The sequence below is a fragment of the Vombatus ursinus genome, unplaced genomic scaffold (genome assembly GCF_900497805.2).
Source record: "Vombatus ursinus unplaced genomic scaffold, bare-nosed wombat genome assembly UNPS02014813.1, whole genome shotgun sequence".
Classification (NCBI taxonomy): Eukaryota; Metazoa; Chordata; class Mammalia; order Diprotodontia; family Vombatidae; genus Vombatus; species Vombatus ursinus.
Genome location: NW_020954591.1, coordinates 5,489,120 through 5,633,298, shown reverse-complemented (window position 1 = coordinate 5,633,298; position 144,179 = coordinate 5,489,120).

Below are 144,179 nucleotides of genomic sequence, written 5' to 3'. Positions count from 1 at the left end.
ATACAAAGATACGCTTCAAGTGACTCCATCTAGACTTAGGTAAGGATGTACAGGACAAAAAAAAACAAATAAGCAAATAAACAAACAAAAATAATAGTCATAGAAATGATAGAGTTAAGGAAGTATTTTGTCTGTTATTTTATATGCATTTTTCACTATTTTCCCACAAGAATTATTCTTTGCTAAGAAACACGGAGCTGAACCAAAGGCAACTCTTGCCATCATAACTGAAGTCTTGGAACTTATGTCACAAGTTCCAAAGTGTTGATCAGCATGTGATCAACAAACATACAGTCATCACCTGAGAATATGTTTTTACCAAGACAACATTAAAAGATCAGAAAAATAAGAAAGTTCCCTTCTAGAACTATCTGACCGATTTTTTCAATCATACTTCCTGAATACCCAGCAAAGCCACATGTAAAAGAAATAATAATTCTTCTGGGTTCTACATTGTTAAAATGAAGTCATTTGGTATTTCTATACATACTAGTTTAACATAAACAGCCTCATAATCCTTTTGTCCTTTTCATTTACAAGATGCTAGCTAAGGGGGAAGAGTTATATACATACGCACATACATATATAACTTCTATGTATCTATTTATACATGCATATGTATATATAAGCATATATATGACACTGAGATCTAGTGTTGGTTTTGTAATCCTTTTGGATTCCCACAGTTTATATGTTATAGCACTTTTTGAGGGAAGTAAGCCTACCATAATTTTTACAGCAATAATGAACTATCACATTATCCCATGACTGCTTTTTTTCTGAAGAAACACACACACGCACGCACACACACACACACACACACACACACACACACACACAGCCATGGTGAATAAACTGATAAACCAAAGGTATCTGAGATATCCAGTTATTCCAGGCCCTGTGCTCTATCCATTGCAGATGAGGAAACTGAGGCCAACAGGGTTTAAGTGACTTGTCCAAGGTCACACAGCTAGTAAGTGTCTAAGGCCAGATTGGAATTCAGGAGGATGATTCTTCCTGTCTTTAGGTGGGGCCACCTCGCTGCCCCAGAAGCAAAACTAGACCTGCTTATTGATGACGCTGTAAGGAACTTTGAAAATCCTAGGGAATCAACAAAGAAATAAATTGAGACAAAAGTTTCAGCGAAGTTGCATCTTTCAAAATAAAACTGTGAAGTCAATAACATCTATATATATAACACAATAACTCAATTAAGGAAAAAAATACATATAAAAGTCCCATTCACAATAAATACAAAATACATTAAATATTGGAGATGCAATTTTATCAAATCATACTCACTACCTGAATGGAAGCAATTTCAAATAACTCCTTAAAAATAAAGAACCACTTAAATGGAGGAGAAATAGTCAGTGCTCATGGATAGGTCATTCCAATATAATAAAAATAATAATAACACTGTAGTTAATTTATAGAATTAGTACTATATCAGTCAAAGTATAAAGAGATACTTACAAAGTATTTACACAATAATAACAAAATTCATTTAGAAGAAGAAAAGATCTTGGTTATCAAAGGAAATAGTGAAAAAAATAGGAATGTGGGGGCAATAGCCTCAAGCTAAATTATAAAGCAGCAAACATTAAAACTATTTGGTAGTGGTTTAAAAATAGAAAATAGATTAATGTCAAACTAAGCAAGAGAAAATCAGAAATAATGAAATTCAACAACATAGCACTTTATAAACCCTAAAATGTAAATTACACAGGAAAGAACTCTATTTCAGAACTGCTGCAAAAACTGGAAAATAGTCTGGAAGAAATTAGACTTAGACTAATGGTTATATTCCAGGAAAAACAACAAGAACAAAAACTTTAAAATGGATATGTGACCTAAGTATTAAAGATCATGCCATAAAAAACCAGAAGAGAATCAGTTCATATACTTTGTATAGCAATGGGTAGGATATGGATTCTTAACCAAACAAAGAACAGATAATTACAAAAGCATAAATAGATAATGTTGATCATGTGAAATTAAAAAGCTTCTTCATAAACAAAATTAATACATTTTTGATAAGGCAAGTGGTCAACTGGGTATATCAAGTATCTCTGATAAGGGTTTTTTGGTCATATATTTCAAAAACTATATACTCACATTTATATCTATATGTACATACACATATGTATGTATATATGTGTGAAAATGCAAATCAAAACAATCTCAATATTTCATCTCATCCCCAGAAAATTTACAAAAAATAACTGAAGATGGGAATAGCCAATGATGATGATGATGATAGTTAGCATTTAAATAGAGACATTTAAATAGTGCCGAAAGGTTGTAGAAAGATAAACTCAAAAATACATTACCAGTGGAAGTGTGAATTACTAGCCTTTTTGGAAAGTGATTTGGAATATGAGGGAAGTCTAGGTGGTGTAAAGACAAAATATATCAATAAAATCTGTTTTTAAAAAGGATGGTTGGATCACCATCACCTGTCCCTCCCCACTTGGGCTCCATCTTTCTTAGTATGAGCCCCTTGCTTTCACTCTTGTAGCATTCACAAACATGGTATGAAGCCTGAATTTGGTTTGTTCAGATCAGGGCCATGTAGTGCTGCCTTGTATCCTATACAGTTTGTCCTAGGCTAGACTGGCCATGGTATCCCTTCTTTGCAGTGAATAAATGAATGAATGAGTAAGCATTTATTAAGTACTTTCATTTTAACAGATTTTTAATCATGTGGATCCTTCTTAAAACTGTAACCCACCAGAGAACATTGCAAAGCTTAAATTCCATGTTTTAGTTGAAAAATATTTCAATGTCATGTAGTAATAATGACCATAATTCACATTTATATAGCATTTTAAGGTTGACAAAGCATGTAAATTATATTATGTAAGCTATGAGAATTATTTGAGAGCACATACAATTTTCACATAAATCCATCTTACAAATGAGTTTCTGAGTAGTCCTAACGGGCAAAGGTTTCATTCTTCAGTGACAACTTACCTTTCATTTGGACCACTGAAGATAGTCTTTTAAACAACATACTGCCTTCAATTTCCTCTCTTTAATCAACCCATCCTACACACTGCTGCTACATCCATATATTACCATTTTATAACTTTTATCAAATTAAACTTTCAGCACTTCAACCTTTTTACTGAATAAAGGCCAAATGACTAATCTGGTCCTACAAGTCCTCCAAATCTGATCAGACCTTACCCTTCAAACTCTATTTGTCATATTAACCAGCTAAAATGAACTATTCATTGTTTACCATGTATGTTTGGCATTTTCCTCTTTCCATGTTCATGGCATTCATTTTATGTGGAAGCCCTTCTCCCTCCACCCCATTATTCCCTGCTGAAATTATACCCATACTGTGAGGTGTTTTTAGAACCTCTGAGTTGGAGAGACCTCAGAGATCATCAAGAGGAATCTCTTCTACTATATCCCTGATAAATGGTCATTTGACCTCCTTGAAAAGACCATTGATGATAGCAAAACCACTACCTCCTAAGAGACAGTCCAGAACAGTTGTCATTGTTAGCAATATTTGTGATTGTTTTTTTTTATTCATCAAGTGTAAGTCACTTTTGATCAGACTTCCAGTCGTAGAACCAAGATGGCAGAGTAGAGAAAACACTCAACTGAGCTCTCCCAACATTCCCTTTCAGACAAATAAAATAATGTTTCAAATTGAATTTTGGAGTAGCAGAGTCAATAAAAAGTCATACTGAGACATTCTTTTATCCCAAGACAACATAGAGGTTTGAAAGAGAGATCTGTGACATGAAAGAAGAGGCTGGCCTGGAGCCCATGTGGATGAAACTCCAGTAGTAGAACTAGGTGGTAGAGATAAAAGCAGCAGTAGTCTTGGGAGCTTTTAAGTCAGAGATGATAAGGAGACCTAGCAACTGGTCAGAAAGAGATTACAGGATACCTCTGTGCTAGCACAGGAACAGATGCTGTTTGGCAGCTCCATTTCCTATACCCATTTCTGAGTTATAGTTCAAAGGTCAGAGAAGAGCACTTTCAAGAGGGAGTAGGAGCTTTAAGGGACAACTGTTTGGCAACACCATTGCCTGTGCCAACTTCTGGGTCATAGTTCAAGGGCACAGAAGAGCACTTTTGGTCAAGAGGGAGTGGAGGTCCTTAGGGGCAGTATCATTTCCAAGACAGTAGCAATTCCAGAAAGGAATCAGGGACTCCAAGAAACAGTATCATTCTGATCCCTAAGGAGGAGGGACTCTGAGTAGCAGTATTGATTGTAATCCAAAGGGATCAGGGGCTCTTCCTGGGTACTGACCAGAAGAGCAGTGACCATACCTCTCCCCAAATCACACCAACTTAAAAAATCAATAAAAACTTCCAAACCCCCAGAACTAGCTCGGAAAACAGCAGTGAGGAAAAAACCTTAAGTTTGAGACAATTTCCCTCTTCCCCTTTGGGGGCAACAGAGCTCAGAATTAATATAAAGTTCCAAATCAAGAAATAAAAGTCATAAAAGGAGCAAACAACAACAAAAAACCTGATTATTAAAAGCTACTATGGTGTAAGGGAAGATCAAGTCACAAGCTCAGAAGAAGAAAATGAAGTTAAAATAGTTATAAGCAGATCCTCAAAAGAAAAAAAAATGTGAATTGGCCACAAGCCCAACAAGTATTCCCAGAAGAGCTAAAAAATGATTTTAAAAATCAAGTAAGAGTGGTAGAGGAAAAAAATAGGTAAGGAAATGAAAGCAGAAGAAGAAAATTATGAAAAGACAACTAATAGCTTGGTAAAAGAGGTACAAAAACTACTAAAGAAAATAACACTTTAAAAAACAGAATTGGCCAAATGAAACAAAAAAGAGGAACAAAAACCCACTGAAGAAAGTGATTCCCTAAATATTATAATTGGGCAAGTGAAAACTAATGTCTCCATGAGATGTCAAGAAATAATAAAACAAATACAAAAGAGGGGAAAAAAATAGAAGAAAATGTGAAACATCACACTGCATAAACAACTATCCTGGAAAATAGATTGAGGAGACATAATTTAAGAATTATTGGCTTACCTGAAAGCCATGATCAAAGAAAGAACCAAGACATCATATTTCAAGTAATTATCAAGAAAAACTGCCCTAATATCTCAGAACTAGAGGGTAAAATAGAAATGTAAAGGATTCACTGCTCACTGTCTGAAAGAGATCCAAAAATGAAAATTCTCATGAATATTATAGCCGTTAGGACTCTCAGGTTAAAGAGAAAATACTTGCAAGCATCAAGAAATAGATTATTCAAAAATACTTTGGAGCCAGTCAGGATCATACAAGATTTAGCAGCTACCACATTAAAGCAATGGTAGGCTTGGAATATGATATTCCAGAAGGCAAAAGAACTAAGGCTATTACCAAGAATAAATTAGTGAGCAAAACTGAGTATAATTCTTCAAGGGAAAATTCATATTTAATGAAACAGAGGACTTTCAAACATTTCTGATGAAAAGACCAGAGCTCAATAGAAATTTTGACTCTGAAATACAAGACTCAAGAGAAGCATAAAAAAGGTAAACATGAAAGAAATTGCATGAAGCTCAGTAAGATTAAATTGTTTACCTTTCTATATGGGAATATGATGCATGTAGAGGATATTCTAAGAAGTTTATCATTATTAGAGCAGTTAGAAGGATTCTACATAAAAAAGGGTAGAGTGGTGAGTCTATTATGTTAAAAATGGATAGGTGAGAAAGATGCCCTAAGATAAGGGGGAAGAGAGAAAAACAGGGAAAATATCACATGAAAGAGGCATGCAAGGAAGAGCTTTTACAATGGAAAGAAAAATGGTGGTGGTGGAGGGGAAGAAGACAACGCTTGAACTCCACTCACATCTGAATTGGTTCAAAGAGGGAAAATATATACCTACATACTCAATTGTTAATAGAAATCTATCTTGCCAAACAGGGAAGTAGGAGGAGAAGGGGGTTAAAAAAAAAGGGTGGTGATATAAGGGAGGGCACATAAGAGAAGGCAGTGGTCAGAAGCAAAGCAGACTTTAGAGGAGGGAAAGGATAAAAAGAGAGAGAGGACAAACAGAAGAAAACAGGAGGTAGGGAAATGCACAGTTAGTAATCATGACATTGAATGTGAATGGGATGAAATCACCAATAAAACAGAAGTGGATAGAAGAATGGATTAGAAAACACAATGCAACAATATGTTGTTTACAAGGAACATACTTGAAACAGAGAGACCCACACAGAGTTAAAATAAGGGTCTGAAGCAGAATCTATAATGTTTCAGTTGAAGTAATAAAAAGCAATCAATTTTGATCTCAGACAAAATAGAAGCAAAACTAGATCTAATTAAAAGGGATGAGCAGGAAAACTACATCTTGCTAAAAGGAACCATAGACAATAAAGTAATATCAATACTAAACATATATGTGCCAAATGGTATAATCTTTAAAAAAAACAGTTAAATGAATTACAGGAGATAATAGTAAAACTATATTATTAGGAGATCTCAACTCTCACCTTTCAGAGCTAGATAAATCTAACCATAAGATAAATAAGAAGTCAAAAAAATGAATAGAACTTTAGAAAGGTTAGATATGATAGACCTCTGAAGAAAAGTGAATCAGAATAGAAAGGAGTATTTTTTTAACAGCTGCACATGGTACCTTTATAAAAATTGACCACATATTAGGGCATAAAAACTTCACAACCAAATACAGAAAAATTAAATGCAGGCTTTCTAGACCACAATGCAATAAAATTATATTTAATAAAGGGCCATAGATGCATAGATTGAAAGTATATTGTAAACTAAATAATCCTAAGTGGGTCAAAGAACAAATCATAGGAACAATCAATAATTTCATTAAAGAGGAAACAATGAGACAACATTACAAAATTTGTGGGATGCAATCAAGCATCTCACTTAGAGGACGTATTACTTAGGGGAAAATTTACATCTCTAAATGCATGCATCAATAAAAGAGAGGAAAAGCAGATCAATGAATTGGGCATACAACTAAAAAACTAGGAAAAGAACAAATTTTAAATCCCCAATTAAACATCAAAATATTAATTCTGAAAATGGAAGGAGAGATTAATAAAATTGAAAATTAAATAAAGAACCAATAAACAAAACTAGGAGCTGGTTTTAAGAAAAAATAATAAAATAGATATCATTTGTTAATTTGTTTGAAAAAAAGAAAACCAAATAAATACAAAAATGAAAATGGTGAATGCATTACACATGAAGATGAAATTAAAGCAATTATTAGAAGTTATTTTCCCCAATTATATGCCAGTAAAACTGACAATCTAAGTGAAAAGGATAAATATTTACAAAAATATAACATTCCCAGATTAACAGAAGAGAAAATAGAACACTTAAATAACTCTATCTTAGAAAAATAATTTGAACAAGCCATCAATGAGCTCCCTAAGGAAAAATCCCCAAGACTAGATGGATTAACAATACTATTTAACTATTTGAAAAAAATAGGTAAAGAAAGCATCCTACAAAATGTCTTTTATGATGCAAATATGGTTTTGATACCTAAATCACAGAAAGAAAACTGTAGACCAATTTCCTTAATGGATATTGATGCAAAAATTTTAAATAAAATACTAGCAGGGAGATTGTAGCAACAAATCATAAGGATCATACACTATGACCAGGTGGGATTTGTACCAGGAATGCAGGGCTGGTTTAATATTAGGAAAACTATCAGCATCATTGACCATATCAGTAACTATAAAAACAAAAATCATACAATTATGTCAATAGATGCAGAAAAAGCCTTTAACAAAATACAATACTTATTCCTATTAAAATACAAGAAAGGATAGGAATCAATGGAACATTTATTAAAATGGTAAGTAGTATCTATGTAAAACCAAGAGCAGACATTATTCATAATGGGGAGAAACTTGAAGCCTTCCCAATGAGATCAGGAATGAAGCAAAGATGTTCGTTATCATCATTATTATTCAATATCGTACTAGAAATGCTAGCCATAGTCCTAAGACCAGAAAAAAAAATTGAAAGAATAAAAATAGGCAATGAGGAAAGAATGCTATCTCTCTTTGCAGTGATATGATGGTATACTTAGAGAATCCTAAAGAATCAACTAAAAAACTAGTTGAAAAATTAACAACTTCAGCATTGTTGCAGGAAATAAAATAAACCCACAAAAAATCAGTATTTCTATATCCTACCAACAAAACCTAACAGCAAAAGATAGATAAATTCCACTTAAAATAATTACACACAGTATAAAATACTTGGGAGTCTACCTGTCAAGGTAGACTCCCAGGGTATAATCCAGAGATTATATGAATACCTTTACAAAACACTTTTTACACAAATGAAGAGAGAACCATTATTCATTATATGAATACTTTTATAAAACACTTCTTACACAAATGAAGAGAAAGCCAAAGAATTAGAGAAATATTAATTGCTCATAGACTGAGCCAATATAATAAAAATGACTATTCTACCTAAGCTAATCTATTTATTCAGTACCATACCAAGCAAACTACCAAGGAATTATTTTATAGAGTCAGGGAAAATAATAATAAAATTCATCTAGAAGAAGAAAAAGTCAAGAATATCAAAGGGATCAATGGGGAAAAAAGTTAATGCAGTTTAGCATTTCCAGATTTCAAACTACATTACAAAATGGTAATCATTAAAACAATTTGATATCAACTAAGAAATAGAATGGTGGGCCAATGGAATAAATTAGGTACACCATACACATTAATAAATGACCATATTAATCTAGTGTATGATAAACCCAAAGAACCAAGCTTTGGGGGTAAGAACTCAATATTTGATAAAAAAAAATGCTACAGAAACTGGAAAGCAGTTTGTCAGAATCCAGCTATAGACCAACATCTCACACTGTATGCCAGGATAAGGTTAAAATAGATAAATGATTTAGACATAAAGGGTAATATCATAAGTAAATTAGGCGAGCATGGAAAAATATGCCCATCAGAGGTATGGATAACAGAAGGGTTTATCACCAAACAAGGAACAGAGGGGATTATGGTAAGTAAAATAGGTAATTTTGATTACATGACATTAAAAAGCTTTTGCATAAACAAAACCAATACAGCCAAAATTAAAAAGGAAAACAGAGCATTTGGAAAAAAATTTTGCAGCAAGTTTCTCTGATAAAGGCCTTATTTCTCTAATATTTAGGGAACTGAGTCAAATTTATAAAAATAAAAGCCATTCCCCAGTTGATAAAAATGACAAAGGATATGAACAGACCCTTTTCAGAAAAAAGAAATCAAAGCTATCAATAGTCACATGAAGAAATTCTTTAAATCACTGCTGATTAGAAAAATGCAAATTAAAACATCTGTGAGATACCACTTCATGCCCATCAGATTGGTTAAAATAACAGGATAGAAAATAACAGATGTCAGAGGGGATGTGGAAAAATAGGAACACTGATGCACTATAGGTGGAGTTGTGAACTCTTCCAGTCATTCTGGAGAAGATTTTGAAGTATGCCCGATAGGCTATAAACTGTGCTTATGCTTTGACCCAGCAATACCACACTAATAGGTCTGTTTCCCAAAGAGATCAAAGAAAAGAGAAAGAATCTATTTGTACAAAAATACATATAGCAGATCTTTTTGTGATTTCAAAGAATTAGAAATTGAGGAAATGCCAATCAATTGGACAATGACTGAACAAGTTGTGATATATGATTGTGATAGAATATTACTGGGCTGTGATATATAATGAGTAGGATGGTTTCAGAAAGACCTGAGAAGACTTATATGAACTCATGCAAAGTGAAGTGAGCAGAATCAGGTGAATATTATACACAATAACAGCAATATTGTAAGGATGATCAACTGTGACAGATGTAGCTATTCTGATCAAGGCAATGATCCAAGACAATTCCAAAGGACACATGATGAAAAATTTTATCCATCTCCAGAGAGAAAACTGATGAAATCTGAATGCAGATTGAAATATACTTTTTAAAACTTTCTTTATTTTTATTGTTTTATTTTTAGTTTCATTTTGCAACAATCTTAACATGGAAATATGTATATAATCAAAATCAAATGGCTTTCCTTCTCAAGGAGGGCAGAGAATTTGTAACTCAAAATTTTTTAAAAAATTATTTGTTAAAATTTTTTACATGTACTTGGGGACTATCTAGTGAATAATAATAATGATAATAATGATAATAATAATAATAATAAAAGAAAACAAATTTGAAATCACTTTCTTTGTTTTTTCCAATGTTTGCTCTCAGTTCGATTCCCAGGGAACAATAAAATCAAATCTAGTCCCTCTTCTATGTAATAGTCCTTCAAATACTAAGCAAACAAATAAAGAACACCAGTAACAATTAACACAGCTGACAATTTCCTCCAGGTTTAGTATCTACATTTCCATTAACTGGTCCTCTAATGGTACAGTTAAAATTACCATCCCAATTCCCTTCCTCTTGATGCTCTCCAGTTGTCAATTTCTTTCCAAAATGTGGCTCCTGGAAGTGAACACAATCCTGTAAATGAGGTATTACTAAAGCAGAACACCACAGGATTATCAGCTTTCTTGTTCCAGATGCAGATGTTTGTCCCAATGCTGTCTAAATTACAGTAGCTTTTATGGCAGCCACGGCACACTATTGATTTATATTATGCTTACAATCCACTAAAATTACCCATATGTTTTCGTTTAAGTTGTTGTCTACCCTCCCCTTTTGTCCCTAGGATAAAACATAAAATCCTTAACCTGGAATTTAAAGACCTCTGCTATCAGACTGTCATGTGTAAAATGATGCAATTGGACTAGATGAACTTTATGGTTCCTTTCAACTCCAAACCTATGAAGGTATCATACCTTTCCAATCATATTTCCCTTCACATATTCTATTGCAGTCATACTAACCTGATAGTGTTTTTAATACATAGTATTTTATCTCTGATATCCATATTTCTTCATAGGTGACTCTTTCTACTTGGAAATACATTTGCTCCGCATCTTTTTTTCTTATAATTTTATCTTAGTTTAGGTGCTACCTCCTACACAAGGCCTCCGACTTCTCTGCCAATAGTTAACATTCTTTCTCTCCTAAAATCACTTTATGTTTACATTGCATTTACTCTGTACTCCATTATCTGTGTACAGGTTATACCTGCCTCGTACACTGTAAGCTCCTTGAAAGCAGAGGCTGTATTACTTTTATTGCTACATCACAAATACTTAGTGCATTGTTTAGCATCTATTAAGTGCTTAAAAATATTTGTTGAATCGAAATTAAATGAAATCAGTGGCTCCATTCAAGTCATTAGGGAAAAATGGGCCCTTCTTTTAAGTAGAAAAAATTTTAAGAGTGGGTTCCCTAAGGGATCAGTCCTAGAACAGGTATTGTTTATCATTATTATAAAGGATATGAAAAAGGATCTAATTCTAAAATTTCCATATTTATAGACTGTATAAAGCATTTCCATGTAGTGAAGAATTAACTTATGTACAGAGGCTGAAAAGTTAGAAATGTTCCATTTCAGAAGTAGCTAGGACTGGTGTTCAGTTAGAACTCAAGACTTTTTTAGACATGGATTATAGATAGATTTAGATATAGAGTCCAAGACAATATTGAAGAAGTGATGGGATGTGAAGGTACTTGGGGTGGATGGTAAAATATTAGATGACAGTAGATAGAGCTATGCAATGCTTTAGTTTCTGATGTTTTCTTCCAAATTGCTACTAAAGCATAACTTCAATGCATCATGGCTGCCTAGAGTTAACCTTGGGTTCTAGAAAGACATATTAGTGGAATACATTTTTTTGGAGTAGACTAGACTTCGGTGGTATAGAGGATTAGTAGTGAGGAAGCCCTCTATGAATGAAAGTCAACACCTGCTTTGCAAATTACAGTTTTTGAAGACTGCCTGGGCCCAAAGAGGTTAGTTAAGTGCTTTGCCAGAGTCACACAGTCAATAGGTGTAGCAGGCGAGACTTGAACCCAGGTCTTCCTGCCTTCAAAGTCTATTTCACATTGCAGTTCATGCTATGTAGCGTAATATTGGCTCTGACAATTACTGATAAAATGGAAAAATTTAGAGAGTAGACCTTGTGATGAATAGTATACTGAATCTGTTTCCTGAACAGCAGCCTTGTTAATTTTTTAAAAGATCATTACCAAGTTGGCTGCAAAGCTAATTCATTTTCTGGCCACAGTAACTCTCTAAGACCATTTGTGAAGTTGTTGAGGAGTTCACATGTATATTAGTACAGGGGGCACCCACAACAAAATCACCCATCCTAGAAATGCTGATAGAACTTCCTCAACCAAAGAGAATGATCTTGGGGCTAAGAAGGATAGAAGAAAAATGGTTAACATGGAATTGATCCTGAAGATTAGTGAGAAGATCATGAATGTGTACCTAGTCTTTGAAGAGAATGAGTTAAATCATTATACCTAGATATAGTTGCTGAACTATGATTGTTGATCTTTGGAAAACTGTACGTAGTTGTTCATGGTGGTTCACTTCTCTGTTCCCCTTTATTGGGGAAGCTGAGACTGGTGGGTTGCTTGAGCTTGGGAGTTTTGAGCTACAGTAAAGCTAAAGTCAGTCTGGTGTCCATTCTAAATTCAGCACCAATATGGTGAACTCCCAGGAGTGATGGGTCACCAGGCTGTCTAAAGAGAGATGAAACAGCCCAGATTGGAAACAGAATAGGTCAAAGCTCCAGTGTAGATCAGCAAGGGGAAAAAGCCCATGAGTGGCACTTGCATTTCTAATCTAATAAAAGAGGAGACAGCATATTTTTTAAAAGTACAGAATAGAAGTGACATTGCTGCAAAGACAGATAAATGTCTCAATTGTCCAATAAGGGGAAAAAAAAGTTGGATTCTTCAAAATATAGGCTGGTGAGTTTGACTCTGGTTCCTGGAAATTTCTAGAATATGTTATTAAAGTGATAGTTCATGAACATTTACAAGCCATTATCTTGATTGGTGAGTGACTGAATATAAACTTATCTATCACAGCATGCCAAGCCAATCTACCCCAGACCACCTTCACATTTAGTTATCCATCTTCTTGCCATCTGTGCTGCTGACATGTGGTTTCTCTCTGTTCCTCTTCACACTTCTTCTTTGTTGTTGTTTGGTTGTTTCATTTATGTCTGATTCTTTGTGATCCCATTTGGTATTAAAGATACTGGAGTGGTTTACTATTTCCTTCTCTAGCTCATTTTACAGATGAGGAAACTGAGGCAAATAGTGCTAAGTGACTTGCCCAGGGTCACACAGTAAGTGTCTGAGGTAGATTGAACTTCCTGACTCTAGGCTCAGCACTCTATCCACTGTGCCACTTAGCTGGTCCCTGTGCTTCTTTACCTGGACTCAATAATCAAATCAATAATATCATTTTTCCTGGAAAGGTTCTTGTCAGTTGAGTACTTTATGGATATCATTCTCATGTATTATTTCTCTCTATTTGGATCTAAAGACCTTGAGGGCTGGGATTATCCCCACTTTATATTTGTATTTCTAGCACTTAGCACAGTGTGTGGCACATAGTAAACACTTAATAAATGCTTTTTCATTCATTTATGAGGGAACCAGGTTCTGAAAAGCTCTTGCCATGCTAGAACCATAGGCTGAATATTACAAAATGAAATTTATGGAAATAATTTATATATGCATTGAGGTCATCCTTGATGAAAATATAAGAAAAGTACAGATAGATTTTTATGAGTTATATTCAGTAACAGGTCATATCTTTATAGTCACAATGGAATAAAGGGGATAGGGAGCACAAGAGTTCACTGTGTTTATTTTTTATTATTAGATAGCATTTGATTTCTTAGAGCAAAATGCCACCTTAAAGTCTTTCCTTCAACTAGGTATCTCCTATGCATCTGTCAAAATCACATGAGGTTCCTTGAAATATTTAACAATGGAGATAACTTTGTTCAAGGATTCTATAATTATTAATACCAAGCAGGGCATAGCAGGAAAGCATATGTTCAGCAAAGGTGTTGCCTGCCACTGTTTTGGAAAATATTCAAAACTTAATAGGAATTCTTGATAACTTGTGAGGTCTCACAGATATTTCTGTTGGCAGATGACATTGGACCAATTGTATCAGTCCCTGAAACACTGCAGAGCCTCATAAATAAAATCTATGATCACTCAAAAGAATTTGGCCTAATTATTCACATAGCAAAGTTTAGTTGGATGGACAACTAATAAATCTGGTCCTTTAGCATATGTCTCAGATAAACACTGCATATGGATAATGCTGGGTTTAGGGTTAATTAGGAGAAGAAGAATGGGAAGTCAGATTTGGAAATTTGCATAATTAACAAAATAATTGCAAGCTTCTGCCTGAAACAAAGGATTATGATTTTTTTAAATAATATTCTTCTAGTGTTGTTCTATGGTAGTGAAGCATGAAACATTATTTGATCAAGAATTAAAATTATGAGTCATCTCAAAGGCAATGGAATATTCATGGTGGGCATGAGGAGGTAATAATATATTACCAATGAAGATATTCACAAAGAAGTGATGTAAAGGTTATCATAAAAGAAATAGATGGCCAGAAAGGGACATGGGCTGCTCATACAGTGAGAACATTTTTCACACAATTTCAAAGGATCTTGAGGAAGGCCCCCATCAGGTTTGGTGGTCTTTCTATGGAGGACTTCCTAATGTAGGATGAGAAGGCATGTATGGGTTTTGATTTATATCATTTAAAGGAATACACATCTGTGAACTATAAGCTCATAGAATTGATTAAGTATAAGGTGACATATTTTGCTTGAACATGACTGCTCATATGAAGGAACATAAAAACAAAACTATAGGCAAAATTGATACTTCATACTTTTGTATGATCTTGGGAAAATCACTTAACTTGTCAGATCAGTAAGATGATGGAGTTGCAAAAATTGGCCTCTGAGATCTCTTCCAGCTCCAGATACGTGATTCTATTATTTTAAAACTCTTGGATTAAGAAGGATCCTCTTTCATTTGGACATCCTATATGACAGGGGTGAACATTGCCCTGTTTCATAGCTAACTTAGTATTAACAATCAGAGGGTCATCAAATAACCCATATCAGAAATGTAAATCCTATGTATACTAAAAACTCATTTTCGTGAGTTCAAATACAGCCTCAGACACTTACTTGGCCATGTGAACCTTGTCAAGTCACTTAATCCTGTTTGCATCAGTTCCTCATCTGTAAAAATGAGCTAGAAAAGGAAATGGCAAACGACACTAGTATCTTTGCCAAGAAAACCCCAAAATGGGGTTATAGAGAGTCAGACAAAACAGAAACAACCAAACCGATCTCTCAGGACTGCTAGGTGGTATAGTAGATAGAGCATCAGCCCTGAAGTCAAGAGGACCTGATTTCAAATCTACCACTAGCTTTGTAATCCTGGGCAAGTCACTTAATTCTGTTTGCCTCAGTTCTTTATCTGTAAAATGAGCTGGAGAAGAAAATGGCAAACCACTCCAATATCTTTGCTAAGAAAACCCAATATAGGGTCATGGAGTATCAGACATGACTGAAAAATGACTCACCAACAACAAAAATGTACACTATACCTGAGATTTGAAATTAAAGACTTCTAGTGATAGGGAACACAGTGTCTGCCAAAGTCACCTTATTTGCTTTTTTTGGTCTGAGTAACGGTGAGGTCATGCAAATATATAATCCATGAATAGATTCATCTTCATACCATGTTGATTGTGTAAAGTTTATTTCTGAAATCTACAAAGAGGGAGATAAAAGCTCATAGAATAAAATGGGGAGGAATTTAATTGTAAAGAAAAGGTAAATTTCAGAGGCAGTATGAAAAACATGTTGGATTTGAAGCCAGAGGACCTAGATTCTGTTGCTACTTATTGCCTATGTGATCTTTGTTAAATAATTTCTATCTGTGCCTCAGTTTCCTCAGTTGCAGAGTTATGGCATTGAATGAGATGATTTCTAAGAGTACTTCTGGCTCCCAGTCCACAGGTTAGGAATTTACTAGATATTTGTGTTAGGAAGAGCTGATCATTTGTTTCTTTGCCATGCCAGCTTGTCAAATTGTAGTGTTCATTATTTAGGGCTGTCCTTGGAGACTGACTCTTTGGGGCTTGGCAGGTGGTGTTAGAAATGTGAAGTATGCTTAATCTCAAGACTTGTCTGTCTTCTGAATGCATTCTGAGGACAAATCCAGATGGTTTGCTTATAGGTACTGTGTTTACTTGTCGCTTCAAACACTAAAATCCCTAATGTTACTTATGATATTCATAGCCAAATTTTTATAGCTACTCACTGATGGTAAATATAAAGCATTAATTGTTTCATAATATAAGGGTATCATTTGCTTTTACAATTCATAGATATTCCTTATTATGGGTAAACACAAGAGATGCAATTTTGAGCTTATAGAACCCATTATATTGTGGAAGTTATTTATTTTGCATTACCTGAAGTTTCAAAACTGAGAAGTATTTCAGTCTGTTAATACATCATATATTAGAAGGCAGTCCATAGTGATGAAAAGTGATACCCTGCACAGTCAAGCTCAAGTAAGCATTCCAAATATCCAAATCAGAAGACTCAGATAAAATTCTAAGAATTATAAATGTGGATTAGTGCCATGGGAAGAATGATGAACTTGGAGTTGGAAGACCTGTGTTTGAATCCCAGTTCTGTTACTAACTCCCCTTAAAATGTTGGGTAAGTTACTTAATCTCTTTGGGCCTTAAAGTGAGGAGATTGGACTAAAATATATTGAAAGGAATCTGTGGTTGTATTATTTTATGATCCTGGAGATTCTTAGGCATCAGAAAACTTGCAAAGGCCCAGTTGTGAGAGGAGGGAACAAGCATTTTATTAAGTACCTACTATGTGCTAAGTACCATGCTAAGATGAACCACCTTGGGTTTGGGTCAACAGGGAAAATGCAAAAATGGTTGGTGAAGCAGGAGAAATTGCAGCTTTGAAAAAATGCCTTAATGGAAGAGTACCAGTAGAAGGGAGAATAATTATTTATTTAATGTATTTGTGTACTACAATGCTTAGCATGTTATTATTTTGATAACTTTCTATATCCCTTCCCCAATAAACATATTATGTTCAGGTTTTGGAGGTTTATTTTCTCTCCCCCATCACCCATAATAGTAAGCTCTATTTTTAAAATTGTGATTAACATGAAAATAGGACTTACTTTATATTTACAACCCTACTAGCTAGACTATATGTACTTCTGAAAGCAAAGAAGTAAGGAAATAAGCCTGTATTAAGCACCTATTATGTGCTAGGCACTATATTAAGTACTTCATAAATTTTATCTGATTTGATTTGCATAACAACTCTGGAAGTTGGATGCTATTGTTGCCGCTATTTCACAGCTGAGGAAACTGAGGCAAACAACAGTTAAAATGACTTTCCCAGGATCATACCACTAGTAAGTATCTGAGCTCAGATTTGAACTCAGATCTTCCTGACTACAGGCCCAGTGTTCTATCCAATGTGCCACCTAGCTGCAGGGGTGAGCAGTGCTGTTTAATACAGTGGCACATCATTACCACTTATTATTTTCCTATTTTCTATTTGTGCTCATTTTTAATAGCCCTAGAATCATTTGTCAGCTGTTTGTTTTGCCTCTCTCAGTTTGGGAGGAGTTACTCTCTGAGGCCACTAGATGGCACATGTGGTTTTTTTTTTAGTCAAAAAGGTTGACCCTGGCAGAATGCCCAGTATTTCTTAACTGTGTAATCTTTGTGTCCTTTACAAAAACAAATATTTATAGAAGAATTCAAAATGCAATCTCTTCACCAAATTCAAATTCACTATTCTTAATAGAAAACTTTGAACTACTTTTTTTTTAAGAAGAAGCATTAGTGAAATAGTCGTTCAGAGCAGTATGTTCAAAGGCAATCAAATCTACACTTAATTGCACCCTTATCTATAGACTTCATTTACACACTATGCAGGCAGTCTGCAATATCTGAACTGGCTGCTTTCCAAAAGTTCATTTAGAAGTCAGTTATTTGGAGCTCAGAACACGTTTCACCATAGAAACCAAGTTCTAAATGGTGATTAGTTTCCCAGACCAGCCCACAACAGTCTATTTAGCCTCAAATATAGTGGAAGCAGAGTAGTCAATTTAGTTAGTATTAAAACAAGAATCTAGCCACCACATGTAACAATATTTCTATGGGAAAATGCATCCAGAAATGCAATCTGGGATTCTAATAGCATGTTCCCCCCTTGTACGTCTGGCACAGCTCTTTGTCTCCTACCTCTCCACCTCCTAGGCAAAGGGAGCAGGGATATCCTCAGTTTTAAATCACTGGTGGTGCTTCTTATGGCTGAGCCAGGAAATCCAAAAGAATAAAAGCTAGGAGGGGTGTGAAGAGTGGAGATAGTGGTTTCAGAGAATCAGAGGTTCAACCTGGTATGAAGATGGCAGATTGTTACTTTTCAAGGTTGTTAAAGATAACCACCATCCACCACACCAATAGCTTTTCTATACCACTTTGAAGTTTGCAAAGTTCTTTATGTATATAATCCCATTTGACCCTCACACTAACCGGTGAAGCAAGTACTATTGTTATCCCTTTTGACAGAGGAGGAAACTGAGCCTGAGGGTGTTGGTAACTTACTTAGAGTCATGCAGCCATGGAAATACCTGAGGTAGAATTAGAACTTGGGCCTTCCTGACCTCAAGTCCAACACTATCCATTTCACCACTTGGCTGCCCAAAGAAATGGACTTTGTAAAATCTAAAATACTCTACAATATTAGTTACTATTGCAGAGGCAATAATGCCTTAATGTGATACAGGAGACCAGATGTCTAGTGTGTTCATCTTGTTGTGTAACCTTGAGGAAATCATTTAACTTCTCTCACCATCAATTTCTTCTGTGAAATAGAAGAGGTCACCTTAGATGATCTCTATGGTACTGGTCAGCTCTAATAATCAATCAATCACCATACACTTCTTAAACATTAGGTACCAGGCACTATGCTAAGCACTGAGGGCACACACACACACATATGCACAAATCCCAGTCCCTGTCCTACACCTGACATTGTAATGGAGGAGACATATGTACATAAATTATATGCAAAATGCATACAAAGTCTATGAGATCCTAAAGAGTGTGAAAGAAAGATGAACGCTAGAAGGAATTGAGGGTAGGAAAATAAGAAGCAGGAATGGAGACTAGGAGCTCTTGAGCCAGTAAAGAGGAGAGAGAGATAAAGGACAACACTACCAGGTCACTAATTCCCCTTCTTCTTCCTCTCATGAATTAGTTCAAATCCTTGAAAACCTACTTATACATGCAAGGTGCTGTTCCAGCTGCTGAAATGGACTGAGCAATGAATTAAACATCTGCTTATCATTTTCCTTCAACCTTTATATTACCTTCAATGCCCCATCATTTTCTTTATATTTCCCCTCCCTCCAATTATAGCTGTTGAAATATTTGCTTTCCTTCAAGGTCCTGGTCAGGTAACTTGTCCTCTGGGCTTCTGACCTATATGTAAATGCTCTTTCCCTTCTCAAATCTCCCAAATTACTAGGTACCCCTCCTATTCTCTTGTTGTTTGATCTGAAACTATGATGGTATTGATGTGGAAAATTCTGACCTAGAATCAAATTGAATAATAGCTGTTTATACATTTGCTTTACTCCCCACCCTCAAACCATAAGCTCTTTAAGGGCAAAAAATGTGTTTTGTTTCACCTTTTATGCCTAGTACAGAGAAAATGTCTAATGAATATTTGATGAATTAAATTTAATTTCTCCATCCTCCTTCTACTTTTCCTTTATCATTGAAAACAACCAATGCTGGAGCTCAGGGAAATAAGCTTGCCCTTCTGCTTTTCTTCTTTCTTCATTTTCCATCCTTTCCCTATCAGGCTAGCTATCTTGTATCCCTATCCTATCTACCTATGGTCAGCAGGCATGAGAATGAGCTGAGAAGTGAGGAACTAGAATTAAGGTTAAGCAAGGTGAGGTGAGGACTTTGTGGCAGTTGGGTCCCATCTCCAATGGCCCAAGAATTAGGAAAGGCAAAAAAAAATCAGTCCTTGAATGTTACCATTTGGGAGCTGAGTAAAGGGAAATTCATTCATGAATAAGTTCGCTCATTCAAAGGCAACTTGAAAGCATGGGTCTGAGGCAGTCTAAAAATGGAACTTCCTAAAATATTGCAACTAGGGATGGCAATCCTGCATAAGGAAGGAACACATTGCATAAGGTTAGTACATATAAGTTGAGATTGCCTAAGTGCTGTTCTTAAGGAAACTGTATATTCCTTGTCATATAATACAGCAACTTACAAAACTGGATCCTGCCTATAAAGTAAACAAAACTAACCCATTTTATGGAGAAAAATTCTCCAGAAATTCTACCACTCACTGATCACTAGCTGTTTGGTATCTGTTTCACTCATTAGGAAGGTGGAAAACAAGCGATTTTTCATAGTCCTCTCATGCCTCGTGGTTTAACTAAAGTACCTCAAACAGATACTAAACACATGGCTAATCTATTACTGTTTCCTATTGTCCACCTGACTTTCTAATCCAATCAGGAAAAGTATTAAGCAGGTCCTCCATTTCCTGTTCAAAAGTGTGAATGTCTGTATAGATGTGTGTTGGGGGTGGGTAATGACCACTCATCACTAGAGGGGGGCTCTGGGCATCCACCATCCCATTTATTCCTATGTGCCAGGAGTCTCAGGACAGCTGGTTGTCAATCACTCAATAGATCTCTGCCCTGCATGGGTTGTTGCGTTTGGTCTGATGTCATATTAGGGGGATGTAAGTGTCTACCAATCAAATCACTCTCTTTGGGCCCCCTTCTACTTAGGGATTTCTCTTTCTTTATGTCCCTTACATGTGTTTTGTTGACTCACCCTTACCAAGTTCATCCCTTTAGAAATTATTAAATCAAAGTGGTAAAAGAAAGTATAAGTTTAATGTCAAAATACCTGTTGAACACATCCAGACCCTCATTCAATCCTCTTTTGGAAACTCTAAGGAGCAGGAAGGAGAAAAAAAAAAAAACAGTTCAGTAATTTTTTTTGTAACCACCTGGGAGCTGAGTAAAGGGGAATTCACTTATGAACAAGTCTGGTCTCTCAGACATTGATGATAAATGCAGGAAATTCAGGGTGTCCCAGCAGCTGTTATCAGTCTCATTTTCCCCTGGCTCTGCATCAATTGTTTCCTGTACTTGGGATCTTACCTCTGCCCCTTTAGTACTGGAACAAAGTCTGTTAGACTTCTACAGGATTCGGGAGATAGCATTGATTGCTATCAAAATTCTATGAATGCAAATGGTGAGAGAGAAAAAACAGGCTGGTTCTTGGACTTGACTGTTGTTTCTGTTCCTCATGCTTTCAGCATTCTCTTTTTCAAATTGTCTCCTTGTCATCACCTATGTGACTCCCTACTTAAGCATCTTGCCACAGAGCTATGCTGTAAATGCCCAGTACTTATTTCATGTATCAAATATATCTATAATATGCAATAGCCTCACAAAAAGCAAAAAAAAGAGGATATATGTACGTGCATATGTATGCATGTATGTGTACACACATAAATTTGGACTGATTTAAAATGCCCTGGATGAGCTTTCTGTTGTTCTTTTTCTGTAATTCACTTTTCTCTGACACATCATTATTACATTTAGGGTTAGAGTAAGACTGGGACTCCAGGATAGAACAAAGAATTCCTGGTTTCCAAGTAATACTGGTGACCTTGGAAGCCTCACATTCAATGGGCCCCCAACAAGGGAGGCTCTGTCTTCAAGTGACCTTCCTCCAATGTATATCACCTATCTATAACTTAATAACTAGATTCTAAGGAATTGCCTAAAGTGTGTAGACACAAAATGACTTGTACAATGTCATAGTTTCAAGGGGGAAGACCTGAGTCTTCCTGATTTTTCCAGTCTGTCTCACATTAACACATAATTATACCAGACTGTCTCTTACATTACCCAGTACCTTGATTAGTAGCCCTCTTTCATGAAGTTGGCAGGCAAATAGATGAACTGGAAGTGATGACTTCATATAGTTAAGGGAATATGGTGAACAGAAGCCCTGGACTTGGTATCAGTAACATCTGGGTTCACATCCTGCCTCAAACACTTTTGAGTGATCCTAAGCAAGGCTTATCTATCAGCATCGGTTTCCATTTGCCATACAGGATTTCTCTGAGGATCGGACAAGATAATGTATGTAAAGTACTTTATAAACCTTAACACTACAAATTGTCAGTCAAATAGTTATTATACACAACACAAGTATATACATAACTGTGACACATTTTGAATAGCATTAATATAGGATTCCCCTTAGCATCTTCAAGACTTTCTGTTCATTTTCACTCATTTAACCAACCAACATCTGTTGATCACAAAGATAGCACTAGATGTGGAGAGATATAAAGAAGTATGAATCAGGTAAAGTCTTTGGCTTTCAGAACCTTCTACTATAGTTAGGGAGACAGGGCATTTACAAAAGAAACAGTGAATCAGAATGCAATGCGGTACATGATCACACTACAAATCACAGGCTCATGGTAAATCAGTAAGTCAACAACAAAATAACTTCAGGTAGTAAGCTGTACCAGGCATTGTCATAAGTAGTGGGGATACAAAGAAAGGCATAAACATAACCCTTGCCTTCAAGAAACTCAGATTCTAATGCTATGTACAAGCCAATAGGTCAGAGAAAAGAAATATTATTGTGGGCTGAAATGGTTCACAGAATAAGTAGTATTTGAGTTGAGACCTAAAGAGGGATGAGATTTGCATGGGTTTGAAAGGACTAATTTAACTTCTTCAAATGCCTTATTTGCAACCAGAGAGCACCTTATGTATTGGGTAATGACTCATTCCCATGAACCATTTAGGATAGAATTATTGATAATTTTAATGAACCATCTTTAAAGTTTGTATTCTTCTGTTAGCTGCTTCTGTTGAATTTGAATTGTCCCATTTCATCCCAAATTTGAATCCCAAAGAGATTTGATTTTTTTTTACTGCCCATTTTGTTACCAGTATAATTTCTGATGAGTAGCAGTAATTAAAATGTGACTCAGACTACAGTATTACAATAGAAACTAAATGGAATACCAAATCAGAATCTGAAGACAGGGTACAACTTGGTGTGAAGTCCCAAGATAGAATCACTTGAAGACAGAGCCTCACTTGTTGGGGGCCCATTGAATGTGAGGCTTCCAAGGTCACCAGTATTACTTGGAAACTTGGAATATGTCATGAAATTCATTATATTAGCCAATCAACCATTTAGTTAGAGAAACTAAAGACGTGTGTGTGTGTGTGTGTGTGTGTGTGTGAGAGAGAGAGAGAGAGAAGAACATGCAGAGACAGACACAGAGACAGACACAAATAGAAAACAGAGACAATGTATGTATTTTTGTGAACTTTCTGGCTCTAAACAGAACCAACATTGCATCATATTAGAATCCTAGAATGATGGAATTAGAAGGGACCTTGAAGATCATCTGGCTCCTACCCCAATACTAAAAGGCTTGCCATAATATATATGAAATTATGCTATATGAACCATACAGAAATGTAGTTTTCTCTTCTGTAAAGTGTGTGTGTGTGTGTGGGTTATAATAACAATGCAGGGCTGTTGTAAGGTCCACAAAAGGTAATACATGTAAAGAACTTTACAGACCTTAAAGTGTTAGTGACTATTACTATTAATTGAGGAAGTGAGATATAGTGGATAAAGGGCTGGCCTTGAGGTCTGGAAAACTGGGGTTTACTTTCTACTTCTGATACTTACCAGATGGATGAGCATGGGAGAGTTAACCCCTTGGTGCCCCAGGCGGTTCTAAAGAAGACTATGGGTTAGTTATAGGTGAATTGTAGTTTTGCATACATAGAAAGAAGTTTCCATGTAGGGAGATCCCTGCATCAATAAAATTACAGATCCAGACTAAAAAAGAAGGAAAGAAATATTAACAGAATGTAGATTATTATAAACATATGTATAAAAATGAATTAATAATGTGCTCTTGGATCCCAGAAAAAGAAAAAGAATCAGTTTAAACAATAATTTTTCAGTAATAGATAAACTGATATTTGGGCAAAATATTTGGATAAGTTTTATAACTCAAATAACTGAAAACCTAAGGAATAACTCTGGGTGTAACTTTCTTTTGCCTTTGTTTATATCCCCTATACTTAGCATAGGGTTTGGCACCCAATGGTGCTTTAAAAATATCAGATGACTGACTGACATTTTACACAATTAAAAAAAACCCACTTTGCTTCACATTAAAAAATTTATGCCACACTAAATATATATGTATATATATATTTTTACTGAAATTAAAGTTACACTTGTTTCCTCTAAAGATGAGAATCCCTTTTACTTTCTTCCCACCCACATAACACCCCTTTTCTTTGTTCCTTCCATTCCTATGTTCCCTTTGGTTTGACTGGCTTTTAGCTTCCTGTGGAGTTTATAGCTAGGAGACAGCTCTTAATTCCTGCTGCAGTATGAAACCCTGCCCAGCTCTAGCTGCTAAGTTGCTAGAAGGGGGGAAACTTGGTTGCTTTAAAGTACACTTTTTGGAAGGAAGCAGAAACACCCAAGTCCTTTCTCCTATGTTTCTACAATGAGTTAAACAGGAAGGACTACTTCTCAGGAGCATTAGCCTAATAGCATGTTGAGCTGAAGCAGTTTAGCCTGCTATTTTCCATGTATTTTCCTTTGATCGAGAGAGTTTAAATTATATAGGCAGTTTGTTTTCTGTTTGGTGTTGTTGTTTTTCCAGAAAGAGAATACCGGTGGACTTAAGAAAATCCTCCTTTGTGAGATCTGACAGAAAACATATGTGCCATTGTCCTGTTGCCCAGGAAGGGGGTAGCCAGCAGGCACCCGTGGTTTAGAAATAGCTTTTGAGTATCCCTTTCTAAGTCAAAAAGCCGAGATAAGAAAACAATTACATCCTCCTGAGTCTCCAGGGGCAATGTTTGCTTACTTTCCTTCAGAAACTTTCTCAGGAAAGCTTCAGGGACTGGGTCCACAAGGCAATGGTTATCTCACCCAGACACATCTGAAAGCCCTCTGGTAGCTGAAAATCTGAAGAACAGGAAGGGGCAGTGGAAGGCAGAAGCAGATAATCAGATCGTAGTCCAAAAGGCAGAGGTAGTAACTATGATCGGAGCCAAGGCAACAGCAAAAATTGACTTGATTAAAAGGGATAAATGAGGAAACTACATTATGCTGAAAGGTACCATAGACAATGAATCAATATCAATGCTTAACATGTATACACCAAATGGCCTGGTATCTAAATACTTAGAGGATAAAAGAGCAAGTGAAACTATTCATTCTGAATGAGTATTTGGAGGGAGTCCCTTGTGGCCTTCCTCTTGCTTACCTGAAATTCAAGAGTACTCTTCCCTGACCTTGTTTGGATGCTAAAATACAGAGATCAGTAAAGCAGAAGTCACTTATGTGTCTTTCCAATGCTTCCACAATGCAGGAAAGGACAAACAGGGAAATTCATGAAAATGAGGTGGGGAAGGAAACACCAATACATCTAAAAGATGGCACCCAAGTGAATTTCAAGAGGCAGAAGGAAGGCTTAGGTAAAGTCTGACTCTAGAGGAAGCCTTGGTTACAGCCTGAGCTGCAGTAAAATATTTTAATACAATCAGGCTCCTGGTTTAATGCTCAGAGACAATAAACAAAACAAAACAGAGATGACAAGCAGCTGGATAGTACCATCTAGTGGCAAGAGAAGAAAAAAATTTGCCTTTTTCAGGTGGAAAGAAGGCTTGAAGATTTAACCTTCATATCTTTTCTGACTGTGCTCAAAGCACTGTCAGCAGGCTTGCCCCCAACATCCTTCTGGGCTGGCATGGGGCAGGGGGCAGTTTCACTATTAGGCAGTTTCTTCACAGACTAGAACTAAAAGAGGTAGAAATATTTTGAAAGAAACTCATTTCAGTGCTCTGATACCCTGATGATCACATACATATTGCAAATACTGCAGGAGGTTTGGTTTCTCTTGAAGGGGGTCCTTCTCATGAAGCGTATGGATGATATTGAGAAGACTGGGAGATGACTCTCCATCCTCCTTAGGCTGAGAGTAAGGCTAAGAGCGGTCTGTGGATGCTACTCTCAGGCCCTGATTAGAGGTTATGGCTCCTATCTCTGTCTCATGGGTGAGACTTTCATCATCTACCTTCTCTACCATTCCTTCACCACAAAGTGCTATTTCAGGGCTTCAAGGGATTTTTTCTTCTTTGTGTTCCTAGAAGATTTTATTTTATTCCTTGCAATAATTTTTACCTAACCCCTGCTATGTACTCAGCACATGCTATTCATTGCGAAAGGTATAAATGTATAAAATAGGCTTCTCATTCTGCAGGAACCTATTTTTTTAATTGAAATTTTATTATTTCTTCAAGTAACAAGCATTTATTTTCTTTCCTTCTCCTTACTCCCTTCAAATGAACAAAAAGAAAAGAAAAAGAAAATTCTCTTAACAAATATGTATGACAAAACAAATCAAATTTCTTCATTAGCCATGTCTGAAATGCATGTTTCATTCTTCATTTTTGAGTCCATCATCTCAGAAGGTGAGTACTATGCTTCATCTTCCATCCTCTGGAATCTGGTTTGTCATCATGTTGATTTATTGAACAAAGTTCTGAAGTCTTTCAAAATTGTTTTTTCTTTGTGATGTTGTTGTTATATAAATTGTTCTCCTGGTTATGCTCACTTCATTCTGTTTAAGTTCATATAGACCTTCCCACTTTTCTTGGAATCTATTTAGTTTATAATTTCTTAAGGTACAATAATATTGCATTATATTCATATGACATAATTCATATAGCCATTTCTGAATAGGTAGGTACCTCTATAGTTTACAGGGCTTTTTTAGAGGGTTATAAATGTTTTTGCACTTTTTTTCTTTATATTTTGTGTGTGTGTGTGGTAGTGATGTAGGTCCAGGGCTCTTGGAATCTCTAGCTTTTTTTTTTCTTTTGAGAGACAATGCTCACACATTAGGGGGTTAAGTAAACCAAATGTATTTGAGTTGGTGGGAATCCCAGTAAAACATCTAACAAATAGCTGGAAGTACATGACTAGAGTTCAAAGGAGAAATCACAAGAGGTACAGACTTGAATGGCATTGTCGTGATACACTTTTCTGAGGCACCAGAAGGATTTAAAAGTATCTCATGGAAATATCTCTTTAAGGAATATTAGCTAGCATTATAAGATAAATATCACTCCCAAAATGCCAATAATGAATGAAGATTCTTTGTGTATTTTATTTGATTTTCAACTCCATGCCCAAAGGCCTGTGGGGATGTGTTTATAGTGCCTGTTGTAGTTATAAAGAGCCAAACTCTCTTGGATGCATGAGTCATTTCCTTAGAGTTAGGTTTTGTTGAATACAGGCAAAAACTGCAAACTCATAGCAGTCAATTTACTTTTTGCATTCTCAGCAGATGATTTATATTATTTCAGTATGTGAATTAGATGTAAATTAATAATTAGTTCAGGCCAAAAAAACCCAAACCTACCATCTCTCCACCGCTTTATTTAGCCTGTGGAGATGTAGCCTAATTTGAACACTTTGTAGCTAAAGTGGATACTTTCTTATTCCTAAGATTTTGCAAAGTAAATTATTAAATGACCACGCTAAGTAGTGTGCTAATAGACTCAGAGAGTAAATTATATTCAAAGGGACCTGGATTTTGCCTAGAATATTTGACTCAACAGATATAATGAAGATAAGGAAACATATACAAAATATATATCTGCCATGTTCCTGCTCTGCCCTGGTCAGTCTTCTCTTTCCTCTCCCGTGTTTTTGGCTAATCCATTCCATTAATCAATGATGTCATGTACCTTGGTAACTTGGTGCAGAAGACAGCAGACACCTAGTAAACCTGGCTCTCTCTAAAAGTACTCCCTAAGTCTAGATCACCCCTAGCCCCAGCTTTTACAAAGTTCTCAGGCTGTTTTAAAGTTGCCTTAAAGATCCAAGTTTGCTCAGCAATAGGCCTAGGATAGACCTAAAGGTCCATTCTGGGCCCAGATTAGGAACTAAAATTGGAAGGAGAAGCCCCAACCTAATTTATTCTCCTTTTGATCCAATGTCAGACCACCTATTATATTCCTAATTCATACAGATCTAAGCCATTAGGTTTGCCCATTTCACACTAGGATTTTCCCTTCTAGGCCTGAGTCTATCATAGAATTCTAGAAGCAGGAAGGACCTTTGTGGTCACTTTGTTCAGTTGTCATCCAATACATAAATCTGTCCTGAAATATTTCTAATAAGTGGCAATTATTCTTCACTCTGATATCTTCTACCTTCTGGAACCTGAAGTAATAGGTACTCTTGGAAGATCACACATAAAAATACATTAAGTATTGAAGGGTATGTAGAGATCATATAGTCTTGTTTTACAGATGAGGGAACTGAGGCCAAGAGAAGTTAAGTGACTTGCCTAAGGTCACATAAAAATATAACAGAATTATTACTATCTTTCTTGTGAGTACTATACTATTAGGGTAGTCTATCAGCATATTAGATGTTTTGGGCAGCCACTATATTCTTGACTTAAATGGAGTTGACAATCAAGAAAAAAAATCCTAAGACCTCTTCACTGAAGCTGATAATGAGTCACATCCTGATCATATAATACTGTCATCCTAATTAAAAAGTTGGCTTTTTAGTATTATCTGAGTTCAGGGTTTTTACATTTGTCCCCATTAAAATTTATTTTGCTATACTTATAACACATTTTATCCTGTTGTGATCTTTTAGCATCTCAATTCTCTCATCTAACATTTATTTAATATGTAACTTTGAATTTTCATTTAATTCATTATAAAATTATTAAAGAGAACAAAACCCAGGACAGGATCCTGGAGAATTCCACTAGAGACCTTGAGGGGGTGGACATCAATCCATTAGTCACACAATTTGGACCCAGTCAGTGACCCAATTCTGAATGTATCAAACTACTCTGTTATCTATCCAGTTCACATTTTTCAATCTCATATTATGACTTAGTCAAATGTTTTATTGCAATCTATATATACTGTGTTCATTGATTCACATAATCTACCAGTTTACTAATCTCATTAAAAAAGAAAATGAAATTATTGTAGCATGACATTCCTTGTTTTATTTATTTATTTTTTAAAAATTATAAACTTAATAACCATCAACAAAAAATAAATGCAGAATTGGGCAAAATAGTACTTACTCAATCTCTAGCCTTTGACTGTCTAGAACCAAAAGAATTTCACAAACAACTCACAAGCAAATAAGATGCTTATGTTTTGTGCCTCATTCCTGGTCAGTCTGAAATTCTGCCATTTTTAACCTGGATTTCCTTCCTCCTCCTTTTTTTTTTTCAATATATATATATATATATACTCAGTATTTATATGATTTCAGGTCTGCTGATTTTCATTCAGCATCACCTCATATAGATTTTTTTTCTAATTTTTATGTGCCTCATATTTATCATTTTTACACACCACAATATTCCATTGTATTAATATGCCATAATTTATTTAACCACTCTATAGTTGTTGGTCAGTTAGTTTGCTTCCAGGATTTTGCTATTGCAGATAGAATAAAACAGCTATGAATATTTTTGTACAGATAGGTATTTTTTCATTGTAATGCTGTTGAAGTAGGTTCCCAGCAATGGAATCACTGTGTTGAATGATAGGATCAGTTTTGCAAGTCTTATTGCATATTGCCATGTTGTTCTCTAAAATATTTGCTCTGATCTGCAGTCTTACAATATAACTAGCTCTTAGTGAAACCATGCTAGTGATTTCCTCTCCTTTGTGTTCACAATCTACCTCTTTAATTTTTAGAATTTAACTTTTGAAATTTGTTACCAGTGTTGACATCAGGCTTATGGTACATATGGTACATGCTTATGGTTCTTTATTTTGAAAAGTAGGACTACATTTGATCATCTCCAAGCCAACAGTTATACCTATCCCATTCAACCTGATTCTTCAAAGATGACTGGAAGTCATGCATAAATGACATTTCCAAGTTCTTTCACTACCCTGGGATGTAATTCTTCTGTGCCAGGTGACTTAAACTTATCAATGGCAGCTAACTATTATCTCACCATCTTTATTAGCTTTGCTTTCATTTCTCCATTATCTATTATTTGCTATTTTTATCCTATCCTCCATAGTCTGAAAAATCATTCTTTTTGGTAAATGCCAACATGTTCAGGTAACATGGGAGACAACAACAATAATAATTGCAACAAAACCTAAAGGAATTCTTCACAAAGTTAATAAAAGCATAGTGTTCAGAATGAGGCAGGACCTATAAGTACTTTGCCCACATCACACCACATCTGGCATACTATTTTTGGTTCTTGGTATTGCATTTTAGACAGGATATTGACAAACTGGAGAGGACCCAGTTACCAGAACGCTGAGAGGGACTGTAAAACATACAATATAAAGCTCATCAAAATGAGTAAGTGTTATTAATTCTGGGGGAAAGAAGACTTAGAAAAGACATGACAGCTATTTTCAAATTTTTGAAGGGCTATTATATGGAAAATGGATTAACCTTTTTCCCCCTGCTCTACCTAAGGTAGCATATCAAGGATTTAAAGTTGCAGATAAACAAATTGTAGTTTTGTGTATTAATGAATGAGTGAAAATTCTTTACTATATGCTTGTTTTGTGCCAAACACTGTGGTGATACAAATACAAAAATGATATAGTCCTCATGAGAATGTACTCTTAGATTCCTTCTTTTTTTTTTTTGGCAAGGCAATTGGGGTTAAGTGACTTGCCCAGGGTCACACAGCTAGTAAGTGTCTATGTCAAGTGCCTGGTCTGAGACCAAATTTGAACTCAGGTCCTCCTGACTCTAGGGCCGGTGAGCTATCCATTGTGCCACCTAGCTGTCCCTCTTAGATTCCTTCTTGTTCCAAATATGTGATCCTATAACTTTAGTGATAGGACTCTTTAGCTTTCCAGACTCTTCTTCTTAGATGACTTTGCTACTCTTTGGTCTTCATCTACAGTAATCTATCATTGCTTCCATTTCTAGTACATGTCCTTTTAGACTGAGTTGTAATATCCCTCTTTAACCATATTAAACTCAATTATGGCCATGCCATAATTATATTCTTGAATGCTTTCCATCCTTTTCGAGCCAATTTGTTTTAGAATCACAGGTCACACAATTCTATGTATCATTTTGGAACTCCTGGATATCGGTTCTTCCCAAGCCTAGTATATGTCAGACAATACACAGAGCTATCCTCACATATTGCAAAATCTAAAAAGCTATGGTCACTAATGCCTTAGATTCCCACAATTTCTACTTCAACAACTTGTTCTTCCTTCATTATTGAGATCTCATTGAGAATAAAATCATCCATTGTTGTTTCTTCCATATTCTCAAAGATGAAATTATCAGCAAGGCAAGTCAAACATTTATTATCTGCTCTGCTTTTGGTAGAAAAACTTCTCTGAGATAGCTATATAGAATAAGTTCAGGAAAGGCAGAGTGATAAGGTGGGAATTTGGGCACTAGCTTTAAAAGCTGAGGACCTGGGTTTGATACTAGCTCTTCGTTGTTCTTCCTCTGTCACCTGTGTAAGTCACATATCTTTTCCGGGCTTCATCTGTAGAATGAGAACGTTGAACTAGATTACTTCTAAGGTCTTTCCCAGCTCTAAGTGTATGATACTAAGACATCTCCCATCACAATTATGTTTTGTACCCACGATAACTTTATTATGGACAATAGGAACTTGTTATTTGGGATAATGTCTAATAGTATACTCCCATTACTATATCATCCTTTTTACTTTTCCACTTTGATCTTTGGCCAAATGGTCTCCATCTCACCTCACCCTTCAAGTTGAAAGATTTCAACCCACATGAATGTGTTCTTGGTTTTTATTACTACTCTGCCTTTCCTTCTACCTAATCACATCTTGAAGGTATTTCCTTCCTTTTCTGTTTTCTTGTCATGAATTTCGTCCCACTAAGGTTCTGTGTTTCCAATGGGATGACATTTGCTACCCTACGTTAAAATATAAGTTTAGATTGCTTTGTTTATCACTTTTACCCAGTGGATTGACATTTAGATATTTGAGTCCCCAAGTATCAGTTCTTCCTATCTTCCCTGCCATTATTACATGTGAATTACTAACCACCTCTACTGATGTTCTTATTCCTAAGTCATACCTAGTGCTCTCTAAAGTTATTTGGTTTTCCATACATATATAGAATATATACACATATATATTCTATGTGTATACACACACACACACACACATATATATATATATATATAGAAAGAGAGAGAGTCACTTTCTTCTATCACATTTTAGTTTAAATTCTTCTTGATCAGATCAACCAATCTTCAGGCAATTACATTCTTCCTGGACTTTTTTAGGTACACTCTCTTGGAAGCTAAAAACCTTTCATTTCTGTACCTTTCACCATGGTCAGAAATCTATATCCCATTCTTTAATACCATATTCATAGGCAGCTGTTCAACCTTCCTTCTCCCCTTATGTAGTCTGCTCTCTCTTTTAAGGGCCTACCACATAATTGAAAGCAGTGAAAATAATATCATCTATTTCCTTTAGGTCTCCACCCAAATCACTCAATCCACAGACATTTATTAAACACTTATTATGTTTCTGGCATCATGCTAGGTGCTACAGATGCAAATGTAAAAGATAGTCTCTGTCTTCCAAGAACTTAAATTTTATTAGGGAGATACATCATTTTCATGAATAAGTAAATATTATATTCACAGTAATTTGGGAAGAGGCACTAAAAATAAAGAGGAAGGATAAGAAGGAGATGAAACTGAGCCTCTCAACGTTGAAGGGAGCTAATGGTTTCTAGGGGAAAAGGTAAGGAAGGAAAACATGGGAGACAGCCTATATAAAGGTATAGAAGTGGGATGTTATGTACAGAGAACCGTGAAAAAGTTTAGTTTGGCTTGAATATAGAGTGCTTGAGGTGGAGTTAAGAGGAATTGGAAATGAAAATTATACTGGAAACAGATTATGAAGGGCTTTAAATTCCAAATAAAGGAGTTTCCATTTTATCCTATAGGTAATGGGGAGCTACTGAAGGGTCTTAAGCAGAGAAGTGATTTATTCCAACCTATGTTTAGGATTATCAATTTGGCAGCCATGCAAAATATGGATTATAGATGAGCAAGACTGTATATAAGGAAATGATAATCCTTCAAGATTGTTTTTACATTTCTGCCTATTCTCAGAGCCATTTTTATCATGGCCTGATTGCATATCCCAGGAAGATACCTCCCAATTGTACCTGCCAGATCAACATGTGGTTGCTTCTATTTCTCCCAACAATGAGTTGTCTACTAGAAGGGCCACTAACAGCACCCTTCACTCTTAGCAGCAAGTGTAAATCCATTGTACGATTCTGTGGAGCCCAAGATATTGTTTTAACCATGGGAAATTGAGGCCCACCTATAGCAAACACTTTGGGGTTCTTCTCCTCCTCCACTGCATCCTCTTCTACCTTCTAACCTATTGACCTTCATGCTTCTTGAAGTTTCTTGAAGCATTGACCATCTGCTTCCTTGGATCTTCTTTTTCTTCTTTGTTTTTCTCAAGGGTCTTTTCTTCCATAATTCTAGAGAATATTTTAGTAGGGTAGTGAGTGGAGCCTGTGTATTTTATCCTCTAGCAGGCAGACATATTTGTACTTAGTCCATACATACTTGTTGGCCACTTGCGACATACTGGCGAAATCACATCAGTAAAGTCTCTGGAGGTCAATAAAATATTTTACTCACCAACCTACTGGCTGAAATTGATATTTACTATTTCTGATTCTCCCCACTACTGCTAGCAACTACTGCTAACTGCTGAGGCAAACTGCTTATTATAGGTAGTATTTGACAGACTTGCTCATTCTCATCATTTCTTCTTTCATGTTATAGAATCATAGTTTTAGAACCAGAAGAGAACATAGAGGTCATCTGGCCCTGGACAGTGACAGCCTTTCCTTTTTCTTTGTATTCCCAGTGATTAGCACTGTGTGGGGAATGTGGTAAACTCTTAATAAATGCTTTTTGATTTATTGATTGATGATAAATAACTTTTTGCATTAGAAGTAAGTCATCCATCAGCTTCTACCTCTGATCAAATAGTTCCTTCAAGAACTTCCATTTTAAAGGAGACACCCAGGCTAGCCATGTCTTCACTCTTATCCAGGCTACACTCCTGACTCTCTGGCTTTTCTCTATCATGTTCTAACTTCAGTTGCCCTTGATTCCCATGATCCTGCCCTCTTTTAACTTCCTTTTATGTGTTGTCCTCTCCTATTAGAACACTTTTCTTTCTGCTTGTATCTGTATACCCAATGCTTATCATAGTTTCTGGCACATGCTAAGTGCTTAATAAATACTTACTGAATTGACTAGATGAAAAAAATTAAGGCCCAGAGAATTAGATGACTTGCCTTAAGCTACATAGAGAATAAATTGAAAAGTCAGGATTCAAATCTAGATCCTCTGGTTCTAAATCTAGTGCTCTTTCAATTATAATACAAGCTCTGGGAAACATCCTGATTCCCTGATACCCATTTTTTGGCTTATATATGACTATTTCCATAACCTATAGCATTGAATTAGCAAATATCCTCATAAAATGTTTATATGTGTTTGCAGAGGCATGTGGAATTTTTGATTAGGAAATTCCTATCAATGCATATTGATACTTGTTCTGTAATATATAGATTTAGAGACTTCTTGGGTCAGTGAGAGGTTAAGTGACTTGCCTGGTGGCACACAGTATGTATCAGGGATGGCACTTAAATCCAGACCTTCCTCACTCTGAGGCAGGTTCTGTATTTAACTATGACACATTATCACTCATTAATAATAACAATAAATATAATAATAAATAAGCAGATCTTAAAATAAGACAAGCTATTCAAGAATAGTCTCATCTGCCCGTTCTTCAAGTTATTTGCCTTAGTTTAATATAGCTAGAAAACAATTCATTTAAAAAAATCTGGGGATTTAGCAGACTACAATCTCAAGAAGAGGAGATAGGTTTATATGGCATAGCCTCCATGAAAAAGGAGGTAATAGTGCTGTTTAGACTACTTCTGGAATATTATGTCCAATTTTGGCAGGACAGTTAAGAAAGGACATTGGTAAGATGGAAATCTTCCATAAGTGGGTAACTGGGAAGGTGAAGGATTTTGAGTCTATGCTATATAAGTATCAATCAAAGGAACTGGAGATTTTTTGCAGGAGAAGAATAAATTAGGTATGTGTAAGGGGAAGTAATGATAGATGTCTGTAGGTTTAGACGCAGGAGCCATTGGTAGAAGTTACAAAGAAACAAATTTAGGATTGATATCAAGGGAAAAATCCTAACAATTAAGGCTGTCCATAAGTAAAATGGGCTGCCCAGGAGCTTTTGAAATAGACACTAGATGACTATTTTCTATCATAGTGAAGGTTCTTTTTATAGTGTAAGGTGGTTCAGATGGCCCTTACGGTCCATTCCAATTCTAGAATTCTGTGATTCTCCTGGGGTCCTTATCAGGGAAGTAATAGAAGATAAGCCTATAAATGTAGGTTGGAGCCATTTATGGAAAATAGTGAATGTCAAGCAAAAGATTTTGTAATTTACCCTGTAGGGCAATGGGAAGTCACTAAAAGCTTTGGGGAAGAATTTCTGAGCCCATTCTTACAATGTCTCACACACATATAGTATAAATATAATAAATAATAAAATATTATTTATATGTGTGTATTCCCTCCTTAGCAACTTTCATTTATACTGTTCTCCCAACCAAGAATGTCATTTCTTCTCTTTTCTACCTATCTAAATCCTATCCCATCTTCAGACTTCAGTTCAAGTATTATATTATTCAGTAATTTGTCTTCTGACCTCCACTCTCATATCTCCAACTGCCTGTTGGACATTTTGAACTGGATGTTCATTGTGGTTGTAGTTCAGTCATTTTTAATTATGTCCAACTCTTTGTGACCTCATTAGGGGTTTTATTGGTAAAGATACTTAAATGGTTTGCCATTTCCTTCTCCAGGGCCCCCATTTACATTTGAGGAGACTGAGGCAAACAAAAGTTAAGTGACATGCCCAGGGTCACATAGCTGGTAAGTGTCTGAGACTGGGTTTGAACTCAGGTCCTCCTGACTTCAGGCCCAGCATTCTATCCACTGTGCCACCTAGCTTGTCCTCTTTCTATGTTCATAAACATCTCAAACTCAATAGGCCCCAAACTGAGTTATTATCATTCCCACTAAGACTATCTTTTTTTCCTCACTCACCTAATAGTATCAAGGGAACCACCATCCTTCTGGCACTCAGGCTCACAATGTAGGCTCCATCCTTGACTACTCACTCTATCCCATGTCCCACATTCAATCTGTTACTAAATTTTGTTGATTCTATCTTCCTATAATCTCTTGTATATGCCCTCTTTTCTCTTTTTATATTGCCACCAATCCTTATCACCTTACGCTCAGAATATTGCAATACCCTGCTAGCTGGTCTCCCTTTATCAAATCTCTCCAAATTTCAGTCCACTTTACACTCAGCTGACAAATTGATCTTCCTAAATCATGAGTTTGACTATGTCATAAGCACTGCCCCCCACCACATTGAATAAACTCCAATTGTTCCCTATTACTTCCAGTATCAAATAAAAAATCCTGTTTGGCTATTGAAGTTTTTCATAACCTGGCCTATTTCTACCTTTTCAGTATTCTTATACCTTTTCCCCTTCCACATATTCTGCAATCCAATGAAAGTGGTATCATTGCTGATTCTCAAATAACATGCTCCATCTCTCAATTCTGTGCATTTTCACAAGCCTGGAATGTTCTCCATTCTCATCTCCATCTCTTGTGTTCCCTGACTTCCTTCAAATCCCACCTGAAATTCTACCTTCTTCAAGTAGTCGTTTCCAATATCCCTTAAGGTGTTAACCCCTTACCTCTATAGATTATCTCCAATTTATCATGCATACATTTTGTTTGTACCTAGTTGTATATGTTGTATCCTCTATTAGATTGTAAGGTCCTTGACAACTAGCACTTTTTGGACATTCTTTATGTCTCTAGTACTTACTCCAGTGTCTGACAGATAGTAGGTACCTAATAAATACTTGTCCTAACTTTATGGAGCCTTCCCAATTGCTCTTTCATCAGTCTCTCCTTTTCCTCATTTCCTTCTCATTTTTTTCATCTATGTTACATCATTTCCATTTGATCACATGTTGTTATTTCAATATTTAGGATTTTTAATTTCATCAGCATGGGTTATCCTTCCTATGCAGATTGTAACCCTTCTTTATCTTAGTATACTGTCTTTGAGAGTTGCTATTGTTATAATATTGAGCATTCTGTGGCTATCCTGGTGGTGAACCTCCAAATATTTAGCTGAAATATTTGGCCTTGAAAATGGGTATATTATCCATTAATGGACTCACATTCAAAGTTTTTCCAGTTTGATAGAACCTACCAGAGTATGTGTCCTAATATAGATGTCTATGGCCTGTAGATGAAATCTAGATTGCTGCCTGTTTTTATATGACCCATGAACTAAGAATGATTTTCACATTTTTAACTACAATTTTATTGTATGAAACTTGAAAATAAAATTTTTGCGAGCTTCCAAAGTTCACTTGATACTTCACAGAACATATAGAGAGGCAATGGAATAACATGGAATAGAATGTTGTTTGTTGTTACTCATCCTTTGCTTTTGAAGAGGACCAATGACATGATGGGGTGATGACTTGTTTGTGAATTCAATTTAAGTGAGGCAGAGTTGCACAAAGTTGTCAGCCTCAAACCCTCTTCCAGAGTCATCAAAGTCCAGTGACATGACAAAAGTCAAGATGACTGGTGATGGTTTGGGATGCAATGGATGACCTTGGCATCTTTGATGTCTGACCAAGCTCCAAGCAATCCACAACATCTGCTTTAGCCGCCTTCATGGCCATTGGGACAAGTTGTTCTCATCTTCCTGTTCTGCTGGAGGAAGTCTTCCAATGCTTGGAGTATACACCCCCCTAACTCACTGATGGATTTGAGGTCTGTCAGTTACCCTTACCCTGGTTTAGCCTGTCTGCTGAGAGAATTTTATGGGGTGTGGCTGCTGTGCATGTTACAACTCCTTGGAACCACAAAAAAAAACCCAACAAAAACAAACCCTAAAACAAACAAAAAAAAACATAGATAGATAGATAGACAGATAGATTGATTGATAGATAGATAGAAAGAATAGAATGCCAATAGGATGAATTAATCAGCCAATCAGTATTGGCATATTGATTATCTACTCCAGGCACAAGTATAAGAAAAGAAAAACTAATACATACAAAATAATGAATGTTAAACAGTATCCTCTTCCACCAAAATCTTATTCTAATACTGTATTATGGCATGGAGGTTAACTTTTTTTTCTTGTAGGCCCTATATTCTGAGTACACAGGATAGATAATCCATAAATCTTTATTGATTGGTTGATTGATTGATTCTCTTGGTACATCTTATTTCACATTATTCCATTGCTTATCTCTACATTTTGTAAAATAGAAAACCTTTGAAATTGCAGTACATAGCACCATGACATATATTTTTCCTTCTATCTTGGATTAGTTTCTTCTAAAAGATTGGGCCATCTGATGTTTTGCTCTGCTAAGACTCATCTTGCCTTATGCCCTCCTATTTAGAATGTTGTAATGCTTCTAATACTTGACATATGCTTAAAGGAACCTCTCATCTCTCATCCATCAAATTGATTAGCTTTGTTCCAAAATTTCTCCAAGTTACAATTCCCTGAGGAATCTCACTCCTCACCCCATTTGGCATCAATGTCTTCATTGCCAAAAGGAAGCTAGATCCCAAGCCAGATCATCATCATCATCATCATCATCATCATCACTATAGTAATATTCATAATGGGCACTTCCTTAATGATGTTAGTACAAAAACGATCTAAACATACTCCACACCAAAGTCAAACAATTACCCCTTCTCTGAAGTGTTCAAATTAGTCACTTCAGTAATCCAAATTTCCTCAATACCAATACTCCCAACATTGATACAGATTACCACTCATCCCCAACATTTCACAAACTGCTGTAACACAAAAATTCATAAGGTAGTAGCCAGACCTCTGGTGATGAGCCCTGCCTCAATTAGCTATGCTGGTCCATGGGCAATCAACCTATAGTACTGCCACAAGGCCTCTACTTACGCCTTTTCAGCAATTTCTGCAGGGTTGTACTTAGCATAATCAGAAGGCACCCTTGGTGTAAAATAAAAATCATCATAAAATGCATTTTTGAAACCATACAAATTATGGCATATTTGGATAATCTGCTAAGAGAGTAACAATGGTTTGGCTGCAGTGTTAAGAATAGACAGGGCAGCCTTGTTCTCAGAAATAGAGAATCAACAATATTTAGGGCTGGGAGGAACTATAGGGATCATCTGGTCCATACTTTCCCTTTACAGAAGAGGAAATTGAGATCATGGAGGTTAACAGACTTACCCAAAATTACCTAGTCGATGAGGGAAGCAGGACTAAAACTCAGTTCATTTGATATTGAGGCCAGAATTATTTCCCATGCACCATACTACTTCTTGAGTAGGGGTTACAATATAAGGAACTGTATTGTTTAATATTAATGATATAATTAAGTGAATGTGAGAAGCTATGCTGGGTTTTCTGAATGTAGATTTCCCTCTTGGTTCTTTGATTTACAAAACCCCAAGTGGCCTCAGTGAAGATTTTCAGATTGAGGCAAATAAATAAAAGGTAACAGGCATAGCTTAATGACTTTCAAAGCCATTTTTGTTGTGGTTTCACTCTTTTAGAGAGAAGGGAGCACAAAATCTAATTTACAATTTTATAAATCTTTTCCGAAGACAAGGAGATTACAGTGAAGTCAATCCTCTATTGATCGGCCTATTTCTTTCTTTGGATGTATCTATCTATACCTGGGCTTTTCCTTTTCTCCTAGTTTTTGTATGTATGTTGTTCTCCCTTGGTATTATTATTTTTTTTATTATTCTTACAACTTATTTGTATTAAATCTATTGCTTAGTGACACTGGGAATTGATTCAGAATGTGAGAAAACAGGCAAGTCTGGAACCAGCAACCACAAACAATTCAAACTGATCACAAAACGAAATGGGATTATAGACCTCAGAACTATAAAAAATCCAGGAGAAACAGTGAAAATGTAATTTTGGAATTTTTTTAAAAACTTCAGAAAACAGTGAATGGGGAGAATACTAAAATCTGGAATTTGGGGATGGAGGCTATGGAAAGAAATGAGTGAATGCAGCAAAAATAATATCAGTGACACAACTCCTTGCAGACAAATCAGAGCAAAGAACCAAGGTAAAGCAATTTAATTCAACAAACATTTATTAAATACCTACTATGTTCAAGGCATGATGCTTGGTGCTGGGGTACAAAGACAAAAAAAACCAAGAGTTCCCTTCCCACAGATTTCAAGTTTGTAATAGATCTAGGCAGTCGTCATTAATGGCATTTTGAAATATGGAATCCCAACTTTTTCTTTGGCCATAGTTTTCAAATAATCTGATAACTCTTAGATTCTCTCTCCTTAGATTCTCTCTCTCTCTCTCTCTCTCTCTCTCTCTCTCTCTCTCTCTCTCTTTCTCTCTCCTGGAAAAGACTACTTTTCCAGGTCTCTTGTTTTTGATAGGAAGTGCCTTATATTTTCTTCCTTTCTTTCCATCGTTTGATTTTATTCTAATACATCTCATTTTATGGAGTCAATGATTTGTTTGGTCTGTTCTAATTTTGAGGATGCCCTTTTCCTCTGTAAAGTTTCTCAATTTCTATTCTAAGTTATTAATTTGTCTTGCAAGTCAGTCTTCCATAGCTTTCATTTCATTTATAATCTACCTCTTGCTTCATTTCTTCCATGTACTGCTTTCATAAGAAGATGATCCCCTCCCCAATAGAGATGGGGCTCTGTTAATGTAATGGGGAAATATGGTGGTGAAAGTAGGAATGGAGGAAGACTACAAGGAAACATGGTCCTTGCTTTGGAAGGTGCTGGGGTCTTCTGCTTTAGAATTATAAAATTTAGATCTTGAAGTAATCTTACAAACCATCAATTTACCAATGAAGAAACTAAAGACAAAAGAAGTTAAATTACTTGTCCAAGGTCACATTTATAGTAAGTGATGTTTAGGCTTCAAACCCAAGTCTTCTCACTCAGTCCACAAATTTAAGCCATAGAGAGTAATCAATAATGCTATTAGATCCTTTAACCTTGAGGATATCTCCATAATTATGCTACTGTAGTAGGATGGGGCAACTATTGCAAGAGACACAAGGGTCTGAGGATGTCTCAAATTGTCATGGTGCTAGGGCTGTCATAGTCTGAAAACTCATTGGATATTTTTTTCTTTCATGCATGACTATCCTTGCTAGGAACCCTCTTTTCTGGGGAGGTCTCCTGGAGGATGTATTGCATATTCCTCCTGGTTAGTTCTTGTGTGTCTGCCTTTAGCCAGTCATATAACTCATGGCTTCTGACATAGAGAACACCCCAAAGGGAAATGGCTATGATGAATCTAGGTCAAAGGTCAGTGAAAGCTATGTCTTTAGCATTTTCTGAACCTTCCTGTCTGCTTCAGTATATGCCTTGGGGCAGGACTTGGGGACCACTGGCACTTGCCTGACTCATGAAATATTTGAGCTTATATACATTCTATGGGATAAAAAAGATCTAGAACTGCAGAATAAGCTTTTTTAAAGAGCTAGTTACTTCATCATTTTGGCTTTCAAAATTGCATTTTAAAGTATTTCTCTCAGAGGTTTTCAGGATTAAGATCTCAGTATAGTATCCAGTTTATGTATCTTCATATTTAATTAAGGGAAAGTCACAGCTTTTCAATTTTTCTCTGACATTGTTATTAATCTGTTTGTGTTCTCTTTCATGACTTCTTCCCCTTGGATGTTATTTAGTTAGTACTCTTCGTGGTTTATTGAATTAGATATCTATCCTCCAATCCAGATTGTTTCATTCATATACAAGTTGTTTCAGTCTCTTCGCAGATTGGAGAATTTACTTTTCTCTGGTCTCATTTCCTTTCCTAAATAGCTGTGTGAATGGGGGAAATGGAATGGCCACAAATGGATTCCAGTTCCTTTTCCTTCTGGCCTCGTGCTGTCCAGTACATCCTGTATGTTTCCAGAATTCTTTCCAAATGATGGTGAATCTCTCTGAAGAAGTGAAAAAGGGGCAGCAAGGTGGCACAGTGGATAGAGCGCCGGCCCTGAAGTCAGGAGGACCTGATTTCAAATCTGGCCTCAGACCAAACACTTCACACTTACTAGCTGTGTGACCCTGGGCAAGTCACTTAACCCCAACTGCCTTAAAAAAAGTGAAAAAGAAAATAACCAATTGGTAGAAATGTTCAAATTAAAAACAGGTATCAAAATATTCAATCCTTGATCAATTTCTCAAAAAGTGACCATAAAATCTCTCCAAACAGTTCAAACATGCCTGCAGTATTTTCCCTAAAAAAGACTTGTAGACTTTGACTTTGTTTAAGGTGTTCCTTCACCACCTTATTTTTTGAAATAAACATAAGGTAAGAATGAAGAGAAGTTTTTAGAGTAAATACATATAAAATGCATTTTACAATTCACTTAAAATGTAATTTTATGGGGTCAGGGACAGAATTTGAGGCTGCTTCTTGCGAGGTTGTTGAGAAGAAGGAACAAAGAAGCCAATATACAATCCCAGAACTTCTTTGGAATATTCTGCCTCAACTATTTAGCTTTACATATTTTAGAAACTGCAAAATACATAGCACTTATTGAAAGCCCTCTGATTTCTGGTGTATTGACTAGGATGTATTAGAAGCATTATTTTTTCTTTTCTTGTATGATTCTTCTTTGACTTGACTCTGCAAATATTTGCTTCTTTTCTACTGAAGAAGGTTAATTACCACCACAAAAATATTATTTTAAGTATGTAATATTTTGCCTGTTGTAATGTATGCTACTTCAAAGTTGAGACTATTTCCATGTTGTCTTTGCGCATCCATTGCCTGGGACATGATAGATGTTTAATGAATGCCTGCTAGATTGATTATGTAGCAGTTATGGATCTTGGTCATGGACCAGAAGAACTTACTGTAGAAGGGAGAGAGAGAGACCCTTTGGGGACACTTTATGTACTGTGTGCTTTTGGACTCTAGTCTATTAAATACAGACTGCCCTTTTGTATTTCAACAATTCAACAAACATTTATCAAGTATCTGCTATTTGGAAAGCACTGTCCTAGATATGTGTAGATACTATACATGGTGTTCCAAAAGTCTCAAGGTAGTTTTAAGCTATTAAAACTATTAAAGCTTAGAACTACTCCAAGACTTTTGGAGTTTACAATTTAATTGGTGGGAAATGCCACATGAATGAATGAATGGTAAGAATTTATTAAGCATGTGCCAAGCACTACATTAAGTACCAAAGGAAAAATACAAAAGTAAGATAATTTTTGATAGGAAGTGCCTTATATTTGATAGGAAGTGCCCACGAGGAGCTTAAATTCTAATTAGGGAGACAATACTCATAGGGCAGTGGTGATCAGGGAAGGAAGTTATTATCTGGGAAGTCACAAAGAAGGTAAGTGGAACCATATTCTTTTAACACAGCTTTTTCAGAAACAATGATGGCATGCTAGTGCATGTGATTGCACTTCTTGTTGTGTGATGTGTGTGATGTATGTGATGGTATGATTGCAGTTCTCAATGCAGGAGGTGGAAAGCACTGGGATGGGTGGCAATAGACATGCCAGAACAGAGCCAAAATTTTGGGTTGAATACAAGGTCCTAGAAGGATCAGAGCCCAGTGGCTTAGCTTCTCCTAGGCATGGCCTCTAGTGCTTCTGTTGGGAGAGGGGAGCAGCAGTAGTATATAAAGGAGATTTTGGTAGGTACAAAGGTGAGGTTTACTTGGGCAAAGTGCTTTAAGAAATATGAGGAAAGAGTGAAGATTTTCATCTGAAGGATGTGGTAGAGCAAGGTAGGGAACTTCTTTATGGAGAATATGGACCTGAGGTGGGCATTGAAGAAGGAGAAACTACAGAAACTTTCAGGTATGTGAAGCAGCAAAAAAAGTGGAAATGGAATCGGATAGGAACAGAATAAAGGATCAAAAATCACTCATTTTGGCTGAATTACAGCATTGTGAAATGAAGGAGCATGAGATAAGTCAGGTAAGGTAGTTGGAGCAAAATTATGAATGACTTTGAATGCTACCATAAGGAGTTTATATTTTATTTGGTAGGTACTGGGAAGACCTGAATTTTTTTTGTTTTTTTTTTTGTAAAGTGATCATGTGCATTGGGAAGATTATTTTTCATGACTGATAGACAAGAAAGATGACAACTTCCTAAGTGATCTTTTTTCTCCTCCTGAAATCCATCTAGGCAAGAATAGAAGAGTCTGAACTAGGATGGTTGCAGTAGGAATAATAAGGAAGGGAAAATGCAAAAGACATTCATTCCCCAGTCACTTTGTCTGCTAGGATTTTGAATTTGTCATAAACAGATCAGAGTCTCTCATTTTCCCCTGAAAAATCTCTCTGTCCCCATAACTTCTTTGTTTATAATCTCTAACATTGACATAGCACTTTAAGGGTTGCAAAGTACTTTACATGTGGCATCTCATTTATATTATTGGAACTACCATCTTCCCAGGTACTCAGTAGAGAGTCAAGTCAATAAACATTTATTGCATATGTATGTTCCAGACACTCTGCTAAGGACTGAGAGGAGAAATATGAAAAAGAAAGACCAATGGAGCTGACATTCTAATGTAATACACGAAAGGAAGAATGTACAAAAAGAAGTTGAAAAGGAAGTGGTGGTAGAAGGAAAGGCATAAAGGTACCCACAGGAGCATGATGAAAAATTCCAAAGGAGTGCAGCCAGATAGAAAATAAAGAAATGGCTGGCCTGAGTACCCTCCTTTCATGGCGGTTTGGCAAAGAACTTTTTGTTCTACTTTCTAATCAGAGAGGTCCCCTTGAGCAGAGGGTACTGAAAAGGTATGGGTACCAAGGATGATGAATTTTGTAGAATGATGGAATTGGGGCCTGGGCGGGGAAGGAAGGGGATCATAGGTTGAATGTAAAGGGAGGGAAAATGCAAGGATGTCTCACCAGACAATGCTTTTGGCTCTCTAGATATTTTCTACAATGACATAAAAACTTCACCCTAGAAGCTCACTCACTTCTCCCATTGGCAGCATTCTCCTTTCTGTGGCCTCTCTTTTTTGTTGACTGGTTCCTATGAGAAGCTCCATTTTAAGGAAGAGGTTCTGGGGAACTATATCTTTATTCTTCTCCAGGCTGGGATCCTGACTCTCCAAACCTTTCTCTCTTATCCTTGGATTAAATACCTTCATCTTTTCTCTCCCTACTCTTTTTGTTTTCCTTTCATGTGTTATCATTACCCTATAGAAAGTGATCTCCTTGACCAACTATCTTTCTGCTTGTGTTTGTATTCCCAGCACTTGGCACAGTTCCTGGCACACAGTAAGTGCTTAATAAATAATTGTTTACTTGATTCTATTTTTGGTAACTTGGAAGATGGTGATTCCATTAACATTAGTTAGATAATATAAATAAAGTGCTTTGCAGCTCTTACAGTGCTATGTAAATATTAGCTATTATAAATAAGGAAATTAAGGAGACAGACAGGTTTTTCGGGGGAAAATAAGAAGTTCACATTTGGACCTGACAAATTTGAAGTCCTGGCAGAGGAGTGAGACAAAAAATGTTTTCCAGGCAGTTCGAAATACAGAGTTAAAGCTCTGGGGAGAGGTTGGGGATAGAGACATAAATATGGAAGAAATCTGCATAGAGATGATAACTGGGAAATATGAGATCCCCAAGGGAGAGAGTGTAGAAAAAGAAGGGATAGCCTAGTTTTCTTTAATCCTGCTTTGATCCTGAATAGTTACAGAGTTATCTACTTATAAAATGTATCTTCGAGATAACCTAGAGGTTCAGCAGGTAATTTATGGCCAACCATATGAAGGGAGGGTGATTCTCCCTTCAGAGAAGCCCCTTATTGATTTCTCAAAGCCACTTCAATCTTCCCTACTGTTTCTAAATATATACTGGGGGGTAGAAGGGGGCAGAGCCAAAATGGTGGGGGGAAAGCAGTGACTGTCTTGAGCTCTCTCCCAAAGCCCTCCAAATACCTAAAAAAAATGGTTCTAAACAAATTCTAAAGCAGCAGAACCCGCAAAAAGACAGAGTGAAACAAATTTCCAGTCAAAGACAGCCTGGATGGTTGATCAGAAAGATATATTGCATTGGGCGGGGAGAGCAGCGCAGTTTGGCATGGGTGCATAGGCCGCAACGACCCTGGAGCAGGCCTCAGAGGACTGAATGGTGGGCAGCTGTGGCGGTTTCCAGACTTCTCAACCCCTGAACACCAAAGACAACTTAGAAGGTCAGTGGGAAAAGTCTGTGACTGTGGTGAGAGAGGAGCTAGGTCTCAGCCAAATCTCGAGCATAGCCCGAGGCCGCGGCTGTTCCCTGAGCTTCCAGCCCACAGACTGAAGGGGAATTGAGTGGCTGATCAGAGGGGAATTGCAGGGATCTCTTTGCCAGTGCTGAGGCAGGAATCTCCTGCTTTACCAGTGCTTGGATCTGGGTCACAGTTCTGAGGACAGGTCCTGGGGCAAAGAGGAATGCTGGTGAGGTGGAGCTTGTTGTGGTGGTGGAGAGAAAACACCTCGCCCCTTATCAAACCACCTTGGAAGAACTGAAAATTTACAGGTCCCTAGAAGTACCTCTGAAAACAGCTGTACAAACCCCCAAAGCTTGGGACAGTACACTTTTCACATTGGAAGCAGACTTTTACCTTAATAAAGAGTTGAAAACTCAAGTAATTGGTTGGGATCATGAGTAAGTAGCAAAAAAAGAGTCAGACTCTATTATCTCACTTTGGTGACAAAGAAGATCAAAACATACAACCAGAAGAAGACAATGAAGCCAAAGCTCCTACATCCATAGCCTCCAAAAAGAATATGAATCAGTCCCAGGCCTTGGAAGAGCTCAAAAGGGATTTTGAGAAGCAAGTAAGAGAAGTAGAGGAAAAACTGAGAGTGATGCAAGAAAATCATGAAAAACAAGTCAACAGCTTGCTAAAGGAGACCCCAAAAAATACTGAAGAAAATAACACCTTAAAAACTAGCCTAACCCAAATGGCAAAAGAGGTCCAAAAAGCCAATGAGGAGAAGAATGCCCTAAAAAAGCAAAATTGGCCAAATGGAAAAGGAAGTCCAAAAGATTACTGAAGAAAATACTTCCTTAAAAATTAGAATTGAGGAATTGGAAGCTAGTGACTTTATGAGAAATCAAGACACTGTAAAACAAATCCAAAAGAATGAAAAATTAGAAAACAATGTGAAATATCTCATTGGAAAAACAACTGACCTGGAAAATAGATCCAGGAGAGAGAATTTAAAAATTATTGGACTATCTGAAAGCCATGATCAAAAAAAGAGCCTAGACATCATCTTTCAAGAAATTATCCAGGAAAACTGTCCTGATATTTTAGAACCAGGGGGCAAAATAGAAATTGAAAGAATCCACCAATCTCCTCCTGAAAGAGATCCCCAAAGGAAAACTCCTAGGAATATTGTAGCCAAATTCCAGAGTTCCCAGGTCAAGGAGAAAATATTACAAGCAGCCAGAAAGAAACAATTCAAGTATTGTGGAAACACAATCAGGAAATAGTATAAGATTTAGCAGCTTCTACATTAAGGGACTGCAGGGCATGGAATATAATATTCTGGAGAGCAAAGGAGATAGGATTACAACCAATAATCACCTACCCAGTAAAACTGAGAATAATCCTGCAGGGGAAAAAATGGTCATTCAGTGAAATAGAGGACTTTCAGGAATTCTTGGTGAAAAAACCAGAGTTGAATAGAAAATTTGATTTTCAAATACAAGACTCAAGTGGAACATGAAGAGGTAAACAGGAAAGAGAAAATCATAAGAGACTTATTAAGGTTGAACTGTTTACATTCCTGCATGGAAAGATGATATTTGTAACTCATGAGACCTTTGTCAGTATTAGGAGTGGAAAAAATTATATGTATGTATATATAGATATAGATAGATAGATAGAGGGCACAGGGTGAGTTGAAAATGAAGGGGTCATATCTGAAGAATAAAATTAAGGGGTGAGAGAGGAATATACTAGGAGAAGGAGAAAGGGAGAGGTAGAATGGGGTAAATTATCCCACAAAAAAAAAACAGAAAAGAAAAGGCTCTTACAGTGGAGGGGCAATGGGGGAAGGTGAGAGGGAATGAGTTAATCTCATTCTCATAGCATTTGACTTAAGGAGGGAATAACATACACACTCAATTGGATGTGGAAATCAGTCTTACCCTACAGGAAAATAGGGAGGGGAAGGGGACAAGAGAGCAGGGAAATGATGGAGAGGAGGGCAGATTGGGAAAGGGAGTAATCAGAAGCAAATACTTCTGAGGAGGGACAGGGTCAAAAGAAAGAATAGAATAAATGGGTGGGTGGGATAGGATTAAGGGAAATAGAGTTAGTTTTTCATAGCATGTCTACTATGGAAGTGTTTTGCATAACTGCACATATATAACCTATATTTAGTTGCTTGCCTTATCAATGAGGGTGGGTGAGGAGGGAGCAAGGGAGAAAATTTGGAACCCAAAGTTTTAAAAACACATGTTAAAAAAATGTTTTCACATGCAACTGGAAAATAAGAAATAGAGGAAATGGGGTACAGAAATCCATCCTGCCCTACAGGAAAATTGAAAAGGAAGGGAATAAGAGAAGGGAGGGAGAGATAGAAGGGAAGGCAGACTAGGGGAAGGGGTATTTAGAATGCATGCCATCTTGGGGTTGGGGAAGGGGTGAGATGGGGTGAAAATTTGGAACTCAAAATCTTGTGGAAGTAAATGTTGAAAACAAAAAAATAGATAAAAATTACCATAAAAAAAGTAAAAAATGAATGTTATACAAGTCAAAAAAATATTATATATATGTAATATATATATATATATGGACTAATTCAAATAGGTATATCAGCTCCCCAGGGCCATTGTTATGGCTTCAGAAAGTTTTTTTTTTTTTTGAAAATCCCAATACGCAGCATGCCAACAACAGCCAAGATCTATTGGTCTAGCTTCATACTTTCTCTCTCATTGGTCCCTTCTTTCCTATTCCTATACCATAATCCTAGTTCAGGACCTCATTTCATCTTCCTTATTATTGCAATAGCTTCTTAATAAACTCTGTCATTTCCAATCTCTGCTTCCAATTTACCCTATATACTGCTGCTAAGTTAATTTTCTTAATGTATAAAATAATATCTGAAATTCATTTAGGGGCTTTAAAGTTTAAAAAGTTATTTTCAAATATTTTATAATTTGATCCTTATAACAACTTTGCTGAGTAAAGACTGCATGTATTATGATGTCCATTTCTCAGCTGAGAAAATTGAGAATCAGAGATATTAATTGAATTGTCCATTGTCATATATCTAGTAAGTATCAGAGATGGCATTTAAATCTATGCTTACTGACTCTAAGTCCAGAACTCTTTCCACTTCTGGTCACTTTAATCTATTAATCAAAACTTTCAATGACTCCCCATTACATACTTAATTCCAAACTCTTTATCCTGGCCTTTAAAGTCCTTGATGATGTAATTTTGGCTTACTTTTCTAAGCTAATTTTATATAGCTTCCCCTCACATAGTATATGCTTTAACCAAACTGGATAAATTGACCCCTCTCCCCCAACACACCCTACACTTTTAATTTCTTTGTTCATACTATTCCTAGAATATACCCCCCCATCTCTGCCTGTTGAAATTCAGTAACTAACCTTTAAGTCCCAACTTTTAAAAGAAAAGAGGTAAAAGTGTTCACCTATTTTTGGAATGAGACCCTTTTGGGGACTGCTCCAAGAATAGTGAATCCTACTACTTAGTAATTGTTAACTAGAAATCAAATACATTTTTTAAACCAAATACATTTTTAAAGACACAATGTTTATTGAAAAGTCAAGATAGAATTTTGTATCTGATTTCTTCCTAACTTTAGTCACATTCTTAAACCAATATACTGGGTTATATTGTGTAACAGTAGTTCAATGGTTACTGACAACAGATACATTTCCCAACAATGCAATTACAGATTTACCCTTGAAGGATTGCTTGTTTCTTGAATAATTATCTATTATAATGACTTGAAATTTCAGTTTTGATTAAGTGGATGTTATGTGCTTTCTGAAAAAAAAATAAATGGTGTCATCAGAAGCATTATTAATGCCAAATTTCATTATTTTTTATTTTTATTTTTTCCCATTATCCAAAAGAAATAAGAGAGAATAATAACAATAATAGATAGCTAGATAGACAGCTAGATTGCACTTTAAGGTTTAAAAAGTGTTTTACAAATACTATCTCATTTTATCCTCACATCAACTTTGGGACATGGGTGTATTATTATCCTCATTTTATAGATAAGCAAACTGAGGAGGTTAAATGACTTGCCCAGGATGAGATACATAGTAATAAGTATCTGAGCCTGGATTCTTGGTCCAGCATTCTAACTACTACATCAGCTTCCCAAAGTAATCATTTCAGGAGAAAAAAATTAGGTGATTTTCCTCTTTCCTTTTCTATAATTGGATATAAAAGTGAACTTTATAGATACTCACTTGGCTGATGTCAATGTTTAATCATAAACTAAGCTATTCCCCTTTGAATATGTATTTGAAATAATTTTAGGTGACTTCAGATGACTTTGGCCTCTAGGAAGAATATTTCCTTGTTGCTTAGTAGGGTGTTAAAATTAACAGATTCTAGGAGAATGTAAACTTCTTGAAGGCAAGGACAGCTTCACTTTTGTTATTGTGTCTTCATTGACAAGCACAAGGTCTGGCTCATGGTAGGCACTTAAATGCTTGTTGAATTGTTCAATTCAATGTAAGTTTTTCTTGACATAAAGAATGTTTTTCTTACATTACATTTTTTTTAAAAGTGTTAAATATATCTTTCATCTGACCTATATTTGGGCTTGGAATGAAAATAGATCTGAAACTTTGCTTCACAAGTGTTTTTCTCTCAACCAAAATAAAGAAAAAAAGGAGAAAAAAATGGTCACCTATTCTTGGAATGAGACCCTTTTGGTAACTGCTCTGAGGATTAGGAATGCAGATATTTGATAATTCTTGACTAGGAACACACAAAAGACTTCTAAAAATTCAGGTTAAATTTTTAAACTTAGAACTAAAGTATTTGCTGCATAGAAATTCCTTGAACCAATTGTTCATCTCAAAATTTGCCACAAAGAATGATTTCATTTTTGCAGAGAAGTTCATTAAAAGGTAATATTGAGCTAACCAAACTTAAGAGGTCAGTGGATTCTACTAGGAAGATTAATAGAGAGGGCTATCTTTTGCCACACTGAGGGAATTAGGTGATCATTATCCAGGTTTAATCTTCTACATTATACCTAGTTTCTATTCTGTGACTAGCATTTATCCTGGATCAATGGAACAGGTTGAAGGACAAATCCTTGCACAATTCTAAATCACACAATGATTTCCTTTGAGCCTGGCCTATTTTTGTTCTTAGTGCTCCAATTGTCTGACCTCTGTCATTTCATCTCTGCATCTTGGGGTGTTCCGAGGAAAGGGAAGACTTTGCTTCAGTTCTAATGCAGTATGGTGTCATAAAAAAGGTAATGGATTTGAAGTCAGAAAATATGTGTTCAAATTCTAGCTCAGCCTTTCATTTCCTGTGGACTTTGGGTAGTCATTCAAACTTGCTGGCCCCCAGATTCCTCATTTGTAAAAGAAGGGCATTAAAAACTACATGATCTCTAAAGTTCCTTTCAGTTCAAAATCTATGATCCAATGATCTGAAAGCAGTAGTCTGGGCCAAATTCGGAACCCAACTACCTAAAGGGAAAATTGAAGCAATAATCCCAATAATTGGGACCCCAAGCCCACTTTTGTCACAGTAAAAATTGCCCACTATATTCTTTATCTTAATTCCAATGGTGTTTATCACTCTGTGGTCCAGTTTGCATAAGTTGAACACTGGAAAATTGGGAGAGTAATCTATCCAATAATAGCTCAGTCTTTCAAAGTATTCAGATTAATTTCCCCAACTTTTTATGTCATATCAGCAACAGAGATCTGGCCCAAGTTCTCAACCGAAAGAAACCCTACTAACCAAATACTTACAAAGTTGATACTACTCCTCCCAAGTCATTTTGTTTGGTGGCCTGTGGGTTACCAGATTTTTATTTTTTCAGGAGATGGGGGAGGTTGTAGAAGAGGCAGTTCCTGGAGTGTGCTGGAGCAAATGCTACATATCAAGGCTTAGTTTATTGTGTTGATGACTGTTTAGAATTAAGAAAGTGATGGATAAAATATTAATAATACAGATTAAATTTAAAAGTGTGTCATATGATAGATTTGGAAAGTCAGTTGTTAAGCCCTCATCCACACACCCCTGGGCTGTTTTAACAAGGGCGAAAAAGGTGCAATGGTCTTCCTAAAAAATATTTTGGCATCCTGGAGTTTTTCCTCATCTGTTTTGCAGAGATAGGAAGGAAAGTGTTTTGTTTTGTTTTGCTTTTAGAAAAGGAAGCTCCATTACTTTTTTGTTGTATCTCTTCTCTACTGTCCCTCACTGCTACATGGTCATTCTTTTATTCTTACTTAATTCACTCACTCACATTTCCCCTCAGCAATTATTCCAGATCTTTGTTACTCTCATCAAACCTTCTCTACCATGCATTTCCCCAGTCCAATCACTTCATACTTCTCTGAAAAAAATGGAGTCTCTGTCATTAGAGTAACCTCTTCTTTTTGATACTTCAAAATCCTTTGACATAAACCCCGCTTTCTTCTCTTTTGCTCCTAACTGTGACAGACATGGACAGCCCCTCTACTTATCTCCTCTAATGACTTGTCACTCCAATCATCCCCTTTCTCTCTCTAATCTTTAATCTCTCCCTATCTGCTAGCTTCTTCCTTGCTGCTTACAAAGAAGCCCAAGTCTCTCCATCTATAACCTTCATTTGACCTTACAATTCCCAGGACTTCCTGATTCCAAGTCCATCACTCTGTCCACTAGGCAAGACTGATTCTCTAATAGTATTTATATGCCTTCAGAGGCTTAGAAACAGCTGAGCTAATCATCTAATTAGGTATGGGAATTAGACCTTAAATTTCATTGATAAACAGAATTCATGAATGAGGAAACTACCCAAACAAGTTGGTACCTTCTCTACAACTTAGAATCTTTGAAAGCTGCCCAGAGCAATGAGAGGTTCCCAGGTCTTCCTGACTCCAAGCGCAAGCTTCTATCTGCCTACTAGCACCAGTTAGCAAGAAAAATTAGTTAAAATAAAAAGCTACCAAAAGTACTTCCGAAGTAGCTGTACCCCAGGTGAGCACTTTTCTAATGGCTATTTCTAAGTCCAATGTCCATCCCTTTTCCCAAGGTGTCTCCTTTTTTCCCAGCTTCACTTGTCCTAACAAGTTTATTGGAGGGTGTGTTTCATGTTGTTTGCCACAGACATGTTTCATGAAGCTTGCCTGGGTGCCAAAAAGACTAGTTATGGCTCTACAAATAACTATAATTTAGAAGGGTACATGGTATTTACATTCAAGAGATGCTGAGCCAAGTGCTCTATGTATCTGGACTTAGTGGGGAAATCAGCACTTGGCCCTTGATGATTTTTCAGTAAAATTTTCATTGTGTGTTAGAGCCCAGATATTTTCTGTTGGGAATATGTCTCTCAAATTTCCACATAAATCAATAAGAAAATGATTCATTTCAGTAGAAGCTTTGTTATTGTCATGTATTGAGGTTGAGCATCTATAGGCTATGGGTCCTAAAGTGCTGGGCTGGGAAATGCTAAAAACTTTGAAATGTTTCTGATTGCCAATGTTGTGTTTTCAATCTGTAACAATGGCCACTTTCATCAGAAAGGAGGCCAGGCATGTTATTCAGTGACTAAGTTTATTCTTTTAGTTAAGTAACCTGGAGGGCCTAAAGAGCCATTATGGTACAATGGAGGAAAACACTGGGTTTAGAGTCAGAAAACATAGGCTTAAGTGCCATTTTTTGCCATTATCTCAATGTATAATCTTGGGCAAGCAACTTTACTGCTTTTGGCATCTATTTCCTCGTTTGTAAAATGAGGGGGTTAGACTAAATAGTCTTTATTACAGATTCATAGGACCTTGATATTTGTTAGTTGTTCATCCTTCATTCTCAAAGAGGACCAATGACATCAGGAGGGTGATGTCTTGACTTGCAAATGATTTGGATTTAAGTGAGTCAGGGCTGTGCAAAGTCATCACCTCACTTTTTCCTCCAGAGTCATTAGAGTCCACTGGCAAGACATAGGTCAGAACAACTGGTGATGGCCCTGGATGCAGTGGGAGACCTTGACCTAAAGTCTTTCCTGGATCTCAGTCTGTCTGAAGCAACACTCATCCAGTAGTTAAAGGCTAGATAAAAATTGAGGCAAAAGAAGGCCTAGTTTGCCTTCCCATGTTAGAGAAAAGCTTGAAGTTCCTTTAATCCAACAGGTACCCCCTCAAATTAACAAGATTAATTAATCACCTACTAAGTGCAAAACACTGTGCTAAGCACTGAGGATACAAAGAAAGGTAAAAGACAGTCCCTATTCTCAAGGAGTTCACAGTCTAATGGGGAAGACCATATGCAAACAGCTATGTATAAACCAGATATATACAGGACAAACTGGAAGTCATCTTAGAAGGAAGGCACTAAGTTAAAGAGGACAGGGAAATGTTTTTTTTTGTAGAAGGTGGGACTTTAGCTGAGACTTGAATCCACCTACAATATACCCGATAAATTATTGCCAGCCTTTATTTAAAGACCTTTAGCCTCCCCACACACACCTTTTGGCCACTCTCTAGTGTCTACTGTTCTGGTAGAAACTCAAATAGATTACAAAAGCCAAAATGGCCAAAGTATTAATATTCTAAGTAGTTACCTGGGTTTCAGTTTAGCCGTACTTTTAAATTAAAAGGAACTCTCTGTTTGTCCTTAACTTGTAGCATCAAACAACTGAAGAACTTTTAAAAAGGCATCATCATTATATGATTTTCCTTTCAGGAATACCCAAGAGAAAGAAAACATCTAAACATCTTTAAAAAGTTTTTTTTAAAGTTAAACAAAAAATATACTATTACTAATTTAATGTATCAAATGAAAAAAGTTTATTTCTTCAAGAAGCCTATTCCACTTTGAGATTGTTCCAATTGTTAGAAAAATGTTCCTAAAATCAATCAGTCAGCCAGTAAGCATTTATTAATCACTTAATATGTGCCATGGCGCTATGCTAAGCACAGGGAACAAAAATACAATTAAAAAGAGAAATAATTTTTTCCCTCAAGGAGCTTATATTGGAATGGGAGAAAACCACTAATAAACAGGGCACTAAAGGGGTAGAAGGATGGTAGGCGAAGGAAGTACCTAACTAGTGACATGGTGGTCAAGTCCTGAGAATCAGAGATGAATGGGTTTGGACTCTTGCCCAAAATGGAGGTTACTGGAAGAACTCTTCAATGGGAGAAGGAGCCTGCAAGAGTGGAATTAGGAAGTAGCTGAAAGACATGGTATCTAAATCTGAAGAATCAGGGATGGTTGGTCTGGACCCTTCCTCAAAAGGGAGGAACTGGTAAGAACTCACCAAAGCATCTATAGCTGCCTTTTCCCCAGCTTCTCCCTATTGATCCTGATCCACCCCTCCAGTCCCTCTTTCATCTGAGAGCTTTTCAAATACCAGAAGACAACTGTCCCTCCCTACACTCCCTCCAAGTAATCTTTGCTCAAAGCTAAACACTCCTAGCTCCTTCGACCAATCTTAATGATATGGAAGCTCTTTATCATCTTCTGGAGAGGAGAGTTTGTCAATGCCTATGTTCAAATGTGGTTCCCAAAATAATTAGATCAATAGATCAAATGAATGATAACAATTAATGCTATTTTATGTGTATGGAGGTGGGAGAAATAGCTAATAGGACAGTGGTGTGTGTGTGTGTGTGTGTGTGTGTGTGTGTGTGTGTGTGTGTGTAATTTAGTACTAGTCGAATAACTAGACCCATATCATTAATGAATTGATGACAACTTGGAAAGAAATCTCTAGTCAAGTGCTCCAGGGATTTGTCCTTGGCCCTCTGATATTTAAGATTTTTATTAATGACTTTTTGATGAAGGCATAGATGATATATTTACCAAATTTTTAGATAAGACAAGGCAGGGATGGATTGCTAACACACTAAAGGACAAACTCAGGATAAAAAAATGACAGTCTATAATGATGGGCCAAAGATGATGATATAAACTTGATGCCAATAAACATAAAGGTTCAAAAATCAATGTTATCAAGCATAAGTTGTAAAAGTTTCATATAGACAACAGATCTGAGAGATTTAGTGGACTTCAAGTTCAAAATGAGTCAGTTCCATGATATGGTAATCCAAAAATGTAATATTATCTCAGACTGAATTAAGGAATTAGGAAGGATACTGACAAATTAAAGAATATCTAAAAAAGGGTGATGAGAACTTCAAAGGACCAAGAAACCATGCCATATTTGGATTGGTTGAAAGAATTAGAAATACGTAGCATAAAAAACTGAATATAGTAAAGCATGATATGGTTTTCAATTATTTGAAGGATTTTCATTTAGAAAAGTGGTTAGATTATTCTGCTTGGTCCCAGGAAGAAGTACAAGGAATAATGGATAGACATTTCAAAGAGGTAGGTTTCAGTTCAATGTAAGCAAAACACTCCTTAACCATTAGAGCTATTGGAAGAGCTAGGTTGTGCAGTGGATAGAGCACTGGCCCTGGAGTTAGGAGGACCTATGTTCAAATCTAGCCTCAGATACTTACTAGCTGTGTGACCCTGGGCAAGTCACTTAACCCTGATTGCCTCCCTAAAACCCCCAAAACAATTTTAGCTATCCATCAAAGCAATGAGCTGTTTCAGAAGATAGGTTCTTCTTCACCAGAGATCTTCAAGAAAAATCTGGATGACCACTAGCCAGGTCTGTGTAGAAGTGGATACCAAATGCTGCATCTAATAAGATAAAATTTAACAGGGGTCTAACACTTTAATTATTGTAAACATTGTAAATGAGAATGGAGGAGACATGGCTCAGTAATAGTATGTCTGAGAAAGATATTGGGGTATTACTGGATGTCAATCTCAATATGAGTCAGCTGAATGCTATGGTAGCCAAGAAAGCTAGTAGAATCTTAAGCTGCATTAAGAAAAATATTTTGTCGAGAAGTTGGCAGCCCCACTGCACTCTGTTGTGTTATAGACCATATCTAGAATATTATGTTTGGTGCCACATTTTAGATAGGACATTGGCAAGATGGAGAGCATTTGGGTTGGTGAAAGGATATGTCACCATATTATGAATGAGGGGCTTTAACTTGGAGAAGAGAAAATGTTAGGACACGCTAGCTGCCTTCAGGTTGCTGCAGGGTTGTCATGTAAAACAAGAATTAGATTTGTTCTTTTAGGTTTCTGGTACAGAACTAGGAGCAATTGGTTTCAAAGAAGCAATTTTAGAGTCACCATTTGCAGAAAAATACTAATTTCCTAACACTCATTCTAATGTGAGTTCTCCATCATTGGAGGTAATCAGGCACAAACCAACTACTTGTTGGTAGGTTGTATGAAGCATTCTTGTTTAGATGTAGGTGACCTCTAAGATCCCTTTCAACTTTGAGAGCCTATGTGTGATCCTCTGAACTTCTTTGAGATGAAAAGGATCCCTATTCCTTTCCTATTTCTATGTTCTCTAGTCCAATCAAAACTAAAGTAGGAATACCTTCTACACCATTGCCTACAGATCATCTTTCAACCTTTCTTTGACAGTCTATACTAACAGGACTCTTACTCCCTCCCTTGGTGGTCCATTTCATTTTAGGAGAGCTTGAATTGGTCTTCATACAGAGCTCAAAGTTTCCAATGTCAAATTTGACAAATAAGACTAATACCTTTACTCAAGTTAGTGACAGAAATCTTAAGGCAAACATACCCATGTGCAGAGACTACAGCTTGCCAACAGAAACCTCCTCCAAATTAATCTTGATCCATTAATTGATTCATTACCATTACACAAGAATACCATAAGAATTAATGAAAGGGATGATTTCCAAGAATCTCAGGAAGACTTGTGGGTGGTACAGTGGATAGTGAACTGAGCTTAGAGTTAGGAATATTAATCTTTCTGAGTTCAAATCTGGCCTCAGAGTCTTACTAGGTGTATGACCTTGGGCAAATCATTTAATCCTGTTTGCCTCAGTTCCCCCATCTGTAAAATGAGTTGGAGAAGGAAATGGCAAACCAGTCCAGTATCTTTTCCAGGAAAACCCCAAATGGAGTCATGAAGAGTTGGACACAACTCAACAACAACAACAAACTTTAAAGTTTGTGAAGTGTTTTCATACATTATTCCATTTGAGCCTGATAACAACCCTGTGAAGTTAATATCACAGATATCACTATTCCCATTTTACAGATGGAAAAATTGAGGCTCTGAGGCACTTGAACGAATGACTTGTCTATGGTTGCACAGCTAGTATCCGATAAAGAATACAAATTCCGTTCTTCCTGTCCCCAAGGTTAGGACTCTATAAAAATGTAACATATTATTATTACCTGTACCTAGCACAGTGCCTTGAATACGACAGGCATTTAAAAGATGTGGGTTTAATTGAATTGCTAGCTTGGTGATCATCTCCAATCTATCCTTTGTGTGTCTTATTTGTACATAACTGTTGTTTTCCTGTTTAAATATTTACCTTGCAAACAACTGCTCAGAGAGCTATCTGTTTTGTAGTGGGTAGATCAGATTCAGAGTCAGAAGAACTGGATTTAAATCATGACTCCTCTACTTACTAGATGTCTGATCTTAGACAGTTCAGTTTACATGTCTTAGCATTATTTTTTGCAGCTATAAAATATGAGTAGTAATATTTGAACTAACTACGTCATGGAGTTATTGTGAGGATAAAATGAAACAATTTATAGGCTTGTATTTTTGTAAATGATAAATGACTATACGTGTCAGACATCCCACTTCCACCTTTACAAAATAAACAAACAAACCTAATAGTGCTTTCCAAGAATGCATGCAAAGTAAGACTCAGCTACATTGAGGATGTTTAAACATTTCTTTGACTAAGTATTATTGAAAACCCAGAAATATTGATTTTTAAGTGAACAGGAAACCCATTCCCAGTGCTCTCTCCGGTGGTCACTTCACAGCCAAGCTTCTTGAAGCCCAAAATGAGATAGAAAATGGGTTCAGTCATCATGATTAAAAGCAGCAATAAGAGAACTTTCATCTAGACAATTTTCTAAATTCTTCCCACTATGTGTGCTCTTGCTTCAATTTATCAAGCCTCAAGTCTGAAAGGACTTGTAAGCATCCTGGAAAATATAGTGAAAATGAACCTAGCAGATGAAAGTAGATTCAGAGAGTTCTAGAATCTGGGTCAGAAGGGACCTTTTGAAGTCAAATCTAATCTTTCCCTGAAATAGGAATTGTGCTTAGCACATCTAACACTCCTAACATCTGAAACATCATGTCAGATGTTGTGCAAACTAAAAATGCAGCCTGAGACAAACACTTCATTCTCACTTACTGGATGTAAGGTCATATTTAATCAAGGAAACTATAGCTTTGTCAGCATCTCAGTGATTTTCATTTCTTATTTTCACATTGAAGGTGTTTCTGAACATTGGCCCAGTGGGAACACGGGAACACTTGAACACTCGAACACTCGAACACTCTCTCTCTCTCTCTCTCTCTCCCCCCTCCCCATTCTCTATCATGGTTAGTGTTGGGATGCAGTTCCTTATGGTAACGGTCATACAGAAGGCCCTTTGCTCCCTACAACAGTCTGGCCCATTAGAATCACCAGCACCAAATGAGTTCCAATACCATATGTAGCTTTAATTATTGCAGAGAGAGGGAAAGAGGTGCAGTTTCTAATCTGGAAGTTTGACTTCAGCTATGCATTGTGGGGAAATGGTTTACAATCAACTCGATATGTTCCCCTGTGCCTCAGGGCCCCACCACTATGGAAATAAAGGCAGTCATCAGCTATAAAAACTCTCATCTCCTATTCCAGTCTGTTTCCGTATTTTGAGGACTTAGGGAGATTTTCACAAAGTAATCAAACAGATCAGTAAAGCTTTAAGCAACAGGCCTTCAGTACAATGCATTTTAACTCACATGAGGGAAGATTTAACCTTAACTTCAGACATCCAAGAAATGGGGGCCAAGGAATCACATTCCTAATCAGGGTAGTTTTCAGAATTTCAGGTGAGATGGTCTTCAGGCAATAGCAAGAAGAGGAAGGGGAGAGGGAGGATCAACAATGATCCTGTGAGAGTCAACCACAGGCTCTTAAACATTTGTCATTTCTATTTTGTTGCATTGAAGACTAGCTAAAGAGTATGTTGTTATCCTGTGAGTAGTTATACTCTGAGAAGTCAACCTAGAAGATGTCCTCCTGAGGTAGTGACTACCAGGGAGAAAGTTAAAACCCTTGGTCATTGGCAAGTAATTAAGTAAGTTAATACATGTAAAGTGTTTCCAGCCTTATATAAATGCTAGTTGACACCCTTCCTCCCAAACTCCTTGGCTGATAAATGAAAGCTAGGAATAGCCTCCTGGTTCTTCCATTCCTTTTGATCCTGTCGGTTATATACAACGACTTCCTGCCATTTCAGAAATAACAACTGCATACAAGAAAGCTTTTATAGAAAGAGATCATCAAATTTATTCAGCACAAGAAGTGAATTTCCTGTCAGAATACTGAATAACACTGTGGGTATTGAGATTTTGGTTTCCCACAGTGACAAGATTCCTAGTAATTGAAGGGGAATAGTCAAAAGAAAACAGCATTGAAGATAACGAAGAGAAGTCCTCACTGGTGGCTTGAGTTCTGATTGCCTTTTATATCAGACAATTTTCCTAATGGGATTGTCTAAAGAGGTTATTGACTTACCCTGCTAATGTCTCAACCAGCCCATAAATCATGGGAAAGAATCTACACAGAGTTTATTCCTTAAGTCAAAGAATGAGTGAGCAAGAAAAAAAAGAAAGATTAAAACATTAGTTATTGATTTTTTTGGAAGGCAAAATTAATAGCTGTTTCCCCTCCTCCACAGTTAAGTCCATGTACTAACTATAACCTCTCTTTCACTTGTAAAGCCTACAAAACACATTCAGGACCTTGGGATTACTTCTTTGATTGAACCAGTTAAATCAAAATATTATTCTTCATGGGAGGTTGACTTGGTATTTGCACTGTTGATGTGAAATTTTTCATTTCAGCTGTTCCCTCAGGGAACCCTGGCCCAGCTACCAGCAGCCTTCCCTTTCCTCTGATTTCTAGCATTTCAGAACTTAACCTGATTAGAATACACAATCCCTGGTTGCATAAGCCTCCAAAGTTTTCTATGTTTTAATAAATATATGGCAGAAATGAAACCCAATTACCTCTGACCCAATGCTCTTACTATCAGTGAAGGAAACAAGGAAATTTTCCTACTTCTTACAAGGACATGTCTATAGTAACAGGAACAGAAGAAGTCCCTGGGAAAGGTATAAAACACATTTTGTTCTTTTCAGACTTTTTCTTTTGTGAGAGTTTTTGTTGTTGTTCCTATTGTTTGACTTACTTTCAGAAGGTACTTGGCAACTAGTGAGTGTTCATGTCATTTGGCATCAAAAATACCTCAAATAAACTTAAATTCCTGGTCATAGCAAGGAAATTGGGACTTTTGATGAGAGAAGATATTTTGGTTGGCCATCCAAGTTATTCTTTATTGGCTTGGTATGGTTCTCAGTATTTAAACCCAACTCTGATGCTTCATTTTGGTATGGAGGGGCCCTTGGGTTCTTAACAGGCATTTCCAGCTATGGCCAATGGAGCTGCTTCAAACTTGAGGACAGAATGTAGATGGATTCTAAGAGTTGATTTTTATTTAGCACAAATATCCTTAACCTTTTTTGTGAGTAATGGATCCCTTTGGCAGTTTGGTGAAAACTATGGAACACTTCTCAAAATATTTTTAAATGCATAATGTAAAATATGTAGAATTACCAAGGAAAGGAAGTATTTAGATATCCAATTCTCAAAATACTTTGAAAAATTTCATTGACCCTAGATTAAGAACATGTTGAAGTTTGCAATACACCTTTCATCGTTTATCTTATTCTAGCATTGTAACATCCCTGGGAGGTAGATATGATAGGTATCAATCTCCATTTTACAGATGAGGAAACCAAACTTAATGAGGTGAACTCAATTACCCACACACTTAAATAACTAATAAGTATCACAGGTGGGACTTGAACACTGGTTTTTCTTTATTTTAAGTTCAACAATCCAATTACAATGTTATTTTCCCTCTCAACTGTGTATCTATCATTCAAAGATCATTTAAAGCTCACTGTTAGATTGTTCACCATCAAACATTGGATTTTTTTCAATCACAATGACTCATGAGGACTGTCTACTAAGAATGAACTAACACATAACACTTTAAGGTTTCCAAAGCACTTTATACATTCTATTTTGTTTTGATATTCACAACAGCCCTATGAGGTAGGTGCTATTATTATCCCCATTTTAGAGAGGAGTAAACTGAGGCAAACAGAAGTGAAGTGACTTGCCTAAATATCTGAGGTAGGATTGGGAGTTAGATCTCCTTGACTCCAAGTTCAGCATCCCATGCACTATTCCATCTAGCTTCCAAATGTCATATTTTAATACAATAATAATATATAGCATTTATTTAGAGCTTTAAGGTTTGCAAAGAATTTTTATTATGATTTCATCATCACAACTACACTGTGAAGTGACTGCTATTATTATCCTCATTTTATAGATGGGGAAACTGAGGTTCAAAGAGGATAAAAGACCACCCCAGAGTTATATAACTAGGCATGGCATAGTTTCTGAGTTGGAACTTGACCTAGGTCTTCCTGACTCCAAATCCAGTTATCTATCTACCATGTCACCATCAAACTCCCACAGAGGGGAGGTGATCTGGCTAACTAGAGGGAGTACCACACTATTGAAAGATACTTTGTCCCTCTAGTCCTAAAGCTAGAGTTACAGACAACATATTGAGCTTCAGGATGAAGAAAGGCTCACATGTATGAGAGAGGCTTAGCCTGACCAGGAAAGCTTAAAGATCCATAATAAAGCTAACATGACTACAAGCTTCAGACCAAAAGGAAGGTCTACAGAACAGTGAAAACATTAGCCCTATGTGAAGCTGTGTGATGTGGACTTGCTGTAGGTATCATAACATGTCCTTGAGTAGACTTTTCAGTGTCATGTACAAGGCATGGATCATGTGAAGTGGCAAGGTCCTGGAACCCTGCCAGTGTGCTAGCAATGAAGCAGTACTTTCTGTATCATCACTCTGAAGTGTTGGACACATATGGTGGCTAGCTGGCAGTAGGCAATTCTAGTTGATGTATGAATGTTCAAATATGTCAGCTGCAAATGGGATGCATAGACTTTTAAGAACAAGCTAAGGCATGGCTTCATTTGATGCAGGATCACCAAGAAAAAGAAATACAAGGAATTGAGAGAAGGTCCTCATCTTTTTAGTAGCTATTTGACTGCCCCAAGTCTCTCCCCACCCATAGTCTATCGAGCACATAGCCTCTAAGCCATTTGTACTGACTTGACTCCTTTCTTGGTAAGAACGGAAGTACAAGTTCTCACTCCACTCCAGTTGGCTCTTGAGAAGATGGTATGACATAGTGGATAGGGCACTAGATTTGGAGTCAGGAAGAGCTTGTTTCTGGTACTGCCTCAGATATTTACTATGTGATTCTGGACAAGGCATTTAGCCTCTCTGTGGTTTAATTTTCTCATCCATAAAGCGAGGAGATTGGACTTGTTGTCATTTGAGATTCTTTTCAGTTCTAAATCTATGGTATGCTACATAGTAATAATTTTTAATTTAGACCAAGGCTCTCTCTCTTTCCACTTTCTCTTCATGGTGATTTTTTTTCCCAAGGAAAGAACAAAACATCTTTCATTAAGAGCCTCAATATTTGTGTGTTCTTGCCTGCTGTGAAAACTATATTAATAGGCTTCTCTCTGTAGAGAAGTTATTAAAAATCTTCTGTATGTTTCATGTGCTTTTATCATTATTTGCTTATTATTGCTAGTGTGTTCATTATATCAGTATTGATCATTTTAGAATGAATTTCATCATTTCTGCATTCCCTTTAAATATGTTTCGATATTCACCTTATTGTATCTAGAATTACATAGCAATTGTGTTTTCCCTTTACTTTATTTGAGGGGCATACAATTGATTATATTGTCTTAATTCCTTGAATATTTGCATCATAAAATTGTCATTCACCTCTGTGGCAGTTGGTACAAAGCTAATGTTCCCTATAGGTCTTCTACAAATGATTGTTGATAATAATAAAATACCTTTTTGTACATGCTACATTGACTTTATGTTCCATCACCCAGAGTCATGGAACTAGGAGCTTCTCTAAAAAGGCATTGTCAAAAGCATCAACAACTTAGTCTAGTGAAGCAAATACTGATTCATATAAAAAAAGTTCTTTTTATGGAAACATAAAATCTCAAAGCTACAGGGGACCACTGAAATCATCTAGTCCAAAATGTAACTGGATAGGAATAACCTCAAACACAGCATTTTGAAGGGGATATTCAGGCCTTTTAGTTGGGGTGGGGGGACTCTACCTCTAGTAGCAGTCAATATCACTTTGGGATAACTAATTCTTTTGGATGAAGATTTCATTAGATGAAATCAAAATCAGCCTCTCTGCAACATCTGCCCATTTTATAGTTCAGAACAAATCTAATCTTTCTCTTACAAGTAAGCTATGGTGGCATGTGCCTGTAATCTCTGTTACCAGGAAAACTGATCTGGTGGTTACTTGAGTTCTGAGCAGCAGGAGGACTGAAAAAGATCAGAGGTCTGTACTAAGAACAGAACCAATATGGTGAGTCCTAGAGATTGGGGGGTGGGGTGGGACGAATGACATCCTAGGAAAGGCTAAATGACTCAGGTCAAATCTTTGAAGCCAATCAGCATGGAATTGGACCCCTGAGTGACCACTATATTTCTAACCTGAGCAAGATAGGGACAACCAATCTCAATCCAATCCAATAAATATTTAAGTGCCTGCTATGTCCCGGGCACTGTGCTAAGTGCTGCGGATACAATTAATAAAAAGAAAGATATTTCTTGCCCTCATGGAGCTTATAATCTAAAAGGGGGAATAACACACAAAAGGAGGCAGGAAAAAGAAGAGAAATGCCAGGGGTACCTAGCATTGGGGCATATTGTTTCATGGAGTTGCAATGAAATCAGCCAGAGGAGCAGATGCAAAGTGGATCAAGCTGCATCCAGTTTCTGTCCTCTATTAATGAAGGCATTGGGATGAGTTTGGCACTCTGCCCTCCAGACTCCCAATCAGAAGGGAGAAGAGGCTGAGGAAGATGGTGTCAGTCAAGGCTTGAGTTAGCAGCATGGTGGTAAATTTAGAAGTGATGAGCTTATACTGGGTGAGGCATCTTGTTTCATGGAGTTGAAACTAGGCAGAGAAGCAAATGCAAAGGCATCTCAAAAAAAAAAAAGATACTTCACATACTTAAAAAATTACACTTTTTACTGTGTCCCCAAAACTTCTCTTTTCCAGACTAAAAATCATTACTTTCTCTCACCAATACTCATATGGCTTGGTTCTCTCTCCTGTGCTTAGGATGGTGCCTGGCACAAAGTAGGTGCTTAATAGATTTTACTGATTGATTGAAAACTCCCCATCCTAGTTGTCCTCTAGACATCCTCAAACTTCTTAATATCCTTTCTAAAATGTCACATCTGGGTTTCAGTTTGAAACTGATTAACTTCTCAGTATCTAAAATTATCCTGTAGAATGGTACACTTAAACACTATTTCTTATTCTTAAGCATCATAGGAAGGATCATCATTAATATCTTTTAATTATGGCTCCATGGCCTATGGTTACCTACATTTTCTTTAAATTTGTCCAATTTTGTCACTGACACCATCTTACTCAGTTTCCCAGGCTAGAAACTATAGAGTCATCTCTAACTCTTTCCTTTCTTGTTTACTCCAACCATTAAATATTATCCCTTCTTCCTTAGCAATGCATTCACTTATCCTTTTTCTTTCCATTCCCATTGTCCTTATCTTAGTACAAGCTTTTATGACTTTATGCCTAGATTACCACAACATTCTTCTACCTGGCTCCCCACACTCCAGGTTCCTATCTCCCCTGCTCATAAATCTTTTGCATAGCTTCATGCTATTACCTTTCTAAAATGTCATTTTCCTTATTCACTCATCTGCTCTAACACTACGGGTGGCTTTCCAAAGTCAAGTCCAAACTCCTTAGCCTGTCATTTTAAACCCTTGATCTAATAATACATCCTTACTTATCCAACCACATTTCCCATTGTTCTGTAAAACAAACCATTCTTTTTAGCTGGGTTGGTCTACTTACTCTCTTCCACACGGAAGACTTATTAAGCACCCACTGAGTGCATAGCACAATGCGACATGTTTGGGGAGGCACAAGGCTTATCTTTGAAATACTCTCTATGCTCAAGGAATTTACAGTTCAGAAGGCAGAAAGGACAGTAATGCAGTATACACTATTATATCATAAATGGATTCTAGAGGTAAAAATAGACATACACTGTGAGATCAGATGGGCATCATTGTTGCTGCCTGAGAGGGAACAGGGAAGCATAGGATAGTTTGGAGGAAACCTCAGAAGTAAAATAGTTCAAATCCCTCATTTTACAAATGAGGAAAATGAGGCACAGAGGAGTTAAATGATTTGACCAAGAAGGTCCTAGAGAGCAAATAATGAAATCACAGGGAATATGATTTGATATCTTCCTCCTTCCCCATGTCAGAGAGTAGGAGGACTCCTAATGCAGGATATTCTATGTGTTTGTCAGATATGATTATTCTACTGGGTAATTTTGCCAAGTTGTTATTGTTTTCAATCAACAAGCAGTTAGTAAGCTGCCTAAAGATGTAAGTAAGAGGCACATTGGCTACAACACTGGACACAAACTCAGGGAGATCTGACTTTTGAAGCCAGTCTCAGATACTTAGTGCCTGTGTGACCCATGTAACCAATGTACAGAGTCATGAAAAAAACAAAACAAAACAAAAAACAAAAAACCTCTCACATTGGTCATGTTTCAAAATGTACTTTATTCTCCATCATGAGTCCATCACCTCTGTTAGGAGTTGGGCAGCATGTTTCACCATCAGCCCTCTAAGCTTATGGTTTATCATTGCATTCATCAGAGTTTTAAAATCTTTCAAAGTAGATTGTCATTATTGTTGTTTTTGTTTTAAGTCATTTCAGTCATGTTCCACTCTTTGTGATCCACATTTGGGGTTTTCTTAGCAAAGATACTGGAGTGGTTTGCCATGTCCTTCTCCAGTTCATTTTACAGATGAGGAAACTGAGGCAAACAGGGTTCAGTGACTTGCCAGGGTCACACAGCTAATAACTGTCACATTTGAACTCAAGAAGATGAGTCTTCCTGACTCCAGGTGTGGTGCTCTATCCACTGTGTCACCTAGCTGACCTCATTACAATGCATACATTTTCTCTTGATTCTGCCATTACACTCTGCATCAGCTCATACAAGTGTTCCTGGGATTCTTTGAAATCATCCCTTTCATCATTTTTATGGCATTCTTATGTAATGGTATTCCATTAAATGCATACACCATGGGGGCAGCTAGGTGGCACAGTGGATAGAGCACTGGCCTTGAAGTCAGGAGGACCTGAGTTCAAATCCAGCCTCAGACCAAACACTTGACACTTATTAGCTGTGTGACCCTGGGCAAGTCACTTAACCCCAATTGCCTAAAAATAAATAAATTTTAAAAAATTAATACACCATAATTTATTCAACCATTCCCCAGTTGATAAGTACCCTTTAGTTTCCAGTTATTTGCTAATCCCAAAGTAGCTGCTATAAATATTTTCATACATATTACTCCTTTTCCTCTTTTGTTTAACTCCTTGCAGTACAGCGTTATTGTTTGAGCTAATATTGCTGGGCCAAAGGGTAGTCACAGTTTAGTGTCTTTGGAAGCATGGTTGCAAATTGTTTCCCAGGATCACTGGGCTAACTCACAGCTCCCCAGCAGCTTATAAATGTGCCCATTTTTCCACAACTCCTTCAACACTTGTCATTTTTTGTCACCTTTGCTGATCTGATGTGTGCAAGATGGAACCTCAGAGGAAGTATAATTTGCATTTCTTTAATTATTAGTGACTTTGGCACATTTTTCATGTATCTGTGAATACCTGAATTTCTTCCTTTGAAAATTCCTTGTTCATATTCTCTGGCCATTGATCAATTAGGAAATGTATCTTTGTATCATGAACTCATAGAAGGTGAAGTCAACTCAATTTTCTGACTTTTTCCAGTGATGGAATAGAGCCCAGGAGTAGAATCAGACAACTTATATTGTGGAATTGGCAAAGGCCAAAACTTCACAGACTGAGAATAGCATGAGGTAGAGTATCTACAATCATCTTCTCTCTCATACAAGTAATTTTAGAATGCTAGAAAGTGAAACATTAAAGTGATAGACAATCACATCAAAGCTGGGATGCGAGATGTGGAACAGAAGTGAGGGAGATGGACTAGGAAAATAGTAATGGGTCAAGGGATCAGCAGTCACAAGATTTCAATTTAATAATTTAATGCAACAAACAAAATGAAGTTAATACTCTGTGGAAAGCTTGGAGCCAGGGATATACAGATGAAAAATGACATAGTCCCTGTCCTCAGGGACCTTACATTGTACTTGAGAAGATAGAGTGCATTCACAAATAACTATAGTATAAAGGAGATTGTGATGGGAGCAAAAAAGAGATGTTGTGGTAAAATTTGAGAATATGTGAACACTTTCATCTGGGAAGAGGATGAGAGGGGAAGAGAAAGATTTATAGCCTTTACCCATTCTATGCTTCAGCCAAACTGGCCTTCTTGCTACTCCCTATGCATGACATCCTCCTCTCTCCTTGTCTCTGTACAGGCTTCCCCCTCCTCTCCTCTTTGAATTCCTAGTTTTTTCTGAAGCCCAGTTCAAGTGTCACCTCTTACAAGAGGCTTTCCCCAATTTTCCCAACCTCTAGCGCCCCTTACACCTTGTATATATTTTCTATGTATTTGTGTACATTATTTGGGGAGCTAGGTGGTGCAGTGGATAGAGTGCTGGACCTGGAGTCAGGAAGACTCATCTTCCTGAGTTGTAATCTGGTCTCAAACACGTACTAGCTGTGTGACCCTGGGCAAGTCATTGAACTCTGTTTGCCTCATTTTCCTCATATGTAAAATGAGCTAGAGAAGGAAATGGAAACCACTCCAGTATCTTTGCCAAGAAAACCCCAAATGGGCTTATGAAACATCAGATACGACTGAAAAATGACTGCATTTGTGTGCATGGTACCCCTCCCCAATCAATGCAGTGTAAGATCTTTAAGAGAGAGACTACACAGTTTTTGGGTTTGGATCCTCAATACCTAGCATAGTTTGACATATAGTAGATATTTAATAAATGCTTATTAGTTGGTTGATTGATTAAGGATGTGATCCCTCAACTAAGTCTTGAAGAAAGAGAAGGATTTCAATGGGTGGAGATGAGAAGGGAGTACATTTCATGAGTGAGGGGTAATGCAAGAGAATGAATATAAGTGGGTGTCCATGGTAGCCTCATTAGCACATCATTATTTTGGCTGCTGTAATACCACTTACGGTTCAAGGTGCTACTGATATATAAATTTCCATCTATAGAAACGTAGTTAAATGATGAACCAAACCTCAGCATTTATTACTTATTATATACTAAAACTACAAGTACAAACTTCATTTTGGCAAACTCCTTTTCTAAGTAGAAGTATTTTAATTAAATATGACTTATTGTAGACCTTTGTGTTTGCATTTTAATAATTAATGATTTTTATAAAGTGTAGTAATTTGTAACCTTGGTTTTCAGGATTAAAATATAACAGTTTTCATCTTTCCTTATTACATCTCTAACTTGAATAGGCTTTGCTACCCAGTTCATCATCCTCCCCATTGCATATACATAAATATCACACACACACACACACACACACACACACACACACTTTAAAATAATAGTAGCTTTTTCCAAGGTCATTCTTAGGATAATTGTTACTATCATAGCTGTTCAGGCTTCCTATGCTGAAATAACTATCAATTTTCAAAGTTAATAATTACATATCATGCTTAGGCTAATTATGAGAAATTTCCTATCATAGGTGTTTTCTATAAATCCTTCTTTCTGTTCTCCCCTCCTCAGATAACAATCACTTAGACCTGTGGTCTCTGAGAGTCTTGAATCTGTGCAACTGCCAAGTTGCCTTGAAAGACTAATCATGACAACTTTAAGAAAACTGCAGGATGTAAAATAGACCTACATAAAAATCATCAGCATTTCTATGTATTACCAACAAAACCCAGCAAGAAGAGATAGAAATAGAAATTCCATTTAAAATAACTGTAGACAATGATTTAGACATAAAGTGTGACATCATAAGCAAATTAGGGGAGCAAAATTTTACTTGTCGGATCTATGGATAAGAGAAGAGTTTATAATCAAACAAGAGACAGAGAAGATCATGGGAGGTAAAATGGATAATTCTGATTACATGAAGATTGAAAAGGTTTTGCACAAGCAAAACCAATGTAGACAAAATTAGAAGGAAAGCAGTAAAGTAGGGGAAAATTTAAAGCAAGTTTCTCTGATAAAAGCCTCATTTCTCAAATATATAGGGCATTGAGCAAATTTATAAAAGAGCCATTCTCCAATTGACAAATGGTTAAAGGATATAAACAGGCAGTTTTCAGAAGAAGAAATCAAAGCTATCAATAATCACATGAACAAATGCTCTAATTCATGATTGATTAGAGAAATGCAAACAAAAAAAATTCTGAGATAACTACATCGTACTTATCAGATCAGCTAACATGATAGATAATAAAAATGATAAATGCTGGAAGGGTTGTGGAAAAATAGGTACACTAATGAACTCTTGGTAGAATTGTGAAGTTACTGGAAAATAATTTATAACTATGCTCAAAGGGCTATAAAACTGTGCATACCCTTTGACCCAACAATATTACTATTAGGTCTGTAACCCAAATGGATCAAAGAAAGAGGAAAAGCCTCTCTATGTGCCAAAATGTTTATAGCAGTTCTTTTTGGTGACAAAGAATTGGAAATTGAGGGAATGATTATCAATTGGGGAATGGCTGATCAATTTACGGTACATGATTGTGATGGAGTACTATTGGGCTGTAAGAAAAGATGTGTAGAATGGTTTTAAAAAACCTAAGAAGACTTATATGCACTGATAAGGTGAAGCAAGCAGAACCAGGAGAACATTGTACATAGTAACAGCAATTTTGTAAGTATGACCAACTCTAAAAGACTTAGCAACTCTGATTAATACAATGATCCAAGACAGTTCCAAAGGACCCATGATGAAAAATGCTGTCTACCTCCAGAGAGGAATCTGATGAACTCTGAGTGCAGACTGAAGCATACTTTTTTCACTTTATGTTTCTTGGTTTTTTTCTCAATATTGGAAATATGAATGTATGTTTCACATGACTTAACATATATAATTGATATCATAGTGCTTCCCTTCTCAATGGCAGCAGGAAATTTAAAAGGGGAGAGATATTTTGGAAAATTTCTTTTAAAAATTAATGTTATAAATAAAAGGGAGGGCAAAACTAATCATGAGATCAAAAGAAACTGTTCATGTATTTATCTATGTTTACCTTGGCTTATTAGTTTCCCTAACCTGAAAGGCCAAATGTGAGATTACTGAGAAAAATCTATATCAGAAGTGGAGCTTTTTCTACATAAATGCAAGAGGAACCTAGCTTCAAAATGCATTACTACCAAAGAGTTAGTCTGCAATTCTCAGTGGGTGCTGTCACTTACATGTATGTGTTGAAGATTGGTTAAGGAACAGAAACCAGACAGGCCAAGTTCTCTTGGCATACCTCTCACCTTGAAGTACCCCACTGGGGTCTGTCAGATTTCACTATCTCTACACTCACTAGTTGTCTATAATGTGGCTTATGATATTATAGCTTTCAATAAATACTGCTGAAATAAATGTAAGTTATGTGTTGAATTTTTCCACTAGAGGCATAGAGTTGATACTATCTACATAATGGTCTATTTAGGGATTATTTGCTAATTGTTGAGAAATAAGCAGGTGAATCTTTTCTCTTCTCCAATTCTTGGAATTAGCCCCTTAAGCCTACTGGGTTGTTGAACAGAGTAGTAAGACATACATTAGGAAGATTATTTTGACATGTGTATAAAGGAAGGACAAGAGAAGGAAGACTGGAATGAGTTAGAATTAGTTAGAACATTTAAAAAATTCATATGAGAAGTGACAGACCTTGCAGATTATGAGATATGGGCAGTGAACAAGGAAAATCAGGATGATCCCAAGCTTTGGGCTTGGGTGACCAGAAGGATGTTGATGCCATCAGTAGAAATAGGAGATAAGGTCCAAGGTTTAGTGTGCATAAGAAATAAGAAAGGCAGGAATGTAGGAGATAATAGTAAGAGAGTAAAATTCCAGAGTTCTGAAATTTGGAATTGTCTTGTAAGCAGTTGCAAGAACTGATAAACTCTAAGGGATGACTGTATCAGTGTATAGTAGAAATAGAATGAAATCAGGGATTAGAGTTGGGGAGGTTGAGAAATTGTGTGGTTGGGTTGTTAAAGAAGGTTATAGAAATGAATGTTGAAGTCCCTGAGGATAGTGATGGAGGAATGTGTGTGGAGGAAGTGGGGAGGAGGACAGTTAAGATTGTGAGCTGTTAATTAAATCACTAAGAAAGTTGTGGAAAGGACCAGGAGGTGTAGAATGAGATGTTCTTTTTTTTCCCCAGATATGGCCAATATGTTGATTTATTTTACTTAACTATACTTTTCTGTTACAAAATTTCTATTTTTTGGTGTGGAGAGAGGGAGCAAATTTATGGTTAGTGATTGTGATATTAAGAAAAGAAGGGAATAAGGAAAAGAACATCAAGGGAATATAAACTACACATAAGAGAGCATAAGGCTCATTTTAAATGTAATATATACTTCAAAAACAAACTGCACATAACAGAAGTTTGGAGTTTTATAAACAGTCTTCTTTTATGTACTTTGCATATTGAAATGTTCGTATTTGTTGATTCTAAGTTCATAAATTTATGTTTTTTAAAGAAAAAAAATGACCTGGTGGTTAATAGAAGATAGTAATATGACTGGGGAGAGGATAGTATAAATTAGTAGCATGGACCTCTAAAAAATGAAAGATCATTGAAGGATATCAATAGAGGAATGCCAATAATAGAGTGAGGAATATGCCCACTCTTCCTTCTGATCTTGCGGATAAAGGAAATAGGAAGAGGAATGACTTCAATGAAGAGTGTTGCAATTGATGCATTATATGCAAGGGAAAGGCAAATTTTCTTTGAATTGAGTAGATAGGAGAAATATTGTTTGAAAAATTTGAGGATTTAGGAGAATTTATTGAGAATCCAGTGAGTATTCCAATGGCCCTAGTAGAATGGGCTATGAGATGGATAGAATAGGTTGGGGTAGGTAGGGTTGAATAAGCAGGAGTCATACTCCTGGTGGGTAGGGTATGACTAATTAGCATGGAGATAAATATTCAGGAAGAAAATGTGTGGACCTACTACTCATTAATGCACTAGGGATCTAGTTTCATCTGTCATGGTTATGAAGCCATAATAACGATTGTGTCTCTCTTTTCATTTTCTTTGGACCTTTCCAACAAAAACCTAGAACAAGGAAAGATGGGTTGGCGCAAATATTATATAACAGATGAGAAATAACTAACATTTATGGAGTATTTTAAAGTTTAAAAGATCTTCTACCTTCATTATTCCATTTGTGTCCCAATATACATTGGGAGGTAAGTACTAGAATGATGATTAATTTCATTTTACAGATGAGAAAACATGTCCAGAAATGTTATGTGACGTATGCCTGGTGACATAGTCAATGAGGCTGCAAGACCAAGATTTGGAAATCAGAATAAGGGAAGGTGGATTAGCATGCCATGTTTTCTTAATAGAGCACTTACAGAATTAATCCACCTCAGAGTTCAAAATAGAATTTGAAATATTAGTATTTTGGCAGTCCTCCACAATGTTTCTTCCCTAGGTAAACTTCAGTTCCTTGACAGAGGGAACAACCAGGTTCTAAGGGTTTTGCTGTCTTCACAGTATAACTGTTAGTGCCTAGCAAAAATCTTCTAGAGAATTCTGAGCTAATTCTTCTATAAGATTCTATCCTTCAAGTACCTCTCAGTTTTATCTGTCAAGCTGCAGCTGAAGATGATAGATGTTTAGGTTGCAACTGGAAGGGAGTAGGAAGATGGGGGAAAGCTTAGGGAATAAATCCTGAGAAGAGTTGGAGATAACTGAAAAAGCCAGGGAAAAGGAAGACTTGGGGGAGGAGATTGGAGGAAGAAAGGGCCATATTATGAGCAATCATTTCTTATTTTCCTGGTTCTTTCCATGCAGATTCCCTTTTCTCACAAAGTTGTTCCTTTGGTTGGTGCAAATATTATATAACAGATGAGAATAACAAACATTTACGGAGTATTTTAAAGTTTACAAGATCTTCTACCTTCATTATTCCATTTGTGTCCCAACATACATTGGGAGGTAAGTACTAAAATGATGATTAATTTCATTTTACAGATGAGAAAACATGTCCCGAAGTGTTAAGTGACTTACGCCTGGTGACATAGTGAGAAAGTATCAGAGACAGAATTTGAACAACGGCCTTCTTTACTCCATGTTTACCATTATATCTACTGTACCATCAAATGATAGTGAGTCACATATAGTTTTCACTTTACTTTGGCACTCAAAGGATCCTTCATCCCAAAGGATGTGGGTATTCTCTCCATTGGTGCAGGTCAGAACTCATCCATGCCCTCTAATCCTTTGAGAATCTTGTCTCTCCTTTTCACATAAATCCAATTCAAGTCATTTATTAAATATTTACTGTATGCTATTCAGTAGACATACAAAGACACAATTGAAATTCAACAGTCACTATTAAATATTTACTATATGCTAGACACTGGACTATGCAATAGGCATACAAAGACAAAATGGAATAGCCCTTGTCTTCAAGGAACTTATATTCATCTTGAGAGGATAAAATATTTATGCAAATATTATTTATTTCAAGAGAAGGCAAAAGTAATAAGCATTTCAATATCACCTTCTATGTGTCAGGTGCTGTGCTTAGTGTTTTTTATAAATAGTATCTCATTTTTGATCCATTTTTTAAAAAATATTATTGGTCTGAACTTTATTATCACCTTTGTTTTAATTCTATTTGTTTAACCAAGAAGCCCTTAGTTGGCTTCAAAATTAATATTTTTGTTAGTTAAGATTTCTAGATCTTACACATTTAAAAAATTCATGTACATTTTGTTCTACATAACAGCATACTTTAAAGTAATTATGATTTATTTTTATGAGTTTATAAAAAGATATATCTCTATTTTAATTAGAAGAAACCTATTTCTTCAGTTACTAGCTTTTTCTCTAATGAAGGATAATTTTTATGACATTAAAAAGAAACAATATTGGAAACTATAAGAAGTTTCTGTGCCTGGTCCATCATTAGCTTGTCCTTCTCACAACTGTGCTTTAAAAAACTGTTTTTAATTAAAGTATTTAGAATATTTTAAACTCTCTCTGTAGCTGTGTATGTTTGTGTGTGTGTGTGTGTGTGTTATTTCATTAGTGCAAGGAACTTTTGCTAAGAAACTTTTCCTATTAATGGAGATTGGTACCCATTTTTGCTGTTGTTTTATTTTTTTTTTTACAAAAAAGATCCTTATTGTCTCCTTCTTCCCCAACCCCTATTGAGAAAGAAAGAAAACAAAATACATAGTCAAGTAAAACAAATTCCCAATTAGCCCCATCAAAAATATGTCTCAATCTGTACTCGGAGACTATCGCCTCTCTGTTAGGAGGTGGATATTGGCACCATTTTTAGAAGTTACAATATTAGAGAGTTCCCTGGGGTGCTGAGAAATTAAATGACTTGCCCAGGGTCACAAGTCACTATATGGCATATATACATATAAGTATGTACATGTATAGGTAGATATATAGAGATAGATATATTCACACACATATGTACACATATGTGTACATGTATCTATGTGTATCTATAGACATATGTGTGTGATTATGAAGACCTGGATTCAAATCCAAGTTCCAACTCTAATATGTATTTGCTATGTGGCCCTGGGCAAGTCACTTAATCTCTTAGTGCCCCAGGCAACTCAGTAAGACTATAAGTTGTACAACAGGTATTGATCTCCATTAGTAGAGGGAATTCTTCTCTAGGAGCTTCCTGTACTGATCCCAGGTCTGGTAAATATTGCTTTTTATCACTATCCCTGATCTATTTGGTTGAATTATACTTGAAAGAACTTTTAATATGTTTCTTCATCACTCTCACCTGTCTAAAAATCCATATAGGATATAATACTGAGGAAATGTACAGAAAATTTAACATGTGTATATAGTACAAAGTACCTAAATTTTTGGTTTTCATTTAAGTGATAAAGTGCTTTGAATTACTTTTTCAAATAGCTGCCCTGAAGATCCATTCCTTCAATACAACTTGCTGTTATGTCTTGCTCATTTTGCAATTGGTTGTCTGTTGAGCAGAATTTTATGGCATTAATTACTGAACTGCCTAAGCTTTTCTTTTTCTTTCTTTCTTCTTTCTTTCCTTTTTTTCTTTCCTCACTCCCTCTTTTCTTTCCTTCCTTCTTTCCCCTCCCTCCCTTCTTCTCTTCCTGCCTCCCTTCCTTCCTTAGTGTCTAAGTACACATCTGTCAGTGTGTAGATATTAATCTGCTTCTTTCCTGCTTTTAACCTATAGGTATAGGTAAAACTATCCAGTCACTAGTTGCCACTTAAGGCTAAAAATTACCTGCTAATGTAAGCAGACATTGGTTTCTATAATGAATTTCCAGTTCAAATGAAAATAGAAACTTTTAGTGGTATGCTAAACTAAAGAAAATATCATAATATGTAGGACAGTCAATTTTTGGTATTTCTTTTTTGTTTTATTTTATTGATTTATTTTCAGTTTTCAAAATTAACTTTTATAAGATTTTGAGTTCCAAATTCCCCCTACCCCATGACAGCATGCAATCTGATATGGGCTATACATGTACAATCATATTAAACACATTTCCACATTAGCCATTTTGTGAAAGAAGAATTAGAACAAAATGGAAAAACCATAAGAAAGAAAAAAAAAGAGAGAAAATAGTATGTTTTGATTTGCATTCAGATTCCATGGTTCTTTTGCTGGATGTGGATAGCATTTTCCATTATGAGTCTTTTGGAATTGTCTTAGATCATTGTATTGCTGAGAAGAGCTAAATCTATCAAAGTTGGTCATTGCATAATTTTGCTGTTACTGTGTACAATGTTCTTCTGGCTCTGCTCACTTCACTCAGTGTAAGTCTTTCCAGGTTTTTCTGAAATCCTCTTGCTTATCATTTCTTATAGAAAAATAGTATTCCATTACATTTATATGCCACAACTTATTCAGCCATTCTTCAATTGATGGGCATCCCCTCAATTTCTAATTCTTTGCCCCCACAAAAAGAGCTGCTATAAATATTTCGTATATGTGGGTCCTTTTCCCTTTGGTATGATTGAGATACAGACCTAGTAGTGGTATAGCTGGATCAAAGGGTATGCACATTTTTATAGCCCTTTGGGCATAGTTCCAAATTGCTTTCCAAAATGGTTGGATTATTTCACAATTCCACCAGCAATGTATCAGTGTTCCAATTTTCCCACATCTTCTCCAACATTTATCGTTTTCCTTTTTTTTTATCGTATTAGCCAATCAGATAGGCGTGAAGTGGTACCTCAGAGTTGTTTTAATTTGCATTTCTCTAATCAATAGTGATTTAGGGCATTTTTTCATATGACAATTTTTGGTGTCTCTTAAAAGAATACTTTAAGTGCCTGGCTCTCATATTCCTGCAACATTAGTTCACACATTAATTTATTCAATAGCTAGTAGAATTCATACTAGATACATACTGCCTCACATCCTCAATTAAACTGTGGCATAAATGGAGATTTTTGTAAGGGGATAATGACAAAGAACTGTTTTCTCTTTCCTCCTTCCCCTTACTACTTTTATTTTGTTTCTCAGAGAAATCATGATTGCAAAAAGAGGACAACTATGAAGAGACAGTGTGGATGGATAGGGTAGAAATGACTGTGCTGAATAATTGAGTTGAAGAAAAGTTTTGGGAAAAGGAGAGAGAGAGAGAGAGAGAGAGAGAGGGAGGGAGGGAGGGAGGGAGGGAGAGAGAGAGAGAGAGAGAGAGAAGAGGGAGAGGGAGAGAAAAACTACATCCAACCCAACTCATTTTTTTCTGGTCTTCACATGAGCTCTACAAATAAGTCACTTATTAGAAAGTCTCATATCTGTTGTATACTTATTCATGAATTTATGTTGACATCTAGAAAGAATATAAAATCAGATATCCAGTCCTAGTTATATCAAGAAATAAAGTTATACTTTTCTCTCAAAAGTGGATAAATTTTTCAAAAAGGTAAATGAGTTATTTTCTAACACTAAAATTCTGCCATTGTATACCATTGTATAATGCTATCAAATTAGGTTTTATCTATGAAAATTTAGGTTATTGAGGCCAAGCTTAAGAGGGAGTAAAACAAAATTATTTATTCTTACTGAAAGTTTCTATCCTTGGATCTGAGGTTGATAGGAAAACTGTTGGGCAGGACTTTATGTGCAGAATCAGAATTGTGAGTAGGGCATATTAAAATGTTCAGGCTAACTGAATTTTTTCAAAAAAAAATCCAATTTAAAAAAAATCCTGGAACTCAGCATTCCATCTTCTGCCTGCATGCTTTTGTACGTGTTTTCCATATTCCTGGAATACATTATCTCCCTCAATTCTACCTCTCAGCATCTTTAGCTTTATTCACAGCTCAACTCAGGTCTGAAATTCAATGGAAAGTCTTTTTTTGATCCCTCTACATGTTAGGAAAAAAAATCATTTTACACTCATTTGTCTGTTTAAACATCATACCATATAGAATTTAAATTCTTTAATGTTAGGGATTGTTTTTCATTTTGTCTTTGTATGCCTACACTGAGCAGAGTGTCTTATGATATTTATAACATGTTTGTTGAATAAATGGGTGGGTCTATTATAGATTACTAAGATTTCTCCTTTTTATGCCTCAGGTTTTCAGTATTGATTTATTTTTAGGGTCAAAGGCCTATATGACTGCTTCCTGTTCTGTGAATGAGGACACAGAAGTAATTGCCTCCACAGTTTATCATTACAGTCATAATTCATCAATACATGGTCATCATAGTTAAGAAGGCCATAAAGAACATGACTGTGAGATTGTGTTGAAATAATGCCACATGTTTTTCCTTCCTAACTCATTCTGATAAAAAAGGAGAGTATACACCCCCTAAATCTCAAGACAATTCACTCTTCTTATTTTATGAATATATTAATTTGCTTTTATATTAAATAAAGGGAGGCAGGTTTTGGATTTTAATTTCAAGAAAAGCTTTCATTGGAATATTTCTGCTGGCACCAGTTTTATGAAATATCTACCTTGCTGTCTTCTGGACAGTAGTAAGAGCCCATAATGAATCCCTCCTTTCTCTAACCCATACTAATATCCTTACTAACCTCTCCATTCTTTCAGCTCCTATGGAGTGTATAGTCTAAATCCCACTGTCTTCTCATGTTCTGCATTTCTTGTGGGTTACCCTCATCTTGCCAACAAAACTGTAGGAAAAGGAAAATGAGGTGGAGAGTTATTAAGTGAATTGTCCATGATCACACAACTAGTAAGTGTTAGAAGTAGAAAATGGACCTAAGCCTTTTGATTCCAGGTCTAGGAATCTTTCCACAGCCCCAACTGGAGCAAATGTACTCTGTTAGTATATTTCAAGCCTCAAACTCACTCATGGACATATTAGTTTTAGAAATGCTGGTCTAACTGGAAGAAGACAGGCTGGGAGCCAGGAGATCTGGTTCTCACTACTCATGCTGCTAATGAACTGTGAGTGGCCTGCCTCTTCACTCCTTCCATCTCTTTGCCTGAAAGATGGGTGAAATGAAACTATTTAATTCCTTGCATTTGTATTCCTGGATCCTAACACAGTACTTAGCACACAGTAGGTTCTTAATAAATGTTTGCTGATTGATTTGATAGTGTATTTCCTATAGAATAGGGTGATGGCAGAGACAAAATAAGTTGTCTGAAAATAGGTTGTATGAAATTGCTGTGAAAAAAATTAAAAGTGTTTTATAAATGAGATGGAGGAGGAAGAGGAGGGTGAGGATGATGATGATGATGATGACGAAGATGATGACCATGAGGACAATGATGGTCACTGAAAGAGCACAGGATTTGGAGTTAGAAGATCTATTCTCTGACAACTATTTGCTATAATCTGGAACCATTCCCCCCAAGTCACTAATATATGTAAGTCCTTTGTAGCTTATTATATCACTACTGGGCCTATACCCCAAAGAGATTAAAGAAAGAAGAAAAGAATTCACACACACACAAATTTTTATAGCAGGTCTTTTGGTTAAAACAAAGAACTGGAAGCTAACAGGGTACCTATCAATTGGGGAAATAGTCAAACAAATTATAGCATATGAATGTAATGAAATATTATTGTATCAAAAGTGTCAAAATAAACTATTTCAAAGAAATCTGGGATGACTTATATGAAATGATATAGAATGAAGTGAGCAGAAACAGAATTACAATTTATCCAATAATAACAACATAAAGAAAGCAAAAACTTTGAAAGACTTTCAAATTCTGATCAATGCAATGAGTAGCTACAATTCTAGAGGACTGATGATGATGCAACATATTACCTACCTACTGATGGAAAGGCAATGAGGCCCAAGATATGGAATAAGGTATATATTTCAGACAGAGTCAATATAAGGATTTGTTTTGCTAAATTATGCATATTTGTTAAAATGGTTTTGTTGTTGTTTTTTCCCCAACCTCAGGGTGAAAGTGGTAGGGATAGAGATAGAATACCCTCTCCAGAAAAAAAAAAGAAATAATCGAAGGTATAAATAGAGGGTATATTTTTAAACACATGCTGAGATGATAATAGAAGGGAAGACAGAAAGAATCACAAACAGAACCACTTTGAATTTTTTTACAAATTGAATTTATTATATATGGGTATCTCAAATGTCTCAGTGCATTTATATTTATAGCATATTTAGAGCTTATGCATAGATATTAGTATATACATATCTACACATGTATATATGCCTATTTATGCATCTATGTGCATATATATTATATGCATGTATATATATATATACATATTTACATGCACATATCCTTATATATAAAAACAGAGTGTCCCAATGTTTTAGTTCAATTTTAAGCTTATAACTTAAACTTTGGGCAGCTAGGTGGCACAGCGAATAGAGTGTAGGGCCTGGAATCAGAATGACTCCTCTTGCTGAGTTCAAATCTGGCCAGGCACTTGCCAGCTGTGTGACCCTGGGCAAGTCACTTAACCCCATTTGCCTCAGTTTCCTCATCTGTAAAATGAGAAGGAAACAGCAAACCATTCCAGTATGTTTGCCAAGAAAATCTCAAATGGGGTCATGAAGAGATAGTCATGACTGAAAAACAAATCAACAACAAGCTTAAACTTTAAAACTACAGTAAGACGTTTAGGACACCCTGTATTTAAAAGAAAAGCAAGATAACAAGAATTCTGAAGTTACATGTACAACCCTCTTCTTCTGTTATACTATGTATATAAAAGTGTCCATTTCATTTTTTTTTCAGGTTCAAAATTTTAAAAAAATAAAAATTATACAACCAGTCAAAAATATAGCTACTTGCTTTGTGACTTTGGGCAAGTCAGTTCACATTTCTAAGCTTCTGTTTTCTTATCCAATAAAATGAAATATTAATAGTTACAGGACTTCAAACAATGATATTGTGAAGAAAATATCTTGTAAACCACAATCAATTTGATCTTATATTATTACACAGAAGATTCTCAGAGTTAGACTTTCCTCTTGTGTTAAACAATCTCTCTGAGTAAATTATCATGTCTGAAAATTGTCTTGAAGTCAGTAGGATGTGGGAAGCTGAGAACATATTAGAAGAACCCCAGTTTTGGAGATTCAGCAAAGTCCCTTTACCATTCTGGACCTCAGTTTCCTCACATGTCAAGTGAAGATGTGAGACCAGATCATCTCTAAAGACCCATCTATCTGGGAAATTTTATTTTTTTTAAAAAATTTCTATACCTGAAACTGTCATTTCAGAAAACTATCTTTAAAGAACGGTCCCTAGCTTTCAAATAAGTTGGTTTGTAAATCAGTTGTTTGGAACTTAAAATATGTTTTCCCATGGAAACCATGTTAATATGTGTTAGCTATATCTTCATGCCAGACAGCAAAAGTGTATTTCAGCTATAATGTACATTCACCACAGTGCTGCCCTACTAATATAAAACTTAATTACCATCTCTAACACTGTTTCTGTTAAAAAAAAATGCATTCAACATTCCAGCTAAGGATGCCAGAAACACATCCTCCCCTGATAGGCTACTGGCAGTAGAATCAGGGATTCCAATTACCCTCATTGCCTTTACTAGCTGGACAGTAAGAGCAAGGAGTTCCTCCCAGCTTCAGTGAAGTGCTAGGACTGGGAGATGATGACCATAAGGGTGGAGCTTCAGGAGGCCAGGGGCTAAAAAGATATAGGTAACTGGAGCTCCCTACCTAGCTAACCCAAAGGATTCTTTTCAGTCTGGGTCAATTCCCTCCCATCCCCTTTGTTTTCTTCTAGAGGCTGAAGTTATCTGCCTATCTGAGTCCCTTTTCATTGCTACCAACTATATTTTCTCTCCCGCTGCGTCTACCGTGGCTTCTTCCTCTCTCATTGTCCTGGCTCTTTAGAGGTTTAATGTGGGCTGTTACTGCTAGCAGCAAAGTGTTGCTAAGAAAAGAGGGGTAAAAAAAGGTAGCACTCTTTCCTTAGGCCCTATCCCCTCATTTTCCCCTACTCATACCATGTTAGACAAATGTGAACACAGATGATAAAGGATTGAAATCCAGACTCAGTGAATCTCTTGGGCATTTTGACACTGCAGCAGGATGGGGTCCCTAAGGAAGGAGGTGGTGAAAGGTGTTGGGATCCTGCCCGTGAAAGTGATAATGAGACCTCCAAAGAGGGTGAACTTTCTCCTTATCCTTTGACATTTCTAGTTCTCTCACCCATGGGACTTTCCAGCAACACTGTAGCACATTGCAATGAGACACCTGAGCTTGATGGATGTTTGAGGGGATTGTAGATAGTAGTTAAATCACAACAGGATTAGTTAAGGAAAAGGGAGAGAAAGAAGACAGAAAGGAAGAGAAGAAAGGGAAACCAAAAGGAATCAATGTGGGGATGGAAGAGGAAATTGAAGGCCATGGAGGGTTTGTATGACCTGTCTCTGAGCTCAATCATAAGGAGGAGAGTCAGAATTTGAATCCAATTCTCTGACTTCAAATGAAGTTTTCTTCCTCATAATGCCCTTTTCTCCACGTCACATCACACTTACTGATAGTAATAAGCAGATTTTGCAGGAGGAGAAGGTTGGAGCATTCTAAGTGATATTGAGAAAAGGCTCCCTTTCTCTTTCATGGTGTAGAATATTTTAGGGAAAACTCAATTAAGACTCCTGGCAGCATCTGTGACTAAGGGATAGACAGGCAGAACTATTGCCTTCTCAGTCTCCTCCTTTTTTGAGTGCTAGGAAGACTGTCTTTTGTTATTGGGGGTGGGGGATGGTTGGATCAGGTGGGAGAGGTTGACTGAGCCAGTCAAGTTGTGGTTGGAGAAGAAAGACTTAGGGCCTGATGTGAAAAGGGGCTCTGGGGGAGAAATGGCTGCCTGGGCAATCAGATGTTTAATGATTTTGGAATCATAAGAAAGACCTCAGCTGTCTCTCTCTCTCTCTCTCTCTCTCTCTCTCTCTCTCTCTCTCTCTCTCTCTCTTTCTATATATATATATATATATATATATATATGCATATATATATATCTGTATCTATATCTATACCTATAGACTAGCAGTTCTGATGTGAGCGTTTGCTTAGCCCTCTTCAGGACTGCGCATTCACCTTTGGTGTCCACCTACACCCAATTCTCACCTGTGGCTCTGAGAAGCGGTAGCATGCATAGTGTCCATACTTGGGTAAAACCATGTCTACATACTGGCTAAACCTGATTGAGAGTAACAAACAGGCCTCAAATCCAACAGTGAATTGGGGGGATGTCAACCTTAAGTATACGAAGACTCCACCTGGGGAATGGGCAACTGAGAACAGTTTGTTCTAACAGCTGAAGCAGGAGCCATGGAGTGCTTAGAACTTGGTCGGATATCAGACACCAAGGTCATCCACTGCATCCTGGGCCATTGCTAGTCATCCTGACTTTTGGCTTGCCACGGGACTTTGATGACTCTGGAAGAGAGAAGCTGATGACTTTGCGTAACTCTGCCTTATTTAAATCCAATTCAAGCACAAGACATCATCTAGTGATGTCGTTGGTCCTATTTGAAAATGAAGGACAAACAACATGCATACAGCTATGTAATTTCTTCATCTGTAAAATGGGAATATTGTACCTTCATTACATTCAGGGCTGTTCTGAGGACAGTATTCTGTAAAACTCAAATCACTGTATATATTTGAGTTATTATAATACTTATCATTCTTATCCCCACCCCACTATGGAAAATAAAATAGTAGCAGGATGGAGGAGGAAAATTATGCTGGCAAATATGGTAATATCTTCCTCAAAACCAACCCATTTATTTTCATTTTTGTAATTAAAAAAAGGACTAATGAGAATGTCTTTGTTTGTGTACATCACATTCAAAAGCAGATAACTAGAGAAACAGGAGCGTTCTGTGTCTTTGGAGAGGGCTGGAGAAAGCTTTATAGTATCTGCACAAATGTAGATAATATAATAAAATGAATGCATCTCACATTGGAATAATTGAGAGCAGTTATTTTCAAATGCCATAGGGCAATTACCAAATAAAAAAAAAGCAAAAATTAGTCTGCAGCTCCACTGGAATATCAATATAGAATTTGGGGAACATAGTCTTTTTTAGCTGGAATTGAAATGTTTTGCGATAGTGGCTGTCCAAGGCAGATGTTTGAAGGGAGCCCTTATTGAATTAAAATTCTAGAGATACAGGCTGAATAATGAGCCTTAATTACCAGATACTAGGCTTGTGTTACCCCGTATTCATAATAAAAAGTGATTTGGTGTTTCTGTAATACAAAGGTGTTACAAAAACTTTGATTTTTAAGTAATCCCATGAAACTTGAAGCAATTTATTTTCTTTTGGTAACTTATTGAGCCTTTGCTCCCATGACCTGAGCTGAAACACATCTAAATGGAACTGAGAGGAAAGGATGGAAGCATGACCCACTGTAGGGTAAGGTGTCCAGGGAAAGGATGTGAAAATGAATCACAGTGAGCTCTTACTTAGAGAAGTACCTGGTTGAAGAACAATAATACTGACTTTTTTTTCCTGTATGACCCTGCTCCCCATACAATAACTATTGACTTGGACTTTTGTTTATTTATGTATTTCAATGTTGAGAGATATCTGTGGCAAAAAGCTACTAGCCTCAGAATCAGGAAAACACAGGTTCAGGTTATGTTGCTTTTGTACTAGTTGTGTGAACCTGGGCAAGGTTCTTAACCTTTCAGTTCTCCAGGCAAATTATGGGGCAATGAGCTTGATTTTGATTAGAGCATTCCTGATTCTCCTAGTGCGTAGTATTACCTCTCTATTCTCATAATACATAATACTGTATGTATTTACCTGTGAACATATTATATTTCCTTAGTATACTGCAGGTTCTTTGAGGTGTACACCTTTTGTATTTATATCCAGGTGTGTGCTGGGAAATATTTAATAACTGGATCTCTGGAAAATGTATGCATAATATACTTTTAAGTTTAATCTGCATTATTAACATTTTCTCCATCCTTTTCTGAAGTCTAGACAATCAGTAAAACAATAAACCAAGCCCTCTCCGTGGCATTGCTGGTTTTTAAGGTGTAAATGCTCTCATTGAAAAAATTAACAATTGGCTCTCTCTAGTAGGTTCAAACTAGCTCCTGAACGCTCCTGTATGATTCCTAGAATTTAGCACAGTACCTGTCATTTAGTAGACATTAACAGATGCTTTTTGGTGGGATGATTGAAGACACCAAGAATTGAAGATGCAAAAGCAAACATGAAAAATGGTCCCCCCCCCCAAAGAACTTACAATCTTTTTGGAAAACGAGTCTGCTTTCCTTATTTCTGTGGATATGATGAAACTTATTTTAGGGGAATTTTGGAAGTTTCCATCTGAATTTTTCTCTAATTTTCCACTAACATCCAAAAGTGAGTCTAACAACCTGGTTTTGAGTCCATTAATTATTCTTTGTTATTATGATCTTCATTATTAGGGAATTGAAATTTCAGAACAATAAATGAATGAAAAGGGAGATTGGAGTTTGAGATTATATGCACCCATTGTCAGACTGGTACCTATTCTGCAATTTCTATTCTCAAAGAATATATTCCTTGATTGGCTTGGAACATGAAATAAGAATTAATAAGGTAAAGAATCAAGTATCAAGGTAGAATCAAGGCAGAGAGTTGGGATTTTCTGTTGTCTTCAATTAGCATAGTGTACCATATAGCCCTCCAGACTATACATGGAGCTAGTCATTGATAGAACTCTGTTTCATGTGGTGACTTACATGTATTTTCTCTCTTGTTACAATCCCACTGCAACTCATGGACATATAAATATAAAAAATGCCTGACAGTGCTTCTGGTGAATAATAACGTTAATTTGACTGTTACATTACAGACGACTTTTGTTTTGAGTTAACGAACGTACAAATTGCTATCTTCTTAGACCTCTAGAAAGGCAATGAATGGGACAGGTTAAGTGCCCCTTGTTCTAGAGTTTTTAGAGACATAGTAAAGAAGGTCACCTATCTAAACTTCTAGCATAGGCTTTGTAGGTTCTCAGTTCAATTCAGAATAATTTTTAAAAATGTATTCTCATTTATTCAATTTTTCCACTGAATATTAATTAAGGGCCTGTACTGTACTAGGCTTTGGGAGAAGAGAAAAGCTTATGAAAGGTAAAGACCCTGCCCTCATGAAGCTTACTGTCTTGTCAAGGTACAGAACTCTAAGGTTCCCGTGTTCTCCTCACAACAGCCCTAGGAGAGAAGTGGTTCAAGTATTTCTCTCCCATTTTACATATGAAGAAACTGAGACTTAGGAGGGTAAAGTTTATTTAGCTGGTAGGTAGAAGAACCATGATTCAAATCCAGATCCTTTAATGGTAAAGTCCATATTCTTTTTACTGAACTATACTGCCTCCCCTCTTGAGGTAACATCATTCAGAGAGGAAGTAAATACTGCATTGCCATATCCTTTGCTTCAAATGTTATCACTAAACAAAGGTTATTTCCCATTTCAGGAAAACTGAGAAAGGCATGGAATTACTACAATGACATGTTGGGAAAGCTCACCTCAATACTATAGAAGCAGTTTCATAGTAGAAACAGGCCTGCTCTAAAATCTATGACAAGCAGTATGGTATGGAGAGAATGCTGATTGGAACTGATGCAGGTTGTAATAAGTAGGATAAGAAAAGCAACAAACACAACGATGATAAAAATGTCAATGGACTTCTACTAAAAGGGACTCAAACTCTCAATAATTGAAAATCCAGTAATGATACTAGAGACCTGATAATTAAACATGTTGTCCTCTTGGCAGCAAGATGGAAGACTATGATGGCATTGTTGGATTCAATCATTGTATCAGTTATTTTTGCTAAACTTTTTTTTCTGTTGTTGAAAAGGTGGGCTTTGTTCTAGGAGTTATGAGAAATAGGCTTTCTGAAAGGACTGTATTGTAAAAACAAAAGGCATCTATACCACTTTTTTTCTTTTCTGACAAAAAAACCACAACTAAATGAAGAACTTGAGATTCTGGGCTTGACTCTGCCACCAAATAGCAGTGTGACCTTATTTGCCTCAATTGCTTCACCTGGAAAATGAGGACAGTAGACCAAGATGATCTCTTAAGACCTCTTCCAGTTCTAAAATTCTGATTCTAATTTGGAACAGTGTTGCTATGGCAATGTAGTATTCACCCAAGCAATAACCATGGTAGCAAATGTGTTTATAACTGTTGGAGGAAGAAATCACACCTGTTCCCGAGTGGGCTTAAGTTACTCACTAGACTTTCTTTGCCAAATTGAAATTGTTCAGAACCCAGGATCCTCACAAATGAATCCACTGTTCCTATTTTCATCACCAAATGTTTATTGCATGCATGTAATATGCGGAGGAGGTGGAGTTTTTAGTTGGGTTTTGAATGAGGAGAAGAAGGTGGCTTAGCAAATGTGATGTGGGTGGATTTTCTAGGAGCCTAGGATAGTGTGGGAAGAGGCATGAGGGTAGAATTTGGGAAGAGAATGAAGCTGGAAGATGAAGAATGTGGGGCCATAGAGAACATGGGAGAATTTTAATAATTGGGAGCAGGCTGACAAAAGACCTTGAAGCTAAGAGTCAGAAATGTAAAACATTAAAAACAAAAGTCAGGAGCTATTGGCCAGAGTCATAGGAAAAGGAAGTGGTGGGAGAGGAGATATTTATTTTACCAACCCACGTGGTTTAAGATGGGCAAGGTTTGAGAAGTCTGTTTGCAGTCATGAGTACTCAGGGCACACGAAAGGCAGCTGGGTGGCACGGTGAATTACAGGAAGACTTGAGTTCATATCTGCTCTCATATACTTACTAGTTATATGACTGCGAGGAAATCATTTAGCCCTTTTCAGTTTCCTCATCTTTTAAAATGGGGATAATATTAGCACCTACCTCCCAGGGTTATCAAATACTGAAGCTAAAGCTTAAATACTTTGGCCGCATAATGAGAAGACAGGACTCATTGGAAAAGACCTTGATGTTGGGAAAGGCTGAAGGCAAAAGGAGAAGGGGATGGCAGAGGATGAGATAGATAAATAGTGTCATGGAAGAAATGAGCATGAGCTTGGACAGACTTTGGAAAATAGTGGAAGACAGAAGGGCCTGGAATGCTATGGTCTATGGGGTCATGAAGAATTGGACATGACTAAAAAGTAACCCAGGGTTATTATGAAGATAAAATGAGATAATTTTTCCAAAGTACTTTGCACATTTTAAAGAGATATATAAATGCTGCTACTGCTGTTACCTACTAGTGCTGGACTCAAGTCCAGCTTCTGATACTTACTGGCCATTTGACTCCAGCCAGATGAGTTACTTAACTACTGTCTGTCCCAGTTTCTTCATCTGTAAAATGGGGATAAGAATAACATTTATCTCCCAGAGTGATTGTGAAGATATAATAAAATATTTATAAATGCTTTGCAAACCTTCTAGCACTATGTAAGTGCTAACTGCTATTTATTATCTAGACAGTTGGTGTTGAGGAGTCGTTAGAATAACTGCATTGGAGTAGGAGGAAGTATAAATGAAAAGGTGAGGTAGAAACCAGGTTAAAAGATCCCGTCCAAGATGACTGAAAATGGATCTGCTGGATAGTATAGTTACTCAGGGATCTTAGGCATCATTTCATTGCTTTTATGGTTTGTATTAATTACAGAAAGGAAAAGTGTGAGAGATGTTTTTCTTTGCATAATTCAGGCTCAATTTAAAAATATATTATTAAGTCTGAGGATGTGGGCTGGTTTATTAGATTGATAAATTAATATTCAGCATTCTTTTTTGCAATATGAGCAAAAATTAAAAAAAGGGGAAAGTCTTGAATGGATCAGAGATTAGAGTCTCATAAAAAATCATAAAAGATGTGGGTCCCAAAATTAATTGTTTCAATCTTGGTTTAAAGCATCAACCTAACAAATTAACAAACACGTCACACGACTGAATACTGGGAATGGAGAGGTATTAATTCCATCTTTAGAGTGGATTCCCTAAGGAGGCGTGGTTACATTTATTTAACAACCAAATATATGCAGAATACTACAGGTGCCTTCATCTTTCACTGGAAATTTTAGATTCAAACAGAAATAGATTTCTCTTTTTCAGGCTTTCTAAATCTTAAGACTTGCTTTATAGAAGGGCTTAGTGGCAAACTAAAATGGAAAATTGAGTCAGTCATCCAGGGAAGATAATAGATTCAATAGGTTTAGAGCTGGTAAGGACCTTGGAGGTCATCTAGCCCCAAATTCCACTGCCACCCCAACCCAATTGTACAGTTGGGGAAAAGGAGGCCCAGAGAGGTTAAATAATTTGACCCCAAGGTTACAGAGGTAGTTGTCACAGGACCAAGATGTCTACCCACATCTTCTAGCTCCAAAGTAAGTACTCTGTACGTGTTATAATGCTACCTTCCTAATTCATGATCAAGCTATTTTGCCTGCATTTTTTAATGGACTGTGATTTCATTAGTATAGAGAATTCCCAATGAAGAAATTGTTCACTTAAGGTCACACTAGTATCCATTTGAAATTTTTAATCTTAGAGAATTGCTCCCAGGGACTAAGAGGTTGTGAGTTTTCCCAGATTTACATAGCCAGCATGGGTCAGAGGTAGGATTTGAACCCAGGTCTTCCTGGTTGTGACAACAGTTCTCTATTCAACTGTACTGGGCATCTTCTCTTACTTATCATTAGCTTTGTTTTTTAGTAGATGGCTTTGGTTTTAATGTCCTCTCACAGGTAGAAAACAACAATGGGGTTGACTGGTACTGTTCTGTGAAGTATTTCTTAAGAGTTTAATGCTAAATAGAATAGGGAGATACTTGCCCCAGAAGATTCTCAATTCGAGGTGACTTTTGTATTAGGATAATTATTTTGGCTGTAGCAGAGGCTGGATTGGAGAAAGGCTGATTTATTCTGTAAATTATTTGCCCCTCCTCTCTCTTGTTTAATAATGAAGACAGTGCATTTTTTTCCTATAGAATTCATGCAAAATCACAAAATTTTTGCGTTGGAAGGGGAAACAGAGGCAGTTTAGTCCAGGTCATAGCCCAAATGAATCTCTACTTTAACACACCTGACAAGTAGTGGAACAGACTACTTAAAGATCCCGAAAGAGTGGGAATCCACCACCTCCCCAGGGACCCACTCCATAATTTGGATGACTCTAATTGTTAAGACATTTCCCCACTGATATCATTAAAGATGAATTAAGAATTAAAATTTCTATAGAATTCCTCTGATTCTAGGTTTTTTGTTTTTGTTTTTTCTTTTTTGCCAGTAGAGATCTCTTTTCTGGATTAGGTGCCTGCAGTTTCTAGGGATCTTAGAAAAAGCCAATGCATATTTATTGAAATTAATGTGTCTGCCCTGTCTCAGGTACTATGGGAAATGCAAGCAGAAGTACATGACCCTGTTTTTGCTTTCAAGAGGTTTATAGTATGATTGGGATCACAAGACTTCCATGTTTAGAAAAGAGAGAGAGCATCATATCACAAATCAATCATAACATTTCTTATATGTGTAATATATGCCAAGCTCTGTGCTAAATACCCTTAAGATGCTTACATTCTAAAGAGGGGACTATATAGATGTATATAATACATATATACTGTTAACCAAAGACCCCAAGGCCCATAAAGGGACCTGAAATGAAACAGTCTGGTACACCAATTAAAAGAATTTATTGTCTGAGAAAAGGCTTATAGGAGAGAGAAGATCCTTCATGGGAGCAGAGCAGGAGAGAGTTCTCAGCTGCTCAAAAGGTGAGTGGGAAAAGGGGTGAGAAAATATAGTTTCTAGAAGCTTTTGAACTGGGAGGAGGGTTAAGGAAGAAAACATCTGCAGATATGATAAGCCATGGAGTAAGCCCTTGAGCTGTTCAAGGCTGGTCTGGCCTCTGCAGGCATCTCCAAGTTCATCTAGAGTTCACTTTGCAAAGGATCACTGGTCTATCAAGTAGCTCCGAGTCTCCGAAATCCTTCTAATTGGCTGGTTGTTACGTGTAACTCTATTGTCCTACTCCCCTGTGAAGAAGGGAAGCTCTGACATATCGAACAAGTTGTCATACTCATTACAGAGCCCATGTCCACAATATATATATATATATATATATATACATATATATATATACACACACACACACACACACACATATATATACATATATATCCACATACATATAAATTATATACATGATCTATAAATACAGGTAGAAGGCACATACAGAGTAGGTAGGTAACTTAAAGAGGAAGGCTCTCATTACTGGGGGGAAAAGGAAAGACCTATGAGAGGTGGTGGAATTGAGCTGAATGTTTTTATTTTATTCTAAATTCTAAATCTGAAGACAAAACAAGTGTGTCAAAAAAGGATTATATATGAAAATGTGAAAATCTATTATTATACAGTATGCTTTTTTTAAAAAAAAAGATAAATCCAACGTATTTCAAAGCTGACCTATTTGTTTCCTTCTGAACTTCCTTTAATTCTCTTCTGTGCCTTTAAAAAATACTTCAGTGGCCCCTCTTTTCTTTTCTTGGGATGTCCCAAAGATAGATTCCCTTTATCCTTCAAATCCCACCTCATATTTGAAAAACAGAATTCACAAAACAAATAATTATAGTCAAATAAAATAAATCCACCAATTGACTGTGTCCAAAAATGTACATCTTATTCTGCATGGGTGGGGTAGGTAGCATGCTTTAGTATCAGTCCTCTGTATTCATTGTTGGTCCTTGCATTAATTGGAATTCTTAAATATTTCCAAGTTGTTTTCTTTACAACGTCATTGTTACTCGAAAAGTTGTTCCTTTGGTCCTGTGGAAAGGAGATAGATCAAGGGTGCTCCACGTGATTGGAGAGAGGAGACATCAGAGGGGAGTGAAGTGTTTGCTCTAGGCCACTAGGAAGAGTGGACCCTTCTGCAGGAGGTTGGGGAAGATTTGGCTAGTTGGAGAAAGGGGCACATCACAAGCAGAAGAAACTTTTTTCAGTCCCTTTTTCTAAGTTTTTTGATTCCCCCTTATCTTTTCTCTGCAATCAACCTGCAATAAAAACTTCCCCCATAACACTCCTGACCCTTCTAGGAATTACCATTCAGTGCCTTCTTGTGGGTCAGAAAGAGTGGGTGGAAATATCGGCTGGCTCTTACAGACTGAACAAGAAGCTAACTTTTGAAAATATGTCTGTGTAGATTAAAATGGTCATTAGTGTCTCCTGACAATCTTTGCCAGAGGGTTACATGAGATCAGCAACTTGTGAGTACATTATGATGTGATCTTACTGCAAACTCAATTAGATCAAAGCATCCTGGCTTCCAGTGTCCAGTTTTAATTTCATATTGGTGCCAGAGGGGATGAGAAATGATATGGAAGCACAAATTTTTCATGCTTATAACTGGGGCATTCAAGAATTCAAATACCTGGGAGTTGATGACCATAATAGGAGTTGTAGAGATTTTTAATTAGCACCTTCTCCATAAACTCATTTTTTTCCCTCTGACAAAACCTGCTTTTCTTTTTTTCACTTTGGATTTGCCTCAAACATAGTTGTTGTTGTTGTTGATATTTTATTTATTTATTTGCTTGTCAGTGATTTTTTGCTTACCATTACCAGCAATGAATGTTAAATAGAGAATATTGGGACACTTAAAATAAATCCATGAAATCAAATACTTGTTCAACTGGAAATGTGAATGTTTGTAAAAGAATTTTTTAAATAAGAAAGATTACTAAGGCAGAAGGATGATTTTATTCAGTGTTGCCAAGGAAATAGAATTGTCAGAAAGAAGCATTCATCTTGTATTGGGAGCTTTGGCCTTTATCCATAATTATTAATTTAATGCCATGAGTTTGGTGGAGCTTACCTCACAACCTAGACTATTTATTGGGGATTTTTTTTTTGTTTCAGACATTTATTTTCATCCCATATATTTTAAGTGGTTTTGAGTACAGTAAAACATCTTATGTGATCACAAGTGATATTTCCCATTGATTTATACCTTTTGGGGATCCATTTAATTATCATTCTACAAATGCAGGAAGTTCTTGGAATTTGCATTAATTTCTCAGAAATGCTCAGTCAATATCTTCACAATTTTTGTGCAATTCACTCCAAATACCAGAAGAATGTCCCTGTATAAGCTATTTATGCATGTTTAGCATATTCTTGAGAGATATGTGGCTTCTCTTTATCTCTCATCCCCATCCACCAGAAAAATCAGAGTGGTCAAGGTTTTTATACAAGTTATTCCACATTTTTAGAAAAACTTGTTAGGCTCAATTCCCAAGCTGATATTCAAAAGAAGCAATAATTATCTGTTCCTGAATGAGAAATAGTAGAATGTATGCACTTTGAGGAAAGGGGATGTCATTTTTTAAAATATCTATTGCCTAGAACAGTGCCATTCTTTTTCTCAGACTCAGTTTCTTCTATTGTAAAAGGGTGAAATACCTATTTTGACACTCAAATAAATGCATGTATATAACCTTTAAACATTTCTTCTCATTTAAGCCACAACAACTCTGTAAGGTCAGCTGAGGAAACTGAGTCTGAGGGAAGCAAAGGAATTAGTGCGTGGTCATATGTTACTGTTGTTCATCCTTCATACCTGAAGGATGATGGGATCCCATCATGGTGTTGGGATCAAAGTACAGTGTAGTCATATAGGTGATAAATGTCATGGCCAGGATTTATATCCAGGTCTTCCTAATTCCAAGGTCAGCATTCCAAGTCCTCTGCATCACACCATGCTATCTTGAAAGTGAAGATGCTGAAGCTAACTCATTCTCTTTCAAAAGTAAATAGTAATGTTCTTTCTTAAATTAAATTAAAATTAAATTGCTTAAAGGAAATCATAGCCTATGCTGGACAAAGGAAGATAAGACATATTTATTTTATTTATTAATTCCTAGTTTCTTCTTTCTCTTGTTAGAAATGGAAGCTATAGTTCCATTCTATTCTGTCCTAGGTGGACCATATCTCATGGATGTTCAGATCTAGGAGCCACATTTTATGAAAGGCATTGCCAAAGCAGGGCATGCCAGAATAATTAGGGAATTGGAAACCATGTTATATAAGGATTAGATGAAGAACTAGGAATCTTTCATCGGTAAAATGCTTCCAGGAGACATGGCAGCTGTCTTCAAATATTCACAGGGTTGTTATGTGGAAGGGGGAAAACATTTGTCTTCCTTATTCCCAGAGGGCAGATCTAGGACCACGGAGAAAATTGAGAGGCAGATTTCGGTGTGAAATGAGAAAACAAAATTCCTAACACTTGAAGCCTTTACAAGGGTGAATGAATTACCTGAAGAGGAAAGGACTTTTCCATCTTTAGAAGTCTTCAAGCAGAGCATAGATGAAGACTTATTTTGCTGGAAATATTGCAGAGGAATTTATATTCCAGGAAATTATTAGACTATATGACCTAATCTAGTGAACTGTAAATCTTAAAAAGTGGTGATCAACCATAGAGGCATCATATATTAGGAGGCATCATTGAATAATAAATCACTGGATCTGGTGTCAAAACACCTGGGTTTGACTCCTGGCCACGTATGAACTTGGAGAGTGATGAAAAACATTTACTAAGTAGCTTCTATATGCCAGGCATTTTACAAATATTACCTCATTTGATCCTTATATCAATTTTGTGAGATTGGTGTAATTATTATCAACTTTTGACAGATCAGAAAACTGAGGCACTCAGAGGTTAAGTGACTTGCCCAGAGTCACACAGCTAGTAAGTGTCTGAAGCAAATTTGAACTTAGATCTTTCTGATTCTAGGTCCCATGCTCTATTCATTGTGACACCTAGTACCTCAACTTTGAACAGATCCCTTAACCTCAATGGCTTCAATTTTTCTCATCTAAGGTAGCAGGTATGCCTTGTGGAGATGGTGTTGCTGTGTCCACTGTCCTTAAAGCTTCAGAGACAGGAGAGGGTCAAAAAAAGCCAAAGGTATGGGTAATTAAAAAGAAGGACTGAATTTAAGGGGAGAGGGGTTGGTGGAAAGGTCCCCTGTTAGAAGAGTCTGTTCTTTCTTCTTCTTTGGCATCCTGAGCAGGACTGACACAAACATTAATAATTCCAGTGAAGAAGGAAATGAGGAATGGTCCAGAGAGACTGATGCACAGGTAGTTAATCAAAAAACTTGGATTTAAAATATACATTTACAGGAGATGAACAAAACTGAAAAGAATGAAAATGACAAGCTCAGGATGTGCTAAAACTGATGAATGCTAAAAGCAACAAAAATAATTTATTATTTATTTAGGAAAAGGGAAAAGTTAGGGAAGGGTATAACTGAGGAGTAGATAGGATAATTATAATAGAAGACAGAGAAAAGGTATAATTATTTAGTTGTTACTTTGCTACTGTTCTTACCAAAGAGAATGAAATTTAGCTTGGGAAGCATAGACCAAAATTTGTTATTATAGAGCTGAAACTAAGGGGAATGAGAGTTACCCTCAATGAGTTCATGTCACGAGGCTTGGAAACACTCAATCCCAGGATTGGAGGGCATGCTTTCTGAGCTGCTCTTGGTGACGCAAATTTGAAAAGTCACTCAGAATCAGAGAGCTGCAGAGAGTTGAGGACACATATTGCCCAATTTACAAAAAAACAAAAACAAAAAATGAAGAAAAGACATTCTTCAAACCATAGACCAGTGAACTTGGCTAAATTTCCTGGCTAAATTGTATAATGAATTATTAAAGAGATGGTTTGTCATCATTTAAAAAGGGAAATATTGATCACAATGGTCAGCATGGCTTTATCATGAATATAGACTAAACTTGTTTCTTTTTCTGACAATGCTGATATATATATTAAGGGAATATCTGAGGCATTTCAACAAATGCTTTGATGAAGTCTATCATGCCATCCTTGTTGACAAGATGCAGAGATGTACTTGAGATGATGCTACAGTAAGGTAGATGTGGGTCTGGTTGAATCATCAGCATTAAAGAGTATTCTTGATGGTTTGATGTTTACTTTGAGTGAGACTCCAAGCAGAGAGCTCCTGGGATTTATCCTTGGCTCTGTGCCATTCACCAATCAATGACTTAGTTAGAAACACCCTTATCCAATTTGTAGAAGACATAAGTAGGGGAGAGATAGCTAATACACTAGATAACAGATGCAGGATTCTAAAAGTTCTTAGCAGCTCATACAACAATGGGCCAAATCTGCTAAGATGCAATTTCATAAGAATATAAGTAAAACCCTATCCTTGAACTTTTAAAATAAATACTTTGAACAAATACAGGATGAAAAGAGTATACTTTGTTAACAATTCATGTGGGAAAAAGGCCTGAGAGTTTTAGTAAATGGCAAGCTCAATATGAATGAATTAATAGTCTGATGTGGCAGCCAGAAAAATAAAAAATAAAAATAAAAACCTAACATAATTTGAGCATGTATTGATAAAGGCATGTTGTTTATAATGATGGAAGCAGTAGTGCTTCTGTATGCCATCATATAAAAATCACATCTGTATTGTTGTCTTCAGTTCTGGATATCCCATTTTAAAAGGGCACTGGCAAATATTATAATTACAAAAACATGAGACTTGCATGGTGAGAAGACTGGATACCATGGAAAGCAAAGATCAGATGAAGGAACCAGGAGATGACTCAAGGAAGACATGATGGCTAACTTTGTGTATTTGAAGGATTGTCATATGGAAGAGGGATGAGATTTATGTTGGATCCCAGAGGGAAAAATAAAGAATACATGCAGAGAGGCAGATTTAAGTTAAAAATATAAGGAAAAACTCCTTATATTGGGTCATCTGCTTTAGGAAATGGCCAATTCTTCCATCACTAGAGATCTTTGAGTGATTTTGCAAACAGGATTTGTGTAGGAAGGAAAAACCTTCAAGGTCCCTTCCAAATCTGAGAGTCCATGTTTCTATATTTAGGCATTTGGTACATTTCTTGGATATTAGACAATTAAATGCCATTTTTTCTGATACAGTACATCACATAACTGTGTATTTTCTGCATTTTTATGTGTTGGGGTCCTTGAATAAAGTACTTGTTATTTTATTTTTGTTAAATAGAAGGTGAAGGATTTAACATGAGAAGTGTCAGTATGTCAGTAATTCAGGAAACGTTTATTAATTGCTTGCAATATACCAAGAGCTAGGAATACAGAGAAAGGAAAAATCTATCCTCACTCTCAAGGAGCCAACATGATGCATTGTGGTCTACTGTGTTACTTCTTGAACATAGAACATAGGAAACATTCAACTTCTTTACTTTTTTTGAAGCTTTACATTTCCTAGTAATAAATATTCCAAAATCAATCTTCATCTTTATAAGATTAAATGAACCTCGCTGAGCAAACATTTTCATATTATTCAAATTTATGTTATTCAACATAAAACAGGATAGAATCACTGCTAAGGTTTGCAAAATAATGGTGACTGTATTAGAATCTGTGTTTTAGGATGATAGTTGACATTTTGGTAAAAAATGTTTTTAATGATTTACAAAATACTTTCCTCAGGAGAACCCTTTGAGGTAGGTAATGCAAGTATTATTCCCATTTTATAGATGAGGAAACTGGGGCTCAGAGAAGCTAAGTTACTTTGTCCATGGTTATTGTCTAACGTGAGATCCAATATCCTGACTCCAAACCCATCACTTTTTCCACGAAGTCAATCTGTGGTTTCGAGGGTTCTTTAAATGGAGAGTAGGAAGCCCCATGGAGAGATTGTAGCCTGCAATGGAAAAGACAGTGGGGAGAGACTGATTGGAGCTAAAAAACATCAATCCATAAAAACTACCCATTGATATGTAGGCAAAACCGGTAGCATTAACATGCATCCTATTCAATCCCTAACTGAAACTGTATGTTCTTTTTCCCTTCAAGGCTGCCATCATTGTCCACTTCATCCTAACTTCACCTTTAGAAACATTTTGGGGTAGGGAAGCCCCAGGAAGTGCCATCTAAAGGGGTAGGCTTTATGCCCTGTATCTTACCTCTATTATTGAATGTTTCAACTTTAAAGAATGTGGCAACTCCTATTGTCTCTGTGATTTCCTTAATATATAGATTACATACATACCTCTTGAAAATAGAACATAGAAAACATTCAACTTCTTCACTTTTTTTTGAAGCTTTACATTTCATTGTATAAATATTCCAAAATCAATCTTTGTCTTTATAAGATTAAATGAACCTCACTGAGCAAACATTTTCGTATTATTCAAATTTAGGTTATCATCTAGCAAGGGTGATTGTAATAAGTAACTGAACTTGTTATAATGGAAATCAGATATGGGTCTCAGGGATGTTATCCTTCATGCCATTATGCAATTCCACCTGGAAAAGCTTTCTTTTCACTAGCTCATGATATAACCCATAGATATAAAATGGTTGATTTACTTCTTTTGGCCACTTAAGCAGTCAAGTGGTTATCACCAAGAGCATATGTGATCAGAAAAAGAAATAGACCAACCATGTTTCACGAGTGAGGGATAATAGATGGATACAACCTGAATCCAGCATTGGTATCCAAGAAATATTTAAAGTCATGTTGGATAGAATTACTGTGGAAGATTTACAGAAAATCATTGATAAAAAAACAAGAAGGTATGAAGGACCAACAATTTGTACTGGTAGAGGGAAATATTCACTCTAAAGCAGGAGTTCTTGACATTTTTTTTTTGTTACGCTCCCCTTTGGTAGTAAAGCCAAATGGATTCCTTCTTAGAATCATGTTTTTAAAGGTATAAAGTAAAACACACAGAGAATTACAAAGGAAACCTATACTATATAAAAACAGTTATCAAAACATATTTTACAAAAAAGTCATGTACGTCAGGTTAAGAACCCTTGCTATGAAGAGGTTGTGTCTCATCAGAGTGTTGTAGTAATAGACAAAATGGATATGTGTGTGTGATTAACTTGGACCCAGCAATCAAGATGTGTCACGATCGTAGGATCATGTATTTAGAGGCTATTTCACAGATGAGAAACTGAGGTCCAGTTATGTGATTTACCCAAAGTCATGTAGTTTGTAAGTGTTACCTGGCATTTGAACCCAGATTCAACTTTAAACACAGTCCTCCACTTGACCACTCTGTCTCACCAGGTTGAAGATGATCAGATCGATCAAATCTGCAGTGTCACAGCAAAAGTTGGAGACTGGATATAGACAACAACAATCAAAATTTTGGTAATAATATTTCAAGTAGTGAAGACAGAAGTTTCCACAGAGTAGTTGGAATGAGTCCAATTCTGTGGGTATTTCTAATGTTTAATAAATATTCTGCCCAACAGGAAGAAAATAGCATCTCTGTTGCTGAAGTCCCATAGAGTTGCCAAAGATGAGGTATAGTTCAGGGAAGTGAACACTAGGTGTTTTAGAGGTGTGCTGCTTGTGAGTCAAGGTCGATTGCATGACTTTGAGTGTAATCACAGAAGGTCAAGTTGACTAGTATTACCAAGCAGGGTGGGAGTTGAGGAGTGCTTGCTTTTCCACACCCGACTCACAGACTAGCCCTATATGACATTAAAAATAACTCTAAGTATACCTACTCTACTCTTCGAGCAGTGTATCAAACAACCAAGGTGATTCGATGACCAAATCTTATCAAATGTAAGCAAATGAATTTTCTAAAAATCTGAGGTGTTGATAATATGCAATTTACTTCAAATTCACACAAGTTCACATTTTCACAAAACCATATTATTCATGATGAATATCAGCTTTAGAAAAGGTGACATCCCACCAGCAGGTGAAAGAAAAGTTCTGAAACAAACATTTAAGCCAATTTTTAGTTTCTCAGCATGATGGGAATAGGATTGGCTTGGATAACAGACAACCAAGGAGACATGCGTGACAACTCAAGCAATTTAGGGAATAGTAAAGGTGCCTCATAATAATACCTTGTATTTTACAGCATTTTAAATGTATGTCCATTTTAAATGTATACCTTTATGATTTCATTAGAATAGGGAACTCTTCATGAGGAAATTCCTTCTACCAAAGCAAATAAACAGCTGTTCTGAAATTTGAAGTCTTGGTCTGGGCATTGTGAGACTAAGTGACTTGTTCAACAGCCAGTCTATATAAACCCAAATCTTCAATATACCGAGGCCATTCTGTATACCTCACACCTTCATTAACAAAGGGCTTTCCAAATGTTCTCCCTTGATCTCACAACAATCCTATTGTGCAAGAATTTTACAGGTGAGCAAACTGAGGGTTAGAGAGATTGTGACTTTATAGAGTGGCAGGCGCAACAACAATAACAACAACAGCAGACTTTCACAGAACAACAGACCTTTTAAGTGACCTAGGAATCTGGTCTTTTGAGACCTAGCACTAATCAAGAAGCGGAATGTTCTTGGAATGTACATTTGCTTATAGAGAGGAGTCAGGATTGAGCCCTGAGCTATGTTATAGAATAGATTTAAGGTACCTTAAGGAAAAGACTCTAAAATAACTTTTTAACCCCCTTCATTAAAGGGTTGAGAGTTTTCAGTTTTCTCTTTTTAAACTGAGAGTTTAGGAGGGTTTTTTTTATAAATTACATATGCTATTAAATTTTTATTAAATTATATATTATGTGTATATACACATATGTATGTGTATATGCACAGATACATACATTAATATATCATCGATATGTAAAATATTATTTAATGTAATATAGAGCATATATAAATATATTGTACATTAAAACATATGTGAACTGATTCTTTCATTTTCTTTGAATAACCCTTTTCTTTCACCAGTGAGGTTTTCTTTGTAACAACGATTTTAAAAGAAAGAATAAAACCACTTCAGTGAAACTATCCTGTACATCAATTATGTCTGACGATATAGACAGTATTCCGCCACCATAGTCTACCACCTTGCAAGGAAAGGCGGGAAAAACATTTTCTTCACTCTTCTTCAGGGTCAACTTTAGTCCTAATTATATATTGCTCAATTTTATTCTATTGTTCTTTCCATTTACATTATTACAAATTGTGTATGTTACTTTCCTTATTTTTCTTACTTCACTTTGCTTCATTTCATATGTCTTCCCATATTTCTCTGTATTCTTTTCTTATGGTCGTTATTATTACATTCATGTGCCACAAATTTTTCCCTTTTATTTCTCTCAGGCAGTCCTCCTTTGTGTGAATATCCATACAAATTATTTCATTGTAGTGTGAGGGGATGTTAGATCACAAATATTCACTGGACAAATATTCATTAGTTCCTCAAAGAGGCAACTAGATGGCACAGAGGATAGAGCACTAGGCCTGGAGTCAGGAAGACTCATCTTTGTGAGTCCATATCTGGCCTCAGACACTTATTAGCCGTGTGAACCTGGAAAAGTCACTTAACCCTGTTTGCTTCAATTTCCTTATCTGTCAAACGATCTGGAGAAGGAGATGGCAAATCACTCCATTGTCTTTGCTAAGAAAACCCCAAATGGGGTCACAGAGAGGTGGGCGTGACTGAAACAATGCAACAACAACAACAATAACAACAACAGCAACAACTGTTTTTTTTGCCTTTGTAGCTTCACTACCTAATAAACTTTTTGTCACAAAATAGGCATTTAATAAATGCTCATTGTTGGTTGCTGTTGTCAGGTAAGGTGCATGTACATTCTTCCTTATCTGAACCTGCTTGATACAAAAGGATTAATTATCAAATTCTCAGTATGGCTCTTAAAGCCCTCCATAACCTTACCCCCTCCCACCTTTCTAGTCTTCTTATGTCCTACCCTCTTTCATATATTCTGGGATCCAGTGACACTGGCCTCCTTAATGTTGCTTTCAAAAAAAAGAAAAAAATAATAAGCCTTCTATCATCCTGCTTCAGTGCTCAATTTTCACTGGCTGTCTCCTTTGCCTCGAATGTTCTCCCTCCTTGTCTCTACCTCTTGGCTTCCCTGACTTCCTTCAAGTCTTAGCTAAAATTATACCTCTCTAAAGAAGTCTTTCCCTGACCCTTTTTAATGCTAGTGCTTTCCCTCTTAAATTATCTCCAATTTATTGTGAATATATCTTATCTGTACATAGTTGTTTATGTGTTGTCTTCCCCCATTAGATTGTTACTTCCTTGAGGGTGGTGACTGTTATTTGCTTTTCTTTGTAATCTCTGCACTTAGCACAGTGCCTGACACATAGCTGTCTTTTAATAAATTCTTATCGACTTGACCAATGGCAAAAATTCAATATTTTTTAAAAAAGTATACTCTCTGTTTACCTGATCACAGGCCCATTCTTCCTCCTGACCTAAAGGGAAATTGTCTTCTCTTGCCATCCAAAAGGTATCATATGTTCCTTCTAGTATTTCAAATCATGAGTCAGACATCATGCCATGCTACCCAACAAAAGAAGTTTAAACATATCCGGAATTTAATGTTGAATGAAACAACGAAGGTAATCTGACAGATGTTAATGATGTATCATTATGCAACAAAATAATTAGACATAGATGAGAAGCAATTAACATAAATGTCTGTAATTAGTAATATTTCAATGCTGCCAAATCAGAATTTAATCCATCTCTCCCCAGGCTGTAAACTCCTTGAGGTCAAGAAAGAGGTCTTATCTAAATGTTGTGTCTTCTCCCAGGTACTAGCACAAGGTTCTTCACACAGAAAATGTCTTAATTCATTGACTGCCTCTCTTTGTTGTTTTTTTCAGTCTCTATAAACAGTGGCATAGTTGCCAATTTTCCTTGATGCCCAACATCATAGTTAAATCCCCATCATGGACAGACATTCCAGTTTACATTCATCAAAAGACAAAGATATTGGAGAAATTGGGTTCTTGCAATGAGACTGAGTCCAAGGGTAGTGGAAAGAAGAAGATAGAGCACAATGAGAATAGAATCTGACTGTCCACCATCTGGGAATCTTGGGGGCACAGGGAAAGGAGAAAATGGGTGTGGTACAAATAGTTTTGCTTTTCCATTAAGAAGCCCATCTTGTGTCTTTCTGCTACCACTGTTCATTTCTAAACTCACATCTCTCTTGGCCCTCAAGAGAGAAGACAGACTTTTTCCTTTCTGGACTACTTGAAAATGGTCTATCATTTTGCTCCTCTTCAGTAGAGTGGTAATTGTTATTCCTTTCAGAAAGGTCAAGTAAAACCACCCTGATCTGAGAGGTCAACCTGTCTGCTCTGGCTCTGACATGTCTACTTGACTCTTGTCTATCTATTTGATATAGTTGATTTGATTTTGTATCAAGTGTTTGCCTGACATGATCCTTTCGGACTAGAGAATTATATAATCTTAGAGCCAAAAGAGACTTCAGAGAGTGATAATACTAGGAATCTCAGTACCTCAGACTTTAGATGCAAGAGCTAAAAAGTATTCAGCTTCCCTCTGGGGAACAAACCTACCAAGGCTAGTAGGAAATGGGCAAGTTGCCATAGAGTGAGTGCTAAGTATACTTATATACACTTATGAATGAATGTTTATTCTCTTATAGCCTATAAGCTCCTTGAGGGCAGGAACTGTTTCATATTTGTCTTTGTATCCCTAATGCCTAACACAGTACCTGGTATATAGTATTTCCTTAATAAATTCTTGATTGATTGAAGAAACCAATAGACAAATGACAGTGGAAACCTTCAGGCCAGCATTAAGTCTATTTTTTGACTGACTTCTCTAACTATTGACTGCCTGCTGCCTCTAGAAGTACTTGATCCATCTGACTGGGGGTTAGCAATAACATTTAATTTAGGTTAGATTCCTGATGGTTATCTTGTGTTTTCTCAACCTGTTTTGGCTCCTCTAACAAAACTGCAAAACAATAATGCATAGGTGGTATTAAGGGCCTGCCTTCAAAATTTATAATGCTCCAATTGCCAAGCAAAGAAACATGGATGCAGGAAAAAAAAAAAAGAGCTAGGTTAAGCCTAACCTATCAGGCTAACCATATGTCCTCTGGCTTAAAATCTAACTTTTATTATGAATACCTACCATCCTTAAAATTACTGGTCTGAGTGGAGCACTCTTGCAAGGGCCAAAATCTCCATGGTCTCCCTATGTACAGATGCAGAAAAATGAGGTCCAAGAAATTAAGTGACTGCCCAAGGTCACATAACTTATAAGTGGTGAAATGGGGATTGGTATTTCTACTTCACCAATTTGAATCTTCATTCCTTTGTTGGAGTATATGATTAGAAATCCTATTCCAATGCTTCCCATGAAAAGCAATGGCTAGGATTATAAGGAAGGGGGAGAAGGGGAGCAATGATCAAAACCTGAAAAGGAAGCCTTAGGGAGGAGACTAACAGAGTAAAATAGTTATGTAAAACCATAAAACTGATGAAGTCCTATTGATGGGGTATGTGCCCATCATTCAGTTTCAGAAGCTGAGACCTTTGCTCCTTTTCGCCTAAAGGAATTTGGCTCCCATTTGTTTACAGACCCCAGAAGACCCTTAAACTTTTAGATTCCTTATAGACTCCCTTTATTTCCCTTTGAAAGCCTTACCTTTTGATCTTATTCAGATGCACCTTTGCCCCTAGCCTTAAAAAGAATTTGACTCCCGTTTGTCTACAGGTCCCAGAAAACCCTTAAAACTTTTAGGTTCCTTATCTGCTCACCTGATCTCCCTTTTGAAAGCCCTGGCCCCACCTTCTGATCCTTTCAAACCTCTACCTTCCAGTTCCCTTCATTATCTATTCCCACTGTCTATTCAATCTCTTAGTCCTTCCAATCAGAATTCTCATCTAGACCCTTTTCCCAACCACCCCCCTCCTCTGGCCACCCAAAGTTACTTTTCTGTATATAAGATCTACCCTGACCCCCATCCAAATGTTGAGAATCTCTCATGCCTAGAGGCTGAGCTTTCTCATGCCCACCTGTCCTTATGTGATTTATCTCTAATAAACTTTTTCTCTGGCCGGAAGAAGATTTGAGTTGAATTCTTTCAGGTAGGGCCTGGCGCCACAATCTTGGGGTCCGTTCAAGCACCCAAAACCTCTAGACCTCTTCAGTATGAAAGTGCATGAAACATTTCCCATCTGTAGTGTACCCCCCCATACATTAACAAAGCTATTTACTCTCCTTACCACTTATAAATTTAACTCAGTTCTCTATATAGTTGAAAAATGATAGTCTGTAATTTTTCCAGTTATTATTTTCTCAATATATTTGCTGATTCTTTAGGATTTTTTAAGTAAAACCCATGTCATCAATATCTCATTTTTATCTATCTTTCTGCCTTTAATTTCTTATTCCTACTACTAGCTTTTCTACAACTATGTCAAATAATATTGATGAGATCAGGCATCCTTGCTTTATTCCTATATTTATTAAAAAAAAAAAGCTTCTAATTTATCTCTATAGCATATGATACTTGATTTTGGTTTGTGATAGATATTTTTCATTATGCTTAAAAAAAAAGGTCCTTCTGTACCTGTAGTTTGTAGGGTTTTAAATATAACTGAGAATTGTATTTTGTCAAAGATTTTTTCCTGCATCTTTTGAGACAAATCATTTGGGTTTAGATGTTTTTGTTTTTAATATGATTGTTTTCATAATGTTGAACTGCCCTTGCATCTCTGGTATAAATTCAAATTGTTCATAATGAATGATACTGACTCTAGGATGAATCACTGTAATCTGTTTAACAAAATTTTATTTAATATTTTTTGAGTTAATATTAATTAGTGATATTTGGCTTCAGATCTCTTTCAGTGCTTTATCCTTCTCTGGTTTAGGTAATAGGACTATATTTGTCTCTTAAAAGGAATCTGCTAAGGAGTTTTCTTGCACAATTTTTGAGAATAGTATTTGTGTAGTATTTGTACTAATTGTTCTTTGAAGATTTGATAGAATTCTCCTATGAATCCATGACTGCCAGTAGTTTTTTTTTTCCATTTTGTACATTCTTTACAGTTAAGTACAGTTAGTTTTATTTTATGTTTTGAGATTGAATTATTTAAGTTCTCTATTTGGTCTTATCAGTTTGGGTATCTTATATTTTTGAACAAAGTCCTATATTTCTTTTATCGTTTTCAATTTTGTTAGCATATAATCATAGGAACAAAAGTTAAGCTTAAGGTTCTGATAATCATTTTTATTTCTTCTGGTTTTATTGTGCTTTCAATTTGTTTGATATTTTGGTAACTTGATTTCTCTCTTCTCTCTAATAAGATTGGCTAACAGTTTATCAATTTTATTAGTCTTCTCAATAAGCTTTTAGTTTCATTTATCATTTCCATAGGTTTTTTTATCTCTTATCTATCTCTCCTCTAATTTTTAATATCTCTGTATCTTCTTTTTCTATTCCTGTTAGCATAGTTATTCTATGGAGGACTTGGACAGCAACATAGTATAGTAGGAGAGAAATTGACTCTGGAATCAGGGCACTTGTATTAAATCTTGGCTCTGCCTTTTAGTTTCTGTGTAGAAGGTTTGAGAACCTGGGTAAATAGAAGGATGGTTTCCTTGACAGAAGGGGAATTTGGTTTAGAGGTAGGTATTGAAAGAAAGAGAATGAATTCCATTTTTAGACACTTTAAATTTGAGATCTTTATGGAAACTCCAGGTGGATTCCCAATAGTTAGGAATAAGTTAGTCAAGTCAGGAATTTGGTTTAGTAAAGAAATAGGGAGTAACCACATATATATGATAATTAAATCTATAGGAGCAGATGAAATAATTAAATGGGAATATAAAGAAAGAAGACAGCCCAGAACAAAATTTTAGGCCCCATTCATTTTTAGCCAGAAGGCTATAGATAGTCATCCATCAAAGGAGACTGAGAAGTCATTTCCAAAAACCCCAAGAGAACAGTCAGTGCAAATCAACATGCCTTTATTAAACTCTTATTATGTCCCAACATAATTGCTGGGAATAAACACAGAAGTGAAAAGAAAGGTAGTCTCTGCCCTCAAGGAGCTTAAGCTATGTCTTAATTATTGCAAACAAAGAATTCCCTGAAGTTGTTGCAGGTATTCGAATTTCTACTATTCTAAATTGTAAAATATGTAAAATATGGTAATTGGTTCCAGCCCAATGGAAATATGCTGTACAAATTTGAATAGTGTGACCCTTTGAGGGGATCTTTTATTCCTACTAATTGGACCTAAATGAGCATTCTAATGGGGAAAGACAACAAACAAAAGGAAGCTGAAAGGGGGAGGGGAAAGTCTCCCTCTAGTTGGTAGGGTGGAGAGGGTTCAGAGTCAAGAGCAGAGAACACTGAAAGGAATGAAGATATGGCTAGTCTGAGCATTTCCCTTAAAATGGAGGTTCTAGGAAGAGCTGACCAGTAAGAAGAAGGGGCTGTGAGAAGGCCAGAGGTGGAATGCATGTCCAGGCTGATAAAGCTTCTCTGAAGATCATCTAGAGAGTCAGAGCCCAGAGATGAATGAGTGGCCTCTGACATACTGGATTAAAGAATATCCAGCAGGAGTGGATGGTTGATGGTGTCAAAAGCTGCAAAGAAGTCAAGTAGGATGATGGTTAAGAGACTGTTAGATTTAGAACTTAATAAATCATCAAGGTAGTGCTGTGGATAGAGCCTCAGGCTTGGAGTCAAGAAGACTCATCTTCCTGGCCTCAGACACTTGCTAGCTGTGTGACTCTGGGCAAGTTACTTAACCCTGTCTGCCTCAGTTTTCTCATCTAAAATGAGTTGGAGAAGAAAATGGCAAACCACTCCAGAATCCTTGCCAAGAAAACCTCAGATGGGGTCACAAAGAGTCAGATATGACAAACAACTGAATAACAGCAAAAAAAAAGATCACTGCTTCTAGTTCAGGTACAATTTGGACTAGATGAGCAGGGATGGAGTTTTTCAAAGGTAACCAGGCACTTTTAATACATAAAGATAGGAAAAAATGAGAAAAAAGAAGTCTGGGATGAAAGGGTATTTGGTAATGAATGAAGACACAATGGGAGAGAAGGACAAATGAGGATAGGGACTGGGTGAGGGGAGGCAGCAATAGGGACAGAACTTAGTGGAAAGTGTCAGAAGGAGAAGGGAGCTTCACCTTAGAATTAATCACAGGCATGAGGGGAGGAGAAGGTAAAAGTTTGTTAGGCAAAGATGGAGGAAATCCCAGTTAACTAGGAGGGAGAGAAGCACCTTTAAGACTTAGGATGACAGAAGGAAAGGTCAGATTGTTATTTTTTCTTACTTCAGAAAGCGAAAGCTGGAAGCAGCAGAGTGATTAGCCATCTAGGTCAATAAATAAGGAAAGGGAATAGGCATTTATTAAGCTCCTACTATGTGCAAAACACTACACTAAGTGCTTTACAAATACCATCTCATATGACTCTCACAAAAACCCTGGAAGGCAGGTGATAATATAGCATTTAGTTGAGGAAAGTGAAAGATAATAGAGACAGAGGTTAAGTTATTTACCCAGGGTCACACATCTAGTAAGTGTGTGAGATCATATTTGTACTCAAGTCCTCCAGACTCAGGCTCTAGAATCAATCCACTGCTCTACCTAGCTACCCTATATCCCCAGAGGTTGAAGAACCCACTCACCTCCAGATCCTTTGCCTAATAAACAAATGGAAGAAGTGGGTAAAATAATGTCTATCTAGAAAATACACCACAGGTAGAATGCGTACTTGGCTCCTGGTTGGGCCTGATGTTTTAGGTACTGTTCCTGGGGACCTCACAGGAAAGGTCTGCTGCCTGAATATATAATGGTTACAAAAGCCTGAGACAACATTGCTTTTGTGTGACATTTCAGGGAAGGAAGGTCAGGTAGGTAATGCATTGAGGGAATTTGTAAACTTAACTATGCGTATTTGTCATAAAAAAGATTTTTTTCTTTTTTTGTAATGGCTTGGTAGGGAGAAGAAATAGCTTTGTTAATATATGGGGGGAAGTACACTGCAGATGGGAAATGTTTCATGCACTTTCACACAACTTCATCAATTTTATGGTTTTACATAATTGTTTTACTCTGTTACAAGCAACTTCTCATGAAGTGGAAGTAATCTGTAAATGTTTATAATGTAAAAACAAAATGCATCTATAAAACTTTAAAAATATGGTGAAATGAGGATTACATGCTGGGTTAAATATCAAAGTGTTAGTATCCTGCAGCAACTAGGTGGTGCAGTTGTTAGAGTGCTGGGCCTGGAGTCAGAAAGACCAGAGTTCAAATCTAGTCTTAGATACTTATTAGCTACGTGACCCTGAGAAAGTCACTTAGCCTCTGTTTGGCTCAACTGTAAAATGGGGATAATACTAGAACTTATCTCTCAGGATTATTGTGAGGATCAAACAAGAGAATAATTGTAAAGCAGTTAGTATAGTCTCTGGCATATAGTAAGTACTCTAAAAATGTTGTTATTACTACCCAGGCTCCCCATGGTTTTTGAGGGATGAAGAACTATTAATTTCTTAGAATGTAATGACAGAAGCAAAGTAGAGTATATTCCACTTCCACATATTCCAGTTTATTTCCACATGCTAAGGGTCTTACCTACTAAGACATTCAGTACCATTGTTTTCTAAGACACATTTTGTGACAAAGAGCAGAATAAGTAATGGTGGTATGCACAAGGCAATGAGTTTTAGTTGGAGGTACCACTTGAACTCAAGCCCAGAGTAGCCTGATCTGGGACCCTAATTCCCTGAGTGGGTAGCAAAGGGAGGAGCTGGTGCTAGAAAAGGAACTTGGTTTCTGTGACAGTTTCTACCTACCTAAGGTCAATCCTTATTTCCTCAATTTGCTAACCTGCAGTAGTGTAGATTCACCTGTGGCAGTGTAAGGGTTAAGTTCAAGGTCAAGGAGTTCTATAAATCCAGACCCTGAGAGCTAGAGTGCAGGCATCCATCCTCTCACTTCAAATTCAAGAAGCTGACCTGGCAAATAATCATGCCTTTCTGCTGTCAGGGTTCCACCTCGATTCTATCTCTTACACCACTTTTTCATGTGCCCATTATTGCTAGAAACGTTGTAGTCTATTTGTACTCACCATGCATCTCTTTATTGACCTTTGAATACCTTCAATGTTGACTCATCAAAGACAGTGGTGTTCTAAGCTTTATAACTATGCAGAGTCTCTTGGATAACCCCTGACTTTGGAATCATTCTCAGATGAATGCATGGTAGAACAATAGGAAAGATGAGAGAAGTGCCCTTGGGAAATTGATGGCTTCAAAACAACCCTATTCCTTTCCTCCCTTGAAGGGTAGCACCTACTTTGGCTAATCGTAGACCCAACCTTTGATTCATATTAAGGCAAATATCCTATTTGAGTTAATGATGCTGGGAGAAGACTCTTCCCTTGACTAAACTAAGGAGTAAAGACCAAGTTGATCAAAATTATGCAAAGCCAAAATCTGTTTGCATATTATATATGTTACTCTCACCCTTGCATGTTAGGCATGTTTGAGACATTCCTCAAGATTTGGTTGCCTCACAGATCTGAGGACTGATACTACCAACATTGCTTGAACTTGAAAAGACCTTAGCTCAAAAGGGCCAGGGTGGTCTACTGCATCCTTGGCCATCTCCAGTTGTCCCAATCGATATCTCGCCATTGGACCCAGATGGCTCTGAAGGAGAAAGTGAGGCTGGTGACTCTGCACAGAGTTCCTTCACTCAAATAAAATTAAATTTCAAGTTATGGTATCACCTCCCTGATGTCATGGTCCTCTTTGAGAATGAAGGACAAACCACAATGTAAGTACAAAGCAGTCCCAAGGAGTGGCAGGGAGGTGTCAGGTACTTGGCTGTTGGATTATGATGGATAACTTAAGGAAGGAAACTCTACTCAGATGAATGAAATCAAGTGATACTTAATGCTTCTCCCAGGATTTTCCCATCCTGGCTTATCCTTTTTGAATCTCCTTCTGCTATGGCTAAGTAAATCTCCTTTAGTTAATTATGGAATGACTTGTGGGTGCCTCATTTTGTTCCAGTAGTAAACTTGGGATTTACCAAACAACCAATTACAAGAGAACTGTGAATATAGGGCTTTATAGCGATAATTTACATTTTCCCACAATATGAAAGAATGAATGTAGATAATATCTGTGTATATTTAATTTTGAGGAAAATATTTGCTGAAAAGCAAAACTGGCAATGGTTGGGTTGCGGAAGGCTCAGGAGTCAACTGGTTTCTTTTATCTGATATTTCATATTGATACAATTTTGGAGGGTGCACACTATTTCTTAGAGTTTGACTTGGAGAGGATATTTTGCTCTGCCTGAGAATTTGATCTTCATGAGGTCTGGGAGACTGACACTTTCTGTATCGACAACATGTGTTTATTAAATGCAAGGCACAGAATAGGTACTGGACCTATGATTTCCTTGATATTGGGAGCTCCAAGATGAGGAAATTCTCTTCACCAAAGCAGTTAATCACCTTCTCTGAAGTTCCAAAACTTAAAATCTCAGATAGTTGCCTAAAAATCTGAGATATGAAGGACATACCCAAAGTCTATATCAAATTTGACCCAATATGGGTCAAAGTTGGGACTAGAACCTAGGTCTTCCTTGCTTTGAGGCCAACCCCACATGGACCTCTTGGAGGTATAACATTGTATAAGGAAAGAATGTAAAATTATACTTGCCCTCAAGAGGTTTACGTTCTACTGGGGAGAAGTGGAATGTACACATATCAATAAATACAAAATAGTTTGGAGAGAGACAGATAAACAGAGACAAGAGACAGAGAGAACTAGTTACTAGTAGTATCAGGAAAGACTTCTTAGTAGATTTTGACACTGGAGATAAGCTAAGCATTCTCACCCTCCACCCTACCACACCTTCATAACCAGGAATTTCCATGAGTTCCATCTAGAATTGTCCAACAAGAGCCTGGGAGAGATTTTTTTCCTGGCCTTTCCTTTCTAGTATTTTCTGACAAGTTGTAACCTCCATTTGTCACCACTTTTGTATCTGTATCTTTCTGTATTAAGGTGCATATCTTTTTCCTTTAATTGGTTCATTTTCCCTTTCATATATATCTTTTCTATCTGACTGTAATGTTATTGTTAGATGTTATTAAAATGAGTATTTCAAATAAAGCAGTTATCTCATGGAGCTAATTTCTCATTTTTGATGAACAATCATTTGCATATTTGTCTTTGAGCCAAAATTTTCCCGTTTATGCTTAATAAGTTTGCATTTTAATTTTCCAAGAAAGACTTACTTATGAGTTTGTGAGTTGTTGGATCTCTGTCAAGATGCACTATGGACAAATTCTGAAGATGTTCAGTTTGTAAGATTCATGGAACGTGCATAAGAGAGTCTGATACTGCTGTCGTGACAATTCAGGTTTATTAGCTCCACGTTGGTGAAGCAGGCTTGAAACACAGAGTTGAAAAGCAGACAGTTCCTGGCAATCCTTGAGCAAACAAATGTCTTCTCCTTTGTTCCTACAGCTCCAGATTCCTCTCCAACTCTGTCTTATCTGCTGTGAGTCCTCAAAATTATCCTGGTCTGATACTTTTAACACATTGCACCCTGGGTTGTTCTATGGACTGAATTCCAGCCAAAAGCCATTGTTTGTACTTGGTAAGGTCTAACTAAACTTCTTTCTTAGTAACTGTAACTCTTCGTTTCCTGCCCAATTCTTAGGTGGATAATGATTGAGATTTAAGAAACCCCTGGATTTATTCTGAGAAGTTTAGATTCAGTGAAAGGGCTACACTTGAGGACCTAGAGGGCCACATGTGGTCATGAGGTCACAGGTTCCCCACCCTGCATTAGGCCTTAGGAATGTCATAGTAGAGTCAGATTAACTTAGTTTCCTCATATGTAAAATGGAGTTAAAGACTTTCCTCAAATGTTATTGTGAAAAACATCTGAAATAATATATTTGAAGCACTTTGCAAACATTAAAATGCCATATAAATGTGAGCAATTGTTATTATAGCTTTTTATTTTTAATTTTTATCTTGCAGAGCAAATTATTCCCTGAACTTGAAGGGGCTTCAGAGATCCCTTCTAACTCCAATATTACATGGTTCTGTGATTCCCCTCCCTATCTCTTCCCTTCCTTTTTTTTTCCTGCCTCTTCTCCTTTCCTCCTCTCCCCTCCTTTCCCTTAAATTGCCTTCTTCTCTCCTCTTTCCTCTGCTCCACTATTCAAAATATTTTCATCTCCTCATGTGCTTCAGCAGAGGTCTCCAAATTGGTTAGCCAGACATTCAGTAAACGTTTTCCAAGTGCCTACCACGTGCTAAGAACTGTGCTAAGCACTAGGGATATAATAAAAAGCAAGATAGTCCCAGCTCTCAAGGAGGTCACAATCTAATGCAAGAACAATATGTAAACACCTAAGTCCAACAAGATATATACAGGCTAAATTGGAGATAATCCATAGTGGGAAGGTGTTAGAATAAAGAAGGACTGGGAACAGCTTCCTGTAGAAGGTGGGCTTTTAGCTGACACTTGGAAATAAGCCAGGAGGTGATGATGAGGAAGGACAGCATTTCTAGCATGGGGGGGGGATAGCCATTGAAAGTGCTTGGAGTCGAGATATGTATCATATTGTTTGAGAAAGAATAAGGAAACCAGTGACACAGAATCACAGAGTCTACAGCAATAAGTTATAAAAACAACTGAAGAGGTTGTGTGTGAAGGAGGGCAGGTTATGAAGTGCTTTGAATGCCAAAAAGAGGAATAGTGACTGGTCACTCTCTGGTCAGTTTCTAAGCCTTAGCATATAGATTGCAAGGCAAAGGAGTATCTCTGAGAGGCATGAGTGGTCTTCTGCCTTAAAGCTAAAATAGCGTAGGTGTCCATAGATTGCCTTATCTAGCAGAAAAAGAGAAATTTGATTGGTTGAATCCTTCTTCCTTTGCCTCTTCCTTCTCATCTTTTCCTTACTTCTGACTGCTTAAGACTTACTCTGTCTAAATGCACCCCACTGGCTAACTTTTTTTTTTCTCCTAAGTGGTAAGATACTAATTACTTAACTTGTTAGTGTCTTGGTTCTGTCCAAACATCATCAAATATTTTCTCAAACTGTCCTGGAGAACAGCTGCCAAACAGGGCTTGTTTTAGAATTGGCCTATGGGGGAAATTTTCAATTGGCTCATTATCTAAACATCTTAGAAGTAGATTCCATGAAGACATAGAGAGAGAGTTTCAACAACTTAACTGTATAGTGGCGTGTACAGCCTCCCCAGAATGGTAAATTTAATTCACATTAAAGATTTTTAAATAGAAGCTCCATTTAGTAGACCGGGTGGAGAACCTGTGGTTTCAAGGCCACATGTGGCCCTCTGGGTCCTCAAATACAGCCCCTTGACTGAATCCAAACTTCACAGAACAAATCCCCCTAATAAAAGGGTTTGTTCTGTAAAATCTGGACTCAGTCAAAAAGCCATTCCCAAGGACCTAGAAGGCCACATGTGGCCTCAAGGACTCAGGTTCTCTACTCCTGAGTACACTATTTAGAACTGGAAAGGACCTTAGATATTATCTAGTTCAGCCCTCTCCTTTTATAGGTGAGGAAACCTAGAGAAGTGGAGTGACTTATTGGAGGTTATATGCTACCCTCAGTGAATGAGGAAGAACCAAAGTGTCCTGATTCCCTATCCAGAGCTCTTTCCACCATGCCACAGTGCATAGATATTGGTAGGGCATAAGCTGTTGGAGATCAGGATAAAATTGGGATTTCTTGCTATATAGTATTCAGCTCCCGAAATAACAAACTCAAATGTTTAAGAAACACCTACTTAAGCCATGGACTATCGTTGTAAAAATTCAGCATAACCTAGTCTTGAAAACGAATCAATCTTCAGGCCTCATCAAACCAGTAACTTATCTCTATGCTTCAGCTGCTGCAATTTCTTATGAAGAATTTTCTCTCCCTGAGATAGAACACCTGTCTTGCTTTCACAACTCTCAGATAAACGTCAATTCTTTCTATGTGACTGAATATTCTCTCCCTGGTTAGTGAAGTGATCACAGAAAAGGAGGGAAAGTCAAGACAAATAGGTTATGCCCTGGGTCAATAACCAAGCCTCCTGATGACTCAATTGCTCATCCATGAACTGGAAATTATGGTTTTCTCATCTAAGGAGCAGTTAAATCAGAGGGAACTTAGTGTTATCCTTGGCATAGAGAGTAGTACCACATCCTGTGTCAAGAGGGATGATATGCTGCTCTGTGGTCTTGGCTATTCCCATTTTCCATTACCCTCTGTCTCCCCAACCCCTGTCTAATCAGTATAAATAGAATGGGAGGAAAAGGTCAGATTAGTTAAAGCAGCTCCTGGATGGGAGTGACTACCAAGGAAAACTTACATATGTTTTGGGAGAGCCATAGGCAAACTGCAAAACAAGTGAAGGTTGTCATTGGAGTTGCACCACCCCATTAAGGAGCTTCTCTTCTACTTTTCTTACCTTTCTTGTAATGCTCATTCTTTTCCATACTGTACTCCAGGCCCCTTCTACCATGCCCCAGCTCTCCATCCCAAAGCCTCACTCCAGCCCTGGAATTTACAGAATTTACAAATTGGAAGTATTGTCCACCCCTGCATCTTCTGTCTTTGATTGGACGATTGCTCCCGGAACCTCCAGACATCCAAACCTCATTCCTTTCCAGCCTAGCTAACACTTTAAGACTTCCTCTACTCATGTTGGATCCCCACCATCCTTTTCTTTTTCCTGTTGTCTTTCTGCAGATGGAAGCATACTTTTTAAAAACTATTTTTCTTGTTTGTTTGTTTTTGGTCTGTGTTTTCTTTCACAACATGGCTAATACGGAAATACGTTTTGCATGACTACACATGTATAACCTATATCAAATTGGGGGGAAGGGTAGGGAGTGAAGGAGAGAATTTGGAACTCAGAATTTATTAAAATGAATGTAAAAAATTGTTTTTACTTGTAATTGGAAAAAATAAAATATTTACTGTTGCCTTTCCCCATTAGAATGGAAACTCCTTGAGAGCAGGAACTGTATTTTCTACTTTGTATTCCTAGCACTTAGCATAGTCCTTGGCACATAAAAAGCACTTAATAAATACTTGTTGGCTTACTGACTGACTAATGCTGTTTTCTGCAGGCCTAAAATGAAGGCAATGTCCCATCTTTCATGCTATTCTCAACAATTTTGTCTGCCCCAATCTTACCCATGTTATATTCCATTCCTTAGAACGTAGGTCTCAAGAAGGCAGCATGGTGGAGTGGGAAAAGTATTGATTGGAGAATCAGACCTTGGTTCAAATCCTACCTTTGACACTTACAAATGAGACTTTGAGTAAGTAATTTATCTTCTCTGATTAAACCTCCTTTTTCCTCATCTGTAAAATGAAAGTATTTTACTAGATGACTTCTGAGGTCTCTTTTAGCTCTTTATCGGTCATCCCATGATCTAATGATTTTTTTTTGTAATTCATTAATTAATCTATATTACAAGATTTTACTTTATGTTGAAGAATCTCAAATCAGTTTAGAAATAATTAATGAAAACTTATGCTCAATTCCCTTTTTGTGTTTTATTGGGGGAGGGGCAAAAACTATCAATTTTTTTTTCACCATTCCCAAGTAAAATATTTACATTTTAATAGGCCTTTTCTGTAGATAATACCTTAATCCCAGGAATAACTCTAATGGTGGGAATTTAAAAATAGCAATGGGCTGCTGAGAAAGAGATTTGAGGGTAAGTAGGCCACTATGAAGATGCTCATCTACCTCATTCATTAATTTAACAACCATTTATTAAGCACCCACTACTATATGTGATGGCAGCTAGATGTCTCAGTGGATAGAATTCTGGGCCTGGAGTTAGGAGGACCTGAGTTCAAATCCAGCCTCAGACATTCACTAGCTGTGTGATCCTGGGTCAGTCACTTAACCTCTGTTTGCCTTAATCCACTGGAGAAGGAAATGGCAAACCACTCCAGTATCTTTGCCAAGAAAACCCTATGGACAGTATTGGTGTGCTGTGGTCCACGGGGTCATGAAAAGTCAGACATGACTGAAGAAGAACAATAACTATACATGAAGCTCTGTGTTTGGACCTAGCACACAGATAATGAAAGTATGGCCCCTGTCTCATGGAGCTCTAGTTCTAGCATCCCCAGGTCAGGCTGGCTCTGACATTGACCCTGGATTTTTACCACTAGTAGGTCTGACAGAAGTTCGCATTGAAAGGTTGAGAATACTAGTTATGGGTGAATTACAGCACTGCTTTGCTTCACAAGGGACTATTGGGGAGAGGAGACTATGTACATACAAACATGCATATTATACCTATGTATGCACATATATGTGATAGCTTCATAGGGAAGTTTTTCAGGTGGAGTTTTCATAGAGAAATCTCCTTCATGAAGCACAAAGAGGGAACTGAGAGGTTTCTTCGGTGCAAAATGAAATCTTATAATAATGTAAGACTTAAATTTGCTTCTTTATTGTTGATGTTTTGCCAAAATGCATACTAAGCTATCTGTTAATTTAATAGCTGTAGTGCTCTCTTTTCAACACAGCTGAGTTGCTACATTTTGGGCTATGTGTCTTCACAGAATCTACTTCTAAATGTTTGGATAATGAGCTAATTGAAAACTTCCCCCCACAGGCCAGTTCTGAAACAAGCCCCCTTTTGGCAGCTGTGCTCCAGGAGAGTTTGAAGAAATATGTGATGGCGTGTGGGCAGAACCAAGACACTAACAATATGTTAAATAATTAGTAACTTACAATTGAGGAGAAATAAAGAAAAAGCAGGCAAATAGTAGCAATCCTAACATTTTGAAATGCCTCACCAGGAATGGAAATACAAATAAAATTGTCTTGAAGCTGAAAGAAGGTACATCTCCAAATTACATTCTAGAACTAAAGTCAAAATGAGGAGATTTAATAGGGAAAATCATTCAGTTGGAATTAAAGGGAAAAAAAACAGCAGCAGCAGGAGAAGGAAGAACAGATGAGTAGAAAAATAATTGAAACTTATGTTTCAGAAAATATCACCTGCTCCAGCCTCCAGATTGTGAATCATGTTTTTGACCAATGTTTTTAGTTTTGTCTCTTTTGATACTCCTTCTTTCTCAAATTGATCTTCATTTACATCCCTGCATTTTGATCTCATCTTAAGCTACTTCAGATTCACAGGGGCAGCTAGCTGGCTCAGTGGTTGTAGTACTGGGCCTCTTGGAGTCAGAAAGACCTGAGTTCAAATTTGGTCTCAGATACTTATAACTGTATGACCTTGAGCAAGTCATTTAACCTCTGTCTGCTTGGGTTTCCTCAGCTACAATATGGGGACAATAGTAGCACCTACCTCCCAGGGTTGTTGTGAGGATCAAATGAGATAATGTTTGTAAAGTACTTAGCACAGTGCCTGGCACATATATAGTAAGTGCTATATAAATGTTGTTGTTGTTCAGTCATTTTCAAGTCTCCATGACCCTGTGTACTATCCTGTCCATGGAGTTTTCTTGGCAAAGATACTGGAGTGGTTTGCCATTTTCTTCTCCAGTGGATGAAGGCAAACAGAGGTTAAGTGACTTGCCCTGAGTCACATAGCTAGTGAGTATCTGAGGCTGGATTTAAATTCAGGTCTTCCCAACTCTGGGCCCAGCATTCTTATCCACTGAGCCACTCAACTGCCTCCTATATAAATCTTAGTTATTATTATTATTCAAAGAGCATTACAGCTAGAACACAGCATAGAGATCACTTAGGCCAACCTCTTGATTTTGAGAAGAGGAAGAGATTATGTAGCTTATCTAAGGACATGCAGGTAGGAAGTATTCCAGCTGGGTTTTGAAAACAGGTCCTCTAAAGCCAGGTTTAATTCTCCTTCCCTACATAATAGTTCTTTATTCAAGAAGCACATTGGTAGAGAGTCCAGCTTATAGTGGTTGACAAATAATTGTTCACTTAGTTTGGGGGCATTCTGCTACCAGGCATGTTCACAATCAATAGCTAAATAAGGGTGTAAGGATAGTTTTTACAGCTTTGTCCCAGATGTTTTGATGTGGTTTGATTTTCATGCAAAACATATGTCCTCCAGCCCAGATACAAATCTAGGTTCTGGTCACAAACAAACAAGGGATTCTTCCTTGACAAGATGTAAGGTCCTTGAGAATAAGAGAATATTTTGTTCTTTGCATTTGCATCCCTGGATCCTGGCATAGCTTCTAGTATGTGATGGAGCTAAGTAGATGATTTTGGATTTATTGATTACAACATACTTCAGATGAGATAGAATGTAGTAACTACAGAATATCTTTCTTCCCTTAATTTCTTCATCATTGTGTACTTAGAGTCACTGATTTAGAGCTGAAAGTGACCTTAGATGTCATATGGTCTGGCCTCCTCATTTTAAAGAGGAGGAAACGTAGGCCTCGGGAGGTATAATGATTTCTCTAAGATAACAGATGCAACAAGGTGGCAGAGATGGGTTTTGAACTGAGATTCTGTGACTCCACTCTTGCACTCTTCATGACACCATCCAACCTAAAAGAATCTGGTGAGGAACATAAAATAGATGCTGTGTAATTTCATCAGTTCTCCTTGTCTTCTGGTCTTTCTCTAAAACAGGTTAGAAATCTCCAGATATCTCCAGACCAGTCTATAGTCCATGTAGTCTCTGGATTCCAGATTATAAGGTTCTATTAACCTAGATTCTTTTGACCCCATGCCATTATAAGGATGGGGAGGCAGTGGGATAGGACTGGAAGAGACCTGTATCTGGAGCCTTAGGTGTACCGGCCGCGCCGACCTTGTGCTGGCCACGCCGTATACTCTTCTCCTACAAGGAGCAGGCTGCCAGAGTCATACTACTTACCAGTCTTCAGAGCCTACCCGGATACACACACAGAGACGAACCCATCAGGAGGTGCCAACACCCGAGCTTTATTCAGCGGCCATCACAGCAAGGCCAAGCAGGAAGGCCAGAGCAACAGAGCAGGAGCAAAGAGAGCGTGTGATCCGACCGCTACCGTTCCTAAGTACCTACTTAGCCCCTCCTCCTCAGCCCGCCTACTAGTCAATGATTGTAGGGTCAGATACCGGAAGGGGATGTCTGAGTTTAGCGCACCAAGGGAGAGGGAGTGACGCAGGAGGCTAGGACCGGATACAGGAAGGAGACGTCTGGGATTAGTGCATAGACAAAGAGTACGTGACCTAGGAAGTCAGGCCCAGATACCGGGAGGAGGCGTCTGGGGTCAGTGCTACACAAAGGGAAGGTACGTGACCCAGGAAGTCAGGAAGGACACAGGAAGGAGGCGTCTGGGGTTGATGTTGCATTTAGGGAGGGGACTAAGCAAAGGGAACTCATCCTCTGCCATCCCACTCCCACGTGGCACAGCCCCTTGCCTCAGGAGCACATGCTCCGGCTACTTCCTTGCACCCCGATCCTTCCCCAGCTTCTCACATAGAACTGCCCACTGCCTCAGGGCTTCTCCGTGTCCAGCCCATCCCAGTTCACCACAACTCCGCCTACCACAGCCCCTGCCTCGACTTCCAAATACCCAGATCTTACCCCAAACTTGCCACAACGTACATCTGGCAGCAGTCAACATCAGACAGTCCCTCACACTTAGGAACTGGCTTCTAGCCCTAATGACTTGTGGGATCTTGGGTAAATCACTTAACTTTTCTGTGCCTCAAGTTTTTCTCATCTGTGAAATGACAGGTTGGAACAAGATAGCCTCTGGGGTTACTTCTAGGTTGAGATCTATGATCAGTTAATAAGCATTTATTAGGCACCTGGTATGTGCCAGGTTGTTATTGTTATTCAGTCATGTCTGACTCTTTGTGACCCCATTTGGAGTTTTCTTGGCAAAGATACTGGACTAGTTTGCTATTTGCTTCTCCAGCTCATTTTATAGATGAGGAACCTGAGGCAAATAGGGTTAAGTGACTTTCCCAGGGTCACACAGCTAGTAAGTATCTGAGGCCAGATTTGAACTCAGCAAGAGGAGTCTTCCTGCCTCTATCCCCTGTACCACCTAGTTGCCCAGATACTGTGCTGTAATCTGACCGTATTCTGTGTATTGAGACCACCTTTGCTAAATCAGTGTAGCAATGACATACTTGGTATTGGCTAGGGAATATATGACTGTTTCCAGGAAGGCTCCCAACACCCAAGGACAAGTTGTTGTGTTCTTGTTGCAATACTATAGTTACAGAATATTTTTCCTCTGCTAACCTCTTCCTCAAAGTACCTGCAGATTCACAATGGAATTGTGTGGTACAGGACTCATAAAATTGCCTATAAGACAACTGAGGCCCAAGTTCTCAGGTGACTATAAATTGGAGAGTTTCTGAGAATAAATATCAGCATGAACTTGGAATATTGGCATCATCTTTGAGCAGTGTTTGTCAGAGTGGCTGATGAGGGATGATGGTGAAGTCCCCAGGGAGTTCCAGGGCAAAACTGTCAGGCCAATGACAAATGGCTGTTTTGTGCTAGAAGCGGTTGTGAGTTGGGGCTGAGAAAGCCTCCCCCCCCCCAAGTCTTGATTCCCCTTTGGGAGATGATATTACTTAAGTTACCTTAGTGTATTCAGAACTGCTTATTATCTCCTTATCCCCTTCCCCAGAGCTCCTCTGGAAGCTAAGATAGTCTCCAATAAGGCTAAAAAAAGGAAAAATGTTACTGTGATTCCTTCACAAGAGCATAAAAACTTTAGAAGAAGGAATTTAGGGGAATAACCAGATAAAAAGAGTTGATAACCAAGGAGCTTGGTACCCATAGTGTCCCAGAGACCAGAATGAAAAGCAAGTGGTTATGTCTGATAGGCAGTGATGCCCAAGAACTGTAAGGGTCACGATGGACAATTTCATCACTTCATCAAAGTATATAATTTAGAACTAGAAAGGATCTTAGATGTCATCTAATCCAATCCCCTTCATTTTATAGAAGGAAACTGAGGCTCAGAGAGGTTACGAAACTTTCTCAAAATCTCAAAGAAGATAAGAGGTAGAGCTGGGATTCAAACCCAAGCCTTGTTGTTCCAAACTCAGTGATTTGTGTCTGTTTTATTTTTTTTAATTTTCTTTAACTCCTAAAGATCAGTCTGGATGTGTTCAGTTCAGGAAATAGTATTCCTACAGACACTTAATAAACATTGAGTCAGATAATAATGATGATGATGATGATGATGACAATGATGAGGACAATAATAATAATAATGATAATAAATAAATAACATTTGTACAGCACTTACTATGTGCTAGGCACTGTGCTATTAAGCACTTTACCAACATTATCGTATTTGGTCTTCACAACAATCCTGAGAAGTAGATGATAATATTATCCCCATTTTATATATGAGGAAACTAAGGCACACAGAATTAAATGATTTGCTGAGGGTCATACAGCTAGTATCTGAGATAGGATTTGAATTCAGGACTTCCTGACTCCAGGCCCAGCACTCCATGCACTTTGGTGCCACTTAGCTGCCAGATAGGTAGAATATTCAGCACCACTACAAGTTATGAATGAATAGAAAGATCTTTGGAGTGTAAACAAAGGTAAGGGTGAATGGGAGTGAATGAGCAAAATGAAGCAGCATCTCCTGACTAAGAAAATTTGCCATTTCCTGATGTGACTCATCACACAGTACCTTCTGTGATCAGGTGATTCATTGTTCAGAGACTGTTGTTTCCATGGAGACCAATGAGTATTAGTGGAATGGGTATGTATTGTATATATGAAAGCATCTCTTAATGGTTAATGATTCCAAATAGATTCATCAATAAGCATATTTTAGGTATCTACTATATACCAATCATTATACTTCTAGGAAATGAGGATACAAAATTTGAAAAAAATCAAATAATTCCTGCTCTCAAAGAGCTAATATTCCATTGGGGGAGGGGATACCATGTACACATATAAGTAAGTACAAAATATAGACAAAAATCAATAAAAGTAATCTATTTCAAGGACACTAGTATTTAGGGAAGGGGGACTTTGGGAAAGGCTTCAAGTAGAAAGTATTGGTCTTGAGAGGAACTCTAAAGTAAGCTAGCGATTCCCAAGAGGCAGAGAGGTAAGGAGGGAGAGCCTTCCAGGCACGGGGGGAGGGGGGCGCTGTGGGGAAAATGGTATTAAGAGCTAGGGAAATCGCCTTTTCTTCAAAAGCAAAAAACACAGGGGGAAGAATAAATTTCCTACACTTAATTTCTCTCTCTCTCTCTCTCTCTCTGTCTCTGTCTCTGTCTCTTCTGTCTCTCTGTCTCTATCTTTCTCTCTCTCTTTTCTGTCTGTCTTTCTTTTCTGTCTCTCTGCCTCTCTGTCACTCTGTCTCTCTGTCTCTCTGTCACTCTGTCACTCTCTCTCTCTCTCTTTCTCTCTCTCTCTCACTAACACACACACAAGCACACATTTCTTGCCTAAGCTTAAGTCCTTGGCCTACTTGGAATAAAGCTCAGAAATGTTCAACTCTGAAAAAAAGCTCGGTCTCATATAAAACCACACAAAATTAGAATAACCGTGTGTGTGTGTGTGTGTGTGTGTGTGTGTGTGTGTGTATGTGTGCGAGCATGCCTATGTGTGTCAGAGGTGGCTGGGAGGGAAGGAGGCCAGTCATGAGTTACGGGATATGCTGGAAAAAAATGAAGTTTTATTGTTTTAAAGTACATGGGGAAAATAGGCTAATAAAGTAATGCCAAGTTGAAGTCCTATGAGAACTGCTATATTAATAGAAGAATATTTCTTTTTACAGCATTATTTTTTGCATGTAAAGAAGTGGTGCCAGAGTATTTGAAAAGTGTTTTTGTTTTGTTTTGTTTTTTCTCTTTGCCAGCTGTCCTCTGATCCTTGAGAAATCTCTGCCCTAGAGCCCCACTTGCTTGAATGGTGACTCCTCAGCCCAGACCACCATTTCTGGAGGAGCCCAGCCAGGCTCATTTCACTCCCTTCACTTCAGTTTGATTCATTCTCAAGGCTTCCTCAGAATTCTCTTCCTCACATCAGTCTTGTCCTTTAGCCAGTACTCCTTCTCTTCTCCTTCTCTCCTCCTCCTCTGACTTTTGCTCCTTTTTATGTGTTGCATTTCCCAGTGAGAATTAATCCTCTTTCCCTCAGGAATTTACATTCTACTGGGAGGATAAAGCATGTATACAAATAAGTAATTTGAAAAGGGGTAAAGCATTAACAGGTGGGGAGTATCAAAGAGGAAGTGCTTTGTAGGCATACGCTGTGTGATGTCAATGTGGTGTTAACACCCCACTTCTCTTTCTCTGCCTTGGTTCACTCACCCTGACCTGCACTCATATGGCAGCTCTGGTAGGTTGGGATTTCCTTTATTGGTTTTGATCCTCATTTCATTTTTTGGTCATTGCCATTGATAACCTCCCTGTTTCCTGAATATTCTCCTTCCCAATTAACTTAAAAAATGGAACAAAACAACAACAAAAAAAACCCTTGTAACAATTAGTTATAGCCAAGCAAAACAGATTTACCCAATAGCCATGTCCACAAATGTATGTCTTTACATCTTATGTCCATAACCTCTCTGTCAAGAGGTGGCTAACATTCTTTAACACAGACCCCCTGGGGGCATGATGAACCATTGCTTTGATCAGAATTCTTAAGTTTTTCAGAATTATAATTCTTTACAGTGTTGTCACCTATATATAACTTGTTTTTCCAGTTACACTAATTTTACTCTTCATCTTTCTTCATTTCCTATGACACCACAATATTTCATTATGTATGTTCACTAAAATTTGTCCAGTCATTCCCCAAATGTCTGAGAGGCAATCTAAAGTATCCTTATAGATTATATTCTTGCTTTTCTTTTTCTACCCTTTTTTTGTTTGTTTTGCTTATAATTATTATTTTACAGTATCATTATTCTGGCTCCTCCATCCCTGCTTGTTCCCTGTTCAGATTGATGTGTTTTTATACCAAATTCTGTGTGTGTGTGTGTGTGTGTGTGTGTGTGTGTGTGTGTTCAACCCTCCTGTGTCAATTTCACATAAAAGACTTTATCTGAGGGCCGTTTCTCTAATCTCTTCCTTTTTCTCACCCAAACAAAAATTTGAGAAATAGTAGAATCCATCTCCTAATTCTCTTTCCTACACTTGCATATTCTTCTTATACTCTTTTCTGTCACCCCTCTTTAAATCCTCAACACAGAACCCATATACCGTCAGGACCTTCTGTTTTTCTTATTTAACTCTTCAAATAACTTTTGAAGGCATTAATGTTCTAAAGAGAAACTTGTTTCTTCTCTCCCTTTTAGAATGTTAGCACTATATCATCACACATCTCCTTCCAATTACTCAAATGAATTTACTTTTTTAGGGTCACTCTTGTGTTTGTATTTCAAAGCTCCAAACTTAGGTCTGGTCTTTTCAGCAGAAATTCTTGAAAGTCCTTTGTTCCATTAAAGATCCATTTTTCATCCCATATCATTCTATCAGCTTTGCAGGGTAAGTTATTCTTAGTTGTAAACCTTTTGAAAATTGTCTCTTTTGAAATATTGTATTCCAAGATCTCCTCTGGTTTTTAGTGGAAGCTGTCAGGTCTTATGTGATCCTGACAGTGGTTCCTTGGTACTGAAATGTCTTTCTGTATGTGCACAGCATATTTTTCTTTGAAGTTGAATCTCTGAATTTTGGCTATGATATCCCTTGGACCTTTCCTTTGGGGGAGTGATTGGTAGATCCTTTCTATCTTTACTTTGCCTTTTGGTTTTCACAATATCTGGGCAGTTATCACTTGTGATTTCTAAGGTTACTTTTTTGTTTATTTTTTTAAAATCATGATTCTTATGAATCCAATGGTTCTTAAATTCTAGGTCAATTGTTTTTATATCAGATATATTACATTTCTTCTATTTTTTCAATATTTTGTTTATGGGCTAATATTTTATGTTTTCTCATGAAGTCATTGATTTTTGTTTGGTCTATTCTGATATGCACAAGAGCTCTGGGCGTGGCAACACCTCCTAGACTACTGCTTCCATTCCAGCCCTCTCAGTCATCATCAAGGAAATCAACTCCTGTGGAGAAGGAGGGCCCTTCCCATCGATCGCCATCCAACTTCAAGTCAGTCAATAAATATTTATTAAGTGCTGACTATAAGCCAGGCACTGTGTTAAACCCTGGGAATACAATTACAAGCAGAAGGAAAACCAATCCTTGCCCTCAGTGAGCTTACATTCTAATGGAAGAAGAGAATTCTTGAAAAAGCTGAAGCCAAAAGTGGGAGTGGGGTAGAGGGTGGAGGAGAAGGAGGGGAAACAAAAGGGCAACAGTAAGAAGCAACTTGTCAGGCAAGTGAGCATGGCAGAGAAAGTCCTGAAGGGAACCTGGAGAGAAATGAGACATCGCTGGCCTGGGCTACCTCCTTAAATCCAGGTTTAGGAGGGACCATGCAGTCAGAAACAGATGTCTACGGGACAGAAGGTACTTCCAGGTACTTTCAGGCCTGAAGTGATTTTCGATTATGTGGAGGTTTCTGGGATGTGGTAAAGGGAGTACAGAGTGCAGCCTGGAGAGGAATGTAATATTCGGGGCAGGCAAGCCAGTTTAGCTAAAGCGGCAATGCATCCTCAGGAAGAGACAGGAGGTAGCGTGTGTCAGGAAAATCAAACCACTATCAGAAACTTGACAAACATTTCCCCTCAAACCCTGATGGAGACAGCCCAGGACCCCCAACCCAAGAGCCTTGGGAATATTGGTACCCCCTCAAACCACCAGACCTACTTTAATCTGAGTCCCTACCATAACCTTTGAGGGGAGAAATCATTGTGGAGCAGAGGCCCACTTTTCTCATCATCACCAGTGACGATTGCTGGCCAGCTGCCACCGCCAAACAGATAGACACTGGAGCCCTGGGCATGGCATTACCTTAAAGAGCACCATTCCTACTTCCAACACAGCCCTCAAGTCATCATCCAGTAAAACAACTCCTGTAAAGAAGGGACCAACCCTCTCCATCAACTGCCCACCAAGTGCCACACACAGGGCAAGCAGCTGTGTGTGCAGCATTTGCACTGGCTATCTCCCACGTCTAAGGTACTACCCCTTTGTTATGTGAACATTTTGGCTGTAGAATGACAGAGAAAAAGGACATTTGTCTGTCCTTGATTGGCCTTGATCCCAATTTTTTTTGTCATCACCATCGATAACCTCCCTGTTTCCTGCATACTTACCCTCCCAATTAACTTAAAACAAAACAAAACCTTGTAACAAATAGGTGTAATCAAGTAAAACAGCATAAATACAAGCATAGATGGGGGGAAGAATGACAAAGAGTAGAGAAGGAAAGAGACAAACAAGGGAGAGTCTGATGTTAGGGAGTGTATGAAGGCCACTGCTTCAGGCTCATGTAGTCAATATATGGCACAGACCAGGCTTGGGGCCAGGTCTTCCTAACTCCCTGGCCAATTCTAATCATTGTACTATGCTGCGTCTCACCTTACATATAGAAAAGCATTTAAATGTTTATTGAAATTGAATCACTGCTATTTATATAATGATAACTAAAATGTATATAGCACTTTAAGGTTTGCAAAGCATTGCATATACATTATCTCATTTGATCTCCACCACAACCCTGTGAGATAATTATTGTAGGTATTTACAGATTAAAGTTATACCTATTTTACAAATGAGGAAAACTAAGGCTTAGAGAAATTGTGACTTTCCCAAGATCACACAATTATTAAGTGCCCTAGGCAGGATTTGAATCTTTATCTACCAAACTTCAAGTCCAACACTTTATCCACTATTCCAATAGAAAAATACATTCATAATAGCTAGCATGCATATAATGCTTTAGGTTTGAAAAAGCACTTTACAAATATGTCATTTTATCCTCACAAAAACTCTAGGTTGTATGTACTATTATTCCCAATCTATAGATGGATAAACTAAGGCAGGTAGTGATTAAGTGACTTGCTTACTGTCACACAGCCAGCAAGTGTCTTAGGCTGTATCTGAACTCAAGTCTTTTTGATTCAAGGCTCAGTACACTATCCACTGCATCACCTCGATGTTAACTCCTCACAACAACCGTATGAGGAAGGTATTGAAGATATTATTATCCCCATGTTACAGGCTTGCTGAGGCTAAATGATTTGCCAATGAATGTACAAATAATTAGTGTAAGAAGTGAGATTCTGATTTAGTTTTCTCCTGACTCCCGGTCCAGATTCATTCTACTCCACCACACTAATATAATTTGTAAAGGATACACAAATCCTGAATTAATTCTTTAGATTTAAAAGGTGTGTGTGTGGGGGGGGTGGGGAATGAATGTAAAGTTGCCATCTTTTTTTTTATCTGTCCCCTGCCCCAAGATGTATTTGGAAATAGGGTATAAATAGTTAGTTGCCATGGCTACCCTCTTATGTAATTTTCTTCAAAGAAAACTGACCCAGAGTTCAGACTATATTTAGTCACCCACGATTCATTGGCCACAGTGTCTTCTCATAGAGAATGAGGACCCAATGGAAATATTCCCTTAAAAATGCCAAGCAATATGCATTTTATGCTAATCATTTATATTAAAAGTGTTTAATAATGATGGGAGGGGAAGGAGACACGTATGTAGTACAAGGGCAAGTTAGCCATTCTTCTAAGGATATAGCATTTTGTGTTTGATAAATGGAACATCCTTTATTGCACCCCTTTCTAAAAGAGACCTTCAGGATTCATGTCTAGATAACTTTGTACTTTATAACAAACTTTGAGTCCCTTCTCATTCTTCTCATTTGCACATAGTTTGTAGCATCCAGGAGCTGTAATTCTTTCCTACCCTCCTCTATCCTCAAGTTCTTGTTTTAGAAGTGTTCTCTCTCTCTCTCTTACTCTATCTCTCTCTCTCCTTCTCTCCTCCTCCTCCTCTCCTTTCTCCTCTTCCCCCCTTCCTCCTTCCCCTAACTCTCTGTCTCTGTCTCTCTGTTTCTCTCTTCCCCTTCCCATATACCCCCTTCTGTGCGTCTTGTCTTTCTTTTAGGAACACTTTTCTGGGAGACAGGAAGACTTATCTATGCTCCAGGATTTGTAAATCATCCTCCAGAGTGAAAAATTGGGCTACTCTGCCATTCTTTCAGTATTCATTTATCTTTCTCTTCTCTAGATAAGGAAGTCACATTGAGATCCATAAATGGAACTCAAACCCTAGAGGGTTTAAGTGGGGTTTTTAAACTTAGCACTTACTAGATGTGAACTGCCTGTGAACTGAACTGCATTCATAACAAGAAATAATTCTATTTTATGGGCAAGTGTGAGCAAATGCAAATTTGGGCTCCTGAAAATATTGTTCACCAAAGCTATTAAGAGGTTTCTTCTTGATGCAGTTGGAGAAATGGAGAAAACAAGAGGGGGTGTCCCTAACTCCCTAAGTGATATAGTCTGACCTATAGTTTTGATGTAGTAATTACTTGTCTCTCACCTAGATGGCAAGCACCTTCCATAGATACTTGAATACAGTACCAAATAATGTACAAAGTCATGCCCCCAAACTGTATTTCAGCCTGGAGTGTTTGTAACATCACAGGTTCACAAAAGGCATTTACTGAAGGAGATTATGGCATTTATAGCCTGTATCTCTAAGGGCACCAGACTCTCTTACAAGGAATTATAAACTGTTGACTGTGATAATCCTCCAAATTGTAGCAATAACCAGTTTGTCAAGTTTTCTTTCTCATTCTTGGTAATGTATACTTAGCAAGTAGAAATCTAAGTACTGGAATGGCAGCTGTTGTCCCGCTTTCCTTCTCTCATCCCTGCCAACATAAATACACAAATATTAGAGGTGCTAGTTGATGCTGAAAATATGAAAAAAAATAAAAAGGAAGAAAGAAAATAATATGTGGGCAGGGAGGGGTCCAAACTAAATAATAACAAACACTCAGTTTGGGTATTAAATGGGACTAATTTTCTGAAAGGATTAGATGTCTTATGTTTGGCAATGAGGCTTATTCAAGATATTGCTTGGGTTAGACTGATACTTTCTTGTTTTAAAACTTTCAGTGGTTCCCTATTGCCTCTAGGAAAAAATGCAAACTCTTAGCTTTTTTGCTAAACTCTTTTGCCCTTTACAATCTAGTGCCAACATTATTTTCTACTCTACTTAACATTACTCCCCTTCACACACTGTACATTTCAGCCTATGTAGACAGCTACCTATTCTGCTCATCTAATATCTCAATGTACTATCTTTTTGCTTCATGTATTTGCACAGGCTACTCCTCATAGCTGGAATATACTTTTATCTCATCTCTTCTCATCTCTGAATCTTTTTTAAGACTCAGCTCAGCTTCCTCTATGAAGCCTTTTTTGATTCCTCTCCAACTGGAAATGTTTTCTCTCCATTCCCTGAGACACAATAATATTGGAATTGGGTTAATTAATGACCCTGTGGTGGCCTCTAAGTGTTCAAGTGAAAGGAATAGTCAATTGATGCAGCAAACTTCATTGTTGTCTTATTTTAAGAAATTGCCATAGCCACCCCAACCTTCAGCAACCACTACCCTGATCAGTCGGCAGCCATCAACATCAAGGCAACACCTTCCACCAGCAAAAAGATTATAATTCGCTGAAGGCTTTGATAATGGTTTACATTTTTTTTAGCAGCAAAGGTATGTATATAATAATAATAAGGTATGTAAATTTTTTAAAAAGACATAATATATTGCACACTTAATAAACTATAGCATAGTGTAAACAAAACTTTCATATACACTGGGAGACCAAAAAATTGTATGACTCACTTTATTGTAATATTCACTTTATTTCAATGGTCTGGAACCAAACCCACTATGTTTCCAAGGTATAGCTGTATCTTCAATGGAACAGTACCTTGGACAGAGTAGGCAATGTTTATTGACTTGAATCAGGATTCATTCTTCCATCTGATATTTATTGAATGTCTGCTACATTCAAGGTAGTGTGCTAAATACTGTAGAGGATATATTGATAAAAGGCATAGACCCTGACCTCAAGGAGCTTACAATCTAGTAGTCAGAATAAAGCATGAAAAGTATAATTGGAATGAAAGATAGAATGTGGCAAATGTTATTAGAGAGATACCAAATGTGATAGTAGACTAGAGGGGAAAGATGACTTCCAGCTGAGGGAACTAGGGAAAGCTTCCTGTAGGAGATAACATGTAAACTGGGCCTTGAATGATAAACTGAATCTGACAGATAGAGTGAGAGAAGAAATTGAAGAAATTCTGGCATGAGAGAATGAATCATGAAAGTGCACAGCAGAAGTAAAGTGGTATGTTAGAGAAACAGTGAGTATGTCTGGAACAATGAAAACTAGGTAAATCTAGACCAGTCATGACTGCCTAGGAGATTAGTTATGGAAAAGACCCATTTACTGAAAAATCTATGGATATCATCTTCTCCTGAACTCTACTATGCTACATTCTGCAGATAGTACCACCTGGAAAAATAGGAATATATCTTTAGGAGAATGACAACACTGGTGAGGCAACTCTGAACCATGCCACATGAAGATTGTTAGATGAATTGGTATATGTGGAGTAGGCAGTGTTTGGCTTGGAGATCAGAAGATTTATTGAGGGATATTAGAGCTGATATCAAATATTTGAAAGGTTGTTATATATGAGAAATTAGATGGATAGATAGATACATACATACATACATACACACATAGATAATTAAGTACTTATTGTATGCCAGGCACTATGCTAAACACTGGGGTTACACATACAAGCAAGCAAGTCAGTTCCTGCTCTTAAGGAGCTTTGCCTTCAGATGGGGAAAACAGCTCATAAAGGGATACTGGAAAGAAGAGATGGCAGGCAGGTACCGATGAAGAGCCATGGTGAGAATACCTCTGGGAAATATTGTGGAGGCCTGGAAATAAGGCAAAAGAGCTCACCTATTAGGGCCATGTGACCTGGGAGGCAGAGTCCAATTTCCATATGAGGTGGAAATGGTGAGAAAGTAGGGCTATCATGAGGATATGACTAGGAGATGGCATAGAGGCCTGGGCCCTGAAAAAAATAAGGCAACTATTAGCCAGAGGACCTAGAACTGTGTTAAAATTGTTCTGCTTGGTCCCAAAGGGCACAAGTTGAAGTAAATGGCATAAGATACAGGGATACAAATTTGGGTTCAAACATAGGAAAAAAATTACTCACAATTTGTTATTCAGTCATGTCCAACTCTTCATGGCCCCATGGATCATTGCCCTCTGGACCTTTTTGTCCTCTGCTATTTCTTGAAGTCTGTCTAAGTTCATGTTTGCTGTTTCCATGACAGTATCTTAACCTCTATCTCCCCATTTTCCATCTTTTCCTTTTGGCTTCAGTCTTTCCCAAGGTATTTAAGCTTTAATACTAACAATTAGAGATGTGCAAAAAATAGAATGGGTTACCTCTGTAGGTTGTGATTTCCCCATCAAAAAACTGTTCAAATGGATACTAAATGATCTCCTGTTAAGGATCTTAGTGATGGAATTTATGATTTGAGGTGGAGCTAATCTGGGTGAACTCTGAAGTGCCTTTCAACTCTAAGAGTCTATGATTCTCTGAACTAGTAAAATAAACTGGATGAGAAGGATCAATAACCTATAAAAAGGAGATGGCTGAATTCAACTAGGCTCTTACCAGTTTTATAATTCTCTTATTGTATGATTCAATAATAACAAGAATTTATTAAGTATATATTATGTTCAAGATACTATCCTATACTCTTGGATGTAAAATGTTTCTGCCCTCAGAGAATTTACAGTATTTTTTTTTACAATATATAGATCAGGAAGACTGGAGATAGCCCCCTTGCTTATCTTAATGTTAATTTAATTCATCAAAAAGTAGAGAAAAATAAGAAGGGAAACTGATACTATGAACTTGCTTCAGATCAGTAATAAGAGGCAGCTAGTTGGTGTAGTAGATAAAATACTAGACTTGGAATTCAGAAGACCTTAGCTCAAATCTCACTGTAAGATACTAGCTAAATGGGAACTTGGGGAAAGTTTTTTAACCTCAGTTTTCTCAGCTGTAAAATGTGAGGTAAAACGATTATCACATATATATGTGTGTGTGTGTATGTATGTGTATATATATATATATATGTATATGTATATATGACTCATCTATCTAGTATTTCTAGTATTGACCTTACAGAAAGCAAGGTCTTGGGGAAAATAGGCAAGATACAATCACTATAAGATTGTTGCTTAGGTGAAAATATCCCTGTGTTCAGATATTAATTCAGAGAATTATAAAGATTTGCCACAATAATATAGCTCAACCAGAGAACCCCTCCTTTCTGCATGACTTGAGGTCAATTATTATTCTCTGCACCATGGATTCTTCTCCATTGCCATTTCAGCCTTAAAAGTGCCTCTATCTGCTTCTAATCTGAGACATCTGAAAAGCCAAGGTTTGCTGCTATTTTTCATTATTCTGAGACTGATCTCAGAGGCTCACCATGGAAATCACAAATGCTTACCAGGCGGGAAGTAAGGGCAATTTCATTACAAGTTCACGCTTGCATTTCATGCTTCTTAAACTCTGCTCCAACTCAACCAAGCAGCACATGCCCCCAGCTTGTGTTGTTCTCCATAATGCCTCCCTTTTCAGGCAGGGACTGCAGTGGCAGTGAGGGCCAGGGACAGCACTAGTCAGTTCCAAGCAATCTCCCTGGTCCCTGAATGGGAATGCCCAGAGCCCTAATCAGGGTGCTTCCATGCTGAACACTGAATTTAGAGGATACTGACAACAGTTGAATTCATTCAAGAATATGGAAACAATGAAGCTTAGCACGTAGTTAACAATCAAGTCAGTCAACCAACAGGCATTTGTTAAGTGCCTACTATGTTTCATGCATTGTACAAAGGTACTGGGGATGCAAAAATAAAGGTGATAAAGTTTCTCTTCTCAAAGATTTGACATTCTCTTGGCAAGAATAATTAGTTAAAATAGGATGCTACCACATATTGGGCTCAGGTGAGCTCCTAACCCCTTGTGGCCTCTTCCTCTACACACACACACACACAGAGAGAGAGAGAGAGAGAGAGAGAGAGAGAGAGAGAGAGAGAGAGAAAGGATCTCCTGAGATGGAGCCATGCATCAGTATCCCAGGATTTCTGTCTTTCCACCATGGCAAAGTGTCTTACACAACATTCACCTAAGCTAAGGGGACATGTAGTATTACTTGGCCTCTTGTGGTCCTTTTCCCAGTCACAAAATCTCCAATTATGGCTCTAGGGTTAGGCATACCCATGAGTGGTTAGAAGAACTGTGTGGGCTACTCACCCAGACATAACTAACAGTAGCTACCACATTCAGGAAGGCAGCACCATAGCTTCAAATGTTTAATGGGGGTCTTTACTTGCCTTCTCCTGGTTGTTTTGGAAAACACAGACATGAGGGGGTTGTGTCATTGCCAATTTCAATGCCCAAAGGGCCCTGAGATGTCTGTGTGTGTGTGTGGGGAATTAAGTCTGTATGGAGGAGGCCCAAATATTTTTTTTCTAAATACATCTATTACTCCAGAAATTCTAACATGGACTTAGAGTTGTAGGACACCTTAGAAATTGTTGTCCAACCTCCTTAATATACAAATGAGGAAAGTGAATTCCAAGGAAGTGAATTCACCTGCATAAATAGTGAATCAACCAAATATGGAGTCCAGTTTTCTAACTCCAAATATGATGATCTTTTCACCACACAATTATTGAACTAGGATAATGAATGCAACTGAGTTCAACATTTATTAAACATATACTATGTGAACCATATTTGATGCTAAGGAAAGGAAAATAGGAAATTTGAATAGCTCCTGTCTTGAAGGAGCTTACATCCTTATAGGGGTGGTATGGCATGTGGATGAGGTAATATAAGATGTTATTGTGGAAAAGGAAAGCTAGAGACAAAGGGCTCTAGGAAAATGTGAAAACAGAGTAATGATTCCTAGCTAGGGGGATTGGGGAAGGCTAATTGAGAAGATGGTATCTACATTAAAAGACTTGAAGAGAACTTTAGACCTACCAGCATAATAAGGGAAAAAAACACAACAGCCCTGAACTGGAAAACAGGAAATGTGGGTTCCAATCTTGTTTCTTCTATTAATTAGTTAGGTGACTATGGGGAAACCACTTAATCTACCTGTGCCTTAATGTCCTTGCCTGTAAAATGAGGAGGAGTTGATTAAATAACTGCAAAGACCTTTTCCATTTCTATTGGATTATGATCAAGGTGATTAAATCAAAATTCCTGAACTCAGGCTTTCATTGAGAGGGCATGATGGTGATAAGCGGACTGTGCATAACCGAAATTCAATTCACGTGTCAGCTTTGGCATGTATGTCGTAGATTTTCACCCCTCTTCTAACCCTACTTTTAATATCTTTCTGTTGCTTACACAGGTTACACCATTACTGCCTCCGTGCCTTTGCACTGGCTGTTTTCTTGCCTAGAATGCTCCCTCTCACTTCACTTCCACCTCTTAGAACAAAGACTTGGTTAAATCACCACTTTCTGAGCAGGCTTTTCCTGGTCTAACTAGCTGCTAGAGGCTTTTCTTCTAAAGTTATTTTCTGTCTACTCTGTATGCATATTATATGTACCAGCTTATTTTCATTTTATCTCTCGTATTAAAACATAGTTTCCCTATAGGTAGGAATTGTTTTTTGTCTTTCTTTGTATCCTTAGTTTTTAGCACAATGCCTGATACATCAATTAATATCAATTAATCTTATTGCTTGCCTTCTCAATGGGTGAGAGAGGAGTTGAGGGAGAGATTTTGAAACTCAATTTCATATATATATATATATATATATATATATATATATATAGTATATGTGTGTGTTAAAAATAAAGAGTAAAATAATTATTATTCTGAGAAGGGCCCCATAGGCTTCACCAGACTGTCAAAAGTATCTATGATATAGAAAGTCTAAGAACCCCTTCCCTAAATTGCCAGATTATTTAATCAATGAATCAATCAACAAACATTTTTAAAGCACTGATGTATCAGGCACTGTGCTAAAAATAGTCCTGTATAATTTCCATATCAGCTTGTTGTAAAAAAAATCCCAAGAAACATAAAAAAAATGAATAAAAGCATGCTTCAATCTGCACACAGAGTTCAAAATAGTATTTTTAAATCCACAAGACAAAATACATAGAATTACAAGGAAAATCAATAATATTGACATATAGTCATCAAAATATTTAAATTTAAAAGTTTATGAGACCCTGGTTAAGAACTCCTTCCCTAGCACATCCCTGGAACCTACTCAATGACAGATTACCAGACTATTGTACATCCAGTCTAGACCCAACTTGGTAGACTTGGAAGACCTACATTGGAATCCTGGCTCCACCCTCTCTCTCTGTTGGCAAATAACTTAGCTTATTTGACCTTCTGCTTCCTTATCTGTTAAATGAGGATACTTTCACTCTCAACTTCACATACTTTTGAGAAAGCAATTTTTGAAGTGTTTTATAAATTTGAATAATTATGGGCAATTAAGAGGAATATTATTAGATTATAAAGTGGGAGGTCTAGAATTCAATTTTTATTCAATTCAATTATAGTGAATACATTCTGGGCTCACTATCTCAGAATCAAGGATACTTACTAAGGAGGGGTTGGGGCATTTCTTCTACAGAAAGAAATGATTATTTCTTTATTGTATTTAATAACTAATTATTGAATTAAGAACAAGGTTTTTCCCCTTTTCTACTTCCTCATCCAGAAATCAACCAGTGTGGGAAATCTTGCTCAAAGACTCAGAGATGGTTAAGAAATTCTAAGTTTAGGAGAATGGGTTCATTGCTGCTTATTGTGTTTACTCAGACAGGTCTGGGAAAATGTCAATTCTCTGTTTTGTCAGATAGGTGATATGGAAATTGATAAGCCTCTTTAACCAAGATTCAGGTGCTCAGTGTCACATACCTCAAGACCCTCATTAGAATAAGCCCACCTCTCATTATAATATCCATTCTCTCATTAATTGTTAGCCAATTAGAGTTGATTGCCATCCTCAGGCACTCTTCCCAAGGTATATAAACTGTGAGCCTACCACCATGATTAGTCTTTGGCATTCAAGAGTGTCACTGACCTTTTATTAATAAAATGCTAACATTATCAATAAAATGATTAATTACTCAGAAACTATGTCTCTTGAAATTTTTTAATCATAACACTATAATGCCAATAGCTAAGGCTCTAATTTCAGGTGTATTGTCCTCATTGTTAGCCACCAGTGACTAGTGCCCCAGTTTCATTTAGACAATTAACATTAATTATCTTTTACAAAAGTTAGTTTACCTAGAAGATATAGCAGTGATATAAGCACAAATATTCTTCCCAGTACTTCTGGAATTTACACTTTCCTGTATAAGACCTCAGTCTTTGGGGAGAATGGACTTATTCTTATTCTAGTTTCTACACAACACTGGTGCTAACAAGTTCAGGTCCCCATCATTGCCTGTCTCAGTTACCAGTGGGGTTAGTCCCAAAGGGAAGTTCTTAGGGCATTAATTCTGGGCTGGCTACAAAATCTGTCATATTCTCAGCTCTAGGATTCCAGTCTGAAACCTGGATGCTTGAACTCCTGGACTCCTGGATGGTTTTCTCTGACCTTTTGGAACTCTATGAGTTATAGCTTCCAACTCTCTTTATCGAAAATGAAAGAATTCATTGGGATCCATGCCAACTTAGAAAGGAGAGGGCCCAAGATTTCTCCATTTACAGATTTGTCTCAGTGAATGTTCTGTCAGGAAGAAATCACATGAAGAGAAGGAATTCAGCCTATAGAGGACTAGGTATAATAGTGCCTATGTGAATGCCCCTTAATTTGGGGGTGGGGAACTTGCAGCCTTGAGGTCACATGTGGCCTTTTAGATCCTTGGGTGTGGCCTTTTGACTGAATCCAAATTTTACAGAGCAAATTCTTTTATTAAGGGGATATGTTCTGTGAAGTTTGGATTCAGTCAAAGGGCTGCACTTGAGGACCTAGAGGGTCACATGTGGCCTGGAGGCTTCAGGTTCCCCATGCCTTATCTAGATCCACTACTGCAAGAATCAAAGAAGCTACTATCTACTACATTGTTAGCAGCTTGGACCAGTTAGAGAATGTCTACACATACTCCAAAGTTTCTCCAAAACATCTCTATTTTATGTCATCAGGACTCTCCCAGAAGAAGACTCCAAAGCCTATTTCATGTGGGGAATTGTGTCAGTGATACTGTGTATGTTCTTAGAGACTGGGCTCATTGACCAGCCCCCCATTTCATAATTCAACATATGCACATAAAGTACTTAATATGTGCAGGACAGTGCATATGTAAATTGATTGGGATAAAAAAAAATGAAATAACACCTGCCCTCATGGAGCTTACATCCTATTGGACAGATGCAATATACATACAAATAAGTCAAAATAAAGTACATAAAAAGTGATGCAAAATAATTTCAAGAGGGAGAATACCTTAATTTGGAGGCTCAGGCAAGGGATCAAGTAGGAAGTGACGTCTGAACTGTACTTCTGAAGGAAGCTAGGAATTGGGTAATGTAAAAGTGAGAATGGTGTTCCCATAAGCCACAAGCTCTTTCTCTGAGTCAATGCCAATTTTTATTGTATATGTGTGCTCGCATATGTGGTTTTTTTAAATATTTTTATTACTTTTTTATTACTTTATTTTGATTTATTAACAATCATTTCCATAAGCTTTTGAGTTTTAAATTTTTCTTCCTGCCTCCCTCCCCGAGATGGCACAGAATCTGATACAGGCTATAACATGTATTTTTAACATGTCTTCTTTCAACCTAAATCCTTCAAAGTAGGTAAAGGTTACAGGTAGTGCTCACCCTTCCTTTATTCCATTGCACTGCAGATCGACATCAGTGACACTTAAAGCTTTGAAGGTATAGTAGTACTATCTCAATTTATTTCTAGAACATCTTGTACTAATGTTCAACTAGCAGAGGTTCTGGCAGTGAGAACCAAGGTTTCATTATGAGTAATGAAAATATCAAATTTAATACACTGATTGCTGTCCTCTTTGGCTGGCTATGATTAATGTTCTACACCCACTATGTAAACCAAGTGTACAGCCAGTGTTCCAGGAGGATGAGCCCCAATGATCAACAAGTAAAATAACTGTTCACCTGCTCCAGGAAATAAGTAATGGAGCTCAGGATTTTCTCATGAAACTGGAAGCAATTGCTTTGCTACTACTCTCCAGACTATTCCTTTCATGGGTCAAGGGCAAACACTAGAGAGTGAAGTAACTCTTTAGCACACAACCCAATAATATGTGTCTTTATACAGGTTTTAGGATGGAAAGTCAGTCATCCTTCACAAGTTCCTCCTGATTGTTAGTGTTCTTTCCCTCATCTCTCCTACAGTTGACTTGGTAAGCATTTTCTACTTAATATTCTGTCAAGGTTGTTAAGCCTCCAATGGAATGTAAGTAAGTTCCTTGAGGGTAAGGACTGTTTTGATTTCCTCTTTGTATCCTTAACTTCTAACAAGGTGCCTGGTATTTAGGGGGAAGGAACTTAATTTATTAATTGAATTAAAGTACAATACTCTCTCTGCTGTCCTCCCTCGAAAGTGCTGCTACTTGTGGTTCTTTGTGACCATGGATGTGACTTTCATCCTTCCAACATTAGCTTATGATAGACAGTTCTTATTGTTGCTTACATTGACTCTTTACCTTATAGAGTACTTGGATGTCTTTTCAATTCCATCCAATTCACTACACGCTTATTAAGAGCCTATTACATGTAATACACTGTTCGAGTTACTGAGGGTTCAAATGGAGCCCATATAAACTCTGAGTTCTTTTTTCCCAGTCACCACTCTCATTAGCAAGTTGGGCTCCTAGAGCAAGGTTAGCCACATTTGCCCTCAGGGTTTATGAGGTTCCTGAGGGCCTGGGATGTCTTTCTAAATCTATCTGCCCCAGCCCCAATTGTGAAGTGTTCTCCCTGACATCAATCTCCAATTTATTTTCTCTTTATCATTGATTGGTCCAATGATTTGTACCTCACTATCATTCAACCAATTAACATCAATTAGCTTTTACAAAGGAGATATTTATTGAGAGGATATAGTAATCGAAGAAGTGTAAATACATCTTGCCCTCCCCTGAGCTGCAGCATGCTTTCTGCAATGCACATTAAATTCTGAGGAGAGTGGGCTTATATTTAAAGTGATGGCCACAAAGCATTTGCCTCAACAACTTCACTTGCAAAGACTGCACAGCCAATGGATGAAGTTGCTGTCTTGCTTGCAGAAAACAGGTGCTGATCCATTTCTGGGCTGGGTTAAGCAGGTCACTTGGAGACTCAGCTGCCTGTAAAATCTGGCGTGGGCTCTTGTTCCTGGACACCTGGTGCTCTCTCACTCTTTCGGAACTCACAAGGTCACCAGTTATTTCATTCTGTCTCCAATACTCTTTCACCTAAGGCAAAAAAGAATAAATAAAACCGGAACAGAAGCCACACCAGGGCCTTGTGCTCATAACTTCGTGTTGACCCAGAAGATTTCAGCAATTAAGGCTTCCTCTCTGGAACTCAGTCAGGCAGTAAAGAGAGCAAGGTTGAGTTGTTGGGACCTTTTGTATGCATGTTCAGTTCCAGATCAGAAATCAGGTGAAATGCCTTTGCTCACCGTGTGTAAGAGCATCAGAAAACAATTACAAAATACCTACACATGAGCTGAAGTGTACATCAGGCTGTACATTATGGGCAAGTTCACGAGGGCTGGGCTGGCATTGTCCAGTCCCCTATTACACAAAGATAGATCATTGGAGTGTGAACATAGGTTTAGAGCAGGAAGGCATATCAGAGGTCATCTAAGCTAACTTCTTAATTTTACAGATGAGGACACTGAGGACCATAAAGGTTAAATGTTGGTCATACACACAAATAGTAAATGGGAGAATCAGAATTTGAACTGTGGCCTTCTGACTCCAAATCTAGCTCCCTTCCACTACTCAGTCCTGTCAAGACTCAAACCCCACCATTTACAATTCATTGGCGATAATAACCAGTATATGAGCAATTGTAAAATAAGGGAGGGTGGGATAAATTAAAAAAAAAGGATTTGGGCAAAAGAGAAATTTGAGGAGGATGAAATCATTTTTTTCTTAGGGATGAAGGAACTGGAGAAGAAACCTTTTCTTAAAATAAGCTACAAAGAACTGATTGCTACATTTTTGGCCAATCTATCTGAAACTCCAGTTTCCCAGAATTCTTTAGCAGCTGCATCACATTGCCTGAAGATGTATTTCATTGTGTCTTTATAATACGTCTCTAGTCTATTCCCACTTTTACCTTGAGATTTTTCCGTGTGCTTGACTTTCTGTGACTTTCTGTCATTCTTATGTGTCTTTTAGTTTCAGGGAGTTCAGTAAGAGAGTCCTTTTTAAAATGAAAGTAGCAATGTTAACTTTAGTATGTCAACCTCTTTGAGGTCTTTTTAAATTATCAATCAATCCATTTCTGCTGACTAGTAGTTCAGATCTATAGTACTAGATGTATTGTTTAAATGAGATACTTTAAGTCTTAATCTTGTACCCACCCTAGGAAAATTAGACTATGTGGTTATCTGTTTTTGGATTGGTCTTTCCCAAAAAGAAAGTAGTTCATTTTTTATAAATGACAAGTTGAGCTCGCTTTAAAAAGGTTTGAATTTTTTTTCCCAGATAAGCTATAGCTTGGGGGTCACTTCTGAGTTACTGACCTTTAAATGGTCTTCATGTTCCATTAAGTAGTTGGGTATTTAAAGCCCTGGGTCACTTTCAGTCTTAATTGTATTTTATTATTCTCCATTGTTGCAGAATGTTTCAGTCAATTTAACCAGAAGGGTCTATCTTCCCCTTTCCTCCGACACTTGAATTCAGGTATAACAATGAATGATTTTTCTGGCCTGTTACATTAATTTCATTCTCATCACCATTATTATTTCTGCTGCAACTTGGGTAGGACTCAAGTTTTGGGCTGCTGACAAAAACCTGTGTGCCTTTTGAGATGAATAGTTTTAAGTTCTGTTGATGATTTCAGAAGAAGAGATGGTTGGGATAGAAGATAAAGGTGGGGGCAATGGTGCTTCTGATGGAGCAAGGGTCTGGTTTATACATTGCGTCAGCAAATAAGTAAAAGGTAATAATACCTCCACTGTCATTAATATTTAGTAAGAAAATATTCTTCCAGAAAAGCAGTATCATGTGGTGGATAGAAATAAAAAAAAACTGTGTTTGAGGCCTATCTTTGACATATAAAGTACTGGCCTGGTTGTTATTTAACCCCTCAGTGCTCTAGGAACTTCCTAAGAGACTACAAGGTGCAGAGTAGACAACAGTCTTCATTGATTGAGAAAAATCCCTCATTAATAGTTTGCCTATGAAAATGAAATTATAACAACATATATACACATAAAATCCAGTACTATAATTCAAGCATCTCCTATGTACTTATCAGGGCTGTATTTCTGATTAATATTGGCCTAATATGGGTAGAGTGACCTATGAGGCAAGTTCTAATGGCCTTTTCTCACTTCCCATCCTTCTTGAACTCTCTTGCAGCCTTTGACATAGTCTCTCACCCTCTGCTCCTTGATAATCTCTTTTTTCTAGGTTTTCATGACACTTTTCTCTGCTGGTTCTCCTCCTACCTATTCTGACCACTCCTCCTCAGTCATCCTTGCTGGATTTTCATCCAGGTCAGAACTGCTTACCTTGGATGTCTCTCAGGGCTCTATCCTCAACCCTCTTCTCTTCCATACTAATTCACTTGGTAATATCATTGTCTCCCAAGGATTCAATTATCTTTTCCATTCTGATGATTCTC